The 144179-nt window shown below is 39.1% G+C and overlaps 1 protein-coding gene and 1 pseudogene across 4 annotated transcripts; both read left to right on the forward strand.

Moving 5' to 3' along the window:
- Window positions 1–16313: 16313 nt before the first annotated feature.
- Window positions 16314–72860, forward strand: TMEM168 (transmembrane protein 168). 4 transcript variants are annotated; one of them, XM_053716718.1, is made up of 6 exons: window positions 16314–16369; window positions 23227–23332; window positions 25018–26263; window positions 57988–58130; window positions 64965–65239; window positions 71921–72860. In XM_053716718.1, exons 3-6 carry the CDS (start codon window positions 25130–25132, stop codon window positions 72466–72468), a joined length of 2100 nt encoding a protein of 699 aa, XP_053572693.1. In that variant the 5' UTR covers window positions 16314–16369; window positions 23227–23332; window positions 25018–25129; the 3' UTR covers window positions 72469–72860. The 4 variants fall into 4 exon arrangements, with proteins under 4 accessions (XP_053572693.1, XP_053572692.1, XP_053572691.1 ...); XM_053716717.1 differs by having other exon boundaries at window positions 16316–16400; XM_053716716.1 differs by having other exon boundaries at window positions 16346–16421.
- Window positions 52224–52333, forward strand: LOC128665336 (uncharacterized; annotated as a pseudogene).
- Window positions 72861–144179: the final 71319 nt, after the last annotated feature.

The following is a 144179-nucleotide window of genomic DNA, read 5'->3' on the forward strand; positions in this document are numbered from 1 at the left end:
GCCTATGCATTCTTTGGACATTTTTCTACTTTCTTGGAAAATATTGTTCCTTTTGGTCACTTCTTCTGCTAGAAGAGTTTCTGAGCTATCTGCTTTTTCTTGTGAATCTCCTTTTCTGTTTTTTTCATCAGGATAAGGCGTTTTTGCGGACTTCATTTCTATTTTTTCCTAAGGTTGTGAATTCTAAGAACATTAGTAGAGAAATTGTTGCTCCTTCCTTGTGTCCTAATCCTAAGAATTCTTTGGAAAATATTTTTTTCATTCTTTGGATGTGGTGAGAGCTTTGAAATATTATATTTAAGCTACTAAGATTTCACAAAGACTTCGAGGCCTAGTTATCAAGCCGTCTACTTTACCTGCCTTCGCCGGCCCAATACGCCCGCCTAAGCTCGCCTACCATCGCAGAGCACCAAGTACGGGGCGATGAGCAGTGGGCTGTGATAGTTATCACTCATCCGATCTCGCTGCTCTTCGGCTTTTTGACAGCTTTATTGCTAGCCTGTCACTAAGCACCCACACTAAACTACACTGTTCTACCCCCTATACCGGCGCCCCCGGAGCCCCCCGCAACTAAATAAAGTTATTAACCCCTAAACCGCCACTCCTAGACCCCGCCGCAACTCTTATAAATGTATTAACCCCTAAACCGCCGCTCCTGGAGCCCAACGCCACCTACATTATACCTAGTAACCCCTATCCTGCCCCCCTATACCGCCGCCACCTATAATAAATTTATTAACCCCTATCCTGCGGATCCCGGACCTCGCCGCAACTAAATAAATAGTTTAACCCCTAAACCCCGCCGCAACCTATATTAAATTTATTAACCCCTAATCTGCCCCCCCTACACCGTTGCCACCTATAATAAATTTATTAACCCCTATCCTGCCCCCCTACACCGCCGCCACTGTAATAAAATTATTAACCCCTAAACCTAAGTCTAACACTAACCCTAACACCCCCCTAACTTAAATATTAATTAAATAAATCTAAATATTTCTCTTATTAACTAAATTAATCCTATTTAAAACTAAATACTTACCTTTAAAATAAACCCTAATATAGCTACAATATAAATAATAATTATATTGTAGCTATCTTAGGATTTATTTTTATTTTACAGGCAACTTTCAATTTATTTTAACTAGGTACAATAGCTATTAAATAGTTATTAACTATTTAATAGTTACCTAGTTAAAATAAAGAGAAATTTACCTGTAAAATAAAAACTAACCTAAGTTACAATTACACCTAACACTACACTATCATTAAATAAATTATTTCTATTTAAAACTAAATACTTACCTGTAAAATAAACCCTAAGATAGCTACAATGTATTTAATAATTACCTTGTAGCTATTTTAGAGTTTATATTTATTTTACAAGTACCTTTGTATTTATTTTAACTAGGTACAATAGCTATTAAATAGTTATTAACTATTTAATAACTACCTAGCTAAAAGAAATACAAAATTACCATTAAAATAAATCCTAACCTAAGTTACAATTAAACCTAACACTACACTATCATTAAATAAATTAAATAAATTAAATACAAATACCTACAAATAAATACACTAACTAAAGTACAAAAAATAAAAAAGTACTACAAACATTATAAAAATATTATAACAATTTTAAGCTAATTACACCTACTCTAAGCCCCCTAATAAAATAACAAAGCCCCCCAAAATAAAAAAATGCCCTACCCTATTCTACATTTAAAAGATACCAGCTCTATTACCTTACCAGCCCTTAAAATGGCCTTTTGCGGGGCATGCCCCAAAGAAAACAGCTCTTTTGCCGGTAAAATAAAAATACAACCCCCCCCAACATTAAAACCCACCACCCACACACCCCTACTCTAACCCACCCAAACCCCCCTTAAAAAAACCTAACACTACCCCCTGAAGATCTTCCTACCTTGAGTCGTCTTCACTCAGCCAAGCCAAATTTTTCATCCAATCCGGGCGATGTCTTCATCCAAGCGGGGGCTGAAGAGGTCCATCATCCGGCTGAAGTCTTCATCCAAGCGGGGGCTGAAGAGGTCCATCATCCGGCTGAAGTCTTCATCCAAGCGGGAGCTGAAGAGGTCCATCATCCGGCTGAAGTCTTCATCCAAGCGGGGGCTGAAGAGGTCCATGATCCGGCTGAAGTCTTCTATCAAGAGGCATCTTCAATCTTCTTTCTTCCGGCTCCATCTTCATCCCACCGACGCGGAACATCCTTCCTCCATGACGAACTCCCGACGAATAAAGGTTCCTTTAAGGGACATCATCCAAGATGGAGTCTCTCGAATTCCGATTGGCTGATAGGATTCTATCAGCCAATCAGAATTAAGGTAGGAATAATCTGATTGGCTGATGGAATCAGCCAATCAGATTCAAGTTCAATCCGATTGGCTGATCCAATCAGCCAATCAGATTGAGCTTGCATTCCATTGGCTGATAGAATCCTATCAGCCAATCGGAATTCGAGGGACGCCATCTTGGATGACGTCCCTTAAAGGAACCTTCATTCATCAGGGAGGAAGGATGTTCCGCGTCGGCGGGATGAAGATAGAGCCAGAAGAAAGAAGATTGAAGATGCCGCTTGATAAAAGACTTCAGCCGGATGGAAGACCTCTTCAGCCCCCGCTTGGATGAAGACTTCAGCTGGATCATGGACCTCTTCAGCCCCCGCTTGGATGAAGACTTCAGCCGGATGATGGACCTCTTCAGCCCCCGCTTGGAGGAAGACTTCAGCCGGATGATGGACCTCTTCAGCCCCCGTTTGAATGAAGACTTCAGCCGGATGATGGACCTCTTCAGCCCCCGCTTGGATGAAGACATCGCCCGGATTGGATGAAGAATTCGGCTCGGCTGAGTGAAGATGACTCAAGGTAGGAAGATCTTCAGGGGGTAGTGTTAGGTTTTTTTAAGGGGGGTTTGGGTTAGATTAGGGGTATGTGGGTGGTGGGTTTTAATGTTGGGGGTTTGTATTTTTATTTTACAGGCAAAAGAGCTGTTTTCTTTGGGGCATGCCCCGCAAAAGGCCCTTTTAAGGGCTGGTAAAGTAATAGAGCTGGTATCTTTTAAATGTAGAATAGGGTAGGGCATTTTTTTATTTTGGGGGGCTTTATTATTTTATTAGGGGGCTTAGAGTAGGTGTAATTAGCTTGTAATATTTTTATAATGTTTGTAAATTATTTTTTAATTTTTTGTAACTTAGTTCTTTTTTTATTTTTTGTACTTTAGTTAGTGTATTTATTTGTATTTATTTGTATTTATTTGTAGGTATTTGTATTTAACTTATTTAATGATAGTGTAGTGTTAGGTTTAATTGTAACTTAGGCTAGGATTTATTTTAATGGTAATTTTGTATTTCTTTTAGCTAGGTAGTTATTAAATAGTTATTAACGATTTAATAGCTATTGTACCTAGTTAAAATAAATACAAAGTTACCTGTAAAATAAATATAAACCCTAAAATAGCTACAATGTAATTATTAATTACATTGTAGCTATCTTAGGCCTAGATTTAGAGTTGGGTGGTAGCTGTCAAAACCAGCGTTAGAGGCTCCTAACGCTGGTTTTTACCGCCCTCTGGTATTTGGAGTCAGTCATTAAAGGGTCTAACGCTCACTTTCCAGCCGCGACTTTTCCATACCGCAGATCCCCTTACGTCAATTGCGTATCCTATCTTTTCAATGGGATCTTTCTAACTCCGGTATTTAGAGTCGTGGCAGAAGTGAGCGTTAGAAATCTAATGACAAAACTCCAGCCGCAGAAAAAAGTCAGTAGTTAAGAGCTTTCTGGGCTAAAGCCGGTTTATAAAGCTCTTAACTACTGTGCTATAAAGTACACTAACACCCATAAACTACCTATGTACCCCTAAACCGAGGTCCCCCCACATCGCCGCCACTCGATTTTTAACCAATAATCTGCCGACCGCCACCTACGTTATACTTATGTACCCTTAATCTGCTGCCCCTAACACCGCCGACCCCTATATTATATTTATTAACCCCTAACCTGCCCCCCACAACGTCGCCGCCAGCTACCTACAATAATTAACCCCTAATCTGCCGACCGCAAAGCGCCGCTACTTACGTTATCCTTATGTACCCCTAATCTGCTGCCCCTAACACCGCCGACCCCTATATTATATTTATTAGCCCCTAATCTGCCCCCCTCAACGTCGCCTCCACCTGCCTACACTTATTAACCCCTAATCTGCCGAGCGGATCTCACCGCTACTATAATAAAGTTATTAACCCCTAATCCGCCTCACTCCCGCCTCAATAACCCTATAATAAATAGTATTAACCCCTAATCTGCCCTCCCTAACATCGCCGACACCTAACTTCAATTATTAACCCCTAATCTGCCGACCGAATCTCGCCGCTACTGTAATAAATGGATTAACCCCTAAAGCTAAGTCTAACCCTAACCCTAACACCCCCCTAAGTTAAATATAATTTAAATCTAACGAAATAAATTAACTCTTATTAAATAAATTACTCCTATTTAAAGCTAAATACTTACCTGTAAAATAAACCCTAATATAGCTACAATATAAATTATAATAATATTATAGCTATTTTAAGATTTATATTTATTTTACAGGTAACTTTGTATTTATTTTAACCAGGTACAATAGCTATTAAATAGTTAAGAACTATTTTATAGCTAAAATAGTTAAAATAATTACAAAATTACCTGTAAAATAAATCCTAACCTAAGTTACAATTAAACCTAACACTACACTATCAATTAATTAAATAAAATACCTACAATTACCTACAATTAAACCTAACACTACACTATCAATAAATTAATTAAATACAATATCTACAAATAAATACAATGAAATAAACTAACTAAAGTACAAAAAATAAAAAAGAACTAAGTTACAAAAAATAAAAAAATATTTACAAACATCAGAAAAATATTACAACAATTTTAAACTAATTACACCTAATCTAAGCCCCCTAATAAAATAACAAAGACCCCCAAAATAAAAAAATGCCCTACCCTATTCTAAATTACAAAAGTACAAAGCTCTTTTACCTTACCAGCCCTGAACAGGGCCCTTTGCGGGGCATGCCCCAAAGAATTCAGCTCTTTTGCCTGTCTGATCGGAACAGCCAATAGAATGCGAGCTCAATCTGATTGGCTGATTGAATCAGCCAATCGGATTGAACTTGATTCTGATTGGCTGATTCCATCAGCCAATCAGAATTTTCCTACCTTAATTCCGATTGGCTGATAGAATCCTATCAGCCAATCGGAATTCGAGGGACGCCATATTGGATGATGTCCCTTAAAGGAACCGTCATTCGTCGGGAAGTCGTCGGTGAAGATGGATGTTCCGCGTCGGCGGGATGAACATGGATCCGGAAGAAAGAAGATTGAAGATGCCGTTGATAGAAGACTTCAGCCGGATCATGGACCTCTTCAGCTCCCGCTTGGATGAAGACTTCAGCCGGATCATGGACCTCTTCAGCTCCCGCTTGGATGAAGACTTCAGCCGGATCATGGACATCTTCAGCCCCCCGCTTGGGCTTGGATCAAGACATCGGAGGAGCTCTTCTGGATCGATCGGTGAACCTGGTATGGTGAAGATAAGGTAGGAAGATCTTCAGGGGCTTAGTGTGTCAGGGTGCTGATTACCTTTCTCAGCTGCACTTGTAATATGAGTTGGATTCTCAGCTGCGGAACTGGTACTGAAGTGTATCACAGTGTATTCAGGCTGTAACATACGGGAAAGTAACAGCAAGGAATATGTTGTGATATTAATATATTAAATTGCTACTATTCCCGAATGTTATTTTTAGCACAATTGGGAAAAATATAGCAGCAGCAAAATAAACATAAGGAATAACTATCCTAAGAATAACCCTAATGTAGTCTAACATAAAACTGACAGCTAAATGTAAATAGGAACGGATACCTGTTTCTTCACAGGAGAAAGTATACAACTAAAGTAAAAGTTGCACTGATCACAAGAGTCTCTGCACTCTAAGAGGAGTGAATACTGTGTAGCAGGGATAGCGCAGACAGCGCATACAGTAGCAGCGGTTCGTTACTGAATCAGTGAGCCGTTACCTGTTACGTCACAGGTGGGCGTGTTGAAGTGCCGTGTAACGGCGAGCAAAATAGAATCCGGTAAGGATGTTTGTTTGAAGCTGAAATCCGTATGAGGAATGGAGGTTGGTGCAAAAGAGTCACTCAATTGATTGTGGAAAGTAAAGCGTTTGCCACAATGTTTCAGTTGATGAGCTGAGTTACAAGTTGTGACGTTGTAGCACTTTGCAGTAGTAGATAAAAGGCAGAATCCAAGAGAATTTATTTCCAGTATCAGTGAGTAGAAAGTAGATGGATATCCGTTGTTAAATCCTTAGCATCAGGATATATTGGAAATTTGGTTTGGCGGTTTAGCTTGTATTGAAATCAGGAAACAGACAGGAACTGCAGGAAGGTGAGACATGCAGGTCTGCACACAAAATACTAAGCACCTGTCTGCACTAAACTGACAGGCTTTATAGGGAAAGTGGGTGGAGTGTAGTAAAGGTGATTTCCTGACATCACCCCCTCCTCAAAGAAGCTCTCCCAGAGCTTGAGGTCTCGGTCTATCCGGATGTCTACGGTGAAATAGAGAGACAAGAGCCGGAGCATGAAGATGGGTAGAGGGCTCCCAGGAATCTTCATCTGAAGAATAACCCTTCCAACGGATAAGATATTCGAGAATGCCACCCCGGTGACGGGAATCAAGAATCGATTTCACCTCATACTCCTCTGAGTCAGGAAATTGGGAGGATGGAGGCATGACAAGATGGGTACCACTACCTCGTGAAGCTGGCTTCAGTAGGGAGACATGAAAACTGGGGTGTATACGCAAAGTAGCAGGTAAGTCCAGTGTTACTACATTGGGGTTTATAACCCTAGTGACAGGAAAAGGACCAATGTATAATTTACCCAGTTTCTTGGTAGGAACACGAAGCTTGAGATTTTTCGTAGATAGCCAGACAAGGTCTCCCACAGCAAAAGATGGGGGAGTACGGCGCCTTAGATCGTAATGATGCTTCTGAGACTTTTGAGCTTGGAGAATGTTCTCCCGAACGGTCCGGAAAGTTTCCAGCAGAGAGTTGGATAGATCATCAACTTTGGGTGAATTGGGAACAGACCCAGGTGAAATATGGATAGTGGGATGGTACCCGTAATTGGCGAAGAAAGGTGTCATCTTCGTAGTTGAATTGAGAGAGTCGTTGAATGCGAATTCGGCCATAGGTAGGAAACGGACCCAGTTGTCTTGATGTTGCGAACAGTATGCTCGTAAAAACTGTTCAAGCCACTGGTTTGCACGCTCCGTTTGGCCGTTGGTTTGAGGGTGGAAAGAAGTGCTGTACCGATGATCTATTTGGAGAAGAAAAGAGAGTTGTTTCCAAAATTTTGAAGTAAATTGTGTTCCGCGATCAGATGTCAGGATACGAGGAACACCATGTAAGCGGACTACGTTCTGTAGGAATAAGTCTGCCGTTTCCGAAGATGAAGGTACCTTATGGAAGGGGATAAAGTGTGCCATCTTGGTGAACAAGTCTATAGCAACCAATATGGTATTTTGTTTAGATGAGAGTGGAAGATCGACGATGAAATCCAAGCCTACATGTTGCCACGGTTTGTCTTGGACTTTTATGGGCATAAGGAAACCATATGGTGGTTTATTCTCTGATTTTGTTGTTATACAGACCACACAATTTTTTATGTATTCAGAGACAGACTGGGTTAAGTCGGGCCACCAATAACATCTTGAAATCTTTTCTGCAGTTCTGGTAATGCCTTGATGACCTGAAGTAGGGGGAATGTGGTGGCGTTGGATGATGGTTTGTCTGAGAGAAGGTGGTATATACAGTCTTTTGTCATGATAGTAGAGACCATCTGAACCTTTAGTGAGCTTGTGGAGTGGTAATTGGATGTCAGACAACAAGGAATCTCGTAACTGGTTTGGAAGCGGATCAGAAAATCTAATGAAACGTTCAGTGGGTATAATCTGCTTTATGGAAGTAGGAGAAGGAGGAGTGTCCGCCATCCTTGAGAGAGCATCAGCTTTATGGTTTTTGTTTGCTGGTTTGTAGACTATGTTGAAATTAAAGCGTGTGAAATACAAATACCACCGGATTTGTCGAGAGGATAGGGTTTTATTCGTTTGTAAGAATTCAAGGTTTTTATGATCAGTAAATATGGTTATTGGTTTCTCAGTTCCTTCTAGGAGATGCCTCCAATGTTCTAATGCGCGTTTGATAGCAAGAAGCTCCTTCTCTCCTATTGGGTAATTGCGTTCGGCAGGTAACATGAGCTTCGAATAATACGCAACTGGATGAATGGGTCCGGAGGAAGTGGGTCTCTGGGAGAGGACGGCGCCTATAGCGAAATCTGAGGAGTCAACCTCGAGGATGTATGGTAAGGACGTCAAATGATCAACATTCAGAGTGTCCATCTGTAGTTAGCACAGTACATACACAGTTGTAGGTTTCTACGTCTAGCTCTTTCGGTAGGTGAAAGTGGACCACGAATCACACCAATCTCCATTGGTTCAGTTTGTTGTTTGGGTGGCGTGGTGTTTGAGACTCTGTGTGTGGTAGAGGGAAAAAGGTCAGACTGAACTCTTTCCTGTCTTCTTTCTCTGAGCCTTCTATCTATTTGTATGGCGAGTTTCATGAGGGCTTCAAGTGTTGAAGGAAGGTCAATTCGAGCCAGTTCGTCTTTCAACTGGTCTGAGAGACCAAGCCGGAACTGGTTTCTGAGAGCCACTGTATTCCACTGGGAATCAGTTGCAAACTGCTTGAACTCAGTTATATACTCTTCCACGGCCCTACGGCCTTGTTTTAGGCACCTCATCTTTGTTTCAGCGGTGAGCTGTACGTCAGTATCTTGATACAACTCGTCCATAGTGGTGTAGAAATCATCCAGAGATGATAGGATGGGATCATTGCTCTCATAGCAGGTATCGGCCCAAACCCTGGGTTCACCTCTCAGGAAAGAGATGATTGTGAGAACCTTAATGCGGTCATTATTGTAGGTTTTGGGTTTGAGGTTGAATAGTAAATTACAAGCATTTTTGAATTGCCGATACTGTTTTCGGTTTCCTGAGAAAAGATCTGGTAGTGAGACCTGCGGTTCAGGTGTAGAGTCAGGCACTGGTGATTTGGACATAGAGTCCTTTATTATTCCTCGTAAAGTCTGATTCTCCATCTGTAGTTCGCGTAAGCCATGACTTAACTGGTCGACTCTCTGTGATAAATTGTAGACAATCTGAGGGAGTTCCGCTGGATCCATTTTGGGGCTTAGTATTATGTCAGGGTGCTGATTACCTTTCTCAGCTGCACTTGTAATATGAGTTGGATTCTCAGCTGTCGAACTGGTACTGAAGTGTATCACAGTGTATTCAGGCTGTAACATACGGGAAAGTAACAGCAAGGAATATGTTGTGATATTAATATATTAAATTGCTACTATTCCCGAATGTTATTTTTAGCACAATTGGGAAAAATATAGCAGCAGCAAAATAAACATAAGGAATAACTATCCTAAGAATAACCCTAATGTAGTCTAACATAAAACTGACAGCTAAATGTAAATAGGAACGGATACCTGTTTCTTCACAGGAGAAAGTATACAACTAAAGTAAAAGTTGCACTGATCACAAGAGTCTCTGCACTCTAAGAGGAGTGAATACTGTGTAGCAGGGATAGCGCAGACAGCGCATACAGTAGCAGCGGTTCGTTACTGAATCAGTGAGCCGTTACCTGTTACGTCACAGGTGGGCGTGTTGAAGTGCCGTGTAACGGCGAGCAAAATAGAATCCGGTAAGGATGTTTGTTTGAAGCTGAAATCCGTATGAGGAATGGAGGTTGGTGCAAAAGAGTCACTCAATTGATTGTGGAAAGTAAAGCGTTTGCCACAATGTTTCAGTTGATGAGCTGAGTTACAAGTTGTGACGTTGTAGCACTTTGCAGTAGTAGATAAAAGGAAGAATCCAAGAGAATTTATTTCCAGTATCAGTGAGTAGAAAGTAGATGGATATCCGTTGTTAAATCCTTAGCATCAGGATATATTGGAAATTTGGTTTGGCGGTTTAGCTTGTATTGAAATCAGGAAACAGACAGGAACTGCAGGAAGGTGAGACATGCAGGTCTGCACACAAAATACTAAGCACCTGTCTGCACTAAACTGACAGGCTTTATAGGGAAAGTGGGTGGAGTGTAGTAAAGGTGATTTCCTGACATAGTGTTAGGTTTATTTAAGGGGGGTTTGGGTTAGATTAGGGGTATGTGGGTGGTGGGTTGTAATGTTGGGGGGGTATTGTATGTGTTTTTTTTACAGGCAAAAGAGCTGAATTCTTTGGGGCATGCCCCGCAAAGGGCCCTGTTCAGGGCTGGTAAGGTACAAGAGCTTTGAACTTTAGTAATTTAGAATAGGGTAGGGCATTTTTTTATTTTAGGGGTCTTTGTTATTTTATTAGGGGGCTTAGAGTAGGTGTAATTAGTTTAAAATTGTTGTAAAATTTTTCTGATGTTTGTAAATATTTTTTTATTTTTTGTAACTTAGTTCTTTTTTATTTTTTGTACTTTAGTTAGTTTATTTCATTGTATTTATTTGTAGATATTGTATTTAATTAATTTATTGATAGTGTAGTGTTAGGTTTAATTGTAGGTAATTGTAGGTATTTTATTTAATTAATTTATTGATAGTGTAGTGTTAGGTTTAATTGTAACTTAGGTTAGGATTTATTTTACAGGTAATTTTGTAATTATTTTAACTATTTTAGCTATTAAATAGTTCTTAACTATTTAATAGCTATTGTACCTGGTTAAAATAAATACAAAGTTACCTGTAAAATAAATATAAATCCTAAAATAGCTATAATATAATTATAATTTATATTGTAGCTATATTAGGATTTATTTACAGGTAAGTATTTAGCTTTAAATAGGAATAATTTATTTAATAAGAGTTAATTTATTTCGTTAGATTTAAATTATATTTAACTTAGGGGGGTGTTAGTGTTAGGGTTAGACTTAGCTTTAGGGGTTAATACATTTATTAGAATAGCGGTGAGCTCCAGTCGGCAGATTAGGGGTTAATGTTTGAAGTTTGGTGTTGGCGATGTTAGGGAGCGCAGATTAGGGGTTAATACTATTTATTATAGGGTTATTGAGGCGGGAGTGAGGCGGATTAGGGGTTAATAACTTTATTATAATAGCGGTGCGGTCCGCTCGGCAGATTAGGGGTTAATAAGTGTAGGCGACGTTGTGGGGGGCAGATTAGGGGTTAATAAATATAATATAGGGGTCGGCGGTGTTAGGGGCAGCAGATTAGGGGTACATAGGGATAATGTAAGTAGCGGCGGTTTACGGAGCGGCAGATTAGGGGTTAAAAAAAATATGCAGGTGTCAGCGATAGCGGGGGCGGCAGAATAGGGGTTAATAAGTGTAAGGTTATGGGTGTTTAGACTCGGGGTACATGTTAGAGTGTTAGGTGCAGACGTAGGAAGTGTTTCCCCATAGCAAACAATGGGGCTGCGTTAGGAGTTGAATGCGGCTTTTTTGCAGGTGTTAGGTTTTTTTTCAGCTCAAACAGCCCCATTGTTTTCTATGGGGGAATCGTGCACGAGCACATTTTTGAAGCTGGCCGCGTCCGTAAGCACCGCTGGTATCGAGAGTTGAAGTTGCGGTAAATATGCTATACGCTCCTTTTTTGGAGCCTAACGCAGCCATTCCGTGAACTCTCAATACCAGCGGTATTTAAAAGGTGCGGCCAGAAAAAAGCATGCGTAGCTAATGCACCCCTTTGGCCGCAGAACTCTAAATCTAGGCGTTAGGGTTTATTTTACAGGTAAGTATTTAGTTTTAAATAGGATTCATTTATTTAATGATAGTGTAGTGTTAGGTGTAATTGTAACTTAGGTTAGTTTTTATTTTACAGGTAAATGTCTCTTTATTTTAGCTAGGTAGCTATTAAATAACTATTCTACCTAGTTAAAATAAATTGAAAGTTGCCTGTAAAATAAAAATAAATCCTAAAATAGCTACAATGTAACTATTAGTTATATTGTAGCTAGTTTAGGGTTTATTTTACAGGTAAGTATTTAGCTTTAAATAGGAATAAATTAGTTAATAAGAGTTAATTTATTTTGTTAGATTTAAATTAGATTTAATTTAGGGTGGTGTTAGGGTTAAGGTTATACTTAGCTTTAGGGGTTAATAATTTGTATAGGGGGGGGCAGGATAGGGGTTAATAAAAATATTATAGGTGGCGACGGTGTAGGGGGGGCAGATTAGGGGTTAATAAGTTTAATATAGGTGGCGGCGGGGTCCGGGAGCGGCGGTTTAGGGGTTAAACTATTTATTTAGTTGCGGCGGGGTCCGGGAGCGGCAGGACAGGGGTTAATACATTTATTAGGGGTGGCGGCGGTATAGGGGGGCAGGATAGGGGTTAACATGTATTATGTAGGTGGCGGCGGGGGCCGGGAGCGGCGGTTTAGGGGTTAAAATGTTTAATATAGGTGGTGGCGGTGTAGGGGGGGGCAGATTAGGGGTGCTTAGACTCGGGGTACATGTTAGGGTGTTAGGTGTACACACTTCCGATAGGAATGAATGGGATGTCAGGCAGCAGCGAACTTGAACTTTCGCTATGGTCAGACTCCCATTGATTCCTATGGAATCCGCCACCTCCAGGGAGGCGGTTTGAAAACCAGGTACGCTGGGCCGTAAAAGTGCCGAGCGTACCTGCTGGGATTTTGATAACTCCCAAAAGTAATCAGATTGTGCCGAACTTGCGTTCGGAACATCTGGAGTGACGTAAGAATCGATCTGTGTCGGACTGAGTCCGGCGGATCGATGCTTACGTCACCAGATTCTACTTTTGCTGGTATGTAGGCCTTGATAACTAAGGCGAATCAGCCTCGCTTGACGGCTTGATAACTAGGGGCCTTCAAGTCTATTTGTTATATTTCCTGTTCCTAGGAAAGGTCAGAAAAACTTCTGCTATTTCATTGGTTTGTTGATTAAAGTTTTTTGATTCTTCAAGCTTATTGGAGTCGGGTTAGGCCACGCTTCAGAGAATTTCAGCTCATTCTATTAGATCAGTCGCCACTTCGTGGGCTTTTAAGAATGAAGCTTCAGTTGTTCAAATTTGCAAGCGTCAATTTGGTCTTCTTTACATACATTTACTTAATTCTACCATTTTAATATGTTTGTTTCTTCAGAAGCAGTTTTTGGTAGAAAAGTTCTTCAGGCAGTTGTTTCAGTTTGATTATTCTGCTGATGTTTTAAGTTTTTCTTTTTTTCATGAGAATAACTTATATTTTGGGTTGTGGATTAATTTTTCAGCATATGGCTGTTTGTTTATTTTTATCCCTCCCTCTCTAGTGACTCTTGCGTGGAGTTCCACATCTTGGGTATTTGATATCCATATGTCACTAGCTCATGGACTCTTGCCAATTATATGAAAGAAAACATAATTCATGAAAGAACTTACCTGATAAATTCATTTCTTTCATATTGGCAAGAGTCCATTAGGCCCACCCTTTTTATGGTGGTTAGGATTTTTTTGTATAATGCACAATTATTTCCAGATTCCTCAGTTGATGCTTTTTACTCCTTTCTTTATCACCCCACTATTTCGCTATTCGTTAAACTGAATTGTGGGTATGGCGAGGGGTGTATTTATAGGCATTTTGAGGTTTGGGAAACTTTGCCCTTCCTGGTAGGATTGTATATCCCATACGTCACTAGCTCATGGACTCTTGACAATATGAAAGAAATGAATTTATCAGGTAAGTTCTTACATAAATTATGTTTTTTCCCAACAGCACAGTAGTTGTTCTACTAAGATGAAGATTTTCTTGGAAGTCCTTTGCCCGGTAACGTGGCACGACACCCTCCGCATTATTTACAACCTTCTCTAACTTATCATTTGTTATCTTTTTAACTTCCCTTTCAGCAACTAAACATAACAGTTGCAAGAAATCATCATCGTCTTCTGATTCTGAATCTAATGATTGAAGACTCCTAATTATAGCAATAACTGCTGCTTTTTTGCTACTCGAAGAAATCATCTTTAACTAGATGTTCCTACTGCCTGACTATTTTAATTAGCAATGCATTTAACATAAGTTTAATAATGTTATTGTGTATTAGTTGTTGTGTTGGTGAATGCTGTCTTAAAGGAAATGATTAAAGAGACAAAGTACAGCAGAATTTTTTTATTTTTTTAATTAGATATTACCCATTCCCCTGTTTTGAAAAAGCAAAACTGTTAGATTAATATATTTTGGACCTCTGTGATTACCTTGTATCTAAGCCTCTGCAGACGGCTCCTTATCTCAATTATATTAATATACTTTTTACCTCTGTGATTACCTTGTATCTAAGCCTCTGCAGACTGCCCCTTATCTCAGTTATATTAATATACTTTTTACCTCTGTGATTACCTTGTCTCTAAGCCTCTGCAGACTGTTCCTTATCTCAGTTATATTAATATACTTTTTACCTCTGTGATTACCTTGTATCTAAGCCTCTGCAGACTGCAATCAGAAATGAAAGAACATATGAGAAGCACACTAGCAGCAGCAATATAGTGCATTTATTTGTAATTCCAGTGTTGGACAAAAGTGCAAAAAAACAGCAAATTCAAGGGTAATTGTTACCCGTGTAAAAACAGAGACAGTATTAGCTGGAGTTTCTTTAGTAAACGGCTTACGCGTTTCGGCCTAAGTCTTACTCATAGCCATATTCATATATTCATATGGCTATGAGTAAGGCTGTACTCTGGATGGCTTTTTTTTCACTGCAATAAGGGCAATAAGGTGCATTGGATGCCCTCCCATTACGGATATATGAGCAGTCTATATTGATAACTGTCCATCAGGGATCAGTGTGCAACACTTTTGATTACCTATCCTCACTGGACTGACTTTACACCACATTATTTTCCTCACAGTTTTGAATTGTGTATAGCATCTCTGCAGACTGACCCTTATCTCAGTTATATTAATATACTTTTTACCTCTGTGATTACCTTGTATCTAAGCCTCTGCAGACTGCTTCTTATCTCAGTTATATTAATATACTTTTTACCTGTGATTATTCGGTATCTAAGCCTCTGCACACTGCCTCTTATCTCAGTTATATTAAAATATGTTTTACCTCTGTGATTACCTTGTATCTAAGCCTCTGCAGACTGCCCCTTATCTCAGTAATATTAATATACTTTTTACCTCTGTGATTACCTTGTATCTAAGCCTCTGCATACTGCTCCTTATCTCAGTTATATTAATATACTTTTTACCTCTGTGATTATTCGGTATCTAAGCCTCTGCACACTGCCTCTTATCTCAGTTATATTAAAATACTTTTTACCTCTGTGATTACCTTGTATCTAAGCCTCTGCAGACTGCTCCTTATCTCAGTTATATTAATATACTTTTTACCTCTGTGATTATCCAGTATCTAAGCCTCTGCACACTGCCTCTTATCTCAGTTATATTAATATACTTTTACCTCTGTGATTACCTTGTATCAAAGAACCTTATGACAGCACCTTTATCACATGACTGTGAATTTGACTATAAAAAATCTATTGAGTTGCATTCAGTATTGTATAGTGCTAAATATTAAATAACTCCACAGACATTAACACAGTGTTATCTATATGGCCACATGAAGTTAGCAGTCTCTTGTTGGTAAAAGCAATTTTAAAAAACATGTGATAAGAGGCAGCCTTTAATGGCTTAGGAATCATCATATGTGCCTACCTAGGTTAATCCCTCAACAAAGAATACCAATAGAACAAAGCAAATTTGATGATAAAAGTAAATTGGAAAGTTGATTCAAATGACATGCCCTATCTGAATAATGCAAGTTTAATTTTACCTAAACTGTCCCTTTAAGATCTGTTGTGTTAAAATCCAGAAATGATGAATAAAGTATTTTTTGTAAAAGCATATAAGTTAAAGTAAATTGAAATACGTAAATTAAAAAGGTGCCACTTTGAAGTAATTACAATGATACAACTTCCATTATTTACCAACGGTTCATTTAAAAATTTATATCAGGAATAAAGTATTATTTGTTAAATCCCAACAGAAAACGAAGAATGAATGTACAGTAATTACTTAAAAAATTGTCAACTTTGGATTGGAGGAAAGAACATTTCACATTACAGGTCCGATACTAAATGCATGCTTGCAAAAGTAGGTTGCTATAGCAATGCGTATTGACGTAGGACGTCAACATTGTGAGCGTTTTCTGTAAACTTCCTTACTCGTGACGTTTCCCTAGCGTCACGTCATCGCTGGGAGGAAGCGCTGCCCGAACGCAACTTTAGTAATGTGGCTCCGAGCTCATTTATATACCAGTAATACCATTATTCACAGCGGTTTGTAAATATTCCGGTTAAGAGCTTTCTAATAGATTTTTTCTTTGTGTCCCGGATTCCATATTTACATTAATTGCCTTTTCAACCAAAACAATTGTCAGTAAATGGTCGGGGATTTATTGTAAAGTAGGTAGATGACTACATCATATATGTTATAAGTTTTAGCATAGTCACTGAAATGGTTTGGCTGAAAACTAGATAAATACTTGAGATTACTGTTCATATAGTTGTTTTGTTCATAATTGTAAGAGGAAGTAAAAACTATTCCGGGTACTTTAAACATACATATGTAGGAAGTGCCAACTTTCACATCACTCACATGAAATAGATAACTCATTTTATGACATTTTAGGGCTTGTGCAGTATTTTAACTAAAAATGAGCAGGAGAGACAAATAAATTGTCAAAGATGAAAAACTATTTATTGCCCATTTGCAATAACTTCCAGTTCACTCTCCAGACTTTGTGCTAGGCACACACATACCATTTTCAACAGTGCCACCTCCCTTAAAAGGTTGTAGGGAATACGGACTTCTAGCTGCTAAGAGACAGACAGGCACTATAAAACTAATTAAAGCACAATGCACTTTAATAAATAGTAGTTATGTGATGGGTTAGGGAAGCCACCTAACAGGGGGAAAAATGCAGCTTCCTCAGCTCATGTATCCAAGGACCTTGACATAATAAACAGAGGAAAGATACACAAGACTTAAAGGGACATTAAACCCAATTTTTTTCTTTCATCGTGATTTAGATAGAGAATACAATCTTAAACTGCTTTCCAATGTACTTCTAATATCTTCTTTGCTTTCTTCATTTAGTATCTTTTGTTGATGAAACTGCACTGCACATGGGTGAGCCAATAACATGAGACATACACGTACAGCCACCAATCTGCAGCTCCTAAACCTATCTACATTTGCTTTTCAACAAAGGGAACCAAGAGAACGAAACAAATTATATGATAGAAATACATTGGAAAGTTGTTTAAAATTGCATGCCTTCTCTGAAGCATGAAAAAAATGGGTTTCATGTCCCTTGAAGTATGCCACTCTATTGTCCAGATTCTGGGTGGTGAGGTTGAATACTGCCGTACTCTTAGACAGCTACATAACAAGTATACCCTAAGTGTGCTCCTTTCTAATTAGTCAACTTATAAGCATTATTATTTATGTACATATCCCACAAACATTATGCAGTAGTGTTGCATTTAAGGAATAAAACGGCAAAGTACAATAGTCAAGGTTTTTACTTGAACCATTACATAGGATGCAACCATTGCATTACATTACATCCATAGATCTCATGCACTTCATAGTTGATTTCATAGACAAATAGAGAGGGTATAGATGAAGCCTGATTTTGTTTGATCCCTGGATTCATTAGTCAAACAATTTTCTTTTGAACCACACCTATATTGGCTGTCTTTTTTTTTTTTTAGGACACCCCAATACTGATCAAGGGAACACACATGCAAGTTTGGCCACATATCAGCAGTAGTGAAAATTAGTATTTTGGCAGCTAAAACTATATATATATATATATATATATATTTGTTTTAGAAAGTTTCTCTTCTTATTACCAGGTTATTGACTGTTTTAGGGAAAAAGGTTTGGTGGCGTTTTATCAGCAGGCTTATGTGCTTGCAAGCCCTACTTTAAAGGAATTTATTACATATGAATTACTGTTTGCAAGTTGGGAGTGGCTGTATGCTTGTTATAGCTGCAATGTTCCTCAAGGAAATACATTTTTAAAATACTATGATTTTGTTTCACTTTACTAAGAAATACTGTTTACTCTCTGGGAGCATATAGTAATATGTTTATAATAATAATAATTTGTGATTTATATAGCGCTTTTCTCCCTGTGAGACGCAAAGCACTTTACAAATATACCAACTTAAAGACATAAGTTAGGAGTTTCTGAAGGTCAGATAAGCGGACTGAATGCCTGTTGGAAGAAGTGGGTCTTTAGATTTTTTTTTTTTTTAACGTCTGTAAGGACGGTGCCTCTCTGAGAGTTCCAGAAAGTAGGGGTAGCGTGGCCGAATGCTCTGGAGCCCGAGTTTCTCCTTATTCTTGGCACTGAGAGGAGGGATGTGTTGGCTGACCTAAGTGACCGGGATGGGATGTAGCGTGTCAGGAGCTCTTTCAGATACTATGGGCCTTGGTTGTTTAAGGCTTTTAAGGTCATCAGGCCAATTTTAAAATATGTTCGCCATTTAATTGAAAGCCAATGCAGGGAGTGGAGAATAGGTGTTATGTGGCAGGAGCGAGTTTGTTTGGTCAGTAGTCTGGCTGCTGCATTTTGTACCGTCTGAAGGAGATGGAGTTCTTTTTTTGGGAGGCCCAAGTAAAGTGCATTGCAGTAATCTAGCCTAGAGCAGTGTTTTTCAACCAGTGTGCCATGAGAGATCCTCAGGTGTGCCGTGGCAGAGTGACAACAGTGCGGGGGTGTCCCTCTTTCAAATTTTGAAATATTGGGAGGTATGTGACAGGCTCATCAGGCATTATTTACAACCATGACATTGACATTCATACACAGACCATCATTATTTGTGAATGATTATTTGTGAATGAATGTCAATATGTCATGTATAGTTTGTAGGAGGCATGACAGCACAGTACAGTGTGTGTCTCTGTGTGTGTATATATATCTCCTGTATTAGGCTACAATGTGTGATTTTGTAAAATTTTGGGATGGTGGTGTGCCGCAGGATTTTTTAATGTAAAAAAGTGTGCCACGGCAAAAAAAAGGTTGCAAATCACTGGCCTAGAGGTTACAAATGCATGGATTAATGTTGACATATCATCTGGTAGAATTAGGTGTTGTATCCTAGCTATGTTTTTCAGATGAAAGTAGGCAAATTTTATTACTGAGGAAATCTGCTGTTAAAAAGATAGTCCAGCGTCAATCAGCACTCCGAGGTTTTGTACCTTTGCTGATCTAACGAGTTCAGAGCCTCCAAGCTCCAGGCCAGTTGGGTGATATTGGGATATTTTTGATGCCCGGGGTCCCCTCACCAAGAGTAACTCTGTTTTGTCTGGGGTCACTTTGAGACAGCTAGCATTCATCCATTCTATGAGGTCTGTTAAGCAACTGTTTATATGGCATGCTGGGTCTGTAGTATCTGGAGCAAAGGAGGAGTAGAGTTGTTTGTCAGCGTAACAATGATACCTTAGGTCATGTTGGGTAATGATGTCCCTCAGTGGTAGTAAGTAAATTGCGTATAGCATGGGAGACAGGATGGATCCTTGTGGAACTCTGCAGGTCAATTATGTTGGTGCTGATGAGCTTGATCCTGATATTACTCTCTGTGATCTACCAGCGAGGAAAGATTTAAACCAGTTAATGACTTTACCTCCTAGACCACAGATGTGCTGCAAGCGCTCTATTAGAATCCTATGGTCAATGGTGTCAAATGCAGCTGAGAGATCCAGGATTAGGATGGAGTAATCACCTTTGTTTCTGTCCATAAGGAGATCATTTAGCACTCAGACTAGCGCTGTTTCAGTGCTGTGGCGGGATCTGAAGCCTGACTGGAAAGGATCAAATAAGTTCAGGGGTGATAGATGGGATTCCAGTTGAGTTGCCACTACTTTTTCAATTATTTTCCCCAGAAATGGGAGGTTGGATACTGGTCTGTAATTAGTCATGCAGTCTGGGTCTAATAAAGGTTTCTTTAGGAGTGGTTTTACCACAGCTTCTTTTAGAGGCTCTGGGAAGTCTCCTGTTTTTAGTGAACACTACACTATTTTTGTGAGAGCTGGGGCGAGTGTTTCAATGCATCCAGATATGAGCTGAGTTGGAGCAGGGTCTAAGTCACACGTAGTAGGATGCAACTTTTGTATGGTGTTTTTAACTCCTTTTTATTGACATTTGTAAAAGTGACCATAAACTGGGGCAATCTGGCATTCTATTGTAGTGGTTCTGGTGTGTAACTGTTTGGCCTGCTGTGATAGCGGTTCGGATTGAGGAAATCTTGTCTCTGAAGAAGTTTTCAAATGCTTCACATTTATCCTGAGAAAAGTTGGTGGGGCTAAGCATGCATGCTGGTTTAACAATTTGCTATATATTTTTCATATTTAAGCAGAGACATATGTAACTACACAACACTGGGTTTAGTAGTTTGGTGTTTATATTTTATGCATGAGAAAATACATACTACTTGCTAGTTGCTCTGGGAAATAATTAAAGGTGGTAAGTGGGTGCTTAGGTAGCTGCATTTAGCCCTTTATTATTCGTGTTTCAATTGTTGCATGTGCAGGGCTATCTACATCTTATGTATTTTATTTTTTAAGAAGACTTTTTAATTGAGAATGCTCATGTTTATTGTTGTTAGAGACTACTTTACAATGTAAAAGACTGATTCAATATGGGGAAGGTAAAAAAGAATTGTAGACTTAAACTATAAAAATGTATTTTCCTTGTGAGCCACAATAAACATTGGTCACTGTTTATTTTTAATAAGACTCTGTTACAAGGGTTGGAAAACCTTATGAAGCCAGGTAAATATTTTTTAAGAACCAGACAAGGTGGTTTTGTTTCTAGACACAGTATATGTAAAATAATTAAACTAGTTAGAAGCCCTAAGTAGACTTTTAAGAGCCTTGCTCTTTTATAACCTTTGTAACCTGTCTGTCAAACTTCATATGTTCAGTTCTGTAACCTTAGCTTTTATCAGTGACATGAATGCAGTTTGATCATTCTGGTTAAAGGGACTTCCAAGTTTAAAGGGATAGTAAACACAAAACAATTATTTTATGATTCAGATAGAACATACCATTTTAAACAACTTTCCAATTTACTATTTCTATTATAAAATATGCTTCATTCTCTTGTTATCCATTGCTGAATGAACAGCATTGTGCTACTGGCAGCTAGCTGAACACATCTAGTTAGCCAATCACAAGAGAGAAATGTCTGCAAGCACCAATTAGCAGCAGCTCCCACTGGTGTATATGTGCGTATACTTTTTCAAAATGGGATATTAAGAGAACGAAGCACATTTGAAAATAGAAGTGAATTTAAAAGTGTATTTAAATTACATGCTCTATAAGAATCAGGGAAGTTTTATTTTGACTTTCCTATCCCTTTAATAATAAAATGCTGCATTTTCCTGAAAGGGATATAAACCCAGAATTCTTTCATGATTCAGATAGAGCATATAATTTTAAACAACTTTTTCAATTACTTCTAATATCCAGTTTCCCTAGTTCTCTTGGTATCCTTTGTTAAAAATCCTACCTAGGTTGGCTCAGGAGATGGGAGCTAGCTGCTGATTGGTAGCTGCACACATTGATATCTCTTGTCATTGGCTTACCGATGTTTTCAGCTAGCTCCCAGTAGTGCATTGCTACTCTTTTTCAATTAAGGATACCAAGAGAATGAAGCTAAATTGATAATAGAAGAAAATCAGATACTTGATTTAAAAATGTATGCTCTATCTGAATCTTGTAAGAATAGTTTTAGGTCTCATATCCTTTTAAGGAGTTCCAAATTGTATTAAATATGTGCGTAACTGATGTTTTGTTTATTTTTTATATTTGAAATAAGTTTTTGCTCATTAGAACCATCATCCATTGTTCTCTCATAGGCATTCCCATTACAGTGTTCTCACCAGGACCTTTTAATGGGTGCACCACCCAGCTAAAATTTAAGCACATTTTAAGCTAAATTTTAGCTAATAACATTTTTCAATGTTCATTCCACAAACTATCATTAAATACATTTTATGTTAAAGTGTGCAATTAATTTGTGCTTTGGATAGCAATAAATGTTAAAATATTATAAACTATTACACAGATGCCACCTGGCTGGCAAAAAATTATGTGGAGAACAATGCATTAAATGGGATGAGCCTGCAGAAAGAGCAGCCCTGGTCATGTTATCTCTCTATATACACAAATACTTAGGTATTGAAATGTTAATTATGTGTTTGAGGAGTAAGCAAAGCAGCTACTTCAGATACAAAAATCTTTCTCTCCCACCCCCACTAGTAGGTTGATTGATCTTGCTGGTTCCTGTTTGCATAGCTTTTCTGCAGTCTTCATATATTTAGTATATGTTCTGGTTTCCTCTAAAATGACAAAATGAAGGAGCTGTTTGCAAACTATTTAATACACTTCAACGGGGAAAGTAGATCAGTTGGAACATATTAAAGGGGTAAACATTTTTTCATGTCCCATTAATCCTTATTTGAGACCTGCTCCTATGCTGTTAGTGAGCAAGACATGGCAGGGATTCACAGATATGTACACATGCTGCTTTAGATTGGCTCCTGCTTACAAGCAGAAGTGCATTGCCCCTGGGAGGGCAACTTTAAAGGAATATTAAACTCGGCATATGTCAGCGGTTAACTGCATTGCAACATAGATGTTATAAAATCTCATTGTGCTGTTATTTTGTTAACATTCTTTAACCAATGTTTTGCATATCATGAGCAGTTCAGGGATATATCTCTTGAAAATCCTGGTTAAATTTATGTTCCTGTTCTCATTTGCTCTGGCCAATTAGCGACAAGATGTAAATAAATTTGTGCTCCATACTAACAGATCACTGTGTAGAATTTTTAAATGGTCAGGTAAACCCCCCCCCCCATACTTAGGGGGTTAAAGTTAGTCACAGACCAGCAATGCACTACAGGGAGATTAAATGTTGAGTTTGTTTCTTTACCTATGTGTTTAACACCCTTGCACTGGTTACCCCTCACACACACACACCAAAAGAGCATTTAATACTTATGCACTTGTAATTTATGAGTAGTTTATTATTACACTAAAATGTATTTTTAAACTCACTGCCAGGTGACCCTGTGATTGAAGTTTGAAGAATGGTTGCTTTTGACAGAACTGGGGTGCAGTAATGTGTCTGAAGGAAAGAGTCTGCATTTGTGGTCCTATATTCTTAAAGGTAAGAAAAAGTAGATGGAAATATTTAGCGATAGCTTTGTGTAATAATAGATAAAATAAATAAACTTTAAAGTAATTGTTAAATTTGTCTCTTATAAGAAATACTGTTTAAAATGTATTTAGTTTCAGCTAATAGTAGTCTTGGTGTGGGAATTTACATAGAGATAAATTAAAAATGTTTTCGGAGCCTTACATATGTGTTTTCCACTCCTGCTATGACTGTATTCATCAGAGCTGCAGCTGAATAAAGGAACAGCCACATCACGCCTTTGCTTTGAGGCTGCTGAGACAGCAGAGACATTTGGCGTGAGGAATGCGGCTTCTTGGAACCACTTCTGATCTCTGCCCATCTGCCTCAGAAAATGCAAAGCAGTCTGAGGAAAGAGCCAGGGAGAACAGATGAGAATATTTTTAGTATTGTGGGGTCACATATAATCCACATCAAAGATAAATAAACTGAGATAGACTGAGTCTTAAGTTCAAGTGATGGTAAACTCTCCCCTTTTATAAAAACAGATCTGGATTGTTAGTAATATTAAATGGAGTTTAATTCATCAGATGTAATGAAGATGCTCTCTAACTTAGTTTTTAATATAGATATGAAATTCAAATTTCCCAAGCTCTGCTGCCAACTTCAAAAGTCAATTTTTCTGTGAGCTAAAGTTTTAAATTATTGTCCAATCGGCGTCCTAGCTAGAACAAAAGGCACCAAAAGGGGAGAGAGTGCTGATTGGAGAAAGAGAAAAAGGGTGACACACAAAGATCTGTGCAAATCCAGAGCTTTGTGTGTTGCACTTTCACACGAAGAAATCTGGCTCTGAAAAAAGCTGAATCTCATGAATGCCGTCTATTTACTGCTACTTTTATGGCTGTGCCAGACTAGAGTGGATTTATCTTTATTCAGATATTTTGTCTCTCAGTATTGCTCTGTTCTTGCAGGTGTTGTTGTAACGCAGGACATGGCGCCCAGAAAATGTAGTATGCTGTTTTCTTTCAGCAACATAATATTTCCACCTGGCTGATGTTTGTTCACACAACAGCTGTTCTTAGTAACATCCTCCTTCCTTAACTCCCCCTCAGTTCCCTGCCCCCTGCTCTGCAATGGAGAAGACCCAAGGCAATTAGAAAGTAACATTTCTGTGGCAAGAGTTTTATTTTAATCAAGGGGTTAAATCACAACTGTGTGTGTTTACTGGCAATCAAGGGTTTAAACTAGTTCATTGTATTCAAAGTTTTTGCAGGAACACCTTTTCGACTGGAATTCTCTCTCTCTCTCTCTCTCTCTCTCTCTCTCTCTCTCTCTCTCTCTCTCTCTCTCGAGGAAGCAAGAGAGAGATGAAAGGAGGCAGTTTTACAAGGGGGAGGAAGCAAGAGAGAGATGAAAGGAGGCAGTTTTACAAGGGGGAGGAAGCAAGAGAGAGATGAAAGGAGGCAGTTTTACAGGAGGGATGAAGAAGATAGAGTTTCAAAAGAGGAAGCAGGGATTTTTTTTTTTTGGAGGAAAGGGGGAAATTTTACAGGAGGGAGCACAGACTTTTAAAGTATGGAGAAGGGGGTTTGGAGGGAGGATGTCCTGAAATGGACACTGTGAGATGACTATAAACTAGCTCAGAAATGATATGTCTCTAACCACACCCTTAAATACTACGTGCCTACTATGAATTCAAATTTTTCTTTTTTCTTTAGGTCAGTCGAGGAAATGGTGAAAATACAGCCTCAACTTGCTAACTTCTCAGAATTAAATATTATTATAGTTTAACTACAATTTATTTAGATAATCCCCTTAGTAACAGTTTACATGTGCAGGTCACTTCGTTACTGTGTTAGTCATTGTCTGTATGCAGCAATGACCAAACTAGAAGAAGCCAACCGGGAAGTCAACATGCATTCTTCAGTCAGGTATTTGGGATACTTTGCAAAAATAACCTTGCTGGTGGCAATATGCATGGGACTATTTGTCAGATGGGAACAGACAAAGGATGCATTGATACTGGTGATATTTATATTAGGACTCTTCATTCTTGGGATTGCTAGTATCTTGTACTATTATTTTTCAATGGAATCAGCTAGCGTAGGCATTTCCAATCTTTGGTTTGGATTTCTACTTGGCCTTCTTTGTTTTATTGACAACACAACATTCAAATATGATGGTAAAGAAGAAGCAACAAAATACTTACTACTTTCCTCCATAATTTTAAAATCTTTGTGTGCTTTGGTGGAGAGGGTTTGTGGATGTGTTCGACATCGCCCCACGCTACTGACTTCCTCCGAGTTCTTGGAGCTGATTGGTTTCGCAATAGCAAGTACCATCATGCTGGTTGAAAAGTCTATAAGCATTATCCTACTAGTAGCTGCATTTTCCATGATAATCATTGACTTGAGGATGAAATCCTTTCTTGCTATTTCAAATCTGGTGATTTTTGCAGTTCTGACCCCTTTATTATTTTTTCCATCTTTGGAAATTCCTGTAAACCCATATGCCTTATCTTGTTTTTTTTGCTTAATTATAAGTGAGCCACTTCTTGATGTTTATTTCAGTGGGCTCTCTGTCACAGAACGATGGAAACCATATCTGTATCGTGGAAAAATGTGCAGAAGATTCTCTGTAATTTCAATTGGGTTAATTGAACTTATCTTTTTAGTGCTAGCTGCCTTAAAACTACGGGACTTGCAGCAATGGTATTTTGTTATTCCCGGATTTTCAATCTTTGGCATTTTTTGGTTGATATGTCACATTATATTTTTAATTACTCTGTGGGGTTTCCATACCAAACTCAATGAATGTCATAAGGTCTATTACAACCACAGACGGGATAACAGCCTGGACAGGGTCATGGCTTCAAAGGGAATGCGACATTTCTGCCTAATTTCTGAACGTCTGGTGTTTTTTAGTCTTCTGGCAACAGGAATACTTGGAGCTGTATCCTGGCAGGTAATTTTTATTTATTTTTTTTGTTGTAGTTTTTATCTCGCTATGTATACTTGCTTTATTAAAAGAAAAAAAAAATGTAAAGCCGCACCTAATGTTTGACCAGCTTTAACTGCTGCCAAGAACTGAATTTCAATAAATGGTAATTTGTTTTGCATACAAAAGTGAATTAACTGCAGTGTATTCTGTATTCCATATTCTTTAATATTAAAATACATTTTTTCTTTGTTTTAAAATACTTTTTAGGCCTTGTAAGCCTCAGCAGATTTAGATAGTATTAGATAATAAAGTAATGAAATCTGCGCTACACGTTTGTTTTACTGTATGCATTAACTTTCTTTTCACACTGTGTCTATTATTAGGCTGTATAATTATCAAAAACTTGTGCTTATTTGATAAAGGGGAATTTAGTCTGTTTACTGAACAAATGATAGAAGAGAAACAGTCAATCTTTACACTTCTGAGCCAATTCTCATCTGTTCTGATGTAGTTTTTACTCTTTCTCTTGTAAGGTGTATCCAGTCCACAGATCATCCATTACTTGTGGGATATTCTCCTTCCCAACAGGAAGCTGCAAGAGGATCACTCACAGCAGAGCTGTCTATATAGCTCCTCCCCTAACTGACACCTCCAGTCATTCTCTTGCAGCTCTCGACAAGCATGGAAGCAGTTAGAGAGATGTGGTGTAATTTAGTTGTTTTTCTTCAATTCAAAAGTTTGTTATTTTCAAATGGTACCGGAGTTGTACTATTTTGGTCTCAGGCAGAAAATAGAAGAAGAATCTGCCTGTGGTCTCTAATGATCTTAGCAGGTTGTAATTAAGATCCATTGCTGTTCTCACACATAACTGAAGAGAGAGGTAACTTCAGCTTGGGGAATGGTATGCAGGGTATCCTTCTATGAGGTATGTGCAGACTAAATTTTTCTAGAGAAATGTATATGCTAGAAAATGCTGTTGATATCGGATTTATTTAAGGTAAGCCTGATTACAGTGATTTTATAACGACTGGTATCATGCTTACTATTAGAGGTAACACTCTTATTATTTTTTCAAATTACTGAAATATTAAACGTTTTTTATATGCTTTTTGGCGATAAACTTTATTGGGGCCCAGTTTTTTCCACATGGCTGGCTTAAATTTGCCTAGAGATAGTTTGTTAGGCCTCTCACTGTGTAGACAGGAAGTGGGAGGGGCCTAATTTTGCGCCTAATTGCGCATTAGCTTTTGCAGACTGAGACATCCAGTTTCCTTGAAGGAGTTCCCTGAATGCTATAGGACCTCTTTAAAGGGTTTTGGTGCTTTCTAAAGTCGTTTGTATGGCAAGGTAGGGCCACAGCAGAGCTGTGACAGTTTGTTGTGACTGTTAAAAAAACGTCTATTCGTTTTTTTTTATCTGTTTTTGAAACTAAGGGGTTAATCATCCATTGTCAAGTGGGTGCAATGCTCTGTTAGCCTATTATACCAACTGTAAAAATTTCGTTAGTTTTACTGCCTTTTTTTCACTGTTTTTCAAATTCTGACCTTTTTTTTTTCCTAAAGGCACAGTGCCGTTTTTATTTTTTGCTTGTTAACTTTCTGTAAAGTGTTTTTCAAGCTTGCTGGTCTCATTGCTAGTCTGTTTAAACATGTCTGACATAGAGGAAACTCCTTGTTCATTATGTTTAGATGCCATGGTGGAACCCCCTCTTAGAATGTGTACCAAATGTACTGATTTCACTTTAAGTTATAAAGACCATATTCACGGGTGGAAAATAAGCTTCTTAATATTCCCTTCAAGGGGCAGACCCTATTCGGGCCTGGTTGGAAGGAGATCATTTCTGATATCACGGGAGGAAAAGGTCATGCCCTCCCTCAGGACAGGTCTAATAAATCAAGGGCCAAACAGACTAATTTTCGTGCCTTTCGAAACTTTAAGTCAAGCGCGGCATCAACTTCCTCTAATACAAAACAAGAGGGAACTTTTGCCCAGTCCAAGTCGGTCTGGAGACCTAACCAGGCTTGGAACAAAGGTAAGCAGGCCAAAAAGCCTGCTGCTGCCTCTAAGACAGCATGAAGGATTGGCCCCCGATCCGGTAACGGATCTAGTAGGGGGCAGACTTTCTCTCTTCGCCCAGGCTTGGGCAAGAGATGTCCAGGATCCCTGGGCGTTGGAAATTTATATCCCAGGGATATCTTCTGGATTTCAAAGCTTCCCCTCCAAAAGGGAGATTTCACCTTTCACAATTATCTGCAAACCAGATAAAGAGAGAGGCATTCTTACATTGTGTCCAAGACCTCCAAGTTATGGGAGTGATCCACCCAGTTCCAAAGGAGGAACAGGGACAAGGCTTCTATTCAAATCTGTTTGTGGTTCCCAAGAAGGAGGGAACCTTCAGACCAATCTTAGATCTCAAGATCCTAAACAAATTTCTCAGGGTCCCATCATTCAAGAAGGAGACTATTCGTACCATCCTACCTATGATCCAGGAGGGTCAATACATGACTACAGTGGATTTAAAGGATGCTTATCTTCACATTCCGATTCACAAAGATCATCGGTTTCTCAGGTTTGCCTTCCTGGACAGGCATTACCAGTTTGTAGCTCTTCCCTTTGGGTTAGCTACAGCTCCAAGAATCTTTACAAAGGTTTTGGGGTCACTTCTGGCGGTCCTAAGACCACGGGGCATAGCAGTGGTCCCTTATTTAGACGACATTCTGATACAAGCGTCAAATTTCCAAATTGCGAAGTCTCATACGGACATAGTTCTGGCATTTCTGAGGTCGCACGGGTGGAAAGTGAACAAAGAGAAGAGTTTTACCTGACAGAGACCAGGTTATCTAAACTTCTAAATTCATGCCGTGTTCTTTACTCTACTTCTCGCCCTTCGATGGCTCAGTGTATGGAAGTAATCGGCTTAATGGTAGCGGCAATGGACATAGTGCCGTTTGCCCACCTACATCTCAGACCGCTGCAACTCTGCATGCTCAGTCAGTGTAATGGGGATTACACAGATTCGTCCCCTCTACTAAATCTGGATCAAGAGACCAGGGATTCTCTTCTCTGGTGGCTATCTCGGGTCCATCTGTCCATCTGTCCAAAGGTATGACTTTTCGCAGGCCAGATTGGACAATAGTAACGACAGATGCCAGCCTTCTAGGCTGGGGGGCAGTCTGGAACTCCCTGAAGGCTCAGGGATCGTGGACTCAGGAGGAGACCCTCCTTCCAATAAACATTATGGAACTAAGAGCGATATTCAATGCTCTTCAGGCTTGGCCTCAGCTAGCGACAATGAGGTTCATCAGATTTCAGTCGGACAACATCACGACTGTGGCTTACATCAACCATCAAGGGGGAACAAGGAGTTCCCTAGCGATGTTGGAAGTTTCAAAGATAATTAGTTGGGCAGAGACTCACTCTTGCCACCTATCAGCTATCCATATCCCAGGTGTAGAGAACTGGGAGGCGGATTTTCTAAGTCGACAGACTTTTCATCCGGGGGAGTGGGAACTCCATCCGGAGGTGTTTGCACAATTGGTTCAACGTTGGTGCAAACCAGAACTGGATCTCATGGCGTCTCGCCAGAACGCCAAACTTCCTTGTTACGGATCCAGGTCCAGGGATCCCAGGGCAACGCTGATAGGTGCTCTAGCAGCGCCTTGGTCCTTCAACCTGGCTTATGTGTTTCCACCGTTTCCTCTGCTCCCTCGTCTGATTGCCAAAATCAAGCAGGAGAGAGCATCAGTGATTTTGATAGCACCTGCGTAGCCACGCAGGACTTGGTATGCAGATCTGGTGGACATGTCATCCCTTCCACCATGGACTCTGCCTCTGAGACAGGACCTTCTACTTCAGGGTCCTTTCAACCATCCAAATCTAATTTCTCTGAGACTGACTGCTTGGAGATTGAACGCTTGATTTTATCAAAGCGTGGCTTCTCTGAGTCAGTTATTGATACCTTAATTCAGGTACAAAAGCCTGTCACCAGGAAAATCTATCTTAAGATATGGCGTAAATATCTTTATTGTTGTGAATCCAAGGGTTACTCATGGAGTAAAGTCAGGATTCCCAGGATATTATCTTTTCTCCAAGAAGGATTGGAAAAGGGATTGTCAGCTAGTTCCTTAAAGGGACAGATTTCTGCTCTGTCTATTCTTTTGCACAAGCGTCTGGCGGATGTTTCAGGCGTTTTGTCAGGGTTTAGTTAGAATCAAGCCTGTGTTTAAACCAGTTGCTCCGCCATGGAGTTTAAATTTGGTTCTTAAAGTTCTCCAAGGGGTTCCGTTTGAACCTCTTCATTCCATAGATATCAAGCTTTTATCTTTGAAAGTTCTATTTTTGGTAGCTATTTCCTCAGCTCGTAGAGTTTCCGAGTTGTCTGCCTTACAGTGTGATTCCCCTTATCTGATTTTCCATGCAGATAAGGTAGTTTTGCGTACCAAACCTGGGGTTTTTTTTTTTCTTTCTTCAAACAAGCTTTATTAACAAGTCAAATAAAGGTACATACAGTGTCACTATGTCAACCGACATTGTGTAAAACGTGGTAGCCGGGGAGCGCGCAGCACAACCCCGTGCACCTAAACAAACATTAGACAGATCTCGTGACAAAAAGCTTGGTTTTTTAACAATATTTCTACATACAATATACTGAACAGTGTAAATTAGATATTTGAAAACAATCAATTTCCAGCATAGCAGGAAGATAAGAGAATAGTGTCCGCACAACAGAGAGATAGAGGAGGGTTTGAGGAAGGGAAAGATCGGGGGGAAATGTGGAGGGAGGGGGGGGTAGAGAAAGAAGGGAAAAAAAATAAAAAAAAAAATAATTAATTTCCCCTTTCCCTTTCTTTTCCTCCTTCTCCCCCATTGGAGAAGGGGTAACATGAAGGCCGTGGGCCGGGAGGAAGGACTTCATTTAGCAGTGTTACAGGAGATAGACTGAAGCCAGGCTCACCCCCAGCTTCACACAGGGGCAGAGTTCCACAGGGCCAGCATCAGTTCAAAATTTGCAAGTTGGTTGCATTTAAAGTAGTGTAATTTTTCCAAAGTCAACAGCTCTTCTACAGAGGAATGCCAGTCCGCAAGCGTGGATACCTCCCTAGACTTCCACATCCTAGGGATAAGTCGCTTAGCTCCAGTGAGCATAAGCAGAAGAAGCGCCCGGCCCTGATTTAGTTTTGATGTTGGGAAGATGTAAGAACAAGAGGGTTTCAGGTATGTTTGGTATGGCTATATTCAGTTTGTCTGTAATTTCTCTAAAAACTGAGGCCCAAAAGCCTGACAGTTTAGGGCAGGACCACCATATGTGTGTGAGTGTGCCTAACTCCCCACATTCCCTCCAGAATGCTGCGTAGGCAGCTGGAAATAACTGATGGAGTCTGACTGGTGTGTAGTACCACCGTGTTAATAATTTTAACTGTATTTCCTGGATCTTGGCAGATACCGAGGAGCGTTTGAGCCAATCATCTTCTTCTATTACATTATTGAGTTCCCTATGCCAGACTCTGGTGTACGAGGGTAACTGTACTTCTGGCGGGATAAGGAGGAGCTTGTACAGCTTGGAAATCAATCTCCTAGGAGGAGTGGGCCCAGTACACAAAACTTCAAATGGTGTTAATTCTCTAAGGAATTTACTCTTATGTTTGTGGGATGACAGGAAGTGTGAGAGCTGGTGGTATCGTAACCATGAGGAGAAGATGGGCCCTAACTGTTCCTGTAAATCTTGTTGGGACTTAAGCCTGCCCCCCGCCATAGCGTATTGTAAGGTACCTGTTCTTAAACTATAGGGCAAGCATATACGTCTACTAAGGTCATAGTAAGGTGTTTCAGGGTTTTCCATAATGGGGAGCATTGGTGAGAAGGTGGAAGAGATATGTGTGCTTGTGGCTATTAGTCTGTCCCATGTAAGGAGGGTCTCAAGTGTTAGGTGGTATTTCTGAACTGTTTTGGGGCGTTTTGGAGCCGGAGTCCACGCCAGTGTGCCGACGTTATGTAAGTGAAGAATCTGTCCATCTATTCTGACCCACTGCTTTTGTGTAGTGTTATGGGCCCACTCAACTAGTATCTGCAATAAGATTGCCCTTCTGTACAAAATCAAGTCTGGGAAGCCCAAGCCCCCCCTATCACGAGGGAGGTACAACGTCCTTCTAGGAATTCGTGGTCTGGTCCCTGTCCAGATAAATTGTTCTATAGTTTTCTGTAAATGGGGTAAGAAGTCTGTCGGTAGGTGAATTGGAACCGTTTGCATCACATATAAAATGCGAGGTAAGATGTTCATCTTAATTAAGCCTATCTTTCCTAGCCACGACAGAGATTTATTCTTCCATGAGGACAGGTCATTAATAATCTCCCTGCGTAATGTTAAGTAATTATTTTTAAATATATCCTAGGTATTAGCTGACAAGAATATGCCTAGATACTTTAGTTTAGATGTAGTTATGGGTACTTTGTATTCTGTTTCTAAGAGTTGAATCTGTGCCGCAGGTACATTTATGTTAAGGAGCTCTGATTTAGATAAGTTCAGATGAAAGTTAGATAAGGCTCCATATTCCCTTAGTTCCCTCAGGAGTTCTGGTATTGAGGTGTCTGGATGCGTAAGACTATAGAGAACATCATCGGCATATAGAGCCTGTTTGTGCTCCCCATCCCCGACCTGCACTCCTTTGATATTTGGGTTATTTCTGACCCTTTGTGCCAAGGCCTCAATAGAGAGAACAAAGAGTAGATGTGATAAGGGGCACCCCTGGCGAGTGCCATTAGAAATAGTGAACTTGTCCGACAAGGAGCCGTTCAGCCTGAGGCGCGCATTGGGAGCTGAGTATAGGGCAAAGGTCATGTTAAGAAAGGCCTGTCCAAAATTCATGGTCTGCATGACCTGACGCAGAAAAAGCCAATCGACGCGGTCGAAGGCCTTCTCCGCGTCCGTGGAGAAGAGAGCCATGGGCACTCCCTCAACCTGGGCATAGTTTATTAGTTGGAAAACTTTGTTGGTATTATCTCTTGCCTCTCTTCCGGGCACAAAGCCCACCTGGTCTGTCGCAATAAGATTAGGGAGGTATTTGTTTAAGCGGTTTGCCAATATTTTAGCTAGGATTTTGATATCCATATTCAATAGTGATATGGGCCTAAAATTTGCGGGGGAGATGGGGGACTTACCCGATTTAGGGATGATGGTGATATGCGCCTCGAGCATAGTGCCCGACAGGGAGGGGTTATCTATCAGGTCATTGAACAAGTGAAGCATCACAGGGGCCAGTGTTTTCTTAAATAGTATTTAAGTGAATAGCCATCCGGACCTGGGCACTTTCCGCTAGGGAAGTCTTTGAGGGCTTGGAAAAGCTCTTCGGGAGCTATAGGGGCATCTAGGTTACTCCTTTGTTCATCGTCTAGTTGTGGTAGATTTAGAGTGGACAAATATTGATCTATTAACTGACTCTTATCAGCTACACTATCGGGTTTATCTCCTATGTTCATCGGATTAGGTAAGTTATATAGCGCGCTGTAGTATGTTTTAAAAAGATTCCGCAATTTGTTTGTTGCCCTTCAACATAGATCCATCTGCATTTAGTATGTAGTGTACATATGTTGTTAACTGCTTCCTCCGGACAGCTCTGGCTAACAGCTTCCCCGGTTTATTTCCTCCCTCGTAATACTTTTGCTTTACTGCTAGGACTTTACGTTGGTATGATTCCATTTGGTGGGCGTTAAGCTCCTTTCTGGCTATCTCTAGTTTATTCTTAATTTCGCCATCAAGCGGGTTACTCTTATGTGTTGTTTCAAGTTGGGTTATTGTGTTTAGTAACTGAGTGAGTTTTAGCCTGCGCTGTTTATTAAGGCGAGCTTTGTGTTTAAGAAGTACACCCCGAATGACACATTTGTGTGCCTCCCAGACATTGACTATAGATGTGTGAGAAGGGTCATTATGCAAGAAAAAGTCAGTCAGAACTTTTTGTGTTTCCGAGAATATTATGGGGTCGTCTAGCAGAGTGTCGTCAAGTCTCCAAACGTAAGCCGTAGGAGGGAGGTCAGGCCATTGAATTACACAGGTGACCGGTGCGTGGTCTGACCATGTTATGGATCCTATAGAGCAAGACTGTCAAGTCCAGCTGTGTCGGTAAGGATGTAGTCAGTTCTAGAGTATTTGTTGTGTGGGGGAGAATAGTATGTGTAATCTCTACTCGTGGGGTGGAGAGACCTCCATATGTCGTGTAACATAAGATTCGAAATTGACGTCCTATCGGATTTAATTATTTTAGAGGAGGTGCTAGCCAAACCATTAGATGTATCAACTGTTGCGTCCATAGGTATATTAAAGTCCCCCGAAAGGAACACAGGGCCTTTTGCATAATCCAGTAGGAGTTTTGATATTTTGGACATGAACAGGTGTTGGTCAGTGTTAGGGCTGTAAAGTGTGGCTAGAGTGATTGGGTGCTCGTACAATAGTCCTGTTAATAACAGGTATCTGCCTTCTGGATCCCTCTCTACATGTAGTACCTTGAGCGGGACAGAGTTATGGATCACTATACCCACCCCCCCTTTTTTGGAAGGGCCGGAAGCAAAGAAAGCTGTGGCATATTGTGCATTGAACCACTTAGGCTCCCTACCCCTGCGGAAGCGAGTCTCCTGGAAAAAAATGACATGGCTTTGCAGATTTTTAAGAGCATTAAAGGCGCCACTTACCTGGGTCATTCAGTCCTTTGGCATTAATTGTGGTAAAAGTAAGGCCGTGGGAGCCGAATCTGCTGGTGTGATGGTTCATACTGTGGGGGAGAGAGAAAAAAAAAAGGGGGGGGGGAGGGAAGGTGTGGACTTACGTGGAGGAGGTTGAGTGGGGTGAGGAGATGGTAGGGGGGAATGAGAAAGAGAAGAGGAGGAAGAGTGAAAAAGGACAAAGGCTAGAGTATCAAGGTAAACGGACAATACTCTAGTGGAGAGATATGTAGTAGTTGTGAAAGGACACAAGCCTTCTGGAATCGATTAACAGACAGTAACAATCGGGGTTGTAACCCCCAGGCAATAACAATGAATACAATTATCTTATGTAGGTTGCTCCAGGTGGCCATAGGGCCCTCCGAGCAACAGTGATGGCTCAAACAGCCCTCCAAAAGGAGAGGAAGGGGCAGAGGAAGATACGGAGTGTGGGAGAAAGCAAGGGCCAAAGGCATGGGCAACGCTGACAACTGATTAGAAAAAGGGGCTTGGAGCCCTCTAAACTGGGAAAATTCCATAAACACAATATAAACGACAACATGTTGTAAATAAGAGAGAAACATTCATATTTTCATTACAAACCTAAAATTAGTGTGGAATCATTCTGTGCAAGAAAGGATATTGGGTTATTAACCAAGTTATGAAAGGAAGAATTTTCGTCTCCCTTGATGATTGTATATTATATAGCCTGTGGAAAAGTTCCTTCCCTATCTAATGATTGTGTCCGATGCGGCCCTCTGCCCAGGCCCTCTGGATAACTGTAACAACAATTCCCCCCCCCCATCCCCCAAAGACATATTATTCTCATCCCCCGGGACCTGCAAATAAACTGGTTAGGTGCATATACATTTGAAAATATATGCATTAGGTGTTAAACCTCTGTGAGAAAAGGATACATTTGCAATGGTTCTGTGCATTTTTGTTCGAAACGTGAGGTTCCTGTACAGTTCAGGCTAGGTTGACGGCCCAGAAGGCTCAGTGGAGTTGGTTCTTCTCTGAGGGGCCTCGTTGATAGCAAGGGCATCATAGAATGTTTGAATGTCCATTCCTGCTTTGTATATTGCATTTTTATTATTGTTTGAGGCTACGATAGACACTGGAAACCCCCAGCGGTAGGGGATTTTGTGAGCCCTCAGGTTAGCCGTAATATGACCGAGGTCTCTCCTCTTTTGTAGTGTAGTAGGGGATAAGTCTGAGAAGATCTGTAATTCCTCACCCGCATGTTGTACCCGACCCGACGCAGAAAAAGCCAATTGACGCGGTCGAAGGCCTTCTCCGCGTCCCTTGGGGGGTGGTTTCGCTCTTAATGCCCTGTGGGCACGCTCCAGCAGAATTTCTGGGGAAGAGGGGGAATCCTTTAGTGTGCGAAATAGGCTTTGCAGGTATCCCTCAATGGCAGGAGGGTGTACGGTCTCAGAGACCCCTCTAATTCGTAGATTATTTCTGCGGCCTCTATTATCAAGGTCCTCGAGTTTGTCAGACATTTGTTGTAAAGCCTCTGCCTGCTCTTGGATCTCTATATTCATTTGTTGTTTAGATGCCTGACAGGCTGCTTGTGCTGATTCAACTAGTGTGATTCTAGTGTCTAGCACTGTAATGTCTTTTCTGAGGTCATTAAATAGAGTGCGCATCTCTTGAACTGCATTTTTAATGTAATCTTTCGAAGAAAGAAGGCGGAGGTCCTCTTTTGTGATGAGATGTGTGTTTTGTTTTTCAGTGCCCTGGGGTTGACTGCCTGATTCGTGCTGTCTAGCCTCCATGGTTTCAGGTGCAGTAGCACCGGGTTGCTCTACCTGCTTTAGATATTTGTTCAGGGTGCGCACTGAAGTGTGTTTTTCCACCTTATTTTGCTTCCTTCCCGGCATTCCCCAGTGGCCTCCGCACAGGGTGGGCAAAGGACTGATAAAGATGTGTTCATACAAGACCCCTAAGTCATGAGAGAGCGTACCACAGAGACATATGAGTGTGGCCCTTCCTTCTAATAAATGCAAGCGTCCCACTAGTATTCAATGAGAGTTTCAGGCCCTTTCTATGGATCCAAAGCAGGCCCGCAGCCCAAAAAATATTAGCCTGTTTTGTGAGTCTGTTTAACTTGCGGCGTCACCCCCCTGTGGAAGAAGGGAGCGCCCTGTCCTTGCCAAAAGTATTCTTTGGGGATAAAGCCCCAGGGTTCCAATATACCCCTAGTCCAGTCCTGTGTGTCAGAGTGTGGGTTTGCAATAAGGCCTCTTTTCCCTATCTAGGGCAGTGCTGTGGTTCTGAGCGGGCACTAAGTTACCCGCCTCTCCTAGGCCCAAAGATAAATCTGACTGCGTAGGTAGGCCACTCTGTATAAACAGTGGAGGTCAGGCCCTTATTCTGGCTGCAGCAACCCCTGTTTTACAACTAACACCCGTCCAAGACCCTGATGATGATAATAATACCAGTAAACCTTTTTATATCTGCCTGGACACTGGGGTCAGCAGGGCCCTCTTACCCAGTTCCTTGCGGCTGTGGCGTTCTGGATCATCAAGCGGTAGAAATCTAGTCCGGTTACTCAGGCTTCAGACAGTCTATTAGGGGACCTGATGCGTCTCTACAAGTAGGAGCAGTCCAGAATCGTGAGTAGGGAATTGCAGCGGGTCACCGCTATTCAGACTCGCGTTGCTCCGCTATAGAGTATTAGGTGATTTGCTTTTCAGCACTTGTAAGTTCACTCGTCTGTGAGTCGGACCCGGCAGTTTTGCTGAGGGGTGTATTTGAGATGTACTGCACCTTAAATGGGATGGTTTTAGGGATAAAATATGCCCAAATTATGCATTATATTGCCTGAGGGTTGAAGAGCGCTCATACAGTGCAGCCATCACCCAGCGTGGCTTAGCTCCGCCCCCCAAACCTGGGTTTTTACCTAAGGTGGTATCTAATAAGAATATCAATCAGGAGATTGTAGTTCCGTCACTGTGTCCCAATCCTTCTTCAAAGAAGGAACGTCTTTTACACAATCTTGACGTGGTTTGTGCTTTAAAGTTTTATTTACAAGCTACTAAAGATTTTCGTCAAACATCTGATTTGTTTGTTGTTTACTCTGGACAGAGGAGAGGCCAAAAGGCTTCGGCAACTTCTCTTTCGTTTTGGCTAAGAAGTATAATACGCTTAGCTTATGAGACTGCTGGCCAGCAGCCTCCTGAAAGGATTACAGCTCATTCTACTAGAGCTGTGGCTTCCACATGGGCTTTTAAAAATTAGGCTTCTGTTGAACAGATTTGCAAGGCGGCGACTTGGTCTTCGCTTCATACTTTTTCAAAGTTTTATAAATTTGATACTTTTGCTTCTTCGGAGGCTATTTTTGGGAGAGAGGTTTTACAGGCAGTGGTACTTTCCGTTTAAGTTCCTGCCTTGTTCCTGCCTTGTCCCTCCCTTCATCCGTGTACTTTAGCTTTGGTATTGGTATCCCACAAGTAATGGATGATCCGTGGACTGGATACACCTTACAAGAGAAAACATAATTTATGCTTACCTGATAAATTTATTTCTCTTGTGGTGTATCCAGTCCACGGCCCGCCCTGTCATTTTAAGGCAGGTATATTTTATTTTTAAACTACAGTCACCACTGCACCCTATGGTTTCTCCTTTCTCTTGCTTGTCTTCGGTCGAATGACTGGAGGTGGCAATTAGGGGAGGAGCTATATAGACAGCTCTGCTGTGGATGATCCTCTTGCAGCTTCCTGTTGGGAAGGAGAATATCCCACAAGTAATGGATGATCCGTGGACTGGATACACCACAAGATAAATTTATCAGGTAAGCATAAATTATGTTTTTTCACGTGTTGCATTTAAATATCAGTCTCTTTCGGCTAGATTACGAGTTTTGCGTTATGAGTAAAAAAGCAGCATCAAAGGATTACTTTCTGTTATAATTTTTAAGCTAAACAACTAACATATTAAAGTTAATAAACATTAATTAAAACCTACTGACCTATATTTTCTCCAAAACGAAGTTTCATAACGTTCTAAAAGTTATATCTTTTATTCGCCGATGATGTCACGTTATCCTGCCCACTATTTTCAGCACTGCATGTTCAAAATACTTTAACCAATAACTTTGTGTTTAAAGCGCCATTTTGAAACCTAGGTATTGTAAACGGATTGGTACAGAGCAAAGGATACCCACGGAGTGGGTTTGGAATTTGCAGACAAGATTTCTGATATACGGTAGAGATATGTTAATGAAATGCTATTGATAAAAAGCGTATTTGGGGTAGTTAGTTAGTAACAGGCATAGAAAATATTTACTTACAGTGGCCCTTTAAGCCTCATAACGCTGTTTTTTTACTACAGCTGGTATTAAGAGTCTTGCAGATTTAGGGGCACCGTACACTTTTTTGGCCTTACCGCAAATCAACTTACGCAAATTGCGTATAGTTTTTTTTTTCTATGGGACTTCCATAGCGCCGGTATTACGAGCTTGTCCTGGGAGGCCAAAAAGTGAGCGGTACACCCTATCCCGTCAAGATTCGTACCGCATTTTAAAGTCAGTAGTTATGCGTTTTACACTACAAAGCCATAGCATAAAACTCATAACTAAAGTGCTAAAAAGTACACTAACACTCATAAACTACCTATTAACCACTAAACCGAGGCCCTCCCGCATCGCAAACACTAAAATTAAATTAATAACTCCTAATCTGCTGCTCCGGACATCACCGCCACTATAATAAACGTATTAACCCCTAAACCGCCGCACTCCCACCTCGCAAACACTATATAAATATTATTAACCCCTAATCTGCCCCACCTACATTTATTAACCCCTAATCTGCCGCCCCCAATGTCGCCGTCACTATATTAAATTTATTAACTTCTAAGTCTAATCCTAACACCCCCAATTTAAATATAATTAAAATAAATCTAAATAAAACCTACAATTAATACCTAAATAATTCCTATTTAAGACTAAATACTTACCTATAAAATAAACCCTAAACTAGCTCCAATATAACTAATAGTTACATTGTATGTATCTTAGGGTTTATTTTTATTTTACAGGCAAGTTTGTATTTATTTTAACTAGGTAGAATAGTTACTAAATAGTTATTAACTATTTAATAACTACCTAGCTAAAATACTTTACCTGTAAAATAAAACCTAACCTAACCATACAATTAAATAAATTCCCTAAATTAAATAAAATTAACTCAATTCAAAACAATTAGCTAAATTACAAAATAAACACACTAAATTACATAAAATAAAAAAATAAATTACAGCCAATAGAATGCGAGCTCAATCCTATTGGCTGATTGGATCAGCCAGTAGGATTGAAGTTCAATCCTATTGGCTTATTGCATCAGCCAATAGGATTTTTTCACTTTTAATTCCGATTGGCTGAGCACGTACAACCAGCTCACCACTGACTTATGCAGCGCTGGGATTGGAGTGCGGTATGGAGCACAATTTTGCTCTACGCTCACTTCTTGCCTGATAACGCCGGGTTTGTAAAAACCTGTAATACCAGCGCTGTAGGAAAGTGAGCGGTGAGAATAAAGTGCAAGTAAGTACAGCACCCCTCATAACGCAAAACTCGTAATCTAGCTGTTTGTGTTTTACCCACACAAATCATACTTTGTTTTAACAAATTAAGTACTTTATGGACAATACTTTTAGTCTGCAAAAATACCTAAAAATGGTGACAAAAATACAACATACAAAATGCAATTTTATTCTGTGGCAGAAAGGACATCTGGAAATTTTTGCCAAACTTAAAATAAGCCTGCTTTGTATATTTTTACAAAATGCCACATATTGTTGCACTCATCCAGTTCTCCCATGTATTCAAAAAAGGGGTACAAGGGGTATGATTTTGTCTTCTATACAATCTAGTCATGGCAGCAGTGATCACATGCAAACCACGTGGGTGTATGACCCTTTTTTGTTGGTGTAGAGACAGGAAGTGTGAGGGTCTCCTTTTTAAGTGATTGCTGTTCCCTCTGGCTGTCATCAGAAACCTAAAGGGCACACACAACCTCTCGTTTTTAACCCCTTAAGGACCAAGGCCATTTTTCAATTTCTTTCCCTTAAGGACCAGGGCTATTTTTACATTTCTGCAGTGTTTGTGTTTAGCTGTAATTTTCCTCTTACTCATTTACTGTACCCACACATATTATATACCGTTTTTCTCGCCATTAAATGGACTTTCTAAAAATACCATTATTTCTCCAACATAGGTGTGTCCGGTCCACGGCGTCATCCTTACTTGTGGGATATTCTCTTCCCCAACAGGAAATGGCAAAGAGCCCAGCAAAGCTGGTCACATGATCCCTCCTAGGCTCCGCCTACCCCAGTCATTCTCTTTGCCGTTGTACAGGCAACATCTCCACGGAGATGGCTTAGAGTTTTTTAGTGTTTAACTGTAGTTTTTCATTATTCAATCAAGAGTTTGTTATTTTCAAATAGTGCTGGTACGTACTATTTACTCAGAAACAGAAAAGAGATGAAGAATTCTGTTTGTATGAGGAAAATGATTTTAGCAACCGTAACTAAAATCCATGGCTGTTCCACACAGGACTGTTGAGAGCAATTAACTTCAGTTGGGGGAACAGTGTGCAGTCTCTTACTGCTTGAGGTATGACACATTCTAACAAGACGATGTAATGCTGGAAGCTGTCATTTTCCCTATGGGATCCGGTAAGCCATGTTTATTACGATTGTAAATAAGGGCTTCACAAGGGTTTATTTAAACTGTAGACTTTTTCTGGGCTAAATCGATTGATTATTAACACATATTTAGCCTTGAGGAATCATTTTATCTGGGTATTTTGATATAATAATATCGGCAGGCACTGTTTTAGACACCTTATTCTTTAGGGGCTTTCCCAAAGCATAGGCAGAGTCTCATTTTCGCGCCGGTGTTGCGCACTTGTTTTTGAGAGGCATGGCATGCAGTCGCATGTGAGAGGAGCTCTGATACTTATAAAAGACTTCTGAAGGCGTCATTTGGTATCGTATTCCCCTTTGGGTTTGGTTGGGTCTCAGCAAAGCAGATACCAGGGACTGTAAAGGGGTTTAAAGCTTAAAACGGCTCCGGTTCCGTTATTTTAAGGGTTAAAGCTTCCAAAATTGGTGTGCAATATTTTCAAAGCTTTAAGACGCTGTGGTGAAAATTTGGTGAATTTTGAACAATTCCTTCATGTTTTTTCGCAATTGCAGTAATAAAGTGTGTTCAGTTTAAAATTTAAAGTGACAGTAACGGTTTTATTTTAAAACGTTTTTTGTACTTTCTGATCAAGTTTATGCCTGTTTAACATGTCTGAACTACCAGATAGACTGTGTTCTGAATGTGGGGAAGCCAGAATTCCTATTCATTTAAATAAATGTGATTTATGTGATAATGACAATGATGCCCAAGATGATTCCTCAAGTGAGGGGAGTAAGCATGGTACTGCATCATTCCCTCCTTCGTCTACACGAGTCTTGCCCACTCAGGAGGCCCCTAGTACATCTAGCGCGCCAATACTCCTTACTATGCAACAATTAACGGCTGTAATGGATAATTCTGTCAAAAACATTTTAGCCAAAATGAACCCTTGTCAGCGTAAGCGTGGCTGCTCTGTTTTAGTTACTGAAGAGCATGACGACGCTGATATTAATATCTCTGAAGGGCCCCTAACCCAATCTGAGGGGGCCAGGGAGGTTTTGTCTGAGGGAGAAATTACTGATTTAGGGAACATTTCTCAGCAGGCTGAATCTGATGTGATTACATTTAAATTTAAATTGGAACATCTCCGCATTTTGCTTAAGGAGGTATTATCCACTCTGGATGATTGTGAAAATTTAGTCATCCCAGAGAAACTATGTAAAATGGACAAGTTCCTAGAGGTGCCGGGGCTCCCAGAAGCTTTTCCTATACCCAAGCGGGTGGCGGACATTGTTAATAAAGAATGGGAAAGGCCCGGTATTCCTTTCGTCCCTCCCCCCATATTTAAAAAATTGTTTCCTATGGTCGACCCCAGAAAGGACTTATGGCAGTCAGTCCCCAAGGTCGAGGGAGCGGTTTCTACTTTAAACAAACGCACCACTATTCCCATAGAGGATAGTTGTGCTTTCAAAGATCCTATGGATAAAAAATTAGAAGGTTTGCTTAAAAAGATGTTTGTTCAGCAGGGTTACCTTCTACAACCCATTTCATGCATTGTCCCTGTCACTACTGCCGCATATTTCTGGTTTGATGAACTGCTTAAGGTGCTCGATAGTGACTCTCCTCCTTATGAGGAGATTATGGACAGAATCAATGCTCTCAAATTGGCTAATTCTTTCACTCTAGACGCCTCTTTGCAATTGGCTAAGTTAGCGGCTAAGAACTCTGGGTTTGCTATTGTGGCGCGCAGAGCGCTTTGGTTGAAATCTTGGTCGGCTGATGCGTCTTCCAAGAACAAGCTACTAAACATTCCTTTCAAGGGGAAAACGTTGTTTGGTCCTGACTTGAAAGAGATTATCTCTGATATCACTGGGGGTAAGGGCCACGCCCTTCCTCAGGATCGGCCTTTCAAGGCAAAAAATAGACCTAATTTTCGTCCCTTTCGTAAAAACGGACCAGCCCAAGGTGCTACGTCCTCTAAGCAAGAGGGTAATACTTCTCAGGCCAAGCCAGCTTGGAGACCAATGCAAGGCTGGAACAAGGGAAAGCAGGCCAAGAAACCTGCCACTGCTACCAAGACAGCATGAAATATTGGCCCCCGATCCGGGACCGGATCTGGTGGGGGGCAGACTCTCTCTCTTCGCTCAGGCTTGGGCAAGAGATGTTCTGGATCCTTGGGCGCTAGAAATAGTCTCCCAGGGTTATCTTCTGGAATTCAAGGGACTTCCCCCAAGGGGGAGGTTCCACAGGTCGCAGTTGTCTTCAGACCACATAAAAGACAGGCGTTCTTACATTGTGTAGAAGACCTGTTAAAAATGGGAGTGATTCATCCTGTTCCATTAAGAGAACAAGGGATGGGGTTCTACTCCAATCTGTTCATAGTTCCCAAAAAAGAGGGAACGTTCAGACCAATCCTAGATCTCAAGATCTTAAACAAATTTCTCAAGGTCCCATCGTTCAAGATGGAAACCATTCGAACTATCCTTCCTTCCATCCAGGAAGGTCAATTCATGACCACGGTGGATTTAAAGGATGCGTATCTACATATTCCTATCCACAAGGAACATCATCGGTTCCTAAGGTTTGCATTCCTGGACAAACATTACCAGTTCGTGGCGCTTCCTTTCGGATTAGCCACTGCTCCAAGGATTTTCACAAAGGTACTAGGGTCCCTTCTAGCGGTGCTAAGACCAAGGGGCATTGCAGTAGTACCTTACCTGGACGACATTCTGATTCAAGCGTCGTCCCTTCCTCAAGCAAAGGCTCACACGGACATTGTCCTGGCCTTTCTCAGATCTCACGGCTGGAAAGTGAACGTGGAAAAGAGTTCTCTATCCCCGTCAACAAGGGTTCCCTTCTTGGGAACAATTATAGACTCCTTAGAAATGAGGATCTTTCTAACAGAGGCCAGAAAAACAAAGCTTCTGGACTCTTGTCGGATACTTCATTCCGTTCCTCTTCCTTCCATAGCTCAGTGCATGGAAGTGATCGGGTTGATGGTGGCGGCGATGGACATAGTTCCTTTTGCGCGCATTCATCTAAGACCATTACAACTGTGCATGCTCAGTCAGTGGAATGGGGACTATACAGACTTGTCTCCGAAGATACAAGTAAATCAGAGGACCAGAGACTCACTCCGTTGGTGGCTGTCCCTGGACAATCTGTCTCAAGGGATGATGTTCCACAGACCAGAGTGGGTCATTGTCACGACCGACGCCAGTCTGATAGGCTGGGGCGCGGTCTGGGGATCCCTGAAAGCTCAGGGTCTTTGGTCTCGGGAAGAATCTCTTCTACCGATAAATATTCTGGAACTGAGAGCGATATTCAATGCTCTCCAGGCCTGGCCCCAGCTTGCGAGGACCAGGTTCATACGGTTTCAATCAGACAACATGACGACTGTTGCGTACATCAACCATCAGGGGGGAACAAGGAGTTCCCTAGCGATGGAAGAAGTAACCAAAATTATTCTTTGGGCGGAGTCTCACTCCTGCCACCTGTCTGCTATCCACATCCCAGGAGTGGAAAATTGGGAAGCGGATTTTCTGAGTCGGCAGACATTGCATCCGGGGGAGTGGGAACTCCATCCGGAAATCTTTGCCCAAGTCACTCACCTGTGGGGCATTCCAGACATGGATCTGATGGCCTCTCGTCAGAACTTCAAAGTTCCTTGCTACGGGGCCAGATCCAGGGATCCCAAGGCGGCTCTAGTGGATGCACTAGTAGCACCTTGGACCTTCAAACTAGCTTATGTGTTCCCGCCATTTCCTCTCATCCCCAGGCTGATAGCCAGGATCAAGCAGGAGAGGGCGTCGGTGATCTTGATAGCTCCTGCGTGGCCACGCAGGACTTGGTATGCAGATCTGGTGAATATGTCATCGGCTCCACCTTGGAAGCTACCTTTGAGACGAGACCTTCTTGTTCAGGGTCCGTTCGAACATCCGAATCTGGTTTCACTCCAGCTGACTGCTTGGAGATTGAACGCTTGATTTTATCGAAGCGAGGATTCTCAGATTCTGTTATCGATACTCTTGTTCAGGCCAGAAAGCCTGTGACTAGAAAGATTTACCACAAAATTTGGAAAAAATATATCTGTTGGTGTGAATCTAAAGGATTCCCTTGGGACAAGGTTAAGATTCCTAGGATTCTATCCTTCCTTCAAGAAGGATTGGAAAAAGGATTATCTGCAAGTTCCCTGAAGGGACAGATTTCTGCCTTGTCGGTATTACTTCACAAAAAGCTGGCAGCTGTGCCAGATGTTCAAGCCTTTGTTCAGGCTCTGGTTAGAATCAAGCCTGTTTACAAACCTTTGACTCCTCCTTGGAGTCTCAATTTAGTTCTTTCAGTTCTTCAGGGGGTTCCATTTGAACCCTTACATTCCGTTGATATTAAGTTATTATCTTGGAAAGTTTTGTTTTTAGTTGCGATTTCTTCTGCTAGAAGAGTCTCAGAATTATCTGCTCTGCAGTGTTCTCCTCCTTATCTGGTGTTCCATGCAGATAAGGTGGTTTTACGTACTAAACCTGGTTTTCTTCCAAAAGTTGTTTCTAACAAAAACATTAACCAGGAGATTATCGTACCTTCTCTGTGTCCAAAACCAGTTTCAAAGAAGGAACGTTTGTTGCACAATTTGGATGTTGTTCGCGCTCTAAAATTCTATTTAGATGCTACAAAGGATTTTAGACAAACATCTTCCTTGTTTGTTGTTTATTCAGGTAAAAGGAGAGGTCAAAAAGCAACTTCTACCTCTCTCTCTTTTTGGATTAAAAGCATCATCAGATTGGCTTACGAGACTGCCGGACGGCAGCCTCCCGAAAGAATCACAGCTCATTCCACTAGGGCTGTGGCTTCCACATGGGCCTTCAAGAACGAGGCTTCTGTTGATCAGATATGTAGGGCAGCGACTTGGTCTTCACTGCACACTTTTACCAAATTTTACAAGTTTGATACTTTTGCTTCTTCTGAGGCTATTTTTGGGAGAAAGGTTTTGCAAGCCGTGGTGCCTTCCATTTAGGTGACCTGATTTGCTCCCTCCCTTCATCCGTGTCCTAAAGCTTTGGTATTGGTTCCCACAAGTAAGGATGACGCCGTGGACCGGACACACCTATGTTGGAGAAAACAGAATTTATGTTTACCTGATAAATTTCTTTCTCCAACGGTGTGTCCGGTCCACGGCCCGCCCTGGTTTTTTTAATCAGGTCTGATATTTTATTTTCTTTAACTACAGTCACCACGGTACCATATGGTTTCTCCTATGCAAATATTCCTCCTTAACGTCGGTCGAATGACTGGGGTAGGCGGAGCCTAGGAGGGATCATGTGACCAGCTTTGCTGGGCTCTTTGCCATTTCCTGTTGGGGAAGAGAATATCCCACAAGTAAGGATGACGCCGTGGACCGGACACACCGTTGGAGAAAGAAATTTATCAGGTAAACATAAATTCTGTTTTTTATCATATCTTATAATTTACTATAAAAAAATATAAAATATGATGAAAAGATTGAAAAAAAACGCACTTTTTCTAAATTTGACCCCCAAAATCTGTTACACATCTACAACCACCAAAAAACAACCATGCTAAATAGTTTCTAAAATTTGTCCTGAGTTTAGAAATACCCAATGTTTACATGTTATTTGCTTTTTTTGCAAGTTATAGGGCCATAAATACAGGTAGCACTTTGCTATTTCAAAACCACTTTTTTTCAAAATGAGCGCTAGTTATATTGGAACCCTGATATCTGTCAGGAATACCTAAATATCCCTTGACATGTATATATTTTTTTTTAGAAGACATCCCAAAGTATTGATCTAGGCCCATTTTGGTATATTTCATGCCACCATTTCACCGCCAAATGCGATCAAATAAAAATCTTTTTTTCAATTTTTCACAAATTTTTTTCACAAACTTTAGGTTTCTCACAGAAATTATTTATAAACAAGTTGTGCAATTATGGCACAAATGTTTGTAAATGATTCTCTGGCATCCCCTTTGTTCAGAAATAGCAGACTTGCTTTTTGGTAATTAGAAGGCTGCTAAATGCCACTGCGCACCACACGTGTTTAATGCCCAGCATTGAAGGGGTTAATTAGGGAGCTTGTAGAGTTAATTTTAGCTTTAGTGTAGTGTAGTAGACAACCCAAAGTATTGATCTAGGCCCATTTTGGTATATTTAATGCCACCATTTCACCGCCAAATGCGATCAAATTAAAAAAAAAAACTTATTTTTTTCGCAATTTTAGGTTTCTCACTGAAATTATTTACAAACAGCTTGTGCAATTATGGCACAAATGGTTGTAAATGCTTCTCTGGTATCCCCTTTGTTCAGAAATAGCAGACATATATGGCTTTGGCTTTGCTTTCTGGTAATTAGAATGCCGCTAAATGCTGCTGCGCATCACACGTGTATTATGTCTAGCAGTGAAGGGGTTAATTAGGGATCTTGTAGGGAGCTTGCAGGGTTAATTTTAGCTTTAGTGTAGAGATCAGCCTCCCACCTTACACATCAGACCCCCTGATCCCTCCCAAACAGCTATCTTCCCTTTTTTTTTGGAGCATATTTACATATGCTGCTGTGTAGGATCCCCCCCCAAACAGCTCTCTAACCCTCCCCGTCTACATTATTGGGAGCCATCTTGGGTAGCTGTCTGCCAGTACCCAGTTTACAAAAAATTTTTTATATTTTCCCCACTTTTCTGTAGTGTAGCTCCCCCCCCCCCAAGACTAAACCCCCACCCCCTCCCAGATCACTTCAATTAACATATTTATTCCCCCTCTCTACCTCTAAATACAACTACACTGTTCCATAGTGTAACGGTTCCCACCCGCTCTCTCCCCGTGCGCGCGCCCCCCAGCAATCCCGCCCACCGGTAAGCAATCGATCGCCGCCCACCCGCCTCCCACGTCTGCTTTCACCCACCAACGATCGCGGCATCGATGTCCGGTGCAGAGAGGGCTACAGAGTGGCTCTCTCTGCATCGGATGGGGAAAAATGTTATTGCAGTGATGCCTCGATATCGAGGCATCACTACAATAACCGGAAAGCGGCTGGAAGCGATCAGGATCGCTTCCAGCCGCTTTCAACCCCAACGTCGTACAGGGTACGTCGCTGGTCTTTAAAGACCAGTTTGTGCAAGACGTACCCTATACGACGCGTGTCGTTAAGGGGTTAAGCAAGTTTCTTCTTTTATATGAGGGAACTGTGTCTATGTGGTGTATGCTATTTTAAGGGTAGCCACACACCCTCATTTAGTAACTACATAAGGTAGCTGGTTGGTACAGGGTCTTTGAGGGCCAATATATGGGTAAAACCTAACAAAAAATGTGTATGTTATCATACACATTCATGGACACATACTGCATAATAATGTTTTGTGGTTACTGTGCCTTTTAACTGGTATTTAAAGGGACAGTCAAGTCCAAAAAAAACTTTCTTGTTTCAGATAAGGCATGTAATTTTAAACAGCTTTCCAATTTACTTTTATCACCAATTTTGCTTTGTTCTCTTGGTATTCTTTGTTGAAAGCTAAACCTAGGAAGGCTCATATGATAATTTCTAAGTCCCATGAAGGCTGCCTCTTATCACACAGATTTTTATTTGCTTTTCACAACAGGGGAGAGCTAGTTCATGTAAACCATATAGATAACATTGTGATCACGCCCATGGATTGTGGCAGACACTGCACTAATTGGCTAAAATGAAAGTCACTAGATAATAAATAAAATGTCATGTGATCATGGGGCTGTCAGAAGATGTTTAGATACAAGTTAATCACAGAGGTAAAAAGTATATTAATATAACAGTGTTGGTTATGCAAAACTGGGGAATGGGTAATAAAGGAATTATCAGTCTTTTAAAACTACAAAGATTCTGGTGTTGACTGTCCCTTTAAGTATTACATGTAAAATAACTTCCCCCTCTGTTTTTTATTTACTTATGCAAGCTATAGTGTACTACAATGCAATCTAAAACTGTGTTGCTTCTATAATCTATATCAACAGTTGATAATATAAACAATTTAAACAATTATACTGTAAGTTCTAGGATTTTCCTGAGTTTGTCAAGAGAGTTCAAAAAAATATCTGCCGATCTATTAGATACAATGTTTAATATACATCTTTATTAGGATATAAAGTAAACCTAAAATAAGGGCAGCTCTTTTATAAGAGTATAAAGCTTTATTTTTAACCTTGTGCAATCATATTGAAGTACTTGTAGGGATTTTAGTACTGAACTTATTGAGTGTATTTCACCTTATCTGAATTCTTCCACTGGACATTTTTATATTGGCCTTGAGAGAAACTCCCCCCTCCTCTCAGGCGCTTTGTCTGTCAGGCAAGTTCATTGGAACAGCATGTATTGTGTTAGTGGGAGTATATTATGTGCATTTATGTACATATTATAGGTTAATGCTTGTGTATGAGCAGCAGTTGCCTGGTGCTTACAAGTAGGCTGGGCAGTTTAGAGAATACCTGGCTATACCTTTTCATTTTGAGGTTGTCTGGCTTGCAGATAATATCCACATGTGCCTGTTATTTCCCAGCTGCTATAGGTTTAATAGTTTTTTTGTTTCCCCAGCAGATACAGTATAAGCAACACTGAGACAGGTACATACTACTTTTTCTTCTTAAACGGGGAGAGTCGACAGCTGCATTCATTACTTTTCGGAATTCAGAACCTGGCCACCAGGAGGAGGCAAAGACACCTTAGCCAAAGGCTTAAATACCTCCCCCAGTCATTCTTTGCCTTTCGTCACAGGAGGTTGGCAGAGAAGTGTCGGAAGATTAAACATTGTCTCTTATGGAGGGTAGTACTCGTCGAAATGGGACTGGAGTTTTAAGTAATCCTGTCAGCCTCTCAGTGAGAGCATGGATGAATGTTAGAGTCCGGAGATGTAGGGAGAGTCTTTCTGCAAAAACATCCCAACTCGTGTTAACAGCTCTTTAGCAATCAGCGTTGACGAGTTTCGCTGCCTGCTTTCTTCACTCAAGTCCATGTCAGAAGCAAGGCTACTATCTGTCACACTTGGAGGGCCGTGTTCCTGTTCCACGGCGTAGATTCTGGTAAGATAGTTTCATTTTACTTTGTGTGAATGTAATGTAAACGAAGAAGTCGGTCTCAGTGGGACTTCTTTATCTTTATGGAATCATGGGTTTATATCTCCTGAGGGGGGTTATTGAACAGGGGGGACTTTAATCATGTTTATGTGATTCTGTCTGCTAATGTGTAGTGACGCTTGGCTTTGTGGCTATATCGGAACATAACAGCCTTTTTTTGTCAGACTGCGCATTTCTTGTGGCCTTGTCCTGCTTTTCTCTGGCCTGCACGGTGTTCCTTGTGACTAGGCGTGGTCACATTCTGCACTCCATTTCCGTATTCCTGACCGCGTGGCAAAGTAGATAGTCTGTTTCGCTAGTTTTCCATGTCCCAGGAGGTGGTTAGTGCCCCAGCCATTGGGGGTGTAAGGTGCCTTTTTTTTTTTTTTTTTTCTTCTATCCATAATTTCTATCCAAGTTATGGAGGATTCTGATTTTTTTTGGAGACGGATGTCTCTGATTCAGATTCTACTTCTTGCGAAGAGTATGAGATGACCCGGGTAATCCATGTCCATCAGTTATGTTCTGAATGCCACTTTAGAGTGCTCTCTTCTCCCGCAACAGGGAACTTGGAGTCCGCCGAGCCTTCCTCCCCTGGGGATCTAACATCCTGTGAGGCGTGTGCCCTAGAACCTTCCTTAGGTATGCAAGCAGGTGTCTCTAATACCGATACCTCTTCTCTGGAAGGCGGCTTGTTTCCTCCAGAGGTTACGGCACGGTTCTGCATGACCATATCTTTGGCGTTGGTGCATTTACAACTTCCTGGGTGTGAGGTGTTGAGTTACTGTCCCTTGTTCTGTTAACCAGGGCTCATCAGGCATGGGATCATCTGGGTCAGATCAGCTATCTAGGGAAGCGGTTTCCTCTCAAGCTTCAGGGGCCCAACCGTTGGGGTCGTTATTTTCCACGGCGAAGGTAAGTCTTGCTTTTCATTATAGACTGGCGCGCCTTTGTGTCCTTCTGCATGTTTTAGCGGTGCTGGAGGATCCCAATCCTAATGGGTTAAGGGATCCTCTGTCTTCTGTTCCAGATGGCAAGCTGGGTTAGACGTGGGGGGGTGAAGTTAATCTCCTTGTCGTCTCCTATTTACTTTCTTTTTTGGGTTTCTTATTCCAGTTCTGATCTTCAAGAGAATGGGGTCTCTGATTGGCTGGTCCTGTTAGTGTGCCCATTCTTCTTGGGCGTTCACCTGCGGGTGCTGCTGCTCTTTTTCTTTGATCCGATTAGGATGTATTTTATTTCTTTTGAGAAGCTCATGTCTGTTATAATTTTTCCGTTTGGAAACATTTCTTTTCTGGAATTTGATACTAGCGATTCTGTGGTCGCTTGGGCACTTCTGCAGAAGTTGCAAGTTAAGGTGTTAGTACATTATGTCTATAGTTCCTTTTGTCAATTCCTATTGGGGTTTCGATTCTTCTGTGGCCTGGGTCAGTTCTGAGTGCCCTATGTAGCAGGCTGGACCTGGTCGGGCACTAATTTCTGTTCCTTAAGGTCTATATCATCCACGTGGTGCCAGTATGACTTGCAGTCCTGGTTGGGTGGTGAGTTGCGCTCTCAGATGAGGAGTTTGTTCTACTCTGGTTTCTCTTCAGATCGAATAATGCTTTCGCTTTACTAACGTTTTCTGTGGAGAGGATCGGCCATGAGGTTTTTTTTTTTTAGGCTCTGCCTCTTGCAGGGATAGAGCATGGTAGAGGAGGCCTTTCGTTCCTTGACGTCAGGCTGGTTCTCGTTTTTTTCCTTTTGGGTGGGGCATCAGAGGGATTGTGCTCAGTCGTCATTGTCCTGTTCCTGATTGTTGGTGGGGTTCCAGAAGGGATCCTGCTAAAGATTACTCTGGGGGTTCCAGAGGTCCTTTGACCCCGGAGCTAGGGTTCTCCATTCCCAATGGGACTGGAGGTTGAAAGGACTCCTTGGAGTACCAGGTTGTGGGATTTTCTCTCCTCTATGGTATTCTTATTAAATGTATTTTTTGAGGCCTTGATGACGGTAACTCTTCCTTAAAGGGTTGAGATGTCTTGGGCTTCTTTTTCTCCCCTTCTTGGGGCTGGTTAGGGGTCATCTGTTTGAGTTGTTCGGGCATTTACTGCCTTTTTCTTCCTCCTACTTTTTCTCGTCTGCTCCCATAGTTTTGGGGCTCTGGAGAATGCGTTTGTCCATTTTTTTTCTTTTTTTTTCCTGGAGCTGCCCTTACTTAAAGATGTCTCGGCTTTATCTGTCGCTTGCCAGGAATTGTGAGGCTCGTCCATTGTTAATTCCTTGAGTTGTGGAGGTTTCCGGGAGGTTGATCCTGAAGGGATTGTTTGGAGACTTCTATCTTCTCAAACTGGATTATCTAGTTTTGAGCTTTAACTGTGCAATGGAAATTAGGAGAGAAAACAAGAGGGCGACCCCTAGTGCAGATCAATATTGAACAAGTGGTGAATATCTGCTTGTGCTTACGAATGGATACTCACAGTAGGTATTGCACCCTGTAGTGCAAATGTAGCATACTAGGAATATTATGGTGTCCTAGTGCACATATCCACCCAAGTAGCACTGTCGTAGTAGAAGGTGAACTTCGAGTGTATAGGAGGGACGTCAGGATGATGAAAAAAGAGAACTCCAGTATCGATGTAAAAATATTTAATTAAAAAGATAAAAGAAAGAATACACAGATCTACAATGACATCTGTTGTAAAATTGCTACGCGTTTCTAAGCGCTCACCGCGCTTTTTCCTCAGGCAAATGGTACCATTTGCCTGAGGAAAAAGCGCGGTGAGCGCTTAGAAACGCGTAGCAATTTTACAACAGATGTCATTGTAGATCTGTGTATTCTTTCTTTTATCTTTTTAATTAAATATTTTTACATCGATACTGGAGTTCTCTTTTTTCATCATCCTGACGTCCATCCTATACACTCGAAGTTCACCTTCTACTACGACAGTGCTACTTGGGTGGATATGTGCACTAGGACACCATAATATTCCTAGTATGCTACATTTGCACTACAGGGTGCAATACCTACTGTGAGTATCCATTCGTAAGCACAAGCAGATATTCACCACTTGTTCAATATTGATCTGCACTAGGGGTCGCCCTCTTGTTTTCTCTCCTAATTTCCAGATCACAGATATACCTTCTGCGTTTGGGAGGAGCAGCCCTCAGCTTAGTGCACAGTTAGCTGGGACACTGTGAAGTTCCCAGACCGTTCACCTAGGCACTATCTCTGCCTTCCCACATTGTGAGTATGTTTGCATTTGCATTATTTCCTTTATAAAAAATTGGCTACACTAGGAGGCACCCTTCTCTCTCTGCTCTGTTTAACTGTGCAATGTTGTCCCTTGAGCCTTTGGGAGATATGTTCTCTGTCTCTGGGATGCATCTCATTGGGTACAAGTTCTCCGTATGTGGTATCCCTATAGTTCCTCAGGGGTTACTACCTTGTAGCCGGCTCCGGATGTCCGGTTTTCCAGACATTTTCTTGTCCTGGATATCTGACTGAATATCTTAGATGGGCCTTGGGCTGTTCAGTCCTTCCAGTATTTCCACTTGCCCTTTTAGGGGTTTTTGTTTTTCTCTTAACAGAGATTTGGAAATAGCCTGATGGGTAGTTTAGCTGCCTAGCAAGCGGGAGATTACAGTCTCAATCAGTTGCAACTATTTGCACCTTTTAAAAGTGTGCTCGATTGGCGGTTTGCCTTCTACTGAGCCGGCTGTTAAAGCCAGATGGTCCCTCTACAATCGGTATTGCCTTTACCATCTGTCTGCTGCCGCACACTCCATGCCTGTGGGCAGGTGAGCATTTATATTTGGCTTTCTCCTCCCCTTAGGGAGATTGGGGCATATCACAGTATCCACCTAGTGCCCCGGAGGTGTTCCTTTGTTCAGTGGGTCCCCCCTGCCTTGTGTGCTGGATGTCATGAAGGGTGGGATTCTGGCATTGTCGTCACTGTTTCAGTGTAGTCTCTTTTTTGCCTGGGAGTGTCCCTTCTTTTAGGGCAAGGATGTGTGGCTGGGTCCTGGAACCCGAGCTTGTCCTATGTTCTGTTATAGCTTAGTTGGTTATCATGCCAGTCTTGTTAGCAAATGGTTGAGTTTGTTCTACCTATTGGTACCGTTCAATTTAGTTCCCCTCCTTTTTCCTTACTGAGGATCTGGGTGGTCAGGGGAATGGAATGGTGGTCCAGTCGCTTTGGTGCTGAGTCCGTTGCCTCGTAGAGGGGGTCAGAGGTCTGTCTGCTTGGTTGAACCTTGACCGCGTATCTTACTTAGATCTGGTGATCCCTCCTTAACTGGCTTTGCAGGGTTTCTTTCATCAGCAGGGGGCTTTTTCTGGATGCTCTCCTCTTCCTTGTTTTTCCTTAAAGGGAGTGAGTTTCTGCACTCCTGAATTTTTCCTCTGTGGGAGTCCTTGTGCAGTTCCTAGCTTGGTTGGCTAGTGTTAACGGCTGGAGTCTGCTAGACTTCTTTTGCAGAGGGAAGCCAGTGACTTCTTCTGGAGCACAATAAGATTTATGGTGCTATTTTTAGGTAGTTCCCGGAGGTGGTTTTTGTCCCTCAGTCGCTCTTTCATAGTGCTGATTGCACGCTGTGTGAGGGATGGGGTCTGCCTTGTCTATGTCTCCAGGGTTGGGACGTTACATGGTCCCTTGGACTTCCTTTCAGATGGGGTACGTTTTTTTCCCTTCCTTCTCTTTGTTCGGTCGTTGGAGTTCGTTCTCTATGAGTTTTTGTCCTGCTGCAACCTTGGTTTGCGCTTGGAGTTAGACTAGGGTTCTTTTTACCCTAGCTTGTTGGTCTTTAGATCTATGTTGAGTTCTTCCTCTTCCCTTCAGGGGGTATGTGGAATTCTCCTTCCCTCGGGTCGGGGATAAGTTTTAGTGTGGGCTTGGAGCCTGCAGGACTTGTTTCCTCGGAGGCTTTGTGCTCGGGCCTTGCTGGTTTTAACTGATGGGCAGTTACCTGGTCCTTTCAGGTTTTATCCTTCTGTTTCTGGTGAAGCAGTGTGTTTTTGTCAAGTGTTTGGGTAATTTCAGGCTGTGGTACCATCCGAATGGGCCGCCTTGTCTACCTGCCCTTTTTTGCATTCAGTGTCATCTATAGTTTGGGTATTGTTCTCTCAAAAGTAATAAATGCAGCTGTGGACTCTCCCCGTTTAAGAAGAAAAACTTAAATTATGCTTACATGATATTTTTCTTTTCTTCTGACGGGGAGAGTCCACAGCTCCCCACCCACATTTTTAAAAGGGGCGGCCATTTATTTTATTCTTCTGGCACCTTTTTCACCCAGATATTTCTCCTACTGTTCCTTGCTCCCTTGACAGAATGACTGGGGGATGAGGGAAGTGGGGGAGGTATTTAAGCCTTTGGCTGGGGTGTCTTTGCCTCCTCCTGGTGGCCAGGTTCTGAATTATGTAAAGTAATGAATGCAGCAGGTAAGCATAATTTTAAGTTTTTAGGCATATCTCTTTTTCACGTGTGAGCATTGCGTAACATTTTGTTTACAGTTCTGTGTTTTTATTCTACTTTTATTTTTATCATTAACTATATTTATAAAATATGAATTATCGGTGTGGTCGAGTTGCATATATCATTATGGAAGATACTGTTACTGGCCTTCTGCCTAACTCTTCAGCTTTATTTATTTCTGTATTTTTTTTTTTATTATTTTTTTTTGCTTCCATAAGCCTAGGCAGAGGTTTTTCCCCCATACAACTTTTACCTTCTTATAAGTTTTGGTGTTGATCCCACTGTTTCTTGATTACCATTCTAAAAAATTGGTTTGTGGGGTCATTTAAAACATTTTTTTTTTATGCATGTGCATTTGTTCATTCGTTTTTGATGTGCATTTGTTCATTCGTTTTTTAAACCTGCCGAGTATGGCCGCAGGCAGCAGCATTTGGCTAATTTTGGTGCTGGATTTATTTGTGTAGAAGAGCAAGACACACATATGTGGATCTGCACCGATCTTTGTGTGTTGCACTGTCACAAAAATAAATAATAATAAATCTAACTCCGAAAACCTAGCCATATTCAGCATTCATTTCACAAATGCATATGCCTACAATTACCATTATAAAGTCCAAATACAGGGTAGACGCAAATAACAAGCCTGAAACATTTTCACTTGGCACAACAATAGTAACACATGAAACACATCTGACATTTTTTTTTATTTACCCTCTCTTTGGAATATTAATCTTTTAGTATTTAAATAGAGTACTTAGTAGTTATCTCTATATTTATTTATTTTTATTTTTTGCAATCACTCTTAATTTAATTATTCTTATGGGAGTCTAGAGTTCACTTTGAGCTATTTTGCACTCTTGTGCAACACTGACCCCTGCCCACGCAAGCCAATCACATGTGGGCAGGAGCTGTCAATCTCCCTGGTCGGATGAGACCGGGAAGACTGAATTTCTCCACCTAAGAGGTGGAGAAAAGGCTAGGAAGTAACGGTCTGATGACCGCTGCTTGATAAATACTGACTGCAGGTTCTCTTGTGAGAACCTGTAGTCGTAGTGAGGCGAAGGACTTGATAAATCGAGCCCATAGTTTACCTATACTATTAAAGGGATATAAAACCCACATTTTTTTCTTTCAGATAGAGCATGCAATTTGCTGATTGGTGGCTAAATGTAGCCACCAATCAGCAAGCACTACCCAAAGTGCTGGATCAAAAGTGGGCCGGCTCCTAAGCTTTAATTCCTGCTTTTCAAATAAAGATACCAAGAGAAGAAAAAATGACAATAGGAGTAAATTAGAAAGTTGCTTAAAATTGCATGCTCTATCTGAATCATGCAAGAAATTCCTTTAACTTCAGAAGTTGTTACATTGCTGTATTTTAATTACAGTTTTAATAGACTAACAGGAAGTCCTGTCATACAGGTTTTTTATGTTTTTACTTTTTTGTTTTCCCTGAGACTTTTCTCCCAATCACTGGGACCTTGCTTGGCTATTTGTAAACTGGTTCCCAGGAAAAGGAAGCGTGTGGTATGTATGGGAAGGGGGAAATGCCCTTAAGTATTATAAGGAGGTTTGTAGGGTTTAAACACAAAGAAAAGTAAAAAAAAAAAAAGTAAGCTTTACAAAAAATGTACCTTTCATTTGTCTACGATGTTGCTTACAATTCTTGTCTACTGATCTACCATTATTGTATGATGATAATTTCCTATTTATGGAACAGAGATATTATATATATATATATATATATATATATATATATATATATATATATATATATATATATATATATATATATATATATATATATGAGAGAGATAGCATCAAATGAAGTAAGTGGTAACAAATGTCCTTGTATTTGCCTTGATGTGTAATAGTTGTTTTCATTTTAGCCATCCAATGGGATTTTTATGAGTGTGTTCCTGATTGTGTTACCTCTGGAGTCCATGGCACATGGTCTGTTTCATGAACTAGGCAGCTGCTTGGGAGGGACAAGCATTGGATATGCAGTTGTGATCCCCACTAATTTCTGCAGGTATTTTTCATTTGTAATCAAACCTTTAAGTCTGCTTTGCTGAGAGAGAATCAAATTAAGAAATACATTCTGTTCCTTTCATTATCTGCAGGTTGTGCAGTTATATTATTCATCCCAGATAAAATGTTAAATTAACATATGTGCATAGAAATAGCTACTGCGTAGTATACATATTCAATGCAGAAATTGTGTTCTTGTTCTAAACTTCTTTTATGAAACTTGCTGATTGTTCTGTTTTATTCTGAGAACATTTTAATTAGCGCTACATAATCTGTTGGCCCTCTACAAATAAATGATAATAGAAGTTCACAAATGCAGTTTAAGATATTTTAGTAATGAATAGGACTTGATCTAACTCTTTTCACACACACATGTACGTGTACACACACACACTATAATTTTTTTTTTTATTTTATTTTTTTTTACTTTTAAAAAGAGAGATAAGTTTAAAGGGGTATGATTAAACCTCTTTCCAAAAAGTAAGGGAAATCAGCACTCTTTTTGCATTAAACCATAAGTTCTTTTATTATTCATATAAATGCATCTCCCAGACACAAGTGAATTCCCACGTGACATTGGAACTAATCCATCTATACATATAATTGCATCTAAGTGTTTACTTCAACACATTTCATATAAATGCAAAACTTAATATGTCCCTTTAAGACCTTATAGCATATTTGAATAGGCACATATCGTCCATTGCTCATATTGGATTGTTGACCTCAAATTTTCCAGGAATGGTTTGTTAATCATCCAAACAAAGAACAAAATACAAAAACCATTGGGATTGTCCATCCTGTATTTTTTGCAAAACAAAGCAGTTATATTCAAACTGTATTGAGCCAACTTTACAGCTCCCTTAAATGCTCTATCATCAATCAGAACTCTTTAACACACTCTAGCTTTTTGCTTCAAAAGGGCTGTTTACAGATCTTGCTTGAAGGCTTACAAAGTGCAATCTGCGACCGCGGTACATAACTGCTCTTTAGGTCAAACTGCACCCTCTAACCTCCTGCTCTTACCGGAACCGTGGAAATCGCAGGCAGTTATTTGGATCATCAGAAGTATAGACCTCCAAGATGCACCGCTCTCATGGTGAACAGTCTCCCTGAAGGTTTTCCCAGCATGCTCTTGGGTCTGACGTCACCGCATTCTGCTCATTGCAACCAGGTGTAGTGTTTTCAAGCAGGTGTGTGATGCAATCTTGGGGAGTTTACCAGCAAATCAAAGCCCAGTTTCAATCTTAGCATGTAGGGGCTACCTTCCTCGGCTCCCAAACAGGATGATGCTATGTATTGCCATCAAAATAGCATCTAGGGCCCCATTACATATGCAGCGTCACCGGCATTTCGTTTTTGGTATCCTATGTACAGCGCCGCATATAAATGCGGCACGTATATTTCACCCGTCGGACGTAGTTTTTTTACCCATAGACTAACATATAAAAGACGCGCAATTTGGTATCCAATATCCAGTGCAAGGACTTAAGTGACGTAAATGGAGAAATCTTACTCCATTTTCACCTCGCCATAAAATGTAGCCGTAGCAGGCCTTGCGCTGAGTATGGGAGCACCGTAACTCCCTAAAATGCCTTCCAAAAAAAACCTAACACATGCGCAATGTCTATCTACCTGTCAACTGCAATCCCCCACCGCAATAACTAATAAAGTGTATTAACCCCTAAACCGCCGCTCCCGGAGCCCACCGCCACCTACATTATATGTATTAACCCCTAAACCGCTGCTCCCGGACCCTGCCGCCACCTACATTAAATTTATTAACCCCTAATCTCCTGCCCCCAACGCCACTATATTAAATTTATTAACCCCTAAACCTAAGTCTAGCCCTAACACCCCCCTGACTTAATTATTATTTAAATAAATCTAAATAATATAACTATTATTAAATAAATGATTCCTATTTAAAACTAAATACTTACCTATAAAATAAACCCTAAGATAGCTACAATATAATTAATAATTACATTGTAGCTATTTTAGGATTTATTTTTATTTTACAGGCAACTTTGTATTTATCTTAACTAGGTACAATAGCTATTAAATAGTTAATACCTATTTAATAGCTACCTAGTTAAAATAATTACAAAATTACCTGTAAAATAAAACCTAACCTAAGTTACAAATACACCTAACACTACACTATCAATAAATAAATTAAATTAATTAACTACAATTGGCTAAAATAAAATACAATTAAATTAAATAAACTATAGTACAAAAACAAACAAACACTAAATTACAGAGAAAAAAAATTACAAGAAGTTTAAACTAATTACACATAATCTAAGCCCCCTAATGAAATAAAAAAGCCCCCCAAAATAATAAAATGCCCTGCCCTATACTAATTTACAAATAGCCCTTAAAAGGGCCTTTTGCGGGGCATTGCCCCAAAGTAATCCGCTCTTTTACCTGTAAAAAAAAACAATCTTCCCCCCCCCCCCCAACATTACAACCCACCACCCACACACCCCTACTCTAAAACCCACCTGACCCCCCCTTAAAAAAAAACTAACACTACCCCATTGAAGATCACCCTACCTTGAGCCGTCTTCACCCAGCCGGGCCGAAGCCTTCATCCGATGGGGCAAAAGAGGACATCCAGACCGGCAGAAGTCTTCATCCTATCCGGGCAGAAGAGGACATCCGGACCGGGAGACGTCTTCATACAAGCGGCATCTTCTATCTTTATCCATCAGACGAGGAGCGGCTCAATCTTGAAGACATTCGGCGCGGAGCATCCTTCCAGCACGACGGACTAACGACGAATGACAGTTCCTTTAAGTGACATCATCCAAGATGGCGTCCCTCGAATTCCGATTGGCTGATAGGATTCTATCAGCCAATCGGAATTAAGGTAGGAAAAATCATATTGGCTGATTTAATCAGCCACTAGAATTGACCTCGCATTCTATTGGCTGATCCAATCAGCCAATCGAATTGAACTTCAATCCGATTGGCTGATAGGATTCTATCAGCCAATCTGAATTCGAGGGACGCTATCTTGGATGACGTAATTTAAAGGAACCGTCATTCGTCGTTAATCCGTCGTGCTGGAAGGATGCTCCGTGCCGGATGTCTTCAAGATGGAGCCGCTTCTTGTCGGATGGATGAAGATATAAGTTGCCGCTTGGATGAAGACGTCTCCCGGTCCGGATGTCCTCTTCTGCCGGATAGGATGAAGACTACTGCCGGTCTGGATGTCCTCTTCTGCCCCGATCGGATGAAGACTTCTGGCCGGATCAGATGACCACTTGTGCCCGGCTGGGTGAAGACGGCTCAAGGTAGGGTAATCTTCAATGGGGTAGTGTTAGGTTTTTTTAAGGGGGGATCGGGTGGGTTTTAGAATAGGGGTGTGTGGGTGGTGGGTTGTAATGTTGGGGGGGGATTGTTCTTTTTTTTTTTTTTTTTTTTTTTTACAGGTAAAAGAGCTGATTACTTTGGGGCAATGCCCTGCAAAAGGCCCTTTTTAAGGGCTATTTGTAATTTAGTATAGGTTAGGGCATTTTATTATTTTGGGGACTTTTTTATTTTATTAGGGGTCTTAGATTAGGTTTAATTAGTTTAAACTTCTTGTAATTTTTTTTTATTTTTTGTAATTTAGTGTTTGTTTTTGTACTATAGTTTATTTAATTGTATTTAATTTTAGCTAATTGTATTTAATTTATTTAATTAATTTAATGAAAGTGTAGTGTTAGGTGTAATTGTAACTTAGGTTAGGGTTTATTGTACAGGTAATTTTGTAATTATTTTAACTAGGTAGCTATTAAATAGTTATTAACTATTTAATAGCTATTGTACCTAGTTAAAATAAATACAAAGTTGCCTGTAAAATAAAAAGAAATCCTAATATAGCTACAATGTAATTATTAATTATTGTAGCTATCTTAGGGTTTATTTTATAGGTAAGTATTTAGTTTTAAATAAGAATACTTTAGTTATTAATAGTAATATTATTTAGATTTATTTAAATAATAGTTGAGTTAGGGGGTGTTAGGGTTTGGTTTAGGGGTTAATAACTTTATTATAGTGGCGGTGACGTTGGCGATGGTTTAGGGGTTAATACTTTAATAGGTGTATTGTGTTGTGGGCTATGGCGGTTTAGGGGTTAATACTAGAATAGGTTTATTGCGGTGTGGGCTTTGGCGGTTTAGGGGTTAATACATTTATTATTAGTAGTGAGAGGGGGGATTGCGGATATAGGGGTATATGTGTGGGGTTTATTTTTGGGAGGCGTGTTAGACAGTTACGGGAGATTTAAAATTTTAGTTACTTTTATTAGGCGCCGGCAGTTTCTAAAGTGCCGTAAGTCACTGGCGACTCCAGAAAACTTACGCTTATTTCTGGACATCGCTAGTTTATCCGACTAACGGCACTTAGGAAATGCCGGCGAAATATATGTAATACCCCAATGTGCGAGGTGAAATTACGGGCTTGCGCCGAAACTTGCGCCGTATATCGGATCACGCCCCTAGGGTCTCAGCAAGCCAACGCCATGTACATTTCACCCCTTTGAAATCATCAAGTGGGGCCTCATCAGGGCTGTATTGCTAGACACCTGTGTGCCTTCCTTTACACATCTTAAGCCCAATATTTAGGCAACTCATCTTTTCTCTTTCTTAACGGGACATTTACTAACAATATATTTACACGTTTTTATATTAAGTGGCAAGTGATAGCGTAATCCTACTTGGTTCTGAAAGGCATATGTACATATCCAATATTTTATCTCAATAATATAACTCAATTTATTACTGATAATCCAACATCATTACTTACTGTGTGTGTGTATGTATATATGTGTGTTGTATGTATGTGTGTATATATATATATATATATATATATATGTATATATATATATATATATATATATATATATATATATATATATATATATATATTATACACACACAATTAATTTTTAACATAGACCTTTCTTTCTGAATCATTTATACAAAACTAGCGAAGTCCATTTTATCATTCAGGACCAATGGGCGTCTTGCCCTTAATCTGTATATCCACCTTGCCTCTTTCTGTAACAAGATTTTATCAACATTGCCTCCCCTACCATGTGGGTCACCTTTATCGATACCCACGAATTTTAGGCTTGTTGCTTCACTGTTATGGAAAGAGGCAATGTGTTGTGCAACATTTGTATCCTTTTTATTTAAATTTAAGCAACAAGCTTAAAATGTGTGGCTATAGATAAAGGTGACCCCATGGTAAGGGAGGCAATGTTTATAAAATCTTATTACAGAAAGAGGCAATGTGGATATACAGATTAAGGACAAGACGCCCATTGGGCCTGAATGATAAAATGTACTTCGCTAGTTTTGTATAATGATTTAGAAAGAAAGGTCTATGTTAAAAATGTTATATATATATATATATATATATATATATATATATACACAGTAAGTAATGATGTTGGATTATCAGTAATAAATTGACTTATATTATTGAGATAAAATATTGGATATGTACATATGCCTTTCAGAACCAAGTAGGATTACGCTATCACTTGCCACTTAATATAAAAACGTGTAAATATATTGTTAGTAAATGTCCCTTTAAGAAAGAGAAAAGATGAGTTGCCTGAGGATTGGGCTTAGGATGTATAAAGGAAGGCACACAGGTGTCTAGCAATACAGCCCTGATGAGGCCCCATTTGATGATTACAAAGGGGTGAAACGTACATGGCGTTGGCTTGCTGAGACCCTATATGCTATTTTGATGGCACTTTAATACATAGCATCATCCTGTTTGGGAGCCGAGGAAGGTAGCCTCTACATGCTAAGAATGAAACTGGACTTTGATTTGCTGGTAAACTCCCCCGGATTGTATCACCCACCTGCTTGAAAACACTACACCTGGTTGCAGTGAGCAGAGGGCGGTGACGTCAGACCCAAGAGCATGCTGGGAAAACCTTCAGGGAGACTGTTCACCATGAGAGCGGTGCATCTTGGAGGTCTGTACTTCTGATGATCCAAATAACTGCCTGCAATTTCCACGGATCCGGTAAGAGGAGGTGGATAGCGGGTGCAGTTTGACCTAAAGAGCGGTTATGTACTTTGATTGCACTTTGTAAGCCTGCAAGCAAGATCTGTAAACAGCCCTTTTGAAGCAAAATGCTAGAGTGTGTTAAACAGCTCTGATTGATGATAGAGCATTCAAGTGAGCTGTGAAGTTGGCTCAATACAGTTTTTGAATATAACTGCTTTGTTTTGCAAAAAATACAGGATGGACAATCCCAATGGTTTTTGTATTTAGTTCTTTGGATGATGAACTAACCGTGCCTGGATAATTTGAGGTTAACAATCCAATATGAGCAATGGACGATATGTGCCTATTCAAATATGCTATAAGGTCTTAAAGGGACATATTAAGTGTTGTGTTTATATGAAATGTGTTGAAGTAAGTGGTTTAATAAGCACTTAGATTCACTTATATGTATAGATATATTAGTTCCAATGTCATGTGGGAATTTACTTGTGTCTGGGAGATGCATTTATATGAATAATAAAAGAACTTATGGTTTAATGCAAAAAGAGTGCTAAGTTCCCTTACTTTTTGGAAAGAGGTTTAATCATACCCATTTCACTTATCTCTCTTTTTAAGTGTTTAAAACGTTAATTTGAGGGTCTGCATCAACAATCCTTGAATAAGGTGAATCATTTTATAAATAACCATTTGTATAGAGATTAAAAAATAGGACTACACCCTCCCTCTCCTTGCCCCATTAAATATATATTTATATTTATATTATACACACGCAGTTAAGATTGTAACTGTATTCTCTCTTTCTGTATTTTAGCCCTAATGGACAACCCATGCTCCTTCCTCCAGAACATGTACAGGAATTAAATTTGAGATCAACAGGGATGCTTAACTCTATCCAGAGATTCTTTGCTACACACATGATAGAAACCTATGGTTGTGACTATTCTACAAGTGGGCTTAATTTTGACACTCTTCATACAAAGCTGAAATCCTTTCTGGAGCTAAGAACATCAGATGGACCTAGGCATGATACCTACATAATATACTATAGTGGACACTCCCATAGCTCTGGCGAATGGGCATTAGCTGGTAAGATTATTCATTGATATTTTGTGAAATCTATAAGTGGTTTTAATTCTGTAGTATGCATAAAAGATGATTTCACACTTCTGAAGATACTTCATATACACCGAAATGAAAGAACACCAAAAAAAATATATTTGATAAAACTGCCCAGAGGGCAATCTATGTTTTCAAAATACAACCCCTCAAGCTATAAAAAATAAAAATACTGAAAAAAATAAACAAAGCTATCAAAATAAATACAATTAAACCTAAACTAATACCCCTATAAAAATACCCCCCCCCCAAATAAAAACACCCCCTAATCTAATACTAAACTACCAATAGCCCTTAAAAGGGCTTTTTGTAGGGCATTGCTGTTAAACAGCTCTGTTATATTAAAAATAAACAAATTCCCCCCTAACAGTGAACCCCCCCCCCGCCAAAAAAAAATCTAACACTAATAAACCTATTCATATTCAGCTCTTTTTCACTTCAGCTCTTTTGAAATTTGCCCAAAAAAATCCTAATCTTAAAAAAAAAAAAAAAAAAAAAAAAAAAAACCTTAAAAATTAAAAAAAACACCTTTCACTAAAGCCCCAAATAGGTACTCACGGTTTCAGAAGTCTAGCGGAGAAGGTCTTCTTCCAGGTGGGTCCATCATCTTCATCCACAGCGGAGCAGAAGTCCGGAGCAGTCTTCCCAGATGTGGCGATCCTCGGCAGTGGTCGGCGGCATGGAGGCTCCTCTTCATCCGATTTCTGTGGTATACTGAATATTGAATGCAAGGTACCGCAATCAAGTTGGGTACCTTGCATTCCTATTGGCTGCATTTTTCGAAGCAGCCAATAGGATTAGAGCTACTAAAATCCTATTGGCTGTTCAAATCCGCCAATAAGATTTCACTAGCTCTCATTCTATTGGCTGCTGAATTTTTCAAAACAGCCAATAAGATTAGAGCTACTAAAATAGGAATAATAAATTTGGGGTACCTTGAATTCATTCTTCAGTGTGCGGCGGTGATCGCATGAAGAGGAACCTCTTCGCCGAGGACTGCCGCCGAGGATCTCAATTTCTGGGAAGACCGCTCCGGACCTCCGCTCCACGCCGCCTTTGCTGTTGCTGAAGATGATGGACCCGCCTGGAAGAAGACCACCTCTGTCGGACTTCTGAAACCGTGAGTACTTATTTGGGGCTTTAGTGATAGGTTTTTTTTCTTTTTAATCTTTTGAGGGGTTTTGTTTTTTTAGATTAGGGTTTTTTTGTGCAAATTTCAAAAGAGCTGAATGCCCTTTTAAGGGCAGTGAAAAAGAGCTGAATGCCCTTTTAAGGGCAGTGAAAAAGAGCTGAATGCCCTTTTAAGGGAAAAGCCCCTTATCGGGCAATGGGTAGTTTAGGTTTCTGTTGGCTGCTTTGCTCTGCCAACATTCCTTTGAGGATGCGTGGGCAACTGGCGACAGACATTACAAACGCAATTATAGTGTGTGTGTATGTATGTATATTTATGTATGTATGTATGTATATAACACGAAAGGGGACAGCATTCTCAGGCCGGACTGGGTACACATCCCATGACCCTGCAACATGCACAGCCCTGGGTGCAAAAACAGCACTTTCCCGAGGCTGCACCGTCTACAGAGCCACAGGCAGTTAACCCCAGACAGGTCTGGGTGCACGTCCCAAATGGGTAAATTACAAAAAAACAAACTGGGAAAAAAATTAAGCTGTGCATGTTGCAGGGTCATGAGAAGTGTACCCAGTCCAGCATGAGAGTGCTGTCCCCTTTCGTGTTTTGTATATGTCTGGGGAGATTACATAAGCCTGCGCACCCTTCATTTTTTACCCGTTTGTTTGACTGTGAGCCTGCATTGTGTGGCTGTTTAGGGACCCAGGTTTTGGAAGAGACCTTGACGTGGTACCTGGGCTTGTCTCATTTGGCCAGATGCAGTAACTAACTCTTCCATTGTTACTTTTTATCTTAGTTGTGAGCTTGTAAGTGAGTGCTGGACTTTTTCTGTGTTCTATGTGTATATATAGTATATGTGTGTGTGTGTATATATATATATATATATATATATATATATATATATATATATATATATATATATATATATATATATATATATATATATATATATATATATATATATATATACTGTACATATATACAGTCACTAATAAGATAGCACTCACTGGATTTAAAAATAAACAGTTCCTTCAGGTAGATGACAAAGCCTGACATCCACAGGGAAAAACCTGTTTGAACCATTTGATAAAGGTGCTGGTTGGCACCGAAACGTCATGGGATCGTTTTAATCTTTGAAAATTCTACAATAAAAGCTAAGTTTTATTCTTAAATCCAGTGAGTGCTATCTTTTTAGTGACTGTTTTTGTATATCTTTGATATAGCACCCTGGTGGCTGCTCACTCAAATATTTGAGGGTTGGAGTGCAGGTCTTTATCTACCAAGTGGATATATATATATATATATATATATATATATATATATATATATATATATATATACAGGGAGTGCAGAATTATTAGGCAAGTTGTATTTTTGAGGATTAATTTTATTATTGAACAACAACCATGTTCTCAATGAACCCAAAAAACTCATTAATATCAAAGCTGAATAGTTTTGGAAGTAGTTTTTAGTTTGTTTTTAGTTATAGCTATTTTAGGGGGATATCTGTGTGTGCAGGTGACTATTACTGTGCATAATTATTAGGCAACTTAACAAAAAACAAATATATACCCATTTCAATTATTTATTTTTACTAGTGAAACCAATATAACATCTCAACATTCACAAATATACATTTCTGACATTCAAAAACAAAACAAAAACAAATCAGTGACCAATATAGCCACCTTTCTTTGCAAGGACACTCAAAAGCCTGCCATCCATGGATTCTGTCAGTGTTTTGATCTGTTCACCATCAACATTGCGTGCAGCAGCAACCACAGCCTCCCAGACACTGTTCAGAGAGGTGTACTGTTTTCCCTCCTTGTAAATCTCACATTTGATGATGGACCACAGGTTCTCAATGGGGTTCAGATCAGGTGAACAAGGAGGCCATGTCATTAGATTTTCTTCTTTTATACCCTTTCTTGCCAGCCACGCTGTGGAGTACTTGGACGCGTGTGATGGAGCATTGTCCTGCATGAAAATCATGTTTTTCTTGAAGGATGCAGGCTTCTTCCTGTACCACTGCTTGAAGAAGGTGTCTTCCAGAAACTGGCAGTAGGACTGGGAGTTGAGCTTGACTCCATCCTCAACCCAAAAAGGCCCCACAAGCTCATCTTTGATGATACCAGCCCAAACCAGTACTCCACCTCCACCTTGCTGGCGGGAGTCGGACTGGAGCTCTCTGCCCTTTACCAATCCAGCCACGGGCCCATCCATCTGGCCCATCAAGACTCACTCTCATTTCATCAGTCCATAAAACCTTAGAAAAATCAGTCTTGAGATATTTCTTGGCCCAATCTTGACATTTCAGCTTGTGTGTCTTGTTCAGTGGTGGTCGTCTTTCAGCCTTTCTTACCTTGGCCATGTCTCTGAGTATTGCACACCTTGTGCTTTTGGGCACTCCAGTGATGTTGCAGCTCTGAAATATGGCCAAACTGGTGGCAAGTGGCATCTTGACAGCTGCACACTTGACTTTTCTCAGTTCATGGGCAGTTATTTTGCGCCTTGGTTTTTCCACACGCTTCTTGCGACCCTGTTGACTATTTTGAATGAAACGCTTGATTGTTCGATGATCACACTTCAGAAGCTTTGCAATTTTAAGAGTGCTGCATCCCTCTGCAAGATATCTCACTATTTTTGACTTTTCTGAGCCTGTCAAGTCCTTCTTTTAACCCATTTTGCCAAAGGAAAGGAAGTTGCCTAATAATTATGCACACCTGATATAGGGTGTTGATGTCATTAGACCACACCCCTTCTCATTGCAGAGATGCATATCACCTAATATGCTTAATTGGTAGTAGGCTTTCGAGCCTATACAGCTTGGAGTAAGACAACATGCATAAAGAGGATGATGTGGTCAAAATACTCATTTGCCTAATAATTCTGCACACAGTGTATATATATATATATAGAGATATATATATATATAGAGAGAGAGAGAGATATATATATATAGAGATATAGAGATATATATAGAGATATATATATATATAGAGATATATATAGAGATATATATATATATAGATATATATATATATATATATAGATATATGTATATATGTGTATATGTGTATATATATATATATATATATATATATATATATATATGTGTGTGTGTTTGTAGAGATGGTGTTTCTATCAGCGCTTCCAGGAGATGTTCCACATGTGCTTGTATAGGTGCAGCGGTTAATTAATTAATGCTTCTAGCAATCCACGCACCGCATTTACCTACACAACAACCACTCCTGTAAAAACCAAACTAAGAAAGGTACCCTGCTGACCAAACTATTTAACTTATTGGAGAGAGATTTATTTCCGTTGCACCTATACATGCACATGTGGAACGTCTCCTGGAAGCGCTGATAGAGATGGTGTTTCTACAAACTACTAACTTTTCATCTGGCTCCGGAGGAAGTGAAATACCCCTATCAGCAGCAATCATCAGACTGACTGCAAGTGCTTTTTCACCTCTCTACCATTTTAGGCGCAACTACCTACAAAACACAGCTATATATATATATATTTTATTTTTTTACTTATCAAGTCTTCTGTTAGTCTTTTTATTATTTGCATACAGATTTTATCTGTTACATCTTCTGAGCGGCGTCTTCACAGACTGAGGCAAAGCTAGAGGTTATTTGTTAATATAGTTTTGCATAGTATATTAGTAATGTGTTGTGACAGATGGAACAGACTGTCATTAGTCTTTTCGTTCTTTAATTATTTATTTATTTTTGTTCTGGGCCATTCTAGGACCTCTAGAGAGAGCTAATAAAATTGCGAAAATAAAATATTACCACTCTCCTAACCTACCTTTTATTTTGTTTAATTTTCTGTAAATTAAAATATACATTTGTCAGGAAAGTCAATATATTATGCATACTTAGGAGACTTGTAATAGCAAAACCAAAATATTCAAAATGAGGACTTTTATGGGCCAAGTACAAAGAATACACACAAATGTACGTTTTTGAGCACAAACAAGAGCTAGAAGGGCCATCTAGTCTGCCAGTATTTCTAAACTGAAAATTATTTTCTATGAACAAATAACTTAAAAAAAGATTTGTCTCACTCTTGTAAAATCTTGTCAGTCCTAGTGAGTACAGTGAGGCCACTGAGTACTTAGACTGGTTAAACTATCCCCTAGAAATCTGCAGTGTGAGTACTCCTAAGTACATTATTCCTTTTCTTGCTTCAGTTCAGTTTCTACCTATTTAGAGTAAGGCAGGGTAATGTGTATATTAAACAATTGTAATGAAAGGAGGGCTGACTCCTTTCTGTACAATACTCTTGAAAGTGGTCCTAATATACAACACTGGAGGTTTATCCCTGGGGTTTCCCCAACAAAACTATGGGCAGTGACTCTGAAAGCACTTTAACAATTATATTTTTTTTTGTTTTTTTATTTTGTTGCATGATGTTTAAGTACTCTACAAAGCTCGTCACTAAACACATTTTCATTTTGTGGCTAAATGTACTTCTCTGCTTGTTGCCATTATAAAATAAAAACTGCTAATGAAATTGCTAAGTGGCTAAATAGCACAGGGAATAGAGCACCTTTCTGCTGAACAAAATGTCACTGGTTCTCGACACATATAAGTTGTTAGTATTTCATTTTGTATTTTATTTTTTTAACTTAAATAGCAATGTATCAGAGCTTATAATGAAATGTCCCAAACTGACAAAACTATGCGCAGCTCATTTTGTGCAAGGTTTAAAGGGACACTGAACCCAATTTTTTTCTTTCATGATTCAGATAGAGCATACAATTTTAAGCAACGTTCAAATTTAATCCCATTATCAATTTTTCTTCGTTCACTTGCTATCTTTATTTGAAAAATAAGGCATCTAGGCTTCTTTTTTGGCTCAGACCTATGGACAGCACTTTTTTATTGGTGGATGAATTTATCCACCAATAAGCAAGAATAACTCAGGTTATTCACCAAAAATGGGCCGGCATCTAAACTTACATTCTTGCATTTCAAATAAAGATACCAAGAAAATTTGATAATAGGAGTAAATTAGAAAGTTTCTTAAAATTGCATGCTCTATCTGAATCACAAAAGAAAAATTTGGGGTTTAGTGTCCCTTTAAGTACAATAAAATATGCAGTGAACATGAATTATATTGAGCGTTTTGATTGTGAACAGCTTTTAACTGTCTCCATGATGTTTAGTCTCCTCAGTTTGATGTTGTTTTAAAATTGCTAAACTAGCTATCAAGATTGTTGTATCTCAAAATACACAGTTCTTTGCTGTTTTTATTATTTATTTATTTAATATTATTGGTGATCAAAATCTGGGAAGAGACTTGCAGCTCATGTAGAATTCATGTTAAATTGTGTGGTTGGGTATGAAGAATGTTTCTCTTGAATATCTAAACATATGCCTGTGATGTATTGCGTATCAATCTGTAAAGGACAATTGCTTCCATTTTATTTTTGTTCATTGTAAGTGTGTTGTGTTTTTTTTTTTTTTTTGTTTGTTTTTTAAATGTACCCTTCTATTTACATACAGGTGGTGAAACTTTACGGTTTGAAACACTTCTGGAATGGTGGAGAGAGAAAAACAGTGCCTTTTGTTCCCGACTTATTATTGTATTAGACACTGAAAGCTCTCTACCATGGGTTAAAGAGGTTCGAAAAGTTAATGATCAGTACATCGCTGTCCAAGGAGCAGAGATGGCCAGGGTTGTGGACATTGAAGAAGCAGATCCTCCTCAACTGGGAGATTTCACTAAAGAATGGGTGGAGTATAATTGTAACCCTGACAATAATATAAGTTGGTCTGAAAAGGGACGTACTGTAAAAGCGGTATATGGGGTGTCAAAACATTGGAGTGATTACACTCTTCATTTACCAACCGGGAGTGATGTTACTAAGCACTGGATGATTTATTTTCCTCGTGTGACATACCCACTTGTTCATTTAGCGAATTGGTGCGGGACACTTAACATGTTCTGGTTTTGCAAAGTCTGTTACAAATGCTTAAAAAGGTTAAAACTCAATTGGTTTCTTCCATCAGTGCTTGACACCGGTCAAGGATTTAAGCTAGTTAAATCCTAATTATCATCCAAAGATAAGTAAATTGAATTACTTATGGCAGTAAACTTTACAAATGTATGTTTTATATATTTTTATATTAACCTGTAAGAATTTGTACAAATACAGCAGCCGCTCCACTTCTCATCTATAACAGGGAGAATACTGTTAATCAAATTGCATTTTGTTACTGATATTTGTGACTCTCCTGACGATAATGACCAGATTACTGGTCCGTGTATTCTGCTTTTTAAAAAAAACAAAGCAAAAAAAACAAAGACGATAGATATGTACAGAGACTCTATATATAAGTTATAAACTGTTTGTAGATGTCATTGTTGAAATTATTAATGCAAGTGCCATAATTTATCAACCTTTTTTTAAGCAATTAAATGCTATTGGTTTGATATTTTTAATGACCATTGTTATATATGCATATAAAGTTTGATGAAATTACGTATATCCTACAGCTACATATTTTTGCAGAAATACTAATAAATAAGGCGGCGCAAATTTATGCCATTTCTACTCAGTGTTCCTTGAGTGACTATTTGGTATATACTGTGTGTGTATGTATATATATATGTGTATGTGTATGTATGTATATATATATATATGTGTATATATATATATATATATATATATATATATATATATATATATATATATATATGTATATATATATGTGTGTGTTTCAAGTGTCCTTTTCGGTAAATGATGGGTTAATAGTTAACTATATGTACCCTCTTAAATGTGTATTTTGTATTAAATACAATGCGTAATAATTCGCTATTGTTATGTAAAACAACCTAAAAGGGTAAGTGCTAATATACCAACAGTTAATATATTTCCTTTGTAGGAGATATAAATAAATACAATCAATTTGAAAAAATAATACATTTGAAAAAATAAATGCGAAGTAAATATATTAACTTTGGTTTATTAGCCCTTACCCTTTTAGGTTGTTTTACATAACAGTAAGGAATTATTACCCATTGTATTTAATACAAAATACACATTTAAGAGGGTACATATAGTTAACTATTAAAACATCATTTACCGAAAAGGACACTTGAAACACACACACACACACACACATATATATATATATATATATATATATATATATATATATATATATATATATATATATATATATATATATATATATATATATATATTTCTCCTGTTAAGTGTAGTCAGTCCACGGGTCATCATTACTTATGGGATATTAACTCCTCCCCAACAGGAAGTGCAAGAGGATCACCCAAGCAGAGCTGCTATATAGCTCCTCCCCTCTACGTCACACCCAGTCATTCTCTTGCACCCAACTAATAGATAGGATGTGTGAGAGGACTGTGGTGATTAAACTTAGTTTTTTATATCTTCAATCAAAAGTTTGTTATTTTAAACGACACCGGAGTGTGTTGTTTCCTTCTCAGGCAGAATTTGAAGAAGAATCTACCTGAGTTTTTTGTATATGATCTTAGCGGACGTAACTAAGATCCGTTTGCTGTTCTCAGCCATTCTGAGGAGTAAGGTAACTTCAGATCAGGGGACAGCGGGCAGGTTCACCTGCAAAGAGGTATGTTGCAGTATATTATTTTCTAAGGAATGGAATTGACTTTGAAAATACTGCTAATACCGATATAATGTAAGTATAGCCTTAAATGTAGTAGTAGCAACTGGTATCAGGCTGACATGTATATATGTTTACACTTAAGTATTTCTGGGGAATGGCACTTCACTGGGAAAATACTATATGCATATAACTTTTAGCCTAACTTGCAGTGTGAGCGACTAGCAGCAGGCTTTTTTATGACATTTCATATATTAGATTTTAAACGTTTACTGGCATGTTAAATCGTTTAATTATCTGAGGTACTTGGTGAAAATGGTTTTGGGCTTTTGTTTCCACATGGCTGTCGTTTGTTTTAAATTAAAACAGTTTACTGAGCTTCCCTCACTGTTGTAGTGTGAGTGGGAGGGGCCTATTTTGGCGCTTTTACTACGCATCAGAAATTCAGTCACAGTCTTTTTCTCCCTGCATGATCCAGGACGTCTCCACAGAGCTCAGGGGGTCTTCAAAACTAGTTTTGAGGGAGGTAATCACTCACAGCAGACCTGTGAGACTGTGCTTGACTGTGATAAAAACGCTTATATTGTCAATTGTTATACGTTTTTTCTGATATTAAGGGTTAATCAATCCTTTGCTAAATTTGGTTCATATAACTAATCCGGTTCATTTTTATTCAACTGTGTCAGTTTTTTGGTGTGCTTCTTAAAGGCACAGTAACGTTTTTACATATTGCTTGTAAATTTAGTTGAAAAGTATTTCCAAGCTTGCTAGTCTAATTGCTAGTTTGTTTAAACATGTCTGACACAGAGGAATCTCTTTGTGCAATATGTTCAAAAGCCAAGGTGGAGCCCAATAGAAATTTATGTACTAATTGCATTGATGCTACTTTAAATAAAAGTCAATCTGTACATGTTAAGCAACATTCACCAGACAACGAGGGGGAAGTTATGCCGACTAACTTGCCTCACGTGTCAGTACCTGCATCTCCCGCTCAGGAGGTGCGTGATATTGTAACGCCAAGTACATCAGGGCGGCCATTACAAATCACTTTACAAGACATGGCTAATGTTATGACTGAAGTTTTGTCTAAATTACCAGAACTTAGAGGTAAACGAGATCACTCTGGGATGAGAACAGAGTATACTGATAATGCTAGGGCCATGTCTGATACTGCGTCACAATTTGCAGAGCATGAGGACGGAGAGCTTCATTCTGCGGGTGACGGATCTGATCCAAATAAACTGGATTCAGACATTTCAAATTTTAAGTTTAAGCTGGAAAACCTCCGTGTATTGTTAGGGGAGGTGTTAGCGGCTCTGAATGATTGTAACACAGTTGCAATCCCAGAGAAAATGTGTAGGTTGGATAAATATTTTGCGGTACCGACGAGTACTGACGTTTTTCCTATACCTAAGAGACTTACTGAAATTATTACTAAGGAGTGGGACAGACCCGGTGTGCCTTTCTCACCCCCTCCTATATTCAGAAAAATGTTTCCAATAGACGCCACCACACGGGACTTATGGCAAACGGTCCCTAAGGTGGAGGGAGCAGTTTCTACTTTAGCTAAGCGTACCACTATCCCGGTGGAGGATAGCTGTGCCTTTTCAGATCCAATGGATAAAAAGTTAGAGGGTTACCTTAAGAAAATGTTTGTTCAACAAGGTTTTATATTACAACCCCTTGCATGCATTGCGCCTGTCACGGCTGCGGCAGCATTTTGGTTTGAGTCTCTGGAAGACACCCTTGACTCAGCGACATTAGATGAGATTTCACTTAAGCTTAAAACCCTTAAGCTAGCTAATTCATTTATTTCTGATGCCGTAGTACATTTAACTAAACTTACGGCTAAGAATTCCGGATTCGCCATTCAGGCACGCAGAGCGCTGTGGCTAAAATCCTGGTCAGCTGATGTAACTTCTAAATCGAAACTACTTAACATACCTTTCAAGGGGCAGACTTTATTCGGGCCCGGTTTGAAAGAAATTATCGCTGATATTACGGGAGGTAAAGGCCATGCCCTGCCTCAAGACAGAGCCAAACCCAGGGCTAGACAGTCTAATTTTCGTGCCTTTCGTAATTTCAAGGCAGGAGCAGCTTCAACTTCCTCTGCTCCAAAACAGGAAGGAGCTGTTGCTCGCTACAGACAAGGCTGGAAACCTAACCAGGCCTGGAACAAGGGCAAGCAGGCCAGAAAGCCTGCTGCTGCCCCTAAGACAGCATGAAGTGAGGGCCCCCGATCCGGTAACGGATCTGGTGGGGGGCAGACTCTCTCTCTTCGCCCAGGCTTGGTCAAGAGATGTCCAGGATCCCTGGGCGTTGGAGATCATATCTCAGGGATATCTTCTGGACTTCAAAGCTTCTCCCCCACAAGGGAGATTTCACCTTTCAAGGTTGTCAACAAACCAGATAAAGAAAGAGGCGTTTCTACGCTGTGTACAAGACCTTTTACTAATGGGAGTGATCCATCCAGTTCCGCGGTCGGAACACGGACAAGGGTTTTACTCAAATCTGTTTGTGGTTCCCAAAAAAGAGGGAACCTTCAGACCAATATTGGATTTAAAGATCCTAAACAAATTCCTCAGAGTTCCATCATTCAAGATGGAAACTATTCGGACAATCTTACCCATGATCCAAAGAGGTCAGTACATGACCACAGTGGATTTAAAGGATGCTTATCTTCACATACCGATTCACAGAGAACATTACCTGTATCTAAGGTTTGCCTTCCTAGACAAGCATTACCAGTTTGTAGCTCTTCCCTTCGGGTTGGCTACGGCTCCAAGAATCTTTACAAAGGTTCTGGGCTCTCTTCTGGCGGTACTAAGACCGCAAGGAATTTCGGTAGCTCCGTACCTAGACGACATTCTGATTCAAGCGTCAAGCTTTCAAACTGCCAAGTCTCATACAGAGTTAGTACTGGCATTTCTAAGATCACATGGGTGGAAAGTAAACGAGGAGAAGAGTTCTCTCTTACCACTCACAAGAGTTCCCTTCTTGGGGACTCTTATAGATTCTGTAGAAATGAAAATTTACCTGACAGAGGACAGGTTAACAAAGCTTCTAAATGCTTGCCGTGCCCTTCATTCCATTCAACACCCGTCAGTGGCTCAATGCATGGAGGTAATCGGCTTAATGGTAGCGGCAATGGACATAGTTCCTTTTGCACGCCTGCACCTCAGACCGCTGCAATTGTGCATGCTAAGTCAGTGGAATGGGGATTACTCAGATTTGTCCCCTACGCTGAATCTGGATCAGGAGACCAGAGATTCTCTTCTATGGTGGCTTTCTCGGCCACATCTGTCCAGGGGGATGCCCTTCAGCAGGCCAGACTGGACAATTGTAACTACAGACGCCAGCCTACTAGGTTGGGGCGCTGTCTGGAATTCCCTGAAGGCTCAGGGATCATGGACTCAAGAGGAGAGTCTCCTTCCAATAAACATTCTGGAATTGAGAGCAGTTCTCAATGCCCTTCTGGCTTGGCCTCAGTTAGCAACTCTGAGGTTTATCAGGTTTCAGTCGGACAACATCACGACTGTGGCTTACATCAACCATCAGGGAGGGACAAGAAGTTCCTTAGCGATGATGGAAGTATCAAAGATAATTCGCTGGGCAGAGTCTCACTCTTGCCACCTGTCAGCGATCCACATCCTAGGAGTGGACAACTGGGAGGCGGATTTCCTAAGTCGCCAGACTTTTCATCCGGGGGAGTGGGAACTTCATCCGGAGGTCTTTGCCCAAATACTTCGACGTTGGGGCAAACCAGATATGGATCTCATGGCGTCTCGCCGGAACGCCAAGCTTCCTCGTTACGGGTCCAGGTCCAGGGACCCGGAAGCGGTCCTGATAGATGCCTTGACAGCACCTTGGACCTTCAGGATGGCTTATGTGTTTCCACCATTCCCGATGCTTCCTCGTTTGATTGCCAGGATCAAACAGGAGAAAGCATCAGTGATTCTAATAGCGCCTGCGTGGCCACGCAGGACCTGGTATGCAGATCTAGTGGACATGTCATCCTGTCCACCTTGGTCTCTGCCTCTGAGACAGGACCTTCTAATTCAGGGTCCTTTCAAACATCAAAATCTAATTTCTCTGAAGCTGCATGGAAATTGAACGCTTAATTTTATCAAAGCGTGGATTTTCGGAGCCAGTAATTGATACCTTAATACAGGCTAGGAAACCTGTTACCAGGAAAATTTACCATAAGATATGGCGTAAATACTTACACTGGTGCGAATCCAAGGGTTACTCATGGAGTAAGGTTAGGATTCCTAGGATATTGTCTTTTCTACAAGAAGGTTTAGAAAAGGGTTTATCTGCTAGTTCGTTAAAGGGACAGATCTCAGCTCTGTCCATCCTTTTACACAAGCGTCTGTCAGAAGTTCCAGACGTTCAGGCTTTTTGTCAGGCTTTGGCCAGGATTAAGCCTGTGTTTAAATCTGTTGCTCCGCCGTGGAGCTTAAACTTAGTTCTTAACGTTTTACAGGGTGTTCCGTTTGAACCCCTTCACTCCATTGATATCAAGCTGTTATCTTGGAAAGTTCTGTTTTTAATGGCTATTTCCTCGGCTCGTAGAGTCTCTGAATTATCAGCCTTACATTGTGATTCTCCGTATCTGATTTTTCATTCAGATAAGGTAGTTCTGCACACTAAACCTGGGTTCTTACCTAAGGTAGTCACTAACAAGAATATCAATCAAGAGATTGTTGTTCCATCATTGTGTCCTAACCCTTCTTCAAAGAAGGAACGACTTCTGCACAATCTAGATGTAGTCCGTGCCCTGAAATTTTATTTACAGGCAACTAAAGATTTTCGACAAACTTCTTCCCTGTTTGTCGTTTATTCTGGACAGAGGAGAGGTCAAAAAGCATCTGCTACCTCTCTATCCTTTTGGCTTCGTAGCATAATACGCTTAGCCTATGAGACTGCTGGACAGCAACCTCCTGAAAGGATTACAGCTCATTCTACTAGAGCTGTGGCTTCCACTTGGGCCTTTAAGAACGAGGCCTCTGTTGAACAGATTTGCAAGGCTGCAACTTGGTCTTCTCTTCATACTTTTTCCAAATTTTCCAAATTTGACACTTTTGCTTCTTCGGAGGCTGTTTTTGGGAGAAAGGTTCTTCAGGCAGTGGTTCCTTCCGTATAGAGATACTGCCTGTCCCTCCCGTCATCCGTGTACTTAGCTTTGGTATTGGTATCCCATAAGTAATGATGACCCGTGGACTGACTACACTTAACAGGAGAAAACATAATTTATGCTTACCTGATAAATTCCTTTCTCCTGTAGTGTAGTCAGTCCACGGCCCGCCCTGTTTTTTAAGGCAGGTCTAAATTTTTTAATTATACTCCAGTCACCACTGCACCCTATAGTTTCTCCTTTCTCGTTTGGTTCTCGGTCGAATGACTGGGTGTGACGTAGAGGGGAGGAGCTATATAGCAGCTCTGCTTGGGTGATCCTCTTGCACTTCCTGTTGGGGAGGAGTTAATATCCCATAAGTAATGATGACCCGTGGACTGACTACACTACAGGAGAAAGGAATTTATCAGGTAAGCATAAATTATGTTATATATATATATATATATATATATATATATATACCAAATAGTCACTCAAGGCACACTGAGTAGAAACTGCATTAATTTGCACCACCTTATTTATTAGTATTCTATCATATAAACCTTTTTGGAAAGTTTTAAAGGTGAGCAGTGTTTCGTACTAACCAGGCATTGATATTTAACTCCATATACCTTATTTTACATATTTGTGCAGCCAATGCCTATTAGTAATTTTTTCTCATTCTCTTGTACCCTGCAGTATCCATATCTTGTCCAATTTTAGATACCCATGGCATCCCTTTTGCAGTTAATTTGCATGCAATTTTAAACAACTTTCCAATTTAGTTCTATTATCTCATTTACTTTGCTCTTTGGGTAAGCATGCGTAGATAGGTTTAGGAGCAGCAAGTCACGTCTGATTGGTGGCTGCATATATATATATATATATATATATATATATATATATATATATATATATATATATATATATATATATATATATATATATATATATATATACTTGTTGTCATTGGCTTAAAGGGTCGTGAAACCCAAAATTGTTCTTTCATGATTCAGATACAAAATAGAAATTTTAAACAACTCTCTAATTTACGTCTATTATCTAATTTGTTTCATTCTCTTGCTATCATTTTTTGAGGGAGCAGCAATGCACTACTGGTTACTGACTGAACACATGGGTGAGCCAATGACAATCAGTATATATACGCAGCCACCAATCAGCAGCTAATACCTAGGTTCTTTACTGCTTCTGAGCTTACCTAGATAAACCTTTCAGCAAAGGATAACACTAGAAGGAAGCAAATTTAAATAGAAGTAAATTGGAAAGGTGTTTAAAATTGTATTCTCTATCTGAATCATGAAAGAAACATTTTGGGTTTAATGTCCCTTTAAGATTCATTTGCTGCTCCTTCAACAAAGAATACCAAAAGAATGATGCAAATTTTGATAATAGAAATAAACTGGTAAGTTCTTTACATTTTTTATTTTATGTGCATAAAATAATGCATTTGCGAGGAACAACAGTTCTTAAAAGCACATTCAAATTAACCAGTTTTAAATGTCCATAAAACTAGCTTTAAAATATTTGTCTTTTTTTTTTTTTTTTTTTAAAGGGCAAAGGAATTTACAGTTGACACAGGAGTAATGTATGGTTGTGTGTATTTGTGGGCAGCTAAAAAAGACATTCAAGAATGTGTAGTGTTTTTACATGAATGAAGTAAGATTTTTTTTTTTCCCAGAGAGTTAAAGGGACATAAAACCCTTTTTTTTTCTTCTTCATGATTTAGAAAGAGCATGCAATTTTAACCAACTTTCTAATTTACTTCTATTATCTAATTTGCTTTATTGTCTTAATATCCTTTGTTGAATAGCATATCTTAATAGGCTCAGTAGCTGCTGTTTGGTGGCTGCACATAGATGCCTCGTGTGATTGGCTCACCCATATGCATTGCTATTTCTTCAACAAAGGATATCTGAAGAATGAAGCAAATTTAAAAAAAAAGTAAATTGGAATGTTGTTTAAAATTGTATTCTTTACCTGAATCATAAAAAAATGTGGGTTTCATGTCCCAAAGCACTGCATTTAGATTTTTTTTTTTTTTTTTTTAATGCACGTTTTAGAAATAAGTTTTCTAAAACTTTCATTCTTCTCAGAATTTCTTATTTGTATACTTCATAAATATCCATGTTGATGTAATATCAAAACCAAAGGGATGTGACTTTGATAAGTATATTAAAATAATTTGACTTTGTTTAAATGCATAATATCATTTTACATTAGTTTGCACTTACAAAACACTTTCTTTTTCTTTTCATTGAATTGCTTTAAAGGGACAGTCTACACCAGAATTTGTTTATTGTTTTAAACGATAGCTAATCCCTTTACTACCCATTCCCTAGTTTTGCATAACCAACACAGTTATATTAATACACTTTTACCTCTGTGATTACCTTCTATCTAAGTCTTTGCAAACTGCCCCCTTTATTTCAGTTCTTTTGACAGACTTGCATTTTAGCCAATCAGTGCGGACTCCTAGGTAACTCCACGTGCGTGAGCACAGTGTTATCTACATGACACAAATGAACTAACACACTCTAGTGGTGAAAAACTGTCAGAATGCATTCAGATAAGAGGTGGCCTTCAATGTCTAAGAAATTAGCATATGAACTCCTAGGTTCAGCTTTCAACTAAAAATAACAAGAGAAGAAAGCAAAATTGGTGATAAAAGTACATTGGAAAATTGTTTAAAACTACATGCCCTTTCTGAATCATAAAAGTTTATTTTGGCCTAGACTGTACCTTAAAATCATGGTTTTATTACATTACTAACTGTATCATCATGGCATGCACATGTAAGGGATGCAAACAATATTATTTAAGTTTGCACAATATTTCTGGGCTGTTTCATCTGTTCATCAGTCGTACATCATATTCATTTCAAACCTATGCAACAAAGTTTAGACATTCATCCTGTTTGTTAGAATTTACTTGTAAACCTCTTACTAAAACGTCCACAATATAGTGTTGACTGCTTGTATTGCTCACATATTCTTTTTTTTTTTTTTGTAACTGATCTAGAACCGGAATTGGTTCAAATAAAAAAAAAATGTATTTGATAAAAAAAAAGTTATTTGTGTAAATGTAAATAAAATATTTTACCTTTTATTTGAACTATGTATTTTGTATACTATGTATAAATTTATGAATATAAAATCACCGTACAACCAGCATTTGCAATATTGCTTCAAAAAGTAACTTTGCAGATATATATCTCTAATGTTATTGTTTAAATTATATGACCTATCTGGTAACCCTTTAAATGAATGCACTGGTATTAAGGAAAATTAGCACACTTTTAAATGTGTAATAGTTAACAAATGACCCTTTCTGCACTGTATTTAAATTATTGATAAATGCTGTAAAATGAATATAAACAAAAAATAAAAGCTCTTTGGAGTATAGTTTGATATCTATTTCCCCCAAAACTTTTTTATGACCTCAGGTTTGTGATGAGGTCCCCAACTAAAATATTTTCTTTGTGTGAAAAGTATGATGAAAAATGGAGCAATGGATTTGTAACTACTGCATATTCTGTTTTTTTTTATTTATAAGCGTATTTATGAATATTATTATATATTTATTTGCAATGTCTATGAATTTTTAACATCGCATGCTCTTATATATACACATGTTAAAGAGAATTAAAACATAAGCAACAAAATATATATAGTTGTTGTTATACCTCTGGTTTTCCTGCTGTTCAGCTACCCTGGGCTCCTAAGCCTTTTTTCTCTGGATGTTATCTGACAGTATAGTTTATGCGACCAGCTTATTGCTTGGGTGGGCATTTGCCATCTGGTGTATACACTGGAGTTTTTCATAGGAAACCTTGTCTATTCCTTACATTTTCTACCTTTATGGCATTGAATGTTCTTTATCATTTAGATCATTTTATTGGCAACATTTTTGACTGTTGGTATGGTTTTCAGAGTTAGGTACGCTTATATTTTGACCTCTTATTTCAAGATAAGGCTGTATTAGGATGGTTTTTAAGATTATTTTTTCTCAGAATATTAATATTTTCTTATCTCATCTTTCTTATCTCATACTCAAAATAAGGTTCTCCTTCACAGAAAAAAACTTATTTTTAAAACACTTGAATATAATTTGTAAGACATAAAGAATAACAGGAATACCATTTTGGGTTTCATTCAGGTTCCAATAAATGACAATAAGAATCCTTGGGCTTACTAAATAGATTTTCTCTGCTATTCTAATAGCATCCAGAGAAGGTCTCAGTTTCAATATACATACTTACATTTTGCCAGTTTATTATGTTTGTCTCATAGTAAAATACTTTTGAAAGTAGGGTCTTGCAGACTTCTTTATAGACTTGGGTATCTTTTTTTCTTCTTCAAGCAGTGTTGGTTTTTGTGATGCTCTCAGAGCCAGAGATTTACCTGCTGTCTAAAGGGTTCATGGATTCTGAGATGTGGATGTTTTCTTGCCATATTAGTGCTACTATCAAATTTGATTTATGAACAAGACCAGTTTTTTTGTTACTTAAAGGGACCTAATACTCGTATGCTAAATCACTTGAAACTGATGCAGTATAACTGTAGAAAGCTGACCGGAAACTATCACCTGAGCATCTCTATGTAAAAAAGGAAGATATTTTACCTCACAACCTCCTCAGCTCAGCAGAGTAAGTTCTGTGTAAAAAGTTATACTCAGCTGCTCCCAGCTGTAGGTTAAAAAAAAAAAAAAAAAAAAAGAAGAAATGAACAGCAGCCAATCGGCATCAGCAGTGCTGAGGTCATGAACTCTTTTACTGTGATCTCATGAGATTTGACTTAACTCTCATGAGATTTCATTGTTACACTGAATAGGGAAATGACATGAGAGTGCACAAGGCTAATCCTTTCAGCTGTCCCGGGACAGACATTCTAATATGCTGCTTAGAAATCCTTTACAATGGGATGTGGCTACTGAGGAACTTTTGAGGTAAAATATCTTTCTTTTTTACATAGAGATGTTCAGGTGATATTTTCTAGTCAGCTTTTTACAGCTATACTGCATCACTTTCAAGTGTTTAAACATTTGGGTATTATGGCCCTTTAATAAAAGAAATATTAGAATCAAAATATAATGCCCAGTAAAGCGCTAGATTACAAGTGGAGTGCTGTGAGTAGCACTGGATGCATTCACTTAGGCTGGGTCTCACACTAAAAATAACACACAATTTGGTATTAAAAGTAGGATAAACATTTTAACTAAAGCATGTGAATGTGGACTAAATGTTTTAGCTCGCCCAATACTTTAAATGGGTAGCTCAGGGAGAGTGCTCATTGAGCTTGTATTACAAGTGGTCTCTTAAGTGTTGTGCTTGAGCACAATCCAAAATGCTGCTGTACAGTTTAACACTATTTGAGAATTGAAGTAGTAAACTGTTATCTATTGCTAGTTTTCATAATAGAACATATAAAAGTGCTATGGAAATAAATATTTTCATTTATGTTTAGACTTATTATTTAGGAAACAACCATTTATTGATGGAAGAAAATGGAACATCTCCACCATTGCAGTATAACTAAAGGGATATGAAACCCAACATTTTTCTTTCATGATTTAGATAAAGAATACACTTTTAAACAACATTCCAATTTACTTCTATTATCTAAATTGCTTCTTTAGGTATCCTTTGAGGAAGTAATAACAATGCACATGGGTGAGTCAATCACATGATGCATTAATGTGCAGTGACCAATTAACAGCCACTGAGTCTATCTAGATATGCTTTTCAAAAAAGAATATCAAGCTGAGCTGAGAACAAAAAAAAGACAATACAAGAGCACTTGCATTCCTTCCATTTGCTGACTCTTGTATTATGTGATAGCCATTAGCCAATCACAGACTCATTTTAGGGATGCACAGTAGGTGCTAGCACCACAAAAACGTGTGCATAAAAAAAGAATTTGATAATAATAAATTTGATCATGGAAGTAAATGGTAAAATCTATTAACACTGCTTGCTCTATCTGAATCCAAAAAGTTTAGTTTTGACTTTAGTGTCCCTGTAATCCAGTATCCATCAGGTGATGGCAGACTTACTCATTTCATGTGACAACGTTATCAGCTTCTATTTGTGGCTGTGCAAAAAGAATTAAAATTGGTCACCGTGATCTGGAGCTTGATGACAAGGTGTGCTGATATATACTTCTGATATGTTTAATCAGTTCCACATGAATTCTCCTCAAAAGGTATTTGTTCATGGGTCAAATAAATGTTCATGTCCAAAGGTAAATCAGCTTTAAAGTAACAGTCATATATTTTAATATCGTATGCATTAAAAATGATCTGCAATTCCTCCCATTCAAAAATAAAGTTTGTGATATTGCTTTCATACAGGTGGTGAGAGTCCATGATCTATTACGCCTGGGAATTACACTCCTGGCCACTAGGAGGAGGCAAAGATTCCCAAAATTCCAAGAGCCCTTAAAACCCCCTCCCACCTTACTGCATACTGTACTAGTCTTGTCGTTGCCTCTGCAGGAGGAAGGTGAAGAATGGAGGTGTCAACATTTTTTTCTATGAGAGGAGTCCTCAGACCGATTTGAGGTCCCTTTTGCCTCAGAGAGCTACTGTTTGACAGAGGGATGTCATGGTAGTATTGAGTAGTGACGCAATTAATCAAAAGCTTGCCATAGGGACCATAGCCGCCTCCTGCTGGTTTGTCAGTATACTCAATATTCAAGTTCCTCTGCTGTTATGTTTGCAGCACTGGAGTGGATAGGCTATCTACTGGAAGCAGTAATCTTCTGTGTTTGTGTCCACTAATATGGGTGTCTGTTAGGTAAGTATGTTTGTGTATTTGGAACACTTAGCTTATTATCTATTATTTTGTACTTTCAGTTTAGTACTTTATAGCCTAGGGACTGTGATATCAATATTGTTAAGTTCCTCTTTGTTATTTTTATATATATATATATATAGATATTTGTAGCCTATGCTGGAACCTTATTCCCCTGTTAAATTATTTTCTTTCATGTAATTAGCAAGAGTCCATGAGCTAGTGACGTATGGGATATACATTCCTACCAGGAAATTCTAGGTCTTATGATTGCTGCATCGGACGCGATCCCCTTTGCTTGTTTTCACATGCGACCTCTTCAGCTCTGTATGCTGAACCAGTGGTGCAGGGATTACACAAAGATATCTCAATTAATATCTTTAAAACCGATTGTACGACACTCTCTGACGTGGTGGACAGATCACCATCGTTTAGTTCAGGGGGCTTCTTTTGTTCTTCCGACCTGGACTGTAATTTCAACAGATGCAAGTCTTACAGGTTGGGGAGCTGTGTGGGAGTCTCTGACAGCACAAGGGGTTTGGGAATCTCAGGAGGTGAGATTACCGATCAATATTTTGGAACTCCGTGCAATTTTCAGAGCTCTTCAGTCATGGCCTCTTCTAAAGAGAGAATCGTTCATTTGTTTTCAGACAGACAATGTCACAACTGTGGCATACATCAATCATCAAGGAGGGACTCACAGTCCTCTGGCTATGAAAGAAGTATCTCGAATTCTGGTATGGGCGGAATCCAGCTCCTGTCTAGTTTCTGCGGTTCATATCCCAGGTATAGATAATTGGGAAGCGGATTATCTCAGTCGCCAAACGTTACATCCGGGCGAATGGTCTCTTCACCCAGAGGTATTTCTTCAGATTGTTCAAATGTGGGGACTTCCAGAAATAGATCTGATGGCCTCTCATCTAAACAAGAAACTTCCCAGGTATCTGTCCAGATCCAGGGATCCTCAGGCGGAGGCAGTGGATGCATTATCACTTCCTTGGAAGTATCATCCTGCCTATATCTTTCCGCCTCTAGTTCTTCTTCCAAGAGTAATCTCCAAGATTCTGAAGGAATGCTCGTTTGTTCTGCTGGTAGCTCCAGCATGGCCTCACAGGTTTTGGTATGCGGATCTTGTCCGGATGGCCTCTTGCCAACCGTGGACTCTTCCGTTAAGACCAGACCTTCTGTCGCAAGGTCCTTTTTTCCATCAGGATCTCAAATCCTTAAATTTAAAGGTGTGGAGATTGAACGCTTGATTCTTAGTCAAAGAGGTTTCTCTGACTCTGTGATTAATACTATGTTACAGGCTCGTAAATCTGTATCTAGGGAGATATATTATAGAGTCTGGAAGACTTACATTTCTTGGTGTCTTTCTCATCATTTTTCCTGGCATTCTTTTAGAATTCCGAGAATTTTACAGTTTCTTCAGGATGGTTTGGATAAAGGTTTGTCTGCAAGTTCATTGAAAGGACAAATCTCTGCTCTTTCTGTTCTTTTTCACAGAAAGATTGCTAATCTTCCTGATATTCATTGTTTTGTACAAGCTTTGGTTCGTATAAAACCTGTCATTAAGTCAATTTCTCCTCCTTGGAGTTTGAATTTGGTTCTGGGGGCTCTTCAAGCTCCTCCGTTTGAACCTATGCATTCGCTGGACATTAAATTACTTTCTTGGAAAGTTTTGTTTCTTTTGGCCATCTCTTCTGCCAGAAGAGTTTCTGAATTATCTGCTCTTTCTTGTGAGTCTCCTTTTCTGATTTTTCACCAGGATAAGGCGGTGTTGCGAACTTCTTTTAAATTTTTACCTAAGGTTGTGAATTCTAACAACATTAGTAGAGAAATTGTGGTTCCTTCATTATGTCCTAATCCTAAGAATTCTAAGGAGAAATCATTGCATTCTTTGGATGTAGTTAGAGCTTTGAAATATTATGTTGAAGCTACTAAGAATTTCAGAAAGACTTCTAGTCTATTTGTTATCTTTTTTTATCTAAATTCTACCATTTTGATGTGTTTTCTTCTTCTGAAGCTGTTTTTGGTAGAAAAGTACTTCAGGCAGCTGTTTAAGTTTGAATCTTCTGCTTATATTTTCAGTTTTTTTCTTTATAAGATGTAAACTTTATTTTTGGGTGTGGATTTTTTTCAGCGGAATTGGCTGTCTTTATTTTATCCCTATTATGTATGGAGAGAGTGGTGTGTACTCAGTGGACACACCACGCCCTTAGGGGGCGCTTCCTCAGTTTCAATATAATAGGTGATATGGTAGTGCTTGTAATGTCTCAACAGAAAAAAACAGGCCTAAATCTAGAAATATGATAATAGCAACAATAATAAAACTATAAATAAAACCCTAAAAAATCTAAAATGTGGACATAAGTAAGTAACCACAATGCTGAAAATGATAATAGTAAAAAACTATATATATATATATATATATATATATATATATATATATATATATATATATATATATATATATATATATATATATATATTATTTTATTTTTTTTTTTACTGGAATATAAACATAGATTGGAAAAAATATTAAAACCAATTCAAAACCAAATAATGATAATGTTAAAGTCTATGGGTCCAGGGTAATGACAGTTCCCAGATGTTTGAGGCTGCACTCTGTCAAAGGATGGCTATCCTCAACAGGAACCAGGATCAACGATATAATTTATCACAGGAGGTGAAAAAAATACACACAATAGCAAGTCTTTAATAACACAGCAACTAGTTTCTCAGCCTACTCAGGGCTTTTTCATCAGGCTATAACAAACATTATAAAACACTTGCTATTTAACAGAAATCTTTTAAACAGAGATTTCTGTTAAATAGCAAGTGTTTTATAATGTTTGTCATAGCCTGATGAAACAGCCCTGAGTAGGCTGAGAAACTAGTTGCTGTGTTATTAAAGACTTTTTATACTTTTATACACTTGCTATTGTGTGTATTTTTTTCACCTCCTGTGATAAATTATATCGTTGATCCTGGTTCCTGTTGAGGATTGCTGTTTTAAGTCTACTGGGCGACGTTTTGGCTCCAGTTTGCTGAGATTGCACCTGCAGGTGCCCACCATCTTGTAAGTGCAAGCTATTGGTGTTATTTTCCCCTTGTCCTGATGATATTGGGCCATGTCGTGTTGCTTTTTCCTTTATCAATAGGCACATATACATTGGAGTGTCAGAGGATTCCTGACTGTCTCTGCGCTTTGGATACAGTGTGCTGAACCACTGAGAAGTGTCAGTCTGCTCTACTAGCACCAGTGGGGTGCTTTATGTTTGTGAGTATTCACATTCTCATTTTGCTGCTCATTTTACCTGTACTGGCGATATTAGGCCATGGTGGCGCCTCTGTTTTTTATTCTTTTTTATTTTATCCCTCCCTCTCTAGTGACTCTTGCGTGGAAGATCCACATCTTGGGTAGTCATTATCCCATACGTCACTAGCTCATGGACTCTTGCTAATTACATGAAAGAAAACATAATTTATGTAAGAACTTACCTGATAAATTCATTTCTTTCATATTAGCAAGAGTCCATGAGGCCCACCCTTTTTTGTGGTGGTTATGATTTTTTTGTATAAAGCACAATTATTCCAATTCCTTATATTTATGCTTCGCACTTTTTTCTTATCACCCCACTTCTTGGCTATTCGTTAAACTGATTTGTGGGTTTGGTGAGGGGTGTATTTATAGGCATTTTGAGGTTTGGGAAACTTTGCCCCTCCTGGTATGAATGTATATCCCATACGTCACTAGCTCATGGACCCTTGCTAATATGAAAGAAATGAATTTATCAGATAAGTTCTTACATAAATTATGTTTTTTTTGTTCATATGTCGGTAAGTCTTTGCATGCGTCTGCTAGTCGGGCTAGCGCACATTGGGTTAGAGTTTTCACACGGTGGCAAGTCGTGATATTGAACGTCAAATTGGAGGTTGTACACATCAGCCGATCGGAATAGCCCACGGCAGTTTCTTTAAGCGGTAGGAGGCACACCGGAATTTTCGTGCAGTGTGTTCTTTTTTGCACACTTGTTTTTGATGTTCTGTGTCGGGTTAGCGCTCCCTGCTTCCTTTAGTTTTGTTAGCATGCCTGCCTATTACTGGTAAGGGGGTGTAATTTCCATCTCTTCCAAGAGCTGTTAAACAATTGGATTTGTTTTTTAAACCTGCTGCTATATCCCCAGAGATTTTTCCTATTCCTGATGCTATCTCTACACTAGTCTCTAAGTGGTCTAAGCTGGGTAGTCCTTTAAAGCCTTCCTTACGTTTTAAGAAAATGTTTCCTTTACCAGCTTCTAACTTTGATCTTTGGGAAAATAGTACTTCCTTTAAAGAACCTATGGATAGGAAATTAGAGTCCTTTTATAGAAAAACTTTTTAGGCCAGCTATTAGTATTGCTTGTGTTGCTGCGGTCTCTACTTTTTGGTGTGATAATCTTTCTGATCAGTTTTCGGATGAATCTGCAAGTTAGTATCTCTCTTCTAATTTTGTTTGCAAGCCAGTTTCCAATTGGAACCAATCTAACCACTGCAAGAAACCAGTTCCCTATTCTAAATCGGCATGAAGGTGCAGCCCCCAATCCAGAATTTCTGGGAAGGGAGAGATTATGCCTTTTTCTGAAAGCTTTGTCTGTCTGTTCGGGATCCCTGGATTCTAAGCATAGTTTCTCAGGGATACAGAATAGGTTTCAGGTCGAGGCCTCCCAGAGAAAGATTTCTTCAGTCTTATTTTCCAAATAATCCTTTTAGGGCAAAGGCATTTTTTTCAGTCTCCTAGATCTGGAATCTGTTGAAGTAATTGTCCCATTTCCATGTTAGGAACAAGTTTTGGGATTTTGTTTAAATCTCTTCATTGTTCCACAGAAGGAAGGAACTTTCAGACCAGTTCTAGATTTAAAAATACTGAACAAATGTCCTTCTTTCAAGATGAAGACCATTTAAACTATTCTGCCTCTTGTTCAGCAAGGGCAGTTTATGTTGAAACTAGATTTAAAGGATGCTTACCTGCATGTTCTTAGTCACAGGGATAATCATCAGTTTCTAAGAATTGCCTTTCTAGACAAACACTAATTTTGTTGCTCTTCCATTTGGTCTGGTTATTGCTCCCAGGGAACTCTTTTAAAATTGTATACCTGGATAAATATGTAAAGGCAAACATTATTCCCAGGGCAAAAGATAGTAGTGATTTGGCTAACTACAACAGTGAATACTAGATAGCACTCCTCACCATTCAGACCACTTGAGAATAAAATATCTAAATCTTCATTGTTCTTTGTATATTGTGTTGATTATGGTTTACACTTGTAAGCATACATGAATGTCCCAACAGTATGGGAACATAGAAAGGTATAAAAAATGCATTTTATTAGCTATAATTAAAAACAAATAGTGGAAACACATCAATGGAGCACCAATGTGGTACTAGTGGGATAACTGAGGATATTATACATTCAAAATATTCCAGACCCAAGTAGTGGCTTAATATTGTTACTGTCAAATGAGAGTCACATCACTGAAATTATATGACTCTTTCCAAAAAAGAAGTGAAAGAGACAAATCATAATTCAAGTTCTTTAAGATTATATCTTGCCACAAAAACATTTAAGTGGTGATGATTCTGAGATAAAAATCTTATTAGACAAGTATATAGTTGCAATAAATGCACACTGTATGATTATTCAACTTAATATTGATACTATATTGTCCCACTTGGAAGTGATGGCTTAATATATATATAGTCGTAAGGATCAAGTACTACATACTGATAACCATGTGTATGACAGAGTATATTGTTTGGCTCAAATGCCCAAATAACACTTTTTGATTGGTAGTTTAAGTTCATCGTTACTTATAATGTTTTTATATTTTAATAAAAGTACTCTGGTCACTAGCTGCAAGTCCAGGATATTGGTATCAAATAAAATAAGTATATTTTGACAACAATGTATCAAATGGTAACTGTAGATTCAGGGTATCGATATCAATTATGTTGCAACTAATGCAAATGGTGTGCGAATTCAAGTTGTAGATCCTTGTCCGATCAACAGCCCATATATATCATATAGAGCACATAGCATCTGAGGTATTCCAATTGTATATGTATGAGCAAAATCGCTAAATTAGCGTTTCTCACTAAAGTTGATTTAAATGTTGTAACCATTCCAAATGCTAGTGAACCATACAAATTGAATTAAGGCTATAAGCTGATCCAGAGTTAAGTCCTCGGATAATAAACAGACTAAATTATATAGTGATGTTTAACATACATCATTCCACAATAAGGGTCTTATATTATCCTCACTAGAGAATTGTTTACAACTGTTAGTTGGTTGTACGGTAATGGACCGGTTAGTGAAATACTGTTGCCGATATGGCACTTTAGTTAAAATTGACTCAATTTCATTAAGCGATTATACTTTTCCAGAAGTATAGAAATAACAATGGCGCTATAAATTATATTAATGTTCCACTATAATTTTAAAACGAGAATCCCATTGCTCCTCGGCTAGCTCCCTAACATGTTTTGCGACTGAACCAATTATTCCCAGAGACTTAAAGGGACATTATACACCAATTTTCATATAACTGTATGTAACAGACACTAATATAAATAAGAATATGCACATATACTGATCTAAAAATTCAGTATAAAACCGTTTAAAAACTTACTTAGAATCTCCCAGTTTAGCATTGTTGATAAAGTAGTCTGGGACACCCACTGAAAGGGGCTGGGTAAGCATAAACAGCAGACACTTCCCTGCATATGAAAAGACATATAACATAAACAGGAGTCTGTAAATGCGTGTATACATCTGAAACTGTGGGGCTTGGTTAGGAGTCTGATAATCAGCACTATGTTCTTAAACAAAAAAGCAAAACTATACATTGTTAGAAAAAAACACTCCCAGATGGGTTATATAAATGGATCATCTACAAAACATTTATGAAAAGAAATGGCTAGTTTACAATGTCCCTTTAAAGATGAAGACATTCCTAGCCTCAGACAGGGAGGAGTCTGAATTTATGGAGTAATCAAATACCACTTCAGGAATGGGAAAATATGCATATAAAAAATACTTATATGCAGAAGCAAACATCATAGCCCTCTGTAACAAATGAAAGCAGAGAGGAAAAGATGGAGAGACTTAAAGGGACACTGTACCCAAATTTTTTCTTTAGTGACTCAGATAGAGCATGACATTTTTTTTTTTAAATCTTTATACACCAACAGTGTAAATACAATATACAAACAATAGTATTGGCTTTTCCATCACATCATTAAACAATAAATGTTCATATTAATGCATAAAAATAAATATAAAACCCACAAGTCTCTATTTAACTCCAATAGGACAACAGCAGAAACCAAAGTAAAAAGGAAAAAAAAAAAAAAGGAAACCCCTCTATTGGTGTTATACCTTTACTCTGTTGTTTTTTTTTTTTATTTTTAGTTCCCTCCGACTTATTCCAAAAAACAAACAACAACGTACAAGAAAAAAAAAAAGGAAAAAAAAAAGAAAGGGAATAAGGGGGGAGGAACCCCCTCTCATCCATCCCCCTTCCTCCACTCCCTCCAGGTACCTACCAGTTACCTAGTAAAACTATTTCTGAATTTTGAAATGGAAAAATTATAAGATTTATTTCCGTGGTGGAAAATATCTTTAGAAAAGTTGCCCACTTATCAAAGAATTTTCCTGATATCCTGTTCATTATCTATGTTTGTATCCCTTTGCTCAAGTATGCATTGTTTTTTCATACAGTTCTTAACTTCAATGATACTTGGAAGAGCTCTGCTTTTCCATTTTTTGCATATTAAATATCTAGCAGCAAGAATAGAGGAAATTACTATTTTTTCATTGCTATACTTACCAAGGGTTGTATTTACACAGAATATTATCTGAAAAAATGATAGGGGCACAAAGGCTATTTTTAATACATTTTTTAACCAGTATTCTAGTTTGAACCAGAAGTTCCTTATTTTTGGGCATGACCAAAACATGTGCATTAAATCTGCTGCATAGAAAGAACATTTAGGACATTCATTAAAACCCAGATTTCCACATCTGAGGCCTCTCCTAGGGGTAAAATAAGCTCTATGTAGAATCTTAACCTGTGACTCACGCCAAGTGGAAGAGAGTGTGGTTTGGGCAACCTTATTCATTGATATTTGAAGCGTCTTAGGCTCGACATTACTTTGAGGTATTAGTACATTCCAATCTGCTACCAATTTGGCTAAGATTGGAAGACCTTTGTTAGTGCCCAAAAGGTGATAACAGAAAGCAATTGACAGGCACCCATTTCTGGCTAATACAAGCCAGTTCTCTAATTTGCCCAATCCCCAGTTCCAGCCTCTTTCTTTGGTTAATTCCAGGACAAAGTGTCTTGCCTGTAAATAGGCAAAAAAATCTATATTAGATAAACTAAATTCTGTTTTTAGTTCCTGGAACGTTTTGATGCACCCCCTATCTCTATCCAGCAGCTGACAAGCTTTACTCAGGCCGGCATTATGCCAACCCTTAAAAACAGGAGAATTTAGGCCTGCTACAAATTTAGGATTTCCCAAAAAGGGTAGATAATAAGAAGCTCTAACGTTAATTGAGAGTAGAGTGGCGATTTTATGCCATGCCTTAAGTGGATTGAAAATTGTTTTCATTTTCTTAATTTCTGACGGCATTTCCTTGGGTAACAGGTGTATTAATGCTGATGGGAGATATGGGGCGCAAACATTGGTTTCAAGCTCATTATTCAAGATGTAATTATTGACTAGGATCCAATCAATTACTATTCGAGCAAGAAAGCAAAGATTATAATGCCTTAAATCTGGCAAAGCCAGTCCCCCATACTCCTTTGGCACTGAAAGTTTAGCCAGGGAAATTTTAGACCTTTCTTTCATGTAATTAGCAAGAGTCCATGAGCTAGTGACGTATGGGATATACATTCCTACCAGGAGGGGCAAAGTTTCCCAAACCTTAAAATGCCTATAAATACACCCCTCACCACACCCACAATTCAGTTTTTACAAACTTTGCCTCCGATGGAGGTGGTGAAGTAAGTTTGTGCTAGATTCTACGTTGATATGCGCTCCGCAGCAAGTTGGAGCCCGGTTTTCCTCTCAGCGTGCAGTGAATGTCAGAGGGATGTGAGGAGAGTATTGCCTATTTGAATGCAGTGATCTCCTTCTACGGGGTCTATTTCATAGGTTCTCTGTTATCGGTCGTAGAGATTCATCTCTTACCTCCCTTTTCAGATCGACGATATACTCTTATATATACCATTACCTCTGCTGATTCTCGTTTCAGTACTGGTTTGGCTTTCTACAAACATGTAGATGAGTGTCCTGGGGTAAGTAAATCTTATTTTCTGTGACACTCTAAGCTATGGTTGGGCACTTTATTTATAAAGTTCTAAATATATGTATTCAAACATTTATTTGCCTTGACTCAGAATGTTCAACATTCCTTATTTTTCAGACAGTCAGTTTCATATTTGGGATAAATGCATTTGTTTCAATCATTTTTTCTTACCTTAAAAAATTTGACTTTTTCCCTGTGGGCTGTTAGGCTCGCGGGGGCAGAAAATGCTTCATTTTATTGCGTCATTCTTGGCGCGGACTTTTTTGGCGCAAAAATTTTTTTTCTGTTTCCGGCGTCATACGTGTCGCCGGAAGTTGTGTCATTTTTTTGACGTTTTTTTGCGTCAAAAATGTCGGCGTTCCGGATGTGGCGTCATTTTTGGCGCCAAAAGCATTTAGGCGCCAAATAATGTGGGCGTCTTTTTTGGCGCTAAAAAATATGGGCGTCATTTTTGTCTCAACATTATTTAAGTCTCATTATTTATTGCTTCTGGTTGCTAGAAGCTTGTTCACTGGCATTTTTTTCCCATTCCTGAAACTGTCATTTAAGGAATTTGATCAATTTTGCTTTATATGTTGTTTTTTTCTTTTACATATTGCAAGATGTTCCACGTTGCAACTGAGTCAGAAGATACTTCAGGAAAATCACTGCACAGTGCTGGAGCTACCAAGCTAAGTGTATCTGCTATAAACTTTTGGTATCTGTTTATCCAGCTGTTATTTGTATTGCATGTCATGACAAACTTATTAATGCAGATAAAATTTCCTTTAGTACTGTTACATTACCTGTTGCTGTTCCGTCAACATCTAATTTTCAGAGTGTTCCTGATAACATAAGAGATTTTATTTTTTTTAAATCCATTAAGAAGGCTATGTCTGTTATTTCTCCTTCTAGTATACATAACAGTCTTTTTAAAACTTCTCTTTTTTCAGATGAATTTTTAAATGAACATCATCATTCTGATACTGATAATGGTTCTTCTGGTTCAGAGGTTTCTGTCTCAGAGGTTGATGCTGATAAATCTTTGTATTTGTTCAAGATGGAATTTATTCGTTCTTTACTTAAAGAAGTGTTATTTGCATTAGAAATAGAGGATTCTGGTCCTCTTGATACTAAATGTAAACGTTTAAATAAGGTTTTTAAATCTCCTGTAGTTATTCCAGAAGTGTTTTATCTCCCTGATGCTATTTCTGAAGTAATTTCCAGGGAATGGAATAATTTGGGTAATTTATTTACTCCTTCTAGACGTTTAAGCAAATTATATCCTGTGCCATCTGACAGATTAGAGTTTTTTTGGGACAAAAATCCCTAAGGTTATGGGGCTGTCTCTACTCCTGCTAATGTACTACTATTCCTACGGCAGATAGTACTTCATTTAAGGATCCTTTAGATAGGAAAATTGAATCCTTTCTAAGAAAAGCTTACTTATGTTCAGGTAATCTTCTTAGACCTGCTATATTTTTAGCGGATGTTGCTGCAACTTCAACTTTTTGGTTAGAAGCTTTAGCGCATTATTATTATTCTATAACATGCTAATAATTTTATTGGTGATACCATCTTTTGATATCATTAGAGTTGATGTCAGGTATATGTCTCTAGCTATTTTAGCTAGAAAAGCTTTATGGATTAAACTTGGAATGCTGACATGTCTTCTAAGTCAACTTTGCTTTCCCTTTCTTTCCAGGGTAAATAATCATTTTCGTTCCTTTCCTCACAACAAGGAACAAAAGCCTGATCCTTCATCCTCAGGAGCGGTATCAGTTTGGAAACTATTTCCTGTTTGGAATATATCCAAGCCTTATAGAAACCTATAGCCAGCTCCTAAGTACCTATGAAGGTGCGGCCCTTATTCCAGCTCAGCTGGTATGGGGCAGATTACGTTTTCTTCAAAGAAATTTGGATCAATTCCGTTCTTAATCTCTGGTTTCAGAAACATTGTTTCAGAAAGGTACAGAATTGGCTTCAGTTAAGGCCTCCTGCTAAGAGATTCTTTTCTTTCCCGTGTCCCAGTTAACACAGCAAAGGCTCAGCATTTCTGAAATGTGTTTCAGATCTAGAGTTGGCTGGAGTATTTATGCCAGTTCCAGTTCTGGAACAGGGGCTGGGGTTTTATTTTATCTCTTCATTGTACCAAAGAAGGTCAATTCCTTCAGACCAGTTCCGGATCTATCATTATTGAATCGTTATGTTAGGATACCAACATTCAAGATGGTTACTGTAGGACTATCCTGCCTTTTGTTTAGCAAGGGCATTATATGTCTACAATAGATTTACAGGATGTGTATCTGCATATTCCGATTCATCCAGATCACTTTTAGTGTCTGAGATTCTCTTTTTAGACAAGCATTACCAGTTTTGTGGCTCTACCGTTTGGCCTAGCCTCAGTTCCAAGAATTTTTTTCAAAGGTTCTCGGTGCCCTTCTTTCTGTAATCAGAGAATAGGGTTTTGGTATTTCCTTATTTGGACGATATCTTGGTACTTGCTCAGTCTTCTCATTTTCGAAGAATCTCATACGAATCGACTTGTGTTGTCTCTTCAAGTTCATGGTTGGAGGATCAATTTACCAATCAGTTCATTGATTCCTCAGACAAGGGTAACCTTTTTTAGGTTTCTAGATAAATTCAGTGTCTATGACTCTGTCCTTGTTAGACAAGAGAAGTTTAACATTGATATCAGCTTGTCAAAACCTTCAGTCACAATCATTCCCTTTGGTAGCCTTATGCATGGAAATGTTGGGTCTTAGGACTGCCGCATCAGATGCGATCTCCTTTGCTCGTTTTCACATGCGACCTCTTCAGCTCTGTATGCTGAACCAATGGTGCAGGGATTACTCAAAAGATATCTCAATTTATATCTTTAAACCGATTTTACGACACTCTCTGACATGGTGGACAGATCACCATTGTTTAGTTCAGGGGGCTTCTTTGTTCTTCCGACCTGGACTATAATCTCAACAGATACAAGTCTTACAGGTTGGGGAGCTGTGTGGGGGTATCTGACGGCACAAGGGGTTTGGGAATCTCAGGAGGTGAGATTTCCGATCAATATTTTGGAACTCCGTGCAATTTTCAGAGCTCTTCAGTCTTGGCCTCTTCTGAAGAGAGAGTTGTTCATTTGTTTTCAGATAGACAATGTCACAACTGTGGCATACATCAATCATCAAGGAGGGACTCACAGTCCTCTGGCTATGAAAGAAGTATCTCAAATTTTGGTTTGGGCGGAATCCAGCTCCTGTCTAATCTCTGCGGTTCATATCCCAGGTATGGACAATTGGAAAGCGGATTATCTCAGTCGCCAAACGTTGCATCCGGGCGAATGGTCTCTTCACCCAGAGGTATTTCTTCAGATTGTTCAAATGTGGGAACTTCCAGAAATAGATCTGATGGCTTCTCATCTAAACAAGAAACTTCCCAGGTATCTGTTCAGATCCCGGGATCCTCAGGCGGAGGCGGTGGATGCATTATCACTTCCTTGGAAGTATCATCCTGCCTATATCTTTCCGCCTCTAGTTCTTCTTCCAAGAGTAATCTCCAGGATTCTGAAGGAATGCTCGTTTGTTCTGCTGGTAGCTCCGGCATGGCCTCACAGGTTTTGGTATGCGGATCTTGTCCGGATGGCCTCTTGCCAACCGTGGACTCTTCCGTTAAGACCAGACCTTTTTGTCTCAAGGTCCTTTTTTTCCATCAGGATCTGAAATCTTTAAATTTAAAGGTATGGAGATTGAACGCTTGATTCTTGGTCAAAGAGGTTTCTCTGACTCTGTGATTAATACTATGTTACAGGCTCGTAAATCTGTATCCAGAGAGATATATTATAGAGTCTGGAAGACTTCTATTTCTTGGTGTCTTTCTCATCATTTTTCTTGGCATTTTTTTAGAATACCGAGAATATTACAGTTTCTTCAGGATGGTTTAGATAAGGGTTTGTCCGCAAGTTCCTTGAAAGGTCAAATCTCTGCTCTTTCTGTTCTTTTTCACAGAAAGATTGCTATTCTTCCTGATATTCATTGTTTTGTACAAGCTTTGGTTCGTATAAAGCCTGTCATTAAGTCAATTTCTCCTCCTTGGAGTTTGAATTTGGTTCTGGGGGCTCTTAAAGCTCCTCCATTTGAACCTATGCATTCATTGGATATTAAATTACTTTCTTGGAAAGTTTTGTTCCTTTTGGCCATCTCTTCTGCCAGAAGAGTTTCTGAATTATCTGCTCTTTCTTGTGAGTCTCCTTTTCTGATTTTTCATCAGGATAAGGCGGTGTTGCGAACTTCTTTTGAATTTTTACCTAAGTTGTGAATTCCAACAACATTAGTAGAGACATTGTGGTTCCTTCATTATGTCCTAATCCTAAGAATTCTAAGGAGAAATCGTTGCATTCTTTGGATGTTATTAGAGCTTTGAAATATTATGTTGAAGCTACTAAGTCTTTCCGAAAGACTTCTAGTTTATTTGTTATCTTTTCCGGTTTTAGAAAGGCCAGAAAACTTCTGCCATTTCTTTGGCATCTTGGTTGAAATCTTTAATTCATCTTGCCTATGTTGAGTCGGGTAAGACTCCGCCTCATAGGATTACAGCTCATTCTACTAGGTCAGTTTCTACTTCCTGGGTGTTTAGGAATGAAGCTTCGGTTGATCAGATTTGCAAAGCGGCAACTTGGTCCTCTTTGCATACTTTTACCAAATTCTACCATTTTGTTGTATTCTTCTGAAGCAGTTTTTGGTAGAAAAGTACTTCAGGCAGCGGTTTCAGTTTGAATCTTCTGCTTATGTTTTTCATTAAATTTTATTTTGGGTGTGGATTATTTTCAGCAGGAATTGGCTGTCTTTATTTTATCCCTCCCTCTCTAGTGACTCTTGTGTGGAAAGATCCACATCTTGGGTAGTCATTATCCCATACGTCACTAGCTCATGGACTCTTGCTAATTACATGAAAGAAAACATAATTTATGTAAGAACTTACCTGATAAATTCATTTCTTTCATATTAGCAAGAGTCCATGAGGCCCGCCCTTTTTTGTGGTGGTTATGATTTTTTTGTATAAAGCACAATTATTCCAATTCCTTATTTTATATGCTTTCGCACTTTTTTCTTATCACCCCACTTCTTGGCTATTCGTTAAAACTGAATTGTGGGTGTGGTGAGGGGTGTATTTATAGGCATTTTAAGGTTTGGGAAACTTTGCCCCTCCTGGTAGGAATGTATATCCCATACGTCACTAGCTCATGGACTCTTGCTAATATGAAAGAAATGAATTTATCAGGTAAGTTCTTACATAAATTATGTTTTTCTCCTGCCAGAGAAACCGTGTAAGTGAGCTATTAACAGAGCGGATATCCTTTTCGTACAGAATTAATGAAGTATTTTGGAGAACATATAGCAACTTAGGAAGGAGAACCATTTTAAATAATGCAATGCGTCCAGAGATAGATATAGGCAGGTTTTGCCATATTTTAAGTTTTTCTTTAATATGGTTGTGTACCGGTGGGATATTAAGATTATAGAGGTCTGGAAATTTGGCCGGAATATGAATCCCCAGATATTTAAAAGAGTCTGTGACTTCTCAAAAAGGTATAATTGAAAGGGAGGTAGGGTTCTTCCTAAGCCAGAAAATTTCTGACTTTGACTTATTAACTTTATATCCAGAGAAGGATCCAAAATGGTCCATTATCTGGATCAGCTTAGGAATGTTAACTTTTGTATTAGCCAAATATATAAGTAGGTCATCTGCATATAATCCAACTTTTATCTCATGTTTATGTATTCTTATGCCCTCAAGGGATTGCCTTATCAAGATAGCCAGAGGTTCTATGGCAATGTCAAAGAGGAGTGGAGAGAGGGGGCACCCCTGACGTGTTCCCCTACCTAAGCTTATAGTAGGAGAGAGATTGCCATTCACTATTAATCTTGTAGAAGATTGGCTATATAAATTCTCTACAAAATTGGAGAAGTTACCACCAATACCAAAATGTGTCAGTGAAGTTATTATATGCTCATGGAGGATGGAATCGAAGGCTTTTTCAGCGTCAATAGATAAAATAACGGAATCAGGAGTGTCCCCCTCTCCATCCTCTGAGTCTGTCATATTCCAAAAATGCTCCATTACAACCAAGAGTTCTCTTATTTTTGCAGAGGAATTGCGTTTGTTAAGAAATCCTGCCTGATCAGTATGAATAACTTTTCCAAGTACCCCCTGCAATCTAGATGCTAAAACTGTTGTTATAATTTTGTAATCAGAGTTAAGAAGAGCTATTGGCTTATATGATTCTTTGCATATAGGATCTTTGCCACTTTTGAGTATTAGAGTCGTAAATGATGAAGAAAAAGAGGGCGGAACAGAGCATGACATTTTAAGCAACTTTCTAATTTACTCCTATTATCAAAATTTTCTTCATTCTCTTGGTATCTTTATTTGAAATGCAAGAATGTAAGTTTAGATGCCGGCCCATTTTTGGTGAACAACCTGGGTTGTTCTTGCTGATTGGTGATTAAATTCATCCACCAACAAAAAAGTGCTGTCCGGAGTCCTGAGCCAAACAAAACCCTTAGATGCCTTCTTTTTCAAATAAAGATAGAAAAAGAACAAAGAAAATGTAATAATAGGAGTACATTAGAAAGTTGCTTAAAATTGCATGCTCTATCTGAATCACGAAAAAAAAATTGGGTTCAGTGTCCCTTTAAGACTCTCTATGCACCCTGCTGAATAGCATAGGTAGTCTGTTGAATCCAATCAGAAAGTTATTACACTCTAAAGTTAATTGGGCAACTGCTAAGACAGAAGAGTAGAGAAAGATTTGGCCATACAAGAGATTAAAACTTCACAAAAAAAACTACCTGATTTACGAAAAAGATCTTATTAGCTGTAAAAACAATAAGCATGCCATGGATGAAAAAAAGGACTATTCACTAAATGTAGTCCACAGTTTCACAATTAGCATCAAGTCCAACTATTTATTTGATATTGATGTACTCTTTTTTTTTTTTTTTTTTTTTAATTGATCATAATAGTCTGACATTTGTATCTATTTTATTACTTTTGGTTTTTATCATAATATTAATATAACTGTTAGAAATATATATATACATGTCTCTTAATATTTAACCAAACAAGACTGGAACTGATAAATCATATGGATGAACACACACTGTAACTATCATCTTTACAATACCACCTTAACATCAGAAATGTTATCAACCAATCACAAAAGGAAGCACAGTGACAGGCAATTATATGTCTTGATAAAGCTCAGTCTGGGGCAAAAATGCGTAGAAAAGGACATTAGCTGTCACTGAACCCATCTGCAAGAATTTGGCTTATCACTTTTTGCCCACTCTGTGTAGTTTTTTGACACAAAAAACGGAGGGAGGCAATTCATTTATAAGAGACTTTTAATCTGGAACACTTGCATCTATCCCATAGTAGCGGTATTATCCGCTCACAAACAGACATGTTCTGTTGCGACCAAGGAACTACTCTTCAGGTATTTAAAAATACATCAATATCTGCACGCATCTGTTAATCCGCTGATCGTGTTTGATAAATAATTATATCCAGTGAACAGAAAAGACTTCTGGTATTACTTCACTCTTTCCTCTCCAGTGAGAGACATTTTAGGATACCTTTATGTTGGATTGTGAGACATTTTCTTCTTGTGTTGAGTTTTATTATTGCTTTTAGCGGAGATGTCCCCCATTCTTTTATATTGCATATAATTAATTGCTTTTATTTGTGTACAATAACTACTCTGTATATTATACTCCTGTCTATCACGCATATTTGCATATCTAAGTATTTACCTTTAATTCTCAGGCTAATCTTTGCCTTGACTTTGAACACTAGCCATAATGACAGTGTCCATGTTTTGAAATGCATAAGATATAGCATCAATGAAGCACAGCCTTGTTAATGATCATATAAAATGTTTTCAAGTGATTTAATTCTGTAATAACACATTTTACAAGGTTTAGAAAATAAACAGCAGTTAGGGATACACCCAGCACGGTGGTTCTAAACTATAAAATGTGGTGGTGCAAAGTGTTGACCACAGAGCTAATTTAGAAGAATAGAGTACAGCACTCTTATGGGAGGGGGTTCCCAAAGTTCCTTTTGATAATGATTAGGAATTAGTGCTACAATATATGTGATATAGAAAACATTTTATTTGACTTTCCTAAATCCATGTTTATTAATACTCTCAGTCTCAAGACCATATACCATAGCGCAGCCAGTAACTCTATACAGACCCCGTTTAGTTGCTTTTGTGCCTCATTGTCTGCAAATAAATAAATACAACTGATGAAAATTTGAACATGCACTATGAGAATGCTAGAAATAACTATAATAAGTCCATCAGCTTCACTGTTTAACTTAACCCCTTCCTGCCAGGACTTATTTGTCTTCCTCACATGAATGTTCGCATGATTTCAATTATGGGATGGGGTCAGGGGGGAGTGCCTATGATGTTAGGTATGCCCTCCAGCCCGCAATCCCATTTAGGGAGCAGCTATGGCTTCAGGACAAACGGCTAGGACGTTTCATGCCGTCTTAAAGGAGCTAAAGCCCAGTGAAGTTAGGACGGCATGGAACATCCTAACAGAAGGAAGGGGTTAAATCGGTATGCGATTATTGTAAACACAAGTAGTCATATATAGCTTTTACCGTGTGCACAACACTTGCTGTACCCCCTACAGTGCCTATTCAACTGTAAACAATAATTTAAATTCAAATTCACGGAAGCCTTTGGTAAAGATCTTTGAATGTGCAATGTCCTTTTTAAAGTTAGAGCTGAGCAAATTTAAAGGGTCGGTAAACCCTTTTACAAGTCTCCACCCACCATTTGCAATCTGGGCTTTAGTCCACAGACAACAAGACTAGCCATGGTCATAAAGTTAGTAAAAAGGGAATCATTTTAAAGCTGTTAACATTTAAAGCCAATTAGGGACAGTTATGTAGCAGAGTTAGCCTTGAAAAGTCAGCAGGGTGCATTTCAAGGTCTGAGAGTTTGAAATGGTTCTATATTCATAGCTTACTTAAATGAAAAGGGGGCTAAATAAATAAAATTATATTAAAAAGATGTTTCATTATGGATTACTAAACATTTTAAATAAAATCTCAAGGTGTTTACTGTCCCTTTAAGGCTCATTCCATCACTTCTCATGGGAAGTTTATTCTCAAAGTAATTTTTAATACGTTTTTAATCGATAAGCTTCTTAACTATCTTGATCATGCTATGTCATACTGCTCCAATGTCCCCTTTTATTAAGCAAATTGCTTTACCAATGATAGATATTACTATGCAAAGACACTTTTACTGGAGTTACATCTCATGAACATTATTAACCAAAGTGTCGTGACTTGTGTGTGTGTGAAAGGTGATGAATGAGTTAACTTTGTGTCCATTAAATGTGTAGCAGGCCCCATAGCTTTTAGGATGGTTATCTGAGTAAAATTCAATTAGTACTTCTCTTATCAGTGTAAATGGAGGAAACTGACATCCTCGCCTTAGTTAGCTACAACATGTCAGTTGCACAAAGGACAAATATGGTATGGTAAGGTTCCGGTCATTCTAAGAAGGTACATCATGAACTGATCACACGCTGATCTGGCCTTAGGTGATAGATATCCACTAATGCTCATTGGTTTGTAACTTATAAGTGTATATGACGCAAATTGTATTATATATATACTGAGTGAGGAATACCCTCCCTCAGATTCTGTAACAACCCTGTTATAGTATCTTCCTGTGCACTTGTAATAAACTATATTATTCACCTTACAGCCTCCTGGTTCTTTCCAAGGTCAACTGAAAGACCCACACCAATTATGGGTGTAAACGTGAAAAAAATATTTACTGTTGAAGACATTATGTGATAAAACATTATCCCCGACGGGACAATCCTTGTTGATAATAGAGCTACAATAGAATATCCACCACATGAGATTCTCTTTCTATAAGCATAGATAGGGTAGGTCATTCTATATCATACTATATGTACACCCCTGGTCTTAAAAGGATGTTCCCCCACTGTTATCATTGGTTCATCTTGGAAAGCAATATTCAATGACACACTATGAAGTCAAAATATTCAATGACACACTATGTAGTCAAAATATTCAATGACACACTATGTAGTCAAAATATTCAATGACACACTATGTAGTCAAAATATTCAATGACACACTATGTAGTCAAAATATTCAACAGCACACTATGTAGTCAAAATATTCAACAGCACACTATGTAGTCAAAATATTCAAGGACACACATCTGCTGCACATAGATTTACATCTTAGTTGACAATCAAACCATCTTGATATTGGTTTAAGGCTATGACAGACTGCAAGCAGAGCAGCGCGCAGCGTGTACATGCAGATGTGCGCGCTCAGTGTGTCCTGCCTTTTCATCTCTGAGCACTCTGCTGTGTCAGGTTGCATAGCTGGACGCTCAGAGATTAAAGGCTGTGACACACTGCAAGTGGAGCGGCGCACAGCGTGTAGATGCTGTTGTGCGCGCTCAGTGTGTCCTGCCTTTTCATCTCTGAGCACTCTACTGCATCAGGTCGCGTAGCTGAGCGCTCAGAGATGAAATATTTGAACTTTAGAAGCGATGCAACGTGGATCGAAGCAGCTGCTTCACCTCACACCGCATCGCTTGCAGTGTGTCACAGCCTTAAATATTTGAACTTCAGAAGCGATGCGACGCAGAGCGAAGCAGCTGCTTCGCCTCGCTCTGCATCGTTTGCAGTGTGTCACAGCCTTTACAGTAAAGGCTGTGACACACTGCAAGCGATGCGGTGCGAGGCAAAGCAGTTGCTTCGCTCCGCGTCGCATCGCTTCTGAAGTTAAAATATTTCATCTCTGAGAGCTCAGCTACGCGACCTGACGCAGCAGACTGCTCAGAGATGAAAAGGCAGGACACACTGAGCGTGCACAGCCGCATCTACACGCTGTGCGCCGCTCCGCTTGCAGTGTGTCACAGCCTTAAAACTAACAACTGAACAAAAACAATCTTGCAATTCTAACCTATCATTTTGACACTCATAAGGTCACCTGATAAATATGTTTCATATGTGTCTTCATTGTGATGCTTCTATAGAGAGTTTATTACAGTCCTTTGTAAATCCCCAATAAAACATAGCTTATGCCTGACTTTATATAATAACTATCAGGCGCACCGCATGTTCTTTTTCTCAAACATCTCAGCAAACTGTAGAAAAATGGCGTCTTTCAAAGACATTGCTCATTCGTCTAAATTTTGTCATTTGGATATATTAATAAATTTAAAATATGTATTTGTCATCCAGAAGTAGAGTTCTTACAGAAATGTAAGATTCTTTTTTTTTTTTAATTAAGATACAATTCCAACTGGGGGAAAATCATATAAAGATGAACATTAATCTTAATAATTATATATATATATATATATATATATATATATGTATATGTATGTGTGTGTGATTTTTTTTATTTTTTCATTTTACACAAAAGTTGTTTTCAGATTATTTTGAAAGTTAAAAAAAATGAAAGTAGCAAACAAAAAATAATCTTGGTGTATCTTTGAAAAGGTGGAGGAAAATATTATACTCCTTACTGGAAATAAACCATCAGCTCTTGAAGAATCGTTCTTATTCATTGTTGTTGGAATATTGCCTGTAATGTTATGAAAATCATCCTGCACAGCTATTGAGACAAAAAAAAAAGTCAATTTAAAAATGGCCTTAAATTATACTTTAAAATATACTAATCTATGCTGAGGACAGCAATATCGTGAAGAACAAGTTGTGAAGAAGTGTTTCTGCTATATAGGATTTGAAAGGAGAAAAGATAATAAGCTGTTGTGGCTTATCAAGGTGTTGCAATGTCAGAAACACTACCACACAGAACACTTTATCTTGTGTTGCAGAAACTAGATAGGCAATTGAAGCAATTGATAGTGTCACTGTCAACAAATCAGAAGCCTGAAATTGTCATTGATGAGACACTGCTCCAGAAGTAACCTGGACTTACATAGCTGTTGGATTAAAACAAGTTTAGCAAAACCTGTGTGTTTTAATTTTTTTTTAAATTAAATTCATTCATAACAACTTTATTATTTGAACAAAAAGTATGAAGCAGAAAAGGGAGTGTTGTATATGTTATAAATGTGTTCACAACTGTTGTGTGTGTGTGTGTGATATATGTAAAAATGACAGCTGTTGATCTGACAGATGTTTAACTGGATTAGCCTAATGGCAACCAATTGTTTAGTAAAGAAACACGCTAAAACATGACAAAGTGAAAAAAGATGACAGGCAGAATATAACATTATGTTTAACCCCTTAATGACCGGACCATTTTTCAATTTTCTTACCCTTAATGACAATGGCTATTTTTACATTTCTGCAGTGTTTGTGTTTAGCTGTAATTTTCCTCTTACTCATTTACTGTACCCACACATATTATATACCGTTTTTCTCACCATTAAATGGACTTTCTAAAGATACCATTATTTTCATCATATCTTATAATTTACTATAAAAAAAAATGTAAAATATGAGGAAAAAATTGAAAAAAAACACACTTTTTCTAACTTTGACCCCCAAAATCTGTTACACATCTACAACCACCAAAAAACACCCAAGCTTAAATAGTTTCTAAATTTTGTCCTGAGTTTAGAAATACCCAATGTTTACATGTTCTTTGCTTTTTTTGCAAGTTATAGGGCCATAAATACAAGTAGCACTTTGCTATTTCCAAACCACTTTTTTTCAAAATTAGCGCTAGTTACATTGGAACACTGATATCTTTCAGGAATCCCTGATTATCCCTTGACATGTATATATTTATATTTAGAAGACATCCCAAAGCATTGATCTAGGCCCATTTTTTTATATTTCATGCCACCATTTCACCGCCAAATACAATCAAATAAAAAAAAAAACTTACATTTTTCACAATTTTAGGTTTCTCACTGAAATTATTTACAAACAGCTTGTGCAATTATGGCACACATGGTTGTAAATGCTTCTCTGGGATCCCCTTTGTTCAGAAATAGCAGACATATATGGCTTTGGCGTTGCTTTTTGGTAATAATAAGGCCGTTAAATACTGCTACGCACCACACTTGTAATATGCCCAGCAGTTAATGGGTTAATTAGGTAGCTTGTAGGGTTAATTTTTAGCTTTAGCATAGAGATCAGCCTCCCACCTGACACATCCCACCCCCTGATCCCCCCCTGACCCCATCAAACAGCTCTCTTCCCTCCCCCACCTCACAATTGTCACCGCCATCTTAAGTACTGGCAGAATGTCTGCCAGTACTGAAATAAAAATAATTTATTATTATTTTTTTATTTTTTTCATACAGTCTGCAGTGATGGATCCCCCCTTACCCCACAACCTCCCTGATCCCCCCCAATACATCTCTCTAACCCTCCCCCTCTACCTATTTGCCGCCATCTTGGGTACTGGCAGCTGTCTGCCAGTACCCAATTTGCCCCCCAAAATATTTTTTTTTAATTTTTTATACTGAAATACTTGTTTTCTGTAGTGTAGCTGGCCCCCCTAAATTATCTACATCCCTCCCCCTCCCAGATCTATTACTAAAGAACTAAGATCCCCCTGCATCTATATCGTTTTTTTTTTTACTTTCACATTCATGCATAATTTGCACAGAGTGGCCCTTTCTGCATCGATAAGTAAAATAGTGGATTGCAGTGATGCCTCAATATTGAGGCATCACTACAATCCCTTGGAAGCAGCTGGAAGCGATCATGATCACTTCCAGCACTTCAGACAACAGAGGACGTACCAGGTACGTCAATTGTCATTAAGGGAGTTTTTTTCTATGACGTACCTGGTAAGTCCTCTGTCATTAAGGGGTTAATGTCATATGATAATGAGGGTGAACAAGTCATAGCTGTGGCACAAAAAAAACAATTACTTCATTTAGGTTAGTATTTATATTTTGAGTGGGCAAAATATAGTCCACAGTGAGGGAATTTATTGAATACACATATTAAAATACAATGAAAGGGTAAAGGGTCTGGTGTGTTTTGTATGGCACGCTTCCCATACCTTAAAGGGACATGAAACTCAAAAAAAATCTTTCATGATTTAGATAGCGAATCCAATTTTAAACAACTTTCCAATTTACTTCTATTATTTAATTTGCTTCCTTCTCTTGTTATCCTTTGCTGAAAGGTTTATCTAGGCAAGTTCAGGAGCAGCAGAGAACCTAGGTTCTAGCTGCTGATTGGTGCCTGCATATATATATACCGATTGTCATTGACTCACTCATGTGTTCAGTTAGAAACCAGTAGTGCACTGATGCTCCTTCAACAAAGCATTCCAAGAGAATGAAACAAATTAGATAATAGAAGTAAATTAAAAAGTTGTTTAAAGGGACAGTCAAGTATAAATTAAACTTTCATTATTCTGATAGGACTTTTAATTTTAATCAACTTTCCAATTTACTTTTACCATCAAATTTGCTTTTTTTTCTCTTGGTATTCTTAGTTTAAAATAAACATAGGTAGGCTCATATTCTAATTTCTAAGCCTTTGAGGGCTGCCTCTTATCACATGCTTTTTAAATCTCTTTTCAACACAAAGAGACAGAAAGTACATGTGGGCCATATAGATAACACTGTGTTCAGGCACAGAAAGTTATTTAAGATCTAGCACAATACAATGCTAAATTTAAGACAATAGATAATGAACAGTCACAGTCATGTGATCAGGGGGCTGGAAGAAGGTTCCTAAATACAAGGTAATCACAGAGGTAAAAAGTACATTAATATAACTGTGTTGGTTGTACAAAACTGGGGAATGGGTAATAAAGGGATTATCTATCTTTTAAAACAATAACAATTCTATGGTTGACTGTCCCTTTAAAGTTGTATTCTCTATCTGAATCACAAAATAAATGTTTTGGGTTTCATGTCCCTTTAACTCTATCATAGACCACAGTTTGTAAGAGTAGAAAAGTTTGCTTTATAAGGAAACTTAATTAGTGTCAGCTGCCCATATCTTCCGAGGGGAGGATTCTGCTCTAGCTCTTAAAGGGACAGTACATACATTGATGTTTAGTTCTGCATAGAAAGAAAACTTTGCAGTATACTTTCCTTATTTATTGTAATTTTCTATGAGCATTTTGGATTTTTCTAATACTCAGAATGGGAAAAGTAGAATGCAGATTTCTTAAGGCTAGTCCTGCTACATATATTTATTAATTGGCTTTGACAGATGACAACTGCCAACCAACACACTTTATACTAACATAATGACTGTTGCAAGCCTTGTTGTCTGCCTACTTAAGCCCCTCCAAGAAGGTGGGTGGGTGGAGTTTGGCCACTGAAATAGTATTGCAGAAATCAAGATGTTAAGTTGTTTTAAAAAAAATGTTTAGACTTGCCAGCTTTCTTCTTCTAAATGAAGACAACAGAAATGCCTTGTAATTATAAGAGGAATTATTCTTATCTTGGCCCTCCCTTACCAGTGAGAACCTCCTCTCAGGGGCGTGGACAGAACTGACATCTACCTCATTATCTCCCATAAGATACTTTTTGAACCTTCAACCCCTCCAACTCCTAGTTCTGTCCATCCCTCAGGATGGACAGTGCTTGGACACCTCTCTGTTTCTCTGGTTGTGGCTGTGGGTTTTTCAGTAACATAAGATGTGTATCCAGTCCAGTTTGAGAGTGCACGTCATTTCTGTGCTACGGAAGAATATGACAGATTAAATAAGGCGCTTAAAGAAAACTGTGCCGTAGCAATCAAAGAAGACAAAGTTAAAATTATCAGTCTATTACCAAGCTTATAGTCCCGGAATAAAATCAGTAAGTAATTCAAAGTCTCAGAACAATTGGTGAAACTAGGCAGAACCCTAGTGAAGGTACAGGGGATCCTTCCAGAAACAGGAAAGATTATTTATTTTTCTGATGGATATCCAAGCCAATATAAAAAACAAGAATATTTTTTCCAATCTTTTTAACCATGAGAAGAACTTCCGTGCTAGATCATGGCCGCATAGAGGGTAAGCTCCGGAGCAACTTCTTCCCGGGAACCCGGTTCACAGGTCCTCACTATTATTAAAAGTACCTCAAAGATGCTGCAGATACTCCCTAACATATCGGGAGACTTTTGAAGTGAAGCGGGAGCCCAGAGATACCGGCATCAGCAAGCGAGCCCGGACTGGAGGACTCCCAGGTCCCTTGCATCGTGACGTGGTCAGATGACATGAAATAAGGTAGCACTTTGTAACACCCGTGGGGACAACTAAAATCTGCAGCTCTACACATTACATCCCCATTCCCATTCTTAAAGCAGGGCGCAATCACTTACCACGTGGTGTCGATTAGATCGCTATCATCGCGGAGGCCATATTGCCTAGGCTCTACTCTGAGTAACACCCCAGGGAGGAGGGAGCAGCTACGCTTTCAAAATCTAAATAAAGTCGATAAGAAGAAGTGAAAGTGGTTAGACTGAATTCATGTGCAGCAATTCTTATATTATCTCAGCACAGATAGTAAAGGGCTTACATGTCCCTATTTCATTTAATTAACATATAACTGAAAGTTATGGACATAGAGGAAAAGCTAACCATAGCAATGGAAGGGTGTTAGTCTGTCTAGCAATAACTTGAACAGCGAGGGGCTCTCTATGGGAAGTTATCTTAAGCACTTTAATCATTATATATGCTCATAATAGCCTTTGTCCACAAATAACATTCTGACGCACTATCCAAAACATCTCTCTCTCTGACAAAGAGTTCAAGAGCTGTCAAGAATATTGAAGGGGTTAAATATATAATTCATAGCCGACCACAGACCACAGTGACTTTACCTTACACTTAATATATCACTAAGGGAACATGTCGAACAGAAAATCGACAAGACCTGAGAAAAATGGGAAAAGCTCCTCTCAAAAGGCGTCGGTTTCTGCCTTCGTCTCCCCTTCTGACCATACTAAATTAGTACCTACCTCCCTGACAACGGATCATTTACAAACGGATTCACCGCAAGCACCAGACCATTTGATCACACAACAACTCACTATATTGCAAGCCACTATTGAAAAACTACCATCTAAATCCGATATAGCAGATCTCAAATCATTCATACAATCAGAGATCTCCACTGTCAAAAAAGAAATCAACACCCTAGGATCCAGACTAGAAGACCTGGAGGACAGCCAAGAAATTATTAACACCATGCTTACTACAGCAGAATCTGGACTATCACAGCAGGCAACTATGATTCATTCAGAAGAAATTCCTAATGAAGACCTTCACTCCTATTTGACGCTATTCTTTAACTACCTCACTAAATCCACTTCATTCACTGAAAATGCAATTGAAAGAGCCCATCGGGCACTAAGACCTTGTCCTAACCCGGCTCCACCTCCAAGAGACGTGATCGTCAGGCTTTTACACTTTAAAGACAGAGAATCCATATGGACGGCAGCAAGGAACACTCAACAAAGACAAAGATCTGCAAATATACCAGGATTTATGCCCATCCGCCATTGAGAAAAGAAAATCACTGAAATTCCTTACCTCAGTTCTGCACAAACATAAGATAAGGTACCGCTGGGGATTTCCTTTTAGCCTACTTATACCACATGCAGGAAAAATGTTGGTATGCAGAGAGTCTTCGGACTTGGACACTCTCTCGAAAGCTCTGAATCTTACGTTCAACATACCATCCCCTTTCACAGATGAAGATAAGTCTACTACAGATCATCCCAAAGACAAAACATCTACAAACCTGCAAACCAAGTGGACTACTGTATCTAAAAAGTCCAAAGGACAGCCCTTGTCTACTCAGAGATATGTCCCTCCTTGAGACCTATCACTCAGAACAGGTTTAACGACTTCACGAAGACAGGTAAGTAACACCCTGTAGTTTTTGTTTAGTACACTTTATTGTTACAGGGAGGGGGTGACCCCTGTCGGGAACTCTAGAGTACCTACTATGTATTGCTCAAGTTAGTAAAACCATACTGTTTGTAATGATCTTAGAGGTTAACAAATTACATATTTCTTTGACTTTCCCTCCTCTGTCCCCTTTTCCTTGGCTCTCTTTCTTAATGATTGTTTAATATATTTTACTAGACCTGCCTTTAGCTTATGTTGCTTAACTTTGGGCTCAGATTTAGTTATCGTAACATAAATTCCAATACCCTCTGATTATAGGAGGGTAACTAATACTAACTTGTTAGGATTGAAGGGAACATGTTGGGGGCATCTCACAGAAGCCTGCTAGTGTCCTGGTTACTGGGGAGGAGAGGCCATTCCTTCTTTTCCCATCTCCTTATTGAAGGCGATAGCTTTTTTTTTTTTTTTTTTTTGAAAAATATTTTTTTATTGAGGTTAAATATAGCAATACAAATAAAGACACCCATAAACAAAGATTCCAATAAATCATACAAGAGTAATATAGAGGCACAATAGAAATATGAATCTATTACAGTTCTAGACATAAATTCTATGAATCTTTGGGGTAGTGTGGACATTCTACTTATAGGGCTTATGAAGTAGTCCGCCGTCTTACCATCCAGTGATAGGACAAGCCAGTCTACCTCGTAGGGCTAGTGGAAAGGAATGATAGTCTAAAATAAGCTAACTTAGAATGTCCAAGAGAATGTTATATAGGGTGATATGAAACCTCTTTTTTTATAATCTGAAGAAAATAAAAATGGTCCCCGTTTTACATTGGGCATTATGAGCTAGTTTAACTAGGAGAGAGATAGGAAATAGAGGCAAAAGGGGGAGTTGGTAATATAGATAATGGGGTAAGGGTATTTCAGCGGACAAGAGCCGCTCTGGGTGGGATAAGGGGAGGGAAGGGGGGGCGGAGCCAAGAGTGATATTAAGGGAGGGGGTAATTAAAGGCTACAGTTGTTGTGAATAGCACCGAATTTAAACTTTAAGATAGCATAGTAAGAGATGTTTATAGGTAGATACCACATAAAAAAAAGAAAAAATGAAGGAACATATAACATAACTCTACAGGTCTCTCACTGGTGTACTAGATATTCAGTGTACAGTGTCCCTTGTATTTTACAGAGTAAATTAATGAGATCAAATACATTAGCAAATGTAGGGTAAAGCTTACTACAATTGTGAGAATTAGGAAGGGGTCACTCCTATAGACCATGAAACATAAACAGTGGCAACAAATAAGCTGCTAATCACCAGTCTCATATGTTCCCTAAACTCTTTTCAAAAAATAATAATATTGGAATGTTTAATTGCTATTAATGTATATGCGGTCCTGAAACCTTCAAAAATATTTATCTGCCCCCCTCAGTGTATTAAAAAGCAGGTCCTTGTCAAGTGACCCTCAGACTTAGTCACCCCTTTGGACAAGCAAGGCAAATGAGGCATAATGGATCTTATTATCTTCAGATGACATACCTTACTTAACAATAGGGAAATGAGTACTTTAAAATCTGTAAGTTTATCTCCCAGTATACGCAGGAGTTAGAGGCTGTTCTGGGTACAGGTTGATTGCTTAGGGGACCGGGCAAAGCTTGCTAATGGTTAAAGTCCCAGGAACTACATACCTCACTAGTGTAGGGAAAATATGGCCAGTAGGAGCTATTTAAATATAAACTTACAATAAGATACAAATATAGGACGTAAGATAATAACAAGTGAGACAATAAACAGCATTAATACAACGATGAGATAGAAAGTGAACAGCAAAACTAGATAAGAACTATCACAACATGAAATACAGTAAATATCAGCATTCCTGAAGTCCACTGAGTCAAATATAAGAGCACAGTTAGCGTGTCAACCTATGCCCTCCCTTGTATAGAGGTTTATAAGACCAGTATAGTCAGATGTGTGTGGGTAACTTTGTAAGCAGGGAACATGGCGCTGGGTAAAAATCAGGCATGTCTCACTCCGTACGCTAGGGATCCGCATATGAGAAAAACATGTGGAGCAGAGACCTATATTCCCCTGCTTGGGGGCAAGAAAGTACTCAGTGCATGTCCGAGGTTCCAGGGCCTCTGTGGTGTAACTGGGCCTGCAGAGATTGGGCCAAAAAGAGCTGCTGCATGTGTCCTCTGATTGCTAATGGAAGACAGCTTGGCTCTCTGTGCAGGCGTCGGAATCTCTTCTGCAAGGTGAGAGACACCGCTATTTGGTACCTGTCCCTCCAGAGCAGACTTATGATGAATGGAGCTGGGTGCCTCTTGTGCAGTCATGACTCTCGCGGCAATAGAGATCTCCCGGGCCCGGGGGCCGGCCGCATCCCCCGGGGCCTGGGCAAGTGAAAAGGCTGTGGGATCGGTAAATGGTAGAGACTCTGAGGAGTGCTTGATGACTGTGCCCTCTAGCAGCAAAGAAGCCGGTCTTAGTCGGGTCTCTAATCCTCCCTTTTCTAGGGTCTCTGCAGCATCGCAGTTTACACTAGATGGCCATCGATCAGTCTTCCTGGGCCACTTCTCTTGTGGTTCAGGTAGGAGATCAATCAGTGACATTATATCCATAGCTAGGCATCGAAAATGCTGCTCAAAAAGTCGGTGAATCTTCTGTTCCCAGGCCTGTAATGCCTCCATGTTAGGCAGGTTAGTTGTAAGTAGATGGGATTTAGTGGCTCCACGTGGCAGCTTTGGGTGAGGTGTAGCGATGAAAATACACAATTAGAGCATGCCATACACTGCACGTAGTTTGAAGTAGTCAGTATCTGTGTTCAGATGACTAATAGAGAAATCTCAGGCTTTTAGATAAGGATTATTTCTTAATTTTATAGTTGAAAGCCTGGAGCTGCTCTAAAACACGTCTGGCTGCTTAGACAGTTGGCTCCGCCCCCCGCTTTTCTTTATTTAAGCATATGTTTAGGTTTTAAATGTTGTTTAATGTTATGGTTTGAATTATGTTTAATGTTGTTACTGGACTGAACAGTGATATACTATAGGTTATACCCCTCTTATAGGCATCTTCAGCAACCCACTATTAAAATTTAAAGTTTATAGTCACTTTTCATTACTCACATGTCTTCATACCCTACTAAAATAAACAGTGATAGACATATGAATGTCATATCTATAAATTCTAAAGGGCTTAATTCCCCTAGGAAAAGGTTGACTGCTTTAACTGACTTCAAATGACAAAAGGGAGACATAATCCTACTTCAGGAAACCCATTTTCTGAAAGGTAGGGAATTTTAAATTCGGCAAAAGCTATTATGCATCCCATCCCTAGAAGAAGATACAAGGTGTAGGCATTCTAATCAAAGCAGGAACCCCCTTCCAAGAAATATTAGTACTTAGAGATAAAGAAGGCAGATACATTCTACTAACAGGCCTACTTTATGGCCTTCCCATAACAATAGTCTCACTTTATGCTCCTCACACAAAACAACACAAATTTCTTAAGAAAATATCAAATATTATCATAGAAAACCAAAAAGGTGTCCTGTTGATAGGAGGAGATCTTAACCTAACTTTGGACCCCTATCTGGACAGCTCTACACATACATCATCAAACTCCAAATTAAGTATTAACAAATCTAACAACATACTAAAACAACTTAGTTGCCTGGATGTGTGGAGGGCTTTTCATCCAGAATATAGAGACTATACCTTTTATTCATTCCCCCACAAAGTATATAAAAGGATCGATTACATTTTCACAGATGTCAATAGCATGAGTCTGATACGCTCGGTCAATATATCTCCGATAACTTGGTCAGATCATGCAGGAGTGAACTGTACCCTTATGTGGCCTTCCAAACCTATAAGAAACTATGTATGGAGGCTAGATGACAGTTTATTGGAGTGAACTGTACCCTTATGTGGCCTTCCAAACCTATTAGAAACTATGTATGGAGACTAAATGACAGTTTATTAACTGACCCAGACATTAAAATAAAATTGCAATTCAGGAGAGAGGAGTTTTTCCAACACACCAAACACACAGATACCTCCCCCCAATCTAACTGTGAAGCATACAAATGCACCATAAGGGGAGAATTAATAGCTTATAAGGCCCATCTATCCAAGCTAAAAAGAGAAGCAACTACTAACCTCATAAAAGAAATATCACAACTTGAAGCATTACACAAACGAGATCCAAAAGATGAAGCCACGCTTCTCCTTTTACAAACCAAACGGTTTAATCTAGCATCCATAATTAACAAAGAACAAAACAGACAGGCCTTTCTTTTTAAGCAACACTCATACATAGATCTGAATAAACCAGGGCGCTCACTAGCTAGGTACATTAAGAAAAAACAGAGTTCCCACTACATACTACATATTAGAGATAACAAGGGTAAATCGCACCATTCGACGCAAGCAATAGCAGAAGCCTTTCGGGAATACTATCAGAAACTATATAACATACCTCTCTCAACCCCTAACAAAAAATTAATTAGTGACACACGGCAACAATCCATTACAGAGTACCTATCCAAACTACATCTCCCTAAGCTGACCCAAACACAAAGAGAAACACTAGATTAACCTTTTTCCTTAGAAGAACTACAAATTGTGATCAAGCACCTTCCCAACAATAAATCACCGGGCCCAGATGGCTTCACCTACAAATACTATTCACTATTTGCAGAGCAATTAGCTTCACACTTACTACACTACTTTAATACAATAGATGCCACCCACCCATTCCCGAAATCAGCCTTAGAAGCCCACATCACCATATTACCGAAACCAAATAAACCTATAGACTCACCGGCAAGTTATCAACCAATTTCACTTTTAAATTCTGACATTAAAATGTATTCCAAATTATTAACGAATAGAATTAATACCTTACTCCCTAATCTTGTCTACCCTGACCAGGTGGGATTCATTATGGGAAGGGAGGCAAAAGACAACACGGTCAGGGCCCTATTTACAATATTCTACGCGCAGGCCAACAAAACACCACTAATTGCTTTGTCAGTAGATGCCGAGAAGGCCTTTGACCATGTTGCATGGGATTTCCTGAGACTAACACTAGAAACATTGGGATTTGGTCAAGGAGTAGTTCAAAAAATATTTTCCCTATATACTCACCTAAGTGCAAAAATATTAGTAAACGGAACCTTATCTAACGCATTTACGATCTCAAATGTGACAAGGCAGGGGTGTCCACTATCCCCATTATTATTTGCATTTGCTGCAAGAATTAGATCCCTCCCTGATATTGAAGGTATCACAATAGGCGACCAACAATATATCATATCTTTATTTGCAGATGACATTCTATTCACTCTCACAAACCCTGAAAAATCATTACCCATATTAATTAGGGAGTTCAAAGATTTTCATATCCAGTCAAATTTCCTAGTGAACGTCCCTAAATCAGAGATACTAAACATCACATTAGATCCGGTCAAATAAAAAATGATTGAACACCTTACACCCTTTAAATGGAATCCACATTCCCTCAAATATTTGGGGGTCTACCTTACTACTTCTACAGAAACACTTTTCCAACTAAATTATGAGAAGATTAAAAATGAAGTAATAAGAGATTTATCTAACTAGAGATCTAAAAAATTATCTTGGCTAGGCCGTATCAACCTAATAATAATGAATGTATTGCCTAGGATACTATATATTCTCCAAACTCTACCGATACCAGACAAATACATAGATACACTACAACGGGCACTCAGCGACTTCACATGGCATAAGAAGCACCCTAGAATTAATAAAAAACATATGTCCTTGCCCAAGACAGAGGGAGGATTGGGTCTTCCCAACCTAGCCTACTATAGATATGCAATATTTTTGCAAAGGATTATCAATTGGAACGTACACAAAAGATTTAAACGATGGGTAGCCATGGAACATTGAATTGCCATATCAGCAAACCTTAGTAGGCTTTGTTGGACCTTCCAAACACAAAGACATAAACTCCCAGCACTAAATCCTATTATAATAGAAACACTCAAGTTGTTGAATAAAATAATGAACTATTTCCCCTATCTTTCGTCAAGGCCCTCTCCACTTACATCTTTAGTTATGAATGGAGAGTTGGACTTGGGTCCCAGTATAGAAAATCATCATCATTCCACCCATTTATATGATTTCCCAATATATTGGCTCATAAATAATGAACGCATAAAACCACAAGAAGAATTGGTTCAACAGGGATTTACTTGACTAACTAATAGGTTTACATATAGACGAGTTCATAGCTTTATTTCAACTCATTTACAATCAAACAATATGACTAGGCCCCTAACCAAGTACGAGCAACTCTGCATCAGAGACCCTCCAATCCGCCAAACGCTATCACTTATATATAAGATATTGATTACCCCTTTCCCGGGACATTCTCTCCCATATTTAGAAAGTTGGGGAAAAGATATCGGAGTAGTAATCCCACAGCACATAGGCACTAAGATCATTCGATCAACGCTTAAAACTTCAGCCTCCTCAGCAGCCTTGGAAATTAACTTAAAGTTATTACATAGGTGGTATTACACTCATCAAAAATTACATCGACTTTTCCATAAAACTAAAAATACATGTTGGCGTTGTGGTCATGTGAACAGTGGTTTGGCTCATATGTGGTGGTGGTGCACAGCCATCCAAAATTTATGGAGATCCATTATCGCTGAGATAGAGGATATACTAGATTTGCAATTTCCCTTGAATCCCCTAATTTGGCTACTAAATAAACCCCCAAAAATAAAACATAGCCCATCTCTTAAATTATTCTTCATAATGTCTAATAGTACAACATTTTTGATAGCCAAAAATTGGAGGTCAAAGGAACCACTAAGATAGAAATGTGGGTTCAAAGAGTCTCTGAATCAATCCATATTGAAGAATTATACTACTTAAAACAAGATAGAATGGACACATACGCTGAAATAATATCAATGTGGGAGACATACCTCAAAAATAGATGATGTATATAGAGGGTAAAGTAAATAATACATACAAGTTTAGAGAGAACTACACCTAAGCTAAGATTGAATGTACCAGTCCATGGTTATGTTGATTTCTGTAAAACAAATTAGCTCTACCGCTTATTTGTAAAAATGTTTAAGTTTCTGTATTGCCTTTGGAGCTGCGTCTCCAACTCTTGTTACTTTATGCATCAAACTTAATAAAGCTAATTTATAAAAAAAAAAAAAAAAAAAAAGCCAAATGGAATGTCTTTGCAAAGTCCCATGTCAAAAAGTTATGTGACGGGTTGGAGCAACAACTAAGTGTGAAACAACAAAAGCCAGTTTGCAGAGGACAACAGAGGGTCAGATCCTCACCACTAATGATATGTTCCACTTTTGCAATGAGAAGATCAAGGGTGTTACATACATTTATTTCAAAAGCAAGGAAGTAACTGTATTTCATGAAATGAAACTCAAGAACAGGTTTAAGAGTGTGAGAGAATTCGAGGTACAAGAAAATTTCCCAGTTTTGAGGCAGAATCAGAGACAACTATCAGATGCTTTGTTACATCTGCATTGCAAAAGTTTAAAGAATATGCAGTGAGGAAATGTGCCCCCGTAGCCTATGGAATAATGACTATGTTGCTTGTCTCTATGATGCCCAGTGGTGGTTAGGCTTGATTGAGGACATCAGCAAGGGCTGTGATGTTTTTTGTAAAACCTGGACCAAAAACTTCATTAAAGATATCTACTGTGGACAAAGGATTCCCAACACTTTTACATCCAAGCATGATTTTAAATTTTGCTTGCTATTGTTTTAAACTTATTAATATTTGTTTTAATTAACTGAACTTGTTTTATGCAAGCTTTGGTTCATTACCTTCTATAGCAGTTTTACACACTGCTTCTGACTATCCATCAGTACATATTGTGACAAAGATCCCCCTGCACTATCTGCTCTGCACCTGGAGAGGTTTAGCTGGTACACCTGAAGATACCAGCCAGCTCCTACTAGTACATAAGTGTACTTGGGCCAATGGTGAGTACCCATTTGGCTTTTTTTCTTTGATTTCACATATATGGATATATTGATGCACATGTGAGGCGCCCCTCTTATTCTTTATTATTATCTATACAGCTCTGGCTTGGTCTATGAGGAGTAGAGCAGCCTAACTAATTGCTTCATTGTGAGATCATCTGGTTCTACTGAAAGGGTTAGCTGGTACACTCTAAGACTCGAGCCTGCACCTACCAGTAAATAAGTGTACTATAGTCGCATGTGAGTACCCACTTGGCTTACTTGATTTACATCACTATATAGCATATTGATATGCACATGAGGCGCCCCTCTTGTTCTCTTTATCTTTTAGTACTAGCCCTAGTCATGTTTTCAGAAAGCTACCATAAAGGACTTATATCTGCAAAAAATCCTATCTGCTCCCCCACCAGAGATAATCAACCTGAAAGTGAGAGTAAATGTTTAAAAATTGCACTTTCTTTCCAATTTTCCTCTTATGTAACATAAACATGAATAGGTTCCAGAGTAACCTTATATGTTAAGTGAGGAAACATGGTGTATGTTGTTAACTATATTGTATATTTCATCTCTTTCTTATTACTACTATACTTTAATTAGTATTTTGCACCCTACGGGGTAAAAATGTATCTCTCATTTATGATCTTTATTCTACATATGACATATGAAAATATCATACTAATGGACAGAACACTTTGCTAACGAGGTACTATAGTAATATTCTGTAAAAAAAAAAAATATATATAAGGTATCAATGTAAATCTTACAATGTATATATCCGAGGTATACTGGTAATATAGTAGGATATACATGTTCTCAATATGTCCATCATGATTTACTATTGTTATTAGCCATGTTCATTTTGTAATAACTTGTTTTCTTGTTTATATGTGGCTCTTGTTTTGCTAATTACCTTAATAAAAATCTGTGATTTAAAAAAATTGCACTTTCTCTCCTTCATAAATAAAGAGAAGCCTCAATTATGAAATGTGCACTAAACTTACCTTTAGGACTGAGACTCAAACCCTTCCGATTATAAATTGATCCTAAAAATTTAACTTTTATTGATTGTCACCATTACATTATGACTTAAATTCTAAGTCTAAGGATGAAGAATGTGTGAAATGTTTATTTATGAACATGTAACTTCTATTGTGATCTAAAGATCACTTAGATTAGGAGCTAGGGCTATCCTGATCTGAGATATTGAGGTTTTTGTAAACATCTGTTTAACCAAAAATTTTTATGTGCCATGAAACAAAGATGGCTGCCATGGCTAAGCCAAGTAAAAAAATAAAATAAAAAGTGGTGGTTTTGCAATACCAATAGATAGAGATAATCACCCAAATTTATTTAGGAAAATTTAAAAATGGTCAAGTAACCAACTTGACAATGATTGAACCACTTCATATGCATTGACCTATATATATATATATATATATATATATATATATATATATATAACATTTCTTCTATTATTAAAGGGACAGTCTAGGCCAAAATAAACTGTCATGATTCACATAGAGCATGTAATTTTAAACAATTTTCCAATTTACTTTTATCACCAATTTTGCTTTGTTCTCTTGGTATTCTTAGTTGAAAGCTTAACCTAGGAGGTTCATATGCTAATTTCTTAGACCTTGAAGCCCACATCTTTTCAGATTGCATTTTAACAGTTTTTCACCACTAGAGGGTGTTAGTTCACGTATTTCATATAGATAACACTGTGCTTGTGCACGTGAAGTTATCTGGGAGCAGGCACTGATTGGCTAGACTTTAAGTCTGTCAAAAGAACAGAAAAAAGGGGCAGTTTGCAGAGGCTTAGATGCAAGAGAATCACAGAGGTTAAAAGTATATTATTATAACTGTGTTGGTTATGCAAAACTGGGGGATGGGTAATAAAGGGATTATCTATCTTTTAAAACAATAAAAATTCTAGTATAGACTGGCCGTAATGGGCGGGGTCAGACTGATATACTACAGGAGAATTCTACTCTGTGAAAAGCATTACTGGGCTAAAAGAAGTTGCACCCAGGTGGTAAATCGTCATAGAACAGGCTAACAATGATATTGAGCTGGTTGTTCGTTCCTGTGAGTGCATTTCTCTCTAGTCTCTCTCTCTCTCTCTCTCTCTCTCTCTCTATATATATATATATATATATATATATATATATATATATATATATATATATATATAAAATCCCAAGTGAACTCTGCACTCACTTAAATCAACAACTGCCCGGGGTGCATCAATGTCCACACAGAGTCCCACAAATAAAGAGCACTCACCAGGGCTTATTTTTTACAGCATTTAGAGCTTTTATTCAAAAAAGTGACGTTTTGGGGATTTTAACCCCGCCCTCAGACCTTACATTAGTGTACATGTTTCTTACCTTATATACCCGCCACCGACTATTCACGCCGCTGTACCGGAAGTCACCCGGAGTTCTGTTCGCACCACTGCGCATGTCCAGAGCGTCGGCATGACAACCAGACGTGGTGTCTTCTAAAATAAACAATACCGTGATTAAAATATCTTAACATGGAATTTACACAGAGCGCTCCTGTTATACTGTTAAATAACCATCTTGCATATAATAGCTACAAACGTTAGCATAACCATTTCACTACCTCTATTGAATGTATTTCAAAACATCGTTTTTTACATATTCCATTGCTCTCATTGTTTGTATTACAAAAACACCTTAGCCATTTGTATGTCTGAAAATTCCCCCAACACAGCAAACATATCTTAATCTGTCTAGTCATATTGACCATTACTGACAACATTCTTAACCATTTAACCACCAAGTCTTGCGAGTGATAGAACTAATAATACCTAACTAGCATATATCCACCTACTGGCAAAAAATATTTAATACTTGCTATATTTGTTACATCACTATCATAAGAAAACAGACCCTGTCTCAGTAACTAAATTTAACTGTGAGATAGCACTATAAAAAACAGTGCCATTTGGGACATTTTGTCTCGATGGCACAGGACACAGCCTTGCAGACTACAACATCAAAGGAAAGTCAAAGAATGATTCTCTCTACCACGTATACTACAGACAAATACAATCTACAACAGTTGGTTAAAAAGAACTGGAATATAGTAGAGAGTGATAAGAATCTACCGTTCAAAGGTGTCATTCACCCCCAGGTGGGATACAGAAGATCTAGATCGCTACGGGACATTTTAGTAAAAGTGGATCCTGTTCAAAGTTACAACAAAATTAACTGGCTGCAAACAACCAAGCCTGGGTGTTATAAGTGTGTCGGGTGCACTACGAGCAACGGCCTTTCCAATGCTAAGTTTTTTACCCACCCCACTACGAATGTTGTCAGTAATGGTCAATATGACTAGACAGATTAAGATATGTTTACTGTGTTGGGGGAATTTTCAGACATACAAATGGCTAAGGTGTATTTGTAATACAATGAGAGCAATGGAATACGTAAAAAACTATGTTTTGAAATACATTCAATAGAGGTAGTGAAATGGTTATGCTAACGTTTGTAGCTATTATATGCAAGATGGTTATTTAACAGTATAACAGGAGCGCTCTGTGTAAATTCCATGTTAAGATATTTTAATCACAGTATTGTTTATTTTAGAAGACACCACGTCTGGTTGTCAAGCCGACGCTCTGGACATGCGCAGTGGTGCGAACAGAACGCCGGGTGACTTCTGGTACAGCAGCGTGAATAGTCGGTTGAGGGTATATAAGGTAAGAAACATGTACACTAATGTAAGGTCTGAGGACGGGGTTAAAATCCCAGAAACTTCACTTTTTTATTTTAAACGTTCTAAATGCTGTAAAGAATAAGCCCTGGTGAGTGCTCTTTATTTGTGGGACTATATATATATATATATATATATATATATATATATATATATATATATATATATATATATATATATATATATATTATAGAAGAAATTTAATAGTGTATGCTCTATTTAAATCATGAAAGAAAACATTTGGGTTTCATGTCTCTTTAAGGCAAGCAAAATTATGTACTTATTTTGTACATTGATTATTTTTACTGGTTCATTTAGTTAGTATGCTTTGTTAGTTTGTTTTCTAGTCCTGAGCCTAGAAAATCTGTTTGTGAGTAAGTTGATCATTCCTATTTGCAAAATAGAAATTATGCAAGACACCATTTTTGGGGAATTTCCTGTGACACAGGATATCAATATGTCAGATATTAACTCTGAGGGAAAAGCACTTTCTGAAGAGATTGATTGCCCTCCTTCAAATGAGTCAATTGATCTTGGTGATATTATTTAAGCAGTAGGAAGATCTTTAGGGTTAAAAGAGGAACAGTCTCCATCCAGTTCTTATTGGTTTCCCTGTAAATTTTCTACAGTGGATTCTTTCCCAGTTTCAGATAATATCAAGAAACTTTCTTTGGATTAATTTTAAAATTTTAGATACAGTTGCTTTCATGTAATTGGCAAGAGTCCATGAGCTAGTGACGTATGGGATATACATTCCTACCACGAGGGGCAAAGTTTCCCAAACCTCAAAATGCCTATAAATACACCCCCCACCACACCCACAGTTCAGTTTTACAAACGTTGCCTCCTATGGAGGTGGTGAAGTAAGTTTGTGCTAGATTTCTACGTTGATATGCGCTTCTCAGCATGCTGAAGCCCGGTTCCTCTCAGAGTGCAGTGAATGACAGAGGGATGTGAAGGGAGTATTACCTATTGAATACAATGGTATTTCATAGGTTCATAGGGTCTATTTCATAGGTTCTCTGTTATCAGTCGTAGAGATTCATCTCCTACCTCCCTTTTCAGATCGACGATATACTCTTATATACCATTACCTCTACTGTTTCTCGTTTCAGTACTGGTTTGGCTATCTACTGTATGTAGATGAGTGTCTTTTGGTAAGTATGCTTTATTTTATTTTAGACACTCTCAGCTATGGTTTGGCACTTTATATGTAAAGTTTTAAATATATGTTTTGTACTTATATTTGCCATGATTCAGGTTAATCAGTTTATTTCCTTTTTGCAGACTGTCAGTTTCATTTTGGGAAATGAAAAAAAAAAAATTCTTACCTGAAATTTTCAAATTGACTCTCTTTTTTAAATTGCGGGCTGTTAGGCTCGCGGGAGCACAAAATGCTATAATTTATTGCGTCATTCTTGGCACAAGTCTTTTTTGGCGCGAGAATTACGTTTGTTGACGTAATTTCATCATTTCCGGCGTCTTAGTTTGCGCCGAGAGTTTTCACGTAGTTGTGTCATCTATGACGCTTGTGTTTGTTGCAGATGTTCTTGGCGCCAAAAAATATTTTGTCATACTTGGTGCTAGATTTTTTATATTATTTAAGTCTTTATTTCATTTTGCTTCTGGTTTCCAGAGGCTTATTTTGTTTGCATTTTTTTCCATTCCTGAAACTGTAATATAAGGAAATTAATAATTTTGCTTTATATGTTATTTTTTCTATTACATATTGCAAGATGTCTCAATCTGACCCTGTCTCAAAATCTACTATTGGAATCCTGCTGCCTGATGTCGGTTCTACCAAAGCTAAGTACATTTGTTGTAAACTTGTGGTAACTGTTCCTCCGGCTGTAGTTTGTGTTACTTGTCATGATAAACTTTCAAATGCAGACAATATTTCCATTAGTAGTAATCCATTACCTGTTGTTGTTCCTTCAACATCTAATGCTCAGGATATTCCTGTTAATGTGAGAGAATTTGTTTCTAATTCCATTCAGAAGGCTTTGTCTGTCATACCACCTTCTAATAAACGTAAAAGGTCTTTTAAAACTTCTCATAAAATTGATGAATTTTTAAATGACCGACAGCATTCTGATTTATCTATCTCTGATGAGGATCTATCTGGTTCAGAAGATTCTGCCTCAGATACTGACACTGACAAATCTTCATACTTATTTAAAATGGAGTATATTTGTGCCTTATTAAAAGAGATGTTGATTGCATTAGATATGGAGGAGACTAGTCCTCTTTATATTAAAACCAGTAAACGTTTAAATTCGGTTTTTAAACCTCATGTAGTTATTCCAGAGGTTTTTCCAGTTGCTAATGCTATTTCAGATGTAATTTCTAGGGAATGGAATAGACTGGGTACTTTTTTTACACCTTCTTCAAGGTTTAAGAAACTGTATCCTTTGCCGACTGATAGATTGGAGTTTTGGGAAAAGATCCCCAAAGTTGATGGGGCCATCTCTACTCTTGCTAAACGTACTACTATTCCTACAGCAGATAGTACTTCTTTTAAAGACCCCTTTAGATAGGAAACTTGAATCTTATCTAAGGAAGGCTTATTTATGTTCAGGTCATCTTCTTAGGCCTGCTATTTCTTTGGCTGATGTTGCTGCTGCTTCAACTTTTGGTTGGAAACTTTAGCACAACAAGTACCAGATCATAATGTGTATAGCATTGTTAAGCTAATTCAACATGCTAATAATTTCATTTGTGATGCCATTTTTGATATCATTAGAATTGATGTCAGATATATGTCTTTAGCTATATTAGCTAGAAGAGCTTTATGGCTTAAATCTTGGAATGCTGATATGACTTCTAAATCAACGTTGCTATCTCTCTCTTTCCAAGGTAATAAATTATTTGGTTCTCAGTTGGATTCTATTATTTCAACTGTCACTGGGGGAAGGAGCTTTTTTGCCTCAGGATAAAAAATCTAAGGGTAAATTTAAGGCTGCTAACCGTTTTCGTTCCTTTCGTCAAAATAAGGAACAGAAACCTGACCCTTCCCCTAAGGGAACGGTTTCCAATTGGAAGCCTTCTCCAGTCTGGAATAAATTCAAGCCATTTAAAAGATCTAAATCAGCCCCCAAGTCCGCATGAAGGTGCGGCCCTCATTCCAGCGCAGCTGGTAGGGGGCAGACTAAGATTTTACAAGGATGTTTGGATCAATTCAAACATTGTTTCTCAAGGGTACAGAATAGGTTTCAAAGTAAGACCGCCTGTGAGAAGTTTCTTTCTCTCACGCATTCCAGTGAACCCAGTAAAGGCTCAGGCTTTCCTGAAGTGTGTTTCAGACCTGGAGTTATCTGGGGTAATTGTGCCAGTTCCTTTTCAGGAACGGGGTCTGGGGTTTTATTCAAATCTCTTCATTGTTCCAAAGAAGGAGAATTCTTTCAGACCAGTTCTGGATCTAAAAATTTTGAATCGTTATGTAAGAATACCTACATTCAAAATGGTGATTATAAGGACTATTCTGCCTTTTGTTCAGCAAGGTCATTATATGTCTACAATAGACTTACAGGATGCATATCTTCATATTCTGATTCATCCAGATCACTATCAGTTCCTGAGATTCTCTTTTCTAGACCAGCATTACCAATTTGTTGCTCTTCCTTTTGGCCTAGCAACAGCTCCAAGGATCTTTTCAAAGGTTCTCAGTGCCCTACTCTCTGTAATCAGAGAAAGGGGTATTGGGGTGTTTCCTTATTTGGACGATATCTTGGTACTTGCTCAGTCTTTACATTCTGCAGAATCTCACATGAATCAACTAGTGTTGTTTCTTCAAAGACATGGTTGGAGGATCAATTTACCAAAAAGTTATTTGATTCCTCAGACAAGGGTAACCTTTTTAGGTTTCCAAATAGATTCAGTATCCATGACTTTGTCTCTAACAGAGAGGAGACGTCTGAAATTGGTTGCAGCTTGTCGAAACCTTCAGTCTCAATCATTCCCTTCAGTAGCTATGTGCATAGAGGTTTTAGGTCTCATGACTGCAGCATCAGACATGATCCCCTTTGCTCGTTTTCACATGAGACTCTCTTCAGCTTTGTATGCTGAACCAATGGTGCAGGGATTATACAAAGATATCACAATTAATATCCTTAAATCCCAATTTTTGACTATCTCTGACTTGGTGGTTAGATCGCCATTGTTTAGTTCAAGGGGCCTCTTTTGTTCATCCAGCCTGGACTGTGATCACAACAGATGTGAGTCTTTCAGGTTGGGGAGCTGTCTGGGGATCTCTGACAGCGCAGGGGGTTTGGAACTCTCAAGAGGCGAGATTACCAATCAATATTTTGTAACTCCGTGCGATTCTCAGAGCTCTTCAGTTTTGGCTTCTTCTGAAGAGAGAACCGTTCATTTGTTTTCAGACAGACAATGTCACAACCGTGGCATATGTCAATCATCAAGGTGGGACTCACAGTCCTCAAGCTATGAAAGAAGTATCTTGGATACTTGCATGGGCAGAATCCAGCTCCTGTCTAATTTCTGCAGTCCATATCTCACGTATAGACAATTGGGAAGCGGATTATCTCAGTCACCAGACTTTACATCCGGGAGAGTGGTCTCTTCACCCAGATGTGTTTTTTCAGATTGTTCAGATGTGGGGGCTTCCAGAAATAGATCTGATGGCTTCTCATCTAAACAGGAAACTTCCCAGGTATCTGTCCATGTCCAGGGATCCTCAGGCGGAAGCAGTGGATGCGTTGACACTTCCTTGGAGTTATCAACCTGCTTATATCTTTCTGCCTCTAGTTCTTCTTCCAAGAGTGATTTCCAAAATCATAATGGAGCATTTGTTTGTACTGCTGGTGGCTCCAGCATGGCCACACAGGTTTTGGTATGTGGATCTTGCTCGGATGTCCAGTTGCCAACCTTGGCCACTTCCGTTAAGGCCAGACCTTCTATCTCAAGGCCCATTTTTTCCATCAGGATCTCAAATCATTAAATTTGAAGGTATGGAGATTGAACGCTTAGTGCTTAGTCATAGAGGTTTCTCTGACTCAGTGATTAATACTATGTTGCAGGCTCGTAAATCTGTGTCTAGAAAGATTTATTACCGAGTTTGGAAGATTTACATTTCATGGTGTTCTTCTCATAAATTCTCTTGGCATTCTTTGAGAATTCCTAGAATTTTACAGTTTCTTCAGGATGGTTTAGATAAGGGTTTGTCTGCAAGTTCTTTGAAAGGACAAATCTCTGCTCTTTCTGCTCTGTTCCACAGGAAAATTGCTAATCTTCCTGATATTCATTGTTTTGTACAGGCTTTGGTTCGTATCAAGCCTGTCATTAAGTCAATCTCTCCTCCTTGGAGTCTTAATTTGGTTTTGAGGGCTTTACAGGCTCCTCCGTTTGAGCCTATGCATTCTCTGGACATTAAATTACTTTCTTGGAAAGTATTATTCCTTTTGGCCATCTCTTCTGCTAGAAGAGTTTCTGAATTATCTGCTCTTTCTTGTGAGTCTCCTTTTCTGATTTTTCATCAGGATAAGGCGGTTTTGTGGACTTCATTTAAATTTTTACCTAAAGCTGTGAATTCCACAGCTGCCATTTCTTTGGCATTTTGGTTAAAGCTTTTGATTCATCATGCTTATTTGGAGTCGGGTAAATCCCCGCCTCAGAGGATTACGACTCATTCTACTAGGTCAGTTTCCACTTCCTGGGCTTTTAAGAATGAAGCTTCTGTTGATCAGATTTGCAAAGCAGCAACTTGATCTTCTTTGCATGCTTTTACTAAATTCTACCATTTTGATGTTTTCTCTTCTTCAGAAGCAGTTTTTGATAGAAAAGTACTTCAGGCAGCAGTTTTAGTTTGATTCTTCTGCTTATAATTTCAGTTTTTTTCATTATAAAGATTAAAACTTTTGATTTGGGTTGTGGATTAATTTTTCAGCAGAATTGGCTGTCTTTATTTTTATCCCTCTCTCTCTAGTGACTCTTGCGTGGAGTTCCACATCTTGGGTATTTGCTATACCATACGTCACTAGCTCATGGACTCTTGCCAATTACATGAAAGAAAACATAATTTATGTAAGAATTTACCTGATAAATTAATTTCTTTTATATTGGCAAGAGTCCATGAGACCCACCCTTTTTATGGTGGTTATGAATTTTTTGTATAAAACACAATTATTCCAATTCCTTGTTGATGCTTTCGCTCCTTTCTTATCACCCCACTTCTTGGCTATTCGTTAAACTGAATTGTGGGTGTGGTGGGGGCGTATTTATAGGCATTTTGAGGTTTGGGAAACTTTGCCCCTCCTGGTAGGAATGTATATCCCATACATCACTAGCTCATGGACTCTTGCCAATATGAAAGAAATGAATTTATCAGGTAAATTCTTACATAAATTATGTTTTTCAGTTTCTGGCAAATTATTTAAGTGTTATCCTTTAGCTAAAGATTACATGACTCCTTTGCTCAGCTTCCTAAGGTTAATGCTTTTTCAAATTGTACATAAATATGCCTTTTCCTGTGGACGGTTTTGGAGTCTTTAGAGAGTTAATGAATAAAAATATGGATTGAAACCTTAAGAAACTATATTTGCAGAAGGGTGCCTTGTTTCATCCTCTTCTGGCAATGTTCTCAGTTATTAAAGCTATCTTGGTCTCCCATATTAGCCACTCCTTTGTCTGACTTACCTCAAGCTAAATTTGTTTTACCTTTCAGATTTGAAAACAGTTGCTAACTTTTGGACTTCTGCAGATGTTGACATGTTAAAGCTTAATGAATGATCTGTGACTGTGGCCAATTTTGCCAGAAAAGTCCTCTGTTTATGTCTTTGGGAGGAGGATTCCAGTACCAAAGTTAAGATTCCTAATTTTGTATTTGAATGCAGTATGCTATCTGGTGAGAAATTATAAGCCCTCGTAGCTAAGAGGTCTGGAGGTAAGAATCCCTTTCTATCACAAGTTTCAAACCATCATAGAAACCCTTATTTTGATTTTAGACATAATTTCCTCTATCAAGATTGAAATCACCTATTTATAGAGAGGCTTTTCATGCCCAGTCTAGAGGTAGAGGTTGTGGGAAGTCTGTCTGCTATAAGGTTAAGAAGCAATGATGGTATACCATTCAAGATGCTGCTTGTAGGGGGTCATCTTGCAAAACACAGAAGCATTTGGGCAACAACTATTGTGGATGCCAGGGTTCTGGATATCCTTTTAAGAGGGCATCATTTAGAGTTCAAGAAGGCTTTCCTCCACCTTGCTTGGTGATATCACCTCTCCCTGATCCTTAAAATTAGAGGGAATTAATCAGGCTCAGGAGGTTATGCAGAAAGTTCCAATAAATCAGAGATTTGAAGGTTTTTACTCTTTTACTGATAAAGAAAAAAGACAAGTCAGAGGCCAGTACTGAATCTTCCTTCACTTAATACATTTCTTATGTGCAGAAAGTTCAAAATGGAATCCTTATTGTTGGTAATCAGTCTAATTCCTTTAAAAGCCTTTCTTCTGTCCATAGATCTAAACATTCCTACTTTCATAGACCTATTGCAAAAGATCACAGACAGTCCCTAAGAGTTTTTCGTAGAAAACCAGCATTTCCAATTTTCAGCTCTTCCTTTTGGAGTTTCAACTGCCCCATAGGTGTTCACAGAGGTTCTGGTTCCTTTAATTGCATATCTACAGCTCAGGGGGTTATCTGAAGTATATTCTTTTGTTGATATACAGGGAGTGCAGAATTATTAGGCAAATGAGTATTTTGACCACATCATCCTCTTTATGCATGTTGTCTTACTCCAAGCTGTATAGGCTTGAAAGCCTACTACCAATTAAGCATATTAGGTGATGTGCATCTCTGTAATGAGAAGGGGTGTGGTCTAATGACATCAACACCCTATATCAGGTGTGCATAATTATTAGGCAACTTCCTTTCCTTTGGAAAAATGGGTCAAAAGAAGGACTTGACAGGCTCAGAAAAGTAAAAAATAGTGAGATATCTTGCAGAGGGATGCAGCACTCTTAAAATTGCAAAGCTTCTGAAGCGTGATCATCGAACAATCAAGCGTTTCATTCAAAATAGTCAACAGGGTCGCAAGAAGCGTGTGGAAAAACCAAGGCGCAAAATAACTGCCCATGAACTGAGAAAAGTCAAGCGTGCAGCTGCCAAGATGCCACTTGCCACCAGTTTGGCCATATTTCAGAGCTGCAACATCACTGGAGTTCCCAAAAGCACAAGGTGTGCAATACTCAGAGACATGGCCAAGGTAAGAAAGGCTGAAAGACGACCACCACTGAACAAGACACACAAGCTGAAACGTCAAGACTGGGACAAGAAATATCTCAAGACTGATTTTTCTAAGGTTTTATGGACTGATGAAATGAGAGTGAGTCTTGATGGGCCAGATGGATGGGCCCGTGGCTGGATTGGTAAAGGGCAGAGAGCTCCAGTCCGACTCAGACGCCAGCAAGGTGGAGGTCGAGTACTGGTTTGGGCTGGTATCATCAAAGATGAGCTTGTGGGGCCTTTTCGGGTTGAGGATGGAGTCAAGCTCAACTCCCAGTCCTACTGCCAGTTTCTGGAAGACACCTTCTTCAAGCAGTGGTACAGGAAGAAGTCTGCATCCTTCAAGAAAAACATGATTTTCATGCAGGACAATGCTCCATCACACGCGTCCAAGTACTCCACAGCGTGGCTGGCAAGAAAGGGTATAAAAGAAGAAAATCTAATGACATGGCCTCCTTGTTCACCTGATCTGAACCCCATTGAGAACCTGTGGTCCATCATCAAATGTGAGATTTACAAGGAGGGAAAACAGTACACCTCTCTGAACAGTGTCTGGGAGGGTGTGGTTGCTGCTGCACGCAATGTTGATGGTGAACAGATCAAAAACACTGACAGAATCCATGGATGGCAGGCTTTTGAGTGTCCTTGCAAAGAAAGGTGGCTATATTGGTCACTGATTTGTTTTTGTTTTGTTTTTGAATGTCAGAAATGTATATTTGTGAATGTTGAGATGTTATATTGGTTTCACTGGTAAAAATAAATAATTGAAATGGGTATATATTTGTTTTTTGTTAAGTTGCCTAATAATTATGCACAGTAATAGTCACCTGCACACACAGATATCCCCCTAAAATAGCTATAACTAAAAACAAACTAAAAACTACTTCCAAAACTATTCAGCTTTGATATTAATGAGTTTTTTGGGTTTATTGAGAACATGGTTGTGGTTCAATAATAAAATTAATCCTCAGAAATACAACTTGCCTAATAATTCTGCACTCCCTGTATTCCTTTTAAGAGTTAGCACACCTAAACACTACAGTAGCCCAGGTGTCTCTACCTCTTCAACGCATATATCTCTGGTAAGTTATTTCAGAAGCTTACACTTGATTTCAAGTGGTGCGTTAATGAAATACAGGTAGCCCTCAGTTTACGCCGGGGTTAGGTTCCAGATGGAATGGTTGTAAATCAAAACCGTTGTAAATTCAAACCCAGTTTATAATGTAAGTCAATGGGAAGTGGGGGAGTTAGGTTCCTGGCCCCTCTCAAAATTGTCATAAGTAAAACCTAATACATTATTTTAAAAGCTTTGAAATGAAGACTTTAAATGCTAGACAGCATTATAAACCTAATAAAATAATCACACAACACAGAATATATCATTAAACTAAGTTAAATGAACAAAAACATTTTCTAAACAGCATTATAAACCTAATAAAATAATCACACAACACAGACTTCCCTTGCATTTTTCTGCAAACAGTTCTTTCTATGCATTCCAATCTGGACTGAGTTATAGACAGGAAGATCTTGTTCCTTTTAAATCTGCTCGATAGCTCAGGTCTGGTTAAACTGATTAATTTCAGCTTGCTTGGCTTTGCTGCAACACAAGCGGACAGCTCCACCTACTGGCTATTTTAATAAATGCACTGCTTCTCAATACTTTTCAATAGCAGTCACATGACTGGAAAAAAAGGTTGTTATGAAACAGTGTAAATTGAACCATTGTAAAACGAGGGCCACCTGTATATTGCGCCCGCATTAACTTGTGCATGTGTTACAAGTTGAAAGTAAACGTTACCGCATAAGCGCAAACTAAAGTGTTATTTTTTTTCCCAGTTTGCATGCTCCATTAATGTCTCTGGGGAGAAGACATAAGCAAGGTTGTGATATCTGAAAACAAAAGTGAAAAAGGAGCACAAGCAGCAGATCTATGCACAAAGAATTTATTTACAGATAGTAAACATAGCGCATTGGCGCTCTGAGTGAAGAAAAACAAACACGTTTGTCAAACAATATACAAAACCGTGAGAGGGGAGAAAATCCCCCGGGGTAAATACTGACAAAAACAATAAGACTAGCTTTTAGGAAAACAGGTATACGCGTTTCAGCTTACAGCCTTACTCATTACCTGGCTAAAACACAGTGAGGTGAACTTAAAAACAGTAGCTAGTCATCCCATTGGTGGATGGGAACACTCCCCCCAAAATAATCCTCCAATGGGTGTTTAGTTACGTAGCTGAGGACACCTGGGGACGCACAGGATTACACACTAAATACAGCATACTGTGAATACACATGGAACAAGATAGGAATAATTGTAAATACTACATAATTAATAAATGATAGAAGATAATAAGCGGTACCCGTGCATTATATACAGTTTTAATCCTATAATTACAAAACAATTTCAGTGATCAAAGTAGAAGAAATGTGTTCAGTACAGCCGAGGGCAGAACAGATAGCTCCGGACCCAGCTGGACACACCTGTAGTGCTGGGACGCTGCGTCATAGTGGCTGAAATGAAAGCACAAATAATATAAGCACGGGATAACAGTCGTTTACATCTAAAGACTAGCAACCAATATAAACATTATTATTACTGAGATATAATCAGTACGCACTGTGTATACATACTGGACCTTGAGCTATATCAACAGCAATAACAATAATAATAATAATACTGCAGTTAACCCTTAGCAGAAATAAAGTTATTGCGGAGTCTACTAATACATAGGTACCATTAACATATGTATTCCATGCCACACCGGACAATAGGTGGCTTCACTATTAGAGAGAGCCCCATTTACACTAGAGAAATAAGTCCATAGGGCAAACCGGAGTCCCAAGGACCTGATAGGTTATACTAGGGAGTCCTAAGTTAGTAGGCTACTACGCTCCTAAGGTGACGTGGTAAAGACTATATATAGTTAATGTGTGCAGGGCGAACCGGGTGGGGGAGAGGGTCGGCCCTACCAAAAATTGATGAGGTCATATTCCGAATTTAGGCCCCCTGGAACTCTTGTCCTGAGTTTAAAAATCCAGAAGGCCTCCCTCTCCCCCAATCTGCGGACCCTGTCGACTCCCCCCTTGCAGGGAGCCACCCTCTCAATAATGGTCCAAGAAAAGGAACTAGTGTCTTTCTGGTGTGTCCCCGCGAAATGTTGAATCAATGCTGTGGTAAGTACCCCCGCCCTTATGTCACTAAGGTGCTCCTTAATACGGGTTCTGGCTTCTCTTGTCGTGAGGCCTACATATTGGAGGGAGCACTCCCTACAAGAGATCAAATAAACCACATATGTAGACCTACAGTTGAGGCAAGAATCTATCATGAAATTCTGACCTGTCATTAGTGAGATAAACCGGTCACCAGGGGCCAGCTTCTCACAAGCCACACATGTACGATGGTGGCAATGGAATGTACCTTTACAGCTCAACCATGAAGAGATAGGTTGTCCTGTCTTTTTCATTCTTGTGGGTGCCACAATGTTGCCTATTGTTCTATTTTTCTTGTAGGAGTACCTTAGGCCCTCTGTAACTACCTGTTGGAGTTTGTCATCTGCAGATAGCATATTAAAATTATGCCTCACTATTTGGCAGATTTCTCTATATTGTCTTGAATACTCTGTTAAAAAGACAATTTTGTTGTCTTTCCTTTCCTGGATGTAGGATTTTGGTCTGAGGAGTCTTTCCCTAGGTATTCCTCTTACAATATTCCTAGCTTTGGTGATGACAGAACTCCTATAGCCCCTCTCTTTCAGGCGTGAGGTCAGTTCATTGGCCTGTTTCTCGTAAACCCCTGCATCGCTGCAGTTCCTTTTCAGCCTAATGAACTGACCCTTCGCTACTCCTTTAAACACTCCTGGTGGGTGGCAGCTAGCTGCATGTAGCAGTGAGTTGCCTGGTCACTTTCCACTATCAACACTCGATATTCTGACAATGCTTGTATTGCGTTTTGGGAGCTAGCTGATTAACACACTGCTCTCAGTTGATAGACATACGTTATCATTGTTACTCTCCACTTTAACTGACTTTCCCTTATTTGCTATTTTTTCATTCGTGTATACGTGGGGTCAAGGCCAGACTCCTGGGAGAGTAACTGAAATCCTGGGTGGTAATTGTAGCCATTGGTGTCATTGGCACACTGTAATCACTACCATTTACATACAACACATTTCATTGTGTGAGCGGCTTTTTTGCGGTCAGGCATGAGTGAAGGGGGTAATACTGAAGTAGCTTCATTGTTTTCACTGAGGAATGCACAGGAAAGGAACACTGCACCTGTGGATTATAATAAGGTGTTTTCTACTGATAAATCTCACTACAGCTTGGTTGCCCTATTTGAGGAATTGGAATTTCTACTTTTAAAAGAAAATAAGCTCATTTGGGATATAAAAACTTTAACCAAATATCAGGAATTGGGCATTATACCCAGGGGATTGAGGCTAAACGAATTTCCAACTTTTGTCACAGATGATAAAGTATTCATTGATCTGTGGAATGGCCACCTGAGTACCTGCTCACAGAAACTTATGCAGTTGATCTGCGAATATAAACAGAAATCCCTAGAGGAGCTAACATCTAAAATCAAAGAGGTTCAGAGGGAACTGAACAATAGGAGCAAGGAACCAAGCTTTTTAAAGTTTGACAGCACACTTCAGCAAGTAATAGCAGAGGCTAAAACATTGCTACTGGAAATAAAACACAGTAAATATCTTAGAGATCAGCTAGACCACGACTTGAATCGTGTCTATGTATGGAACAAAAAAGACAGACAATCTCTAAGGAAGGAACAAAATAGAAATACATTTTACCCTAACAAGTCAAGGGGGAACAACAGACATAGGCAAAGCAGAAGGAGAGTAAACTTCTTTGAAAGTGAAGGTGAATCGTGTGACGAGGGGTCTGGATCGGGTGGGGAAGAATTACCACCAAAGACACCAGCTACCAGACCTAAAGATAATTTAATACCCCAACCACCCTCCATACTCAAAACACAGGCTCCACAGCCTCACTCACATTACAGGGAAGAAACAGGATGTGCAGAGACGAGCACTACAGAAGCCATGGAAGTGGAGAGAATACAATTGGAACAGGTTTTTCAGGTCCCCCAAAAAACACCAGACGGGGGGGGGAGGCGCAAGCAAGGACCAAAGCCATCAATACAAGAACCAAAGGAGGTATCCACAGAGGAGAGGGCGAGGCCGAGGCAACTACAGAATGTACTGAATCTTTCAGATGTGGTGTTGACCAAACACGAACTGGAGGTACTGAGTTTGGGACTGTCCTTTACACCTACCGCGGACTTTAATCTGTTCAGGACATTACTTGATGTCAATAAATTAATTCGGAAACTGACATTGAGAAAGTTCTACCATTCCCAGGAGGGAGGGAGTGATGAGAGCCACGTATCCATTCCCAGGAACAGGTCAGGAGGCTCGGTAGGCCTAGAGCCCAAAAATCAATTAAGTTTCCAGGAACTTTGTGACATTAGGTCCCTAGAGATACTAGGGGATGAGGCCAGTGGGATCGGGAATACACAGGTTCCGTCCTTTAAGTGCAAGTCCTCATTCTATCCTATCCAGAACAGGGGCCAATTCCTGGAGAAGTTCCAACAGAGGGTAGAGTCAGACCTTACAACATTGTATTATAAGTCAGAGAGAGGCAAACATAACAATATATCAGCATTACAGAGGAAGGCACTAGACAGCCTAGCCAGCAATGAAAACATAGTGGTAAGGGCTGCTGATAAGGGTGGCACCATAGTGGTGCTTAATGCCAGTACTTTCAGGGAGGAGGCCTACAGGCAACTAGGAAATATCGATGATTACAGTGCTCTGCCGGGTGATCCGACGGGGAGGTTCCAGCGGCGGTTGGCCTCCCTTGTGGACGATGGTGTGGAGCTAGGCTTTATTGATGCCAAGACACGAGACTATCTCTTAGTGTCCAATCCCACCATTCCTACGTTTAACCACCTACCTAAGGTCCACAAGTCCACTGAAAACGTACAGGGGAGGCGAATCGTGAGTGGCATTGGATCCCTGCTGGAGCACCTGTCAGAGTGGCTGGATCATGTGTTGCAGCCATTGGTGAGTGCTCTATGGAGCTTTCTCTCAGACACAAAACATGTACTTAATCTTCTATCCAGAATAGCTTGGAGCAAACATTATGTCTGGTTGACAGCCGATGTGAAATCGCTCTATACCTCTATTCCACACAAAAAGGGGTTGCAGGCCATTCGTTTCTTTCTAGAGAAACAATATGGACCGGAATCAAACTTTGTGAATTTTGTGATAGAAGTTACCAACTTCCTTCTCAACCATAACTACTTTGAATTTGAGGGGGATTTCTTTCTCCAGAGGCGTGGGACTGCCATGGGGGCGAAATTTGCCCCCTCCTACGCCAACCTGTTCATGGGTTGGTGGGAGCTGTCCCACGTCTATGGAGATGGGAATCCTCACAAAGACAAGGTGGTTTGGTATGGTCGCTATATCGACGACCTCCTTTTCATATGGGGAGGTAGTGAAGCTGAACTACAGATATTCATAAAAAGTCTTGATGATGACTCTATGGGGCTTCACTTTACAAATGAAATACAAGGTGACACCATTAATTTTCTAGATGTGACTCTCAGAGGTAGACAGGGTCACTTCATTAGCTCAGAGACCTACCGTAAACCCATTACGGGCAACTCACTGCTACATGCAGCTAGCTGCCACCCACCAGGAGTGTTTAAAGGAGTAGCGAAGGGTCAGTTCATTAGGCTGAAAAGGAACTGCAGCGATGCAGGGGTTTACGAGAAACAGGCCAATGAACTGACCTCACGCCTGAAAGAGAGGGGCTATAGGAGTTCTGTCATCACCAAAGCTAGGAATATTGTAAGAGGAATACCTAGGGAAAGACTCCTCAGACCAAAATCCTACATCCAGGAAAGGAAAGACAACAAAATTGTCTTTTTAACAGAGTATTCAAGACAATATAGAGAAATCTGCCAAATAGTGAGGCATAATTTTAATATGCTATCTGCAGATGACAAACTCCAACAGGTAGTTACAGAGGGCCTAAGGTACTCCTACAAGAAAAATAGAACAATAGGCAACATTGTGGCACCCACAAGAATGAAAAAGACAGGACAACCTATCTCTTCATGGTTGAGCTGTAAAGGTACATTCCATTGCCACCATCGTACATGTGTGGCTTGTGAGAAGCTGGCCCCTGGTGACCGGTTTATCTCACTAATGACAGGTCAGAATTTCATGATAGATTCTTGCCTCAACTGTAGGTCTACATATGTGGTTTATTTGATCTCTTGTAGGGAGTGCTCCCTCCAATATGTAGGCCTCACGACAAGAGAAGCCAGAACCCGTATTAAGGAGCACCTTAGTGACATAAGGGCGGGGGTACTTACCACAGCATTGATTCAACATTTCGCGGGGACACACCAGAAAGACACTAGTTCCTTTTCTTGGACCATTATTGAGAGGGTGGCTCCCTGCAAGGGGGGAGTCGACAGGGTCCGCAGATTGGGGGAGAGGGAGGCCTTCTGGATTTTTAAACTCAGGACAAGAGTTCCAGGGGGCCTAAATTCGGAATATGACCTCATCAATTTTTGGTAGGGCCGACCCTCTCCCCCACCCGGTTCGCTCTGCACACATTAACTATATATAGTCTTTACCACGTCACCTTAGGAGCGTAGTAGCCTACTAACTTAGGACTCCCTAGTATAACCTATCAGGTCCTTGGGACTCCGGTTTGCCCTATGGACTTATTTCTCTAGTGTAAATGGGGCTCTCTCTAATAGTGAAGCCACCTATTGTCCGGTGTGGCATGGAATACATATGTTAATGGTACCTATGTATTAGTAGACTCCGCAATAACTTTATTTCTGCTAAGGGTTAACTGCAGTATTATTATTATTATTGTTATTGCTGTTGATATAGCTCAAGGTCCAGTATGTATACACAGTGCGTACTGATTATATCTCAGTAATAATAATGTTTATATTGGTTGCTAGTCTTTAGATGTAAACGACTGTTATCCCGTGCTTATATTATTTGTGCTTTCATTTCAGCCACTATGACGCAGCGTCCCAGCACTACAGGTGTGTCCAGCTGGGTCCGGAGCTATCTGTTCTGCCCTCGGCTGTACTGAACACATTTCTTCTACTTTGATCACTGAAATTGTTTTGTAATTATAGGATTAAAACTGTATATAATGCACGGGTACCGCTTATTATCTTCTATCATTTATTAATTATGTAGTATTTACAATTATTCCTATCTTGTTCCATGTGTATTCACAGTATGCTGTATTTAGTGTGTAATCCTGTGCGTCCCCAGGTGTCCTCAGCTACGTAACTAAACACCCATTGGAGGATTATTTTGGGGGGAGTGTTCCCATCCACCAATGGGATGACTAGCTACTGTTTTTAAGTTCACCTCACTGTGTTTTAGCCAGGTAATGAGTAAGGCTGTAAGCTGAAACGCGTATACCTGTTTTCCTAAAAGCTAGTCTTATTGTTTTTGTCAGTATTTACCCCGGGGGTTTTTCTCCCCTCTCACGGTTTTGTATATTGTTTGACAAACGTGTTTGTTTTTCTTCACTCAGAGCGCCAATGCGCTATGTTTACTATCTGTAAATAAATTCTTTGTGCATAGATCTGCTGCTTGTGCTCCTTTTTCACTTTTGTTTGCACTTGCTTGGCCTTTAGTGTAGCACAGCAGCTAAGTATTGCACCATTATCCTGACCGCATCTTCACGCCCAACACCTGGGACGCTAACGAAAGGAGGAGTCACCCACCGCAGCCACCGGAGCTCACGCAGGAGCTGGATACCAATTGAACGAGACAATCCATACACAGTAAAGAAACCGGATATACTGCCGAAACGGACTGTCGCTCAGGTTCCAGTAGTACACAGGTATGAAGTGTGGACTCTTGGCGTTTATATGTACTAGTTATCTAGGGTGTTTGCACTTATAATCTTATACATGTGCATTCAGCGGTGGTATATGATTCTCACCGGTCCAAACTCGAGGTAGGGAAAACTCACAGGACCTGGTCACTTTCCACTATCAACACTCGATATTCTGACAATGCTTGTATTGCGTTTTGGGAGCTAGCTGATTAACACACTGCTCTCAGTTGATAGACATACGTTATCATTGTTACTCTCCACTTTAACTGACTTTCCCTTATTTGCTATTTTTTCATTTGTGATATCTGAAGTCCTCACTTTAGCACGTGTCAGCTTCTACTCTTGTGCAAACATTTTACTTTCAACTAGTAATGTGTGTATTAAAAGTTTACTTCTTGCAGTTATTACTGGTGGAGTCACACAGAATAAACTTCAGAAAATGTTTCTGTCCTGGAATCCTGCTTCATTTCTATCAGTAGCTCTCTGCATTTGCAACTCTTTTATCTGCCAGGCGCAGTCAGTGGTTAGAGATTATTTGTAATTGGATTACTCTTTATCTGATTTTTTTTTGGGGGGGGGTTCTTGAAGAGCGTAGGGTGTTTGGTGTCCTCTAGAGGCAAGGTTACCAGTTTTTGTTTTAGATCTTCGACCAGTTCTGTAAGCTTTTTAAATCCCGATCCATCTTCCTCTGCAGTCAGACCTCTTTTTTTCAAGGTCCGTTTTTTTTACATCCGGATCTCATGTCTCTGAACTTGATGGCCTGGGAATTGATCGCTTAGTCCTTAGACATAAGGGATTCTCTGATTCTGTGATTGAAACCCTGATTCAGGCTCATAAGCCTGTAACTAAGAGAATCTACCACAAGGTGTAAAAGGGTTTTTATTTCATGGTCTTTTAATCATGTTTTTTCCTGGCATTCTTTCAGAATTCCTAGGATTCTACTGTTTTTTTGCAGAATGGTCTAGATAGGTTCTCTATAAGGGCAGTTTTTCTGCTTTTTCTGTTTTGTTCCACAGAAGGATTGCTAATCTTCCTGATGTTGTTTTGTTCAGGCTCTGTCTCATATTAACCTGTTATTTTAGCCAATGTCTCCTCCATGGAAACCTTTCTTGCCTTAGGAATTTTTCAGACAACATTACAAGAGAAATTGTTGTTCCTTCTTTGTGACCTAAATTTAGGAATGCTTCTGAGAGATCTTTGCATTACTTGAATTTTGTTTGGGCATTTAAATATTTCATTGATGCTACTTAAGATTTTAGACAAACTCTCCATTTGTTTGTTCTTCTTTCTGATCTTAGGAAGGGTCAGAAGACTTCTGCTTTTTCTTTAAGTTTTTGGTTAAACTTTTGTTTTTTTAAAGCTTATTTGGAGGCAGGTCTGCTTCCACAACAGTGGATTACTACTCATTCTACTATTTTAGTTGCACTTCTTAGGCTTTAAAGTATAGTAATATAAATGTGCTAGGTAGCTATATGGTCTTGCTTACTTTCCCTAATTTCTCAATTTTTTATGTTTTTTTTAATGTACAGTATCTCACAATATATATATATATATATATATATACAGTTGTGCTCCTAAGTTTACATATCCGGGCAGAATTTATGATTTCTTGGCCATTTTTCAGAGAATATGAATGATAACACAAAAACTTTTCTTTCACTCATGGTTAGTGTTCGGCTGAAGCTATTTATTATCAATCAACTGTGTTTACTCTTTTTAAATCATAATGACAACAGAAACTACCCAAATGACCCTGATCAAAAGTTAACATACCCTGGTGATTTTGGCCTGATAACATGCACACAAGTTAACACAAAGGGGTTTGAATGGCTATTAAAGGTAACCATCCTCCCCTGTGATCTGTTTGCTTGTAACTAGTATGTGTGTATAAAAGGTCAATGAGTTTCTGGACTCCTTTGTTCAAAAATAACAGGCATACATAGCTTTGCCATTGCATCTGTGCACAACACTTCTGAAATCCCTGGCAGGGAAGTGGTTAATCAGGTAGCTTGTAAGGTTATGTTTAGCTGTAGTGTAAATATTACACTCCAAGCTTACACCTCCCACCCCCTGATCCCTGCTTGATCCATCCCAAACAGC

Source organism: Bombina bombina, chromosome 6 (assembly GCF_027579735.1).
Source record: "Bombina bombina isolate aBomBom1 chromosome 6, aBomBom1.pri, whole genome shotgun sequence".
Taxonomy (NCBI): domain Eukaryota; kingdom Metazoa; phylum Chordata; class Amphibia; order Anura; family Bombinatoridae; genus Bombina; species Bombina bombina.

What these genes read in the sequence shown, in the direction of transcription:
- TMEM168 (XM_053716718.1), top strand. Translation starts at nt 25,130, where the DNA reads ATGTGCAGGTCACTTCGTTACTGTGTTAGTCATTGTCTGTATGCAGCA. An exon ending in TTGGAGCTGTATCCTGGCAG is followed by an intron (nt 26,264 to 57,987) that starts GTAATTTTTATT and finishes TTTTCATTTTAG; the next exon opens with CCATCCAATGGGATTTTTAT. An exon ending in ATCCCCACTAATTTCTGCAG is followed by an intron (nt 58,131 to 64,964) that starts GTATTTTTCATT and finishes TCTGTATTTTAG; the next exon opens with CCCTAATGGACAACCCATGC.